At 40.6% G+C, this 126,301-nt stretch overlaps 6 protein-coding genes and 1 long non-coding RNA gene across 11 annotated transcripts; 3 read left to right on the top strand and 4 right to left on the bottom strand.

Moving 5' to 3' along the window:
• Positions 1–3,214: 3,214 nt before the first annotated feature.
• GPN3 (GPN-loop GTPase 3) lies at positions 3,215–16,189 on the bottom strand. Its single transcript, XM_035016988.1, has 8 exons — positions 15,970–16,189; positions 12,897–13,005; positions 7,374–7,541; positions 6,186–6,310; positions 4,980–5,095; positions 4,757–4,853; positions 4,116–4,244; positions 3,215–3,559 (listed from the first exon to the last, which is right to left on the bottom strand). The coding sequence occupies exons 1-8, from the start codon at positions 16,015–16,017 to the stop codon at positions 3,497–3,499; spliced, it is 855 nt and encodes a 284-aa protein (XP_034872879.1). The 5' UTR covers positions 16,018–16,189; the 3' UTR covers positions 3,215–3,496.
• A 117-nt stretch (positions 16,190–16,306) lies between these two features.
• FAM216A (family with sequence similarity 216 member A) lies at positions 16,307–25,209 on the top strand. Of its 3 annotated transcripts, none has more exons than XR_004681413.1 (8): positions 16,307–16,880; positions 18,606–18,646; positions 21,430–21,551; positions 22,649–22,778; positions 22,858–23,041; positions 23,593–23,675; positions 23,762–24,146; positions 24,829–24,903. XR_004681413.1 is itself a non-coding variant. In XM_035016989.1 (8 exons), exons 1-8 carry the CDS (start codon positions 16,789–16,791, stop codon positions 24,839–24,841), a joined length of 792 nt encoding a protein of 263 aa, XP_034872880.1. In that variant the 5' UTR covers positions 16,307–16,788; the 3' UTR covers positions 24,842–25,209. The 3 variants fall into 3 exon arrangements, 2 of the variants coding, with proteins under 2 accessions (XP_034872880.1, XP_034872881.1); XM_035016989.1 differs by having other exon boundaries at positions 23,762–23,888; positions 24,829–25,209; XM_035016990.1 differs by lacking the exon at positions 23,762–24,146 and having other exon boundaries at positions 16,313–16,880; positions 24,829–25,209.
• A 792-nt stretch (positions 25,210–26,001) lies between these two features.
• On the bottom strand, positions 26,002–33,924 carry VPS29 (VPS29 retromer complex component). 2 transcript variants are annotated; one of them, XM_035016991.1, is made up of 5 exons: positions 33,831–33,914; positions 31,764–31,775; positions 29,355–29,546; positions 26,720–26,955; positions 26,002–26,479 (listed from the first exon to the last, which is right to left on the bottom strand). In XM_035016991.1, the coding sequence occupies exons 1-5, from the start codon at positions 33,831–33,833 to the stop codon at positions 26,362–26,364; spliced, it is 561 nt and encodes a 186-aa protein (XP_034872882.1). In that variant the 5' UTR covers positions 33,834–33,914; the 3' UTR covers positions 26,002–26,361. The 2 variants fall into 2 exon arrangements, with proteins under 2 accessions (XP_034872882.1, XP_034872883.1); XM_035016992.1 differs by lacking the exon at positions 31,764–31,775 and having other exon boundaries at positions 33,831–33,924.
• An 85-nt stretch (positions 33,925–34,009) lies between these two features.
• Positions 34,010–71,852, top strand: RAD9B (RAD9 checkpoint clamp component B). The gene is made up of 11 exons (XM_035016985.1): positions 34,010–34,165; positions 36,136–36,206; positions 37,014–37,166; positions 38,287–38,401; positions 45,479–45,578; positions 48,626–48,732; positions 54,145–54,251; positions 54,334–54,398; positions 54,931–55,053; positions 57,586–57,835; positions 71,209–71,852. Exons 1-11 carry the CDS (start codon positions 34,129–34,131, stop codon positions 71,335–71,337), a joined length of 1,257 nt encoding a protein of 418 aa, XP_034872876.1. The 5' UTR covers positions 34,010–34,128; the 3' UTR covers positions 71,338–71,852.
• Positions 46,631–48,429, bottom strand: LOC118018462. The gene is made up of 2 exons (XR_004681414.1): positions 47,487–48,429; positions 46,631–47,148 (listed from the first exon to the last, which is right to left on the bottom strand). It is a non-coding gene; the product is annotated as an uncharacterized LOC118018462 (long non-coding RNA).
• PPTC7 (protein phosphatase targeting COQ7) lies at positions 48,604–113,339 on the bottom strand. Of its 2 annotated transcripts, XM_035016987.1 has the most exons (9): positions 112,827–113,339; positions 88,645–88,824; positions 83,182–83,380; positions 79,920–80,043; positions 78,180–78,309; positions 72,696–77,070; positions 61,577–61,734; positions 57,581–57,740; positions 48,604–48,835 (listed from the first exon to the last, which is right to left on the bottom strand). In XM_035016987.1, exons 1-6 carry the CDS (start codon positions 113,047–113,049, stop codon positions 77,012–77,014), a joined length of 915 nt encoding a protein of 304 aa, XP_034872878.1. In that variant the 5' UTR covers positions 113,050–113,339; the 3' UTR covers positions 48,604–48,835; positions 57,581–57,740; positions 61,577–61,734; positions 72,696–77,011. The 2 variants fall into 2 exon arrangements, with proteins under 2 accessions (XP_034872878.1, XP_034872877.1); XM_035016986.1 differs by lacking the exon at positions 57,581–57,740.
• Positions 95,548–95,870, top strand: LOC118018461 (small ubiquitin-related modifier 2-like). The gene has a single exon (XM_035016993.1). It carries the CDS (start codon positions 95,548–95,550, stop codon positions 95,833–95,835), a length of 288 nt encoding a protein of 95 aa, XP_034872884.1. The 3' UTR covers positions 95,836–95,870.
• Positions 113,340–126,301: the final 12,962 nt, after the last annotated feature.

Raw genomic sequence — 126,301 nt, forward strand, 5'->3', positions numbered from 1 at the left:
TTTTTTGCGTGTAAAAACTGAGAAAGTGGACTCTCGGTTTGAATCCCAGCTCCAACATTTACTAGCAGTGTAATCCTGGGCAAGTTAATTAACCTCTCTGTGCCTGTTTCCTGAAAATGGAGAGAATAGTACTTACCTCATTGTTTCATGAGGATGAAATGAACTACATGTAAAATGCTTAAAACTCACATGCCTGGAACACCCTAGAAGTTCAGGAGTTTTTTACCTATTACTAGAAAGCACTTCATGTGTTAGTTCGCAAACTGGCCCTTCTACACAGAGGCTAAGGACAGACTGAAGAATCCAGATGTACAGGTGGTGGTTTTAATAAGCGAGGGAACTTACTTGTGAGGCTTATTGTTAAAGGGTTTTGTGTCCCTTTAGTGCCTGCAGTTCTTGGTCACGCTACTTTGAAGAATGAAGAGGTAGACCAGACGAAGAGTGGTGGGCAGCAAAGTTTATTGAGCAAGAGAACAAAGCTCCCGGAGAGGGAGGGGGACAGAAGTGGGTTGCTCTCGGAGTTTCTAAGTTTAGGTGTTTTATGAGCTCTTTTGCGTCTGTATATCTATTAGGTTAATGTTCACGTGCTGATGGTCTTTTTTTTTTTTTTTTTTCTGACATCTGGGGGTTTATGTCTTACTTGCCCCTTGCCTGTGATATTGACAAATGCTTTTGTGGTTAATTGTTTTGTTTTAGGACATTTTGCATAAGTCATTTCTGCAAAGGCTGCAAAGCAGAATGTCAGTGTGGTCCTAAGCTGCAAACAGGATGTCAGTGCTGTTTTATTTTAGCTGTCCTGACTCCATATTTTCTTGTTGGGAACCCTGGCCCTGACTACCTAACTGTCCAACTAACTCCTAACATTATCTCTGGCGAGGCAAGAGTAGATCTCTCCACCCACCTACCTGCCAGAATCTTTTAAGTTTATATGGAGGCCTTAACTGGGTTCAGTCACATCCAATGGTCTCAACACCTTATTCTCTCCAGACTGTGTCCTTGGAACATCTCCCACTGTGAGGGGTGGGAGGGGTGAAGAACCTCCCATTGCCTGGGCCCAGTTCAAGGATCAACCAGTGGTCACATCCTCTTGATTATCTTCCCCAACATCACCTTAAGAGCCAAGTTCATTGCTACCTCAGGCTATTTCTCCTGCCAGTCCCTCAGACTGGAATACTCTGCTCTATGTTCCCACAAATGATTTCTCATTCAGGTTTCTGGCCAAATAGTACCACTCAGGAAACTTCTTTTGACAATGAGCCCCAAGTAGTCCCTTAGTCATTCTCCATTTCATTACTGTTTTCATTTCTTCCCATTCCTTATCGAGGTTTCCTTGCTTATGGTCTCAAGGGCCCTGTATGTCAGCTCCATGAGAGTAAGGCCTTATCTGCTCTGAGTGCTCCCATTTTATCCCCAGTGCCTGGCACCCACCAGTAAATTTTTTCCACAGAATCATGTCAGGCTCTCTGCCAAGATAATGAATTCCTTGAGGACTGGAATAGACATACGCATCTTTGAAACCTGTGTCCAGAGGGGAAGGAAATTCAATCCGGCCCTTCACTTCCTGCCCAGAGGCACATACTAGACTCTCCAGAAGCTGAACCAGGGAAGAATAGCTCTAGGAGTAACGAGGGCAAATGAAGTTGCCTTTCCTTTCTTCCATAACAATAAAATTTCTAAGAATTAGCAATACTTGGAGATCAGGGTGTTTTCACCCGTTTGTACTCAGGGCCACAGGGAGAGCCCCCAAGCAGGACAGCACATTCCCAAGATGCCCATTCATGTTCTCTCCTGATTGCCCCCATGACAGCAGCTCACACCAATGGACCATGATGCAAATACCTGACTTTTGCCCCTAGCCTAAGCCCTCAGACACAAGTCACCACTGATAGCTATGGTTCCTCACACTTGGCATGTCTTTAGTTAAAACGGATCAAATGGGACACTGCAGGTGTACTCATGCTATCTAGCCCAAGAATGATTAAAAATTTAACCTGAGCTGTGGGTTTCCTATAAGGACTTAAACTGTATTAGCTGGGGCGCCTGGGTGGCTCAGTCGGTTAAGCGACTGCCTTCGGCTCGGGTCATGATCCTGGAGTCCCGGGATCGAGTCCCGCATCGGGCTCCCTGCTCGGCAGGGAGTCTGCTTCTCCCTCTGACCCTCCCCCCTCTCATGCTCTCTCTCTCTGTCTCATTCTCTCTCTCAAATAAATAAATAAAATCTTTAAAAAAATAAATAAATAAAATAAAATAAACTGTATTAGCTGGACGATCCAGGGCCAAATGGCCAATGAAGCTAGGTCCCGTTGAGGATTAAATGAAAGAGATTATGTAAAATATTTCTTAGCATAAGGTCTTGCATAACTCATTAAGTTAGATTCTGTTTTGTTTTAGCAGGACCTGGCCCATGGTAGATGCTAGAGAAATATCTGTTGACTGACTAGCCACTTTGCATGCTTTCACACCCAACGCTACTGAACTTAAAAACACTGAAAATAAGCAATTCAACCAATGTGCACATTAAAAAGAAAAAAATTATGTCCTTGACATTTTTGTGTGCATCTGTTATTATTCCAGTAAAGTGTAAATTTTTAAATGCTCAGCATCTACAAACTGCATTTTTAAGAAATCAAGGACTATATTTTGACACCTGGGCAAATTTATTCATTCAAAAATTTGCGCTGAGTATTTCAAGTTCTGACTGGAAAACAGGAGTGTAATGAAAGGTTAGTGCTATCTTTCTATTTCTTTTATTTATATACATATATATTTTTTATTTACTATTTATTTATTTTTAAAAAGATTTTATTTATTTGACTGAGAGAGACAGTGAGAGAGGGAACATAAGCAGGGGGAGTGGGAGAGGAAGAAGCAGGCTTCCCGCTGAGCAGGGAGCCCAATGGGGGGCTCAATCCCAGGACCCTGGGATCATGACCTGAGCCAAAGGCAGACTCTTTTAACGACTGAGCCATCCAGGCGCCCCTACATATATATATTTTAAAACATTTACTTTTCACTTTTTAATTACACAAATGATACATTTTCAGTGTAAGAAAACTCAGACATACAGATAAGCAATGGTCTTAACTATGTCCTTCCAGATTTTTTTCCTTTGGACACAGGTGTATATTTTGTTACAATAATTCCTGCCTCTCCAAAAAACCTTCGAAAATAATAAAAATCAAATAGTAAAAATAAAGGCAGACTGGGTCCTAACTGTACCACTGATGCTCATTTATATACAAGTCTATGTGCATTCATGTCAATTTCAACATTTAAAATCTAAATTGATGTTGTTAAAATACTAAAAGATTCCACTTGAAACATCAGCCATTTCAAAATAACTAGAATTTGACTCAGGCATGCTGCTGATAAAGAGCCAAGTATTGCTTTTTTCATTAAAACAGGTAGCCTTCTAGTATTGCATCCTTCTAAGAGAAGAATGTCTTGCTGGTTCAGTAGCAAGTGCTTCACGTGTATAGTTACTCTGATAAATTCTTCATTCCTTCTGGTGTCCTTGAAAATATTCATCAAACACAGAAGAAGAGTCATCTTCATGTTCCTGACACAAAGGAAACACAAAACAGAAAATATTCATTTCCCTTGTTAGACCTAGCATGTGCTCACCTATTTTTCAGGTAATAGTCTACCAGGAGATAATGCCCAGCTGTATCTTTTACAGCGGCAAAAGGTATGATTGATAGAATTTTTCCAGCTATGTGGTAAATTAAAATACTTATATCTCATTGGAAGCATTTTTACTTGAGTTTATACTTGCTGACCCTCAGCTAATTTGCTGAGACAGTGGCCTACGACAACTACCATCAGGCTTCCCACTGACAAATGTGAGGGCGGCCCAAGTTCAACTGGATTTCATCCCCTCTTTGTACATATCCCCAAGCCCTGAGGACAAAGAAACTTGGTAATAGTGCCTCAATATCAGGTAGAATGAAACTGATACTGCTTGTTGAGCACAGATGTCAATTTCAGACATCGCCCCTCGACACACCTAGGTTACTACTGCTGCTAAGACAAAATCTGAGGAGTTGCTGGGATTATGCAGGAGGCCAGTGAGTGCTGGCAAACATGGTTACCAAAAGCCAATGATCAAAAATTACCTTTGGTTCTTTGAATTCTAAGTCTTCTCCATACTGAATGGCAAAATCGATATGCTGTAACACAATGTTTATGCTTTCTTCATCCGACTGATCGTAAGGCAAAAATCGAACCATGCTGTAGTCATCAATCTACAAGTTGGGGATTTCATAAAGGGTCATTCTGAAGCTGTACAAAATACTTAATTTCCAACTTACATTTTAGTTTATAACCAGTTATACTTCTGATTAAAAACATTTGTGTGTGGAAGGATGGGGAAGGAGGGAGACAGAGCAAAAGCAAATCATCATTGATTTTCCTGGCCTCTGACCTCCCAGAACACTCATTAACTTATTACTTAACTAGACACTTACTGTTTCATAGATATTTATCTGAATTCAACAACCATCGGAAATTTCAAAAGGGCACAGACAGTTCTGAACTCCCCAAATGGTTTGGAATAATAGGCACGTCAGTTAACTTATCAGCTCCTAGCAGTAACTACTTCTAAATTAAACTACTGACCAGCTAGCCCACAGCCTGCCTCCACCCGCCTCCCCTTTGCAAGGAAATACGATTGGACTGTGCTTTCCATAACGGTGGCCACTGCCTGGCTATGGGTAAACAGCTAACCAGATCATTTAAAAAAGCTTGAAAAACTTACCAGTCCACATATAGCTTTAGTCAATTTTTTGAATTTTTTGCTTCTTAAGTCACTTGCAGAATCGTCTAATAAAGAATACATGTCTGGGTCTAGAAACCTTCGAAAGTGAGAAAGAAGACTGATGAATAAAAGGAAGAATAAATCAGGAAACTAGATTTGTAGACTAACAGAACCTCACATCTCTGCAATTAAGATCTGACGATAATGGAAGAAGTAAACTCACTTTTCAATTTCCTTTTTAGCTTTCTTGCTCAGCAGATCCATTTTTGTCATGATGTTAACTTGTGGAATTTCTAGAGAGATCATAGCACTCAGGGCTGCCAAGATGCCAGAAATAAACTGAAGGAGGGAACAGAAAAGGGAAGATGGAACTGTTGCCAACAAAATTTGCTGGTCTCCACATAAAAGAGAGGATTTTGCTCCTCACAGGAACAAAACTGGCCTAAGTAAAAGAAATGCTCATCCTAAAGAAAAGACAGTCCACTAATCAGATGGTTGACCTTTGGCTTCCAAAGGTGAGAATAAGGAGGGAAGAGGTAGATTTAATTTACAGTGATCATGGGGCACCGGACTGGCTCGTTTGGCAGAGCATGTGACTCTTGATCTCTGGGTTGTAAGTTCGAGCCCCACGTTGGGTGTAGAGATTACTAAAAAATAAAGTCTTTTAAAGGGGGGGAGGGGCACCTGGGTGGTTTAGTCAGTTAAGTGCCCAACTCTTGATTTCAACTCACATCATGATCTCAGGCTTGTGGGATGGAGCCCCACATTGGGCTCTGTGCTAGGCATGGAGCTGGCTTGAGATTCTCTTTCTCCCTTTCCCTCTGCCTCTCCCCTCACTCTAAAAAAAAAATTTATAGTGATCACAAATCTCAATTTAGATGGTATCTTAACTTCTTTTCCCACTGAATATTCCGTAAGAGTGATTAATGGGAAATATAGTTCATAAACTAGACAAAAGGCTCTCAGAGAATTAAAAATACTCATAAAATATGCATCTGCCTCATTTTTCTTGGTAAGTAGTTTCCCCAAATCTATATGATATCATAACATCATTTTTGAGTTAAAAATATGTCATTACAACAACTGAATAATAAAGGATACTAAATTATTCTGGAATACAGTTTCTGAAATGTCCAGAGTGTGAAATCAGAGTCCTTAAAGGAGACAGTCATCTGCTTGTACCCACAACTAAAAAATCGACAAGATTGGGGCGCCTGGGTGGCTCAGTCGGTTAAGCGACTGCCTTCGGCTCAGGTCATGATCCTGGAGTCCCTGGATCGAGTCCCGCATCGGGCTCCCTGCTCATCAGGGAGTCTGCTTCTCCCTCTGACCCTCCCCCATCTCATGCTCTCTCTCTCATTCTCGCTGTCTCAAGTAAATAAATAAAATCTTAAAAAAAAAAAAAAAAAGACAAGATTGATCTTCAAACCTTGAACGACTCCACCATGAACTGAGAATCAACGAGAAAAACTCCACAAACTCGGAACTCCCACTGTTCCAGCTGTTGGACCAGCTGTTTCATCACGGGCAGGTGCGTATACAACTCAATCTGACCTACATGAAGAACAGGACAAGACTAATACAAACAGGAAATATGTAGTCATCAAACTACATGAAAAAAATTTTCCTATAAGATGGTTTAAAAAGGGAGTCAAAAGCGAGTGCTACCAAGGTGTGTGTTTTTTGGGAATATTCATCAAGCTGTATGCTTAGGATGTATGTGCTTTTCTGTGGGTTCAATTAAAAACAAGGGAAAATATTCTCTCTCTCTCAAAAAAACGGGGGGGGGGCGCGCCTGGGTGGTTCGGTCGGTTAAGTGTCTGACTCTTGATTTCGGCTCAGGTCCTGAGCTCAGGGTTGTGAGATCGAGCCCCACACTGGGCTCCAATGGAGCCTGCTGAAGACTCTCTCCCTCTCCCTCGCCCAACCCTTGCGCACACACACTCTCTCTCTAAAAATAAAAAATAAAGTAAAATAAAAGCAAGGGAAAATAAAGTGAGAGCCACAACTGATCATAGCTAGGTCAGCCTCAAGTCTAAAACCCACAACCTGGCTTAAGAAGCTGTGTGTGATTATCTGTCCCCTGCCAGCCTCACCTCATGACATTTCCCTGGGTTTTCAGCACTCCAGCCACCCTGCCCTTCTTGGTGCCCCAAACTCACCTCCCTCCTTCCCGCCTCAAGGCTTCTGACACGTTGCGCCTCTGCCTGGACCATGGTCTCCCTCAGCTTCACCCCACAGCCCAGCTTACAGACCACTTGATCAGAAGCCTCCTAATCTGGTTGCTCCGTGATGGTCTGTGCTACTCCTGTGGAGCACCTGTCACAAATTAATATTAAATGATAATCCAGGTGCTTTTGGTCCTTCTGTCTAGTACTCCCACTTGACTGTGAGCTCCACGAAGGCAAAGACCATGGCTGCCTGGGTCTCTATGGTATTCCCATCATACAAACTAAGCACTCAGTAAACTCAATGAATGAGTTAGAGCCAATAAATAAGAGCTTTGTACTTCACTGCAGTATAGTTAAGAGCGATGAAGGCTCAGTCCACTTTCTCTCACTGGGGACAGAATTAGCACAGCTGCAAGGAAAATGTCACATTCAAATTGCTGACTTACCTGGACAGTCAAAAAGGATATAGTCGTCCTCTACGTGGCCAAGACAGTTCTCTAGCCAGTCAAAATTATTGGCAAAGTACTCCATGCAAAATACCAATCCTCCATTGGGACCAAACCGCAGAGAGTCATCCTCCATGACATCATCCACCTCAATCAGTTCCCGGATGTCTGCAAAAGATAGACAGGGCCCAGAATATAAAAACATCCATTCAAAAGTTGTTATCCTCGTTAGTGATAGTTAATAATTATATAAAAACTCACATATGTAAAACTATTTCTGTACATGATTATTCACTGTAGCAGTGTTCGTGGGAACCAATTATTATTATTTTTTTTAAAGATTTTATTTATTTATTTATTTGAGAGAGAGAGAATGAGAGATAGCACGAGAGGGAAGAGGGTCAGAGGGAGAAGCAGACCCCCACTGAGCAGGGAGCCCGATGTGGGACTCGACCCCGGGACTCCAGGATCATGACCTGAGCTGAAGGCAGTCGCTTAACCAACTGAGCCACCCAGGCGCCCGTGGGAACCAATTAAATTACTGTACAGCCAGACAATGGAATCCTACATGGCCATTAAAAGGAGAAGCTCTTTAAATATGGATGTGATATAATCTCCCAAGTATACTTTTTAAAATTAATTAACTAATTAATTGAGAAAGAGTGCGTGCATGCACGTGCACGTGGGAGGAGCAGAGGGAGAGGCAGAAACCCTCAAGCAGACTCTGTGCTAAGCACAGAGCCCGATCCAGGACTCGATCTCACAACTCTGAGATCATGACCTGAGCTGAAACCAAGAGTCGGATGCTTAACCGACTGAGCCACCCGGGTACCCCATCCCATCCCAGGTATACTTTTAAGTGAAAAACGCAAGGTGCAGAACTCTGTGTAAAAATGCCATCACTTGTGTTAACAACAGCAACAACAACAAAAAGACAAAGATTCACTACATATATATAATACATATATTTGATTTTATATCCATAGAGACTCTGTGGAAAGACACCCTAGAAACTGGCAACATTGGCTGCCTCCAGGGAGGGGAGCCTACTACCAGGACACAAACCTGGGAGGGAGACATTCTACCATATACTTACGCTTTTGTACCTTTTCCATTTCAAACCACGTCAATATATACTACCTATTCTAAAATGATTAAAACCAGGTGCGCCTGGGTGGCTCAGTCGTTAAGCGTCTGCCATCAGCTCAGGTCATGATCCCAGAGTCCTGGGATCAAGCCCCACATCGGGCTCCCTGCTTGGCAGGAAGCCTGCTTCTCCCTCTCCCACTCCCCCTGCTTGTGTTCCTGCTCTTGCTATATCTCTCTCTCTCTGTCCAATAAATAAATAAAATCTTAAAAAAAAAAATAAAATGATTAAAACAAAACCAAACCAAGAAAACCAATTGCTGTGTTTTTTTTTTTTTAAGACTTTATTTGTCAGAGAGAGAGCACAAGCAGGGGGAGTGAAAGAGGGTGAGGGAGAAGCAGACTCCCTGCTGAGCAAGGAGCCCAATGTGGGACTCAATCCCAGGACCCTGGGATCATGACCTGAGCTGAAGGCAGATGCTTAACCGATTGAGCCACCCAGGCATCCCCCAATTGCAGTTTTTTTTTTGTTTTTTTTTTTTATTTATTTATTTGACAGAGAGATAGAGAGCACAAGCAGGCAGAGAAGCAGGCAGAGGGAGAGGTAGAAGCAGGCTTCCCCGGGAGCAGGGAGCCCGATGCGGGGCTCGATCCCAGGACCCTGGGATCATGACCTGAGCCGAAGGCAGCCGCTTAACCGACTGAGCCACCCAGGCGCCCCCAATTACAGTTTTTTAACATGACCTCAGGGAAGCTACTTAACCTCTCCATACCTTACTTTCTTTATTTATAAAATGGGGGACAAATCCTATATCCTGGGGTAGAAGGAAGGAGGCTCTATGAGATAATGTAGCTAAATCACCCACAGCAGGGGCTTAAAATTTTTGGTATATGCACAGTTCTCTTCTACTACTAATTTTGGAAATCTGTATTTATAACCTTCTCCCATAGGTTTTTTTATGTTTGTGCACAAACCTACAACCTCTGTTCACAGAGCACTGCCTCACTCATAGCCACGTTTATGTGGATAATACCTTCTTATGCACTTCTTCTCCCTATTCGAGGGGTAAACATCTGACTCAAGTTGGGACAATGAAACTGGACCTTCTAAAACGATGACTCAAGGACACAAGTCGGTCATTAAGACATCTGGACCAGAAAGTGATATGAACCTGAAGTTGGTGGCACCTTGCTGGGCCCTGTGAAGCTGAGAAAGTTCGTCTGTCTATAAGAGGGAGAAAAAGGCAGAGACAGAGAGAAAGCTAGTTTCAGTTTGTTAGTTTTTGTTTTGGGTTCTAGTCTCTCATTAAGCCTTGCGCTTGGGTTTTGTGAGAGATCCCCTGATTCCTTCTAAAAAAACCCTCCTTTTACGTAAGCTGGCTTCAGTGCTTTCTGTTGGGTGCAACCAAATGATCCCAAAGAAATGCAAAGTTTTGTTGTTGTTGTTGTTTTGAGGGGCAGAGGGAGAGGGAGATAGAGAATCTTGCAGGCTCACGCTTGGTGCAGAGCCCAACACAGGGCTCGATCTCACGGCCGAGATCACGACCTGACCCAAAATCGAGCCGTTGGATGCTTAACTGACTGCGCCACCCAGGTGTCCCTGCAATCCCTTTCCCTACGGAAGATGACTATTTCATACTTCCTCCTCTTCATTCAACCCCTGCCTCCCCAACCCCGTTCACACTCACTTCCAGCCACCCTCATGTCCCGACGGCACACATGTCATTAACAGAAATCAGAAGCCAACAAAAGAGAATTTCTCATATTCCCACCGCCAGTATTACATGGTGTCTTCCACCCTGTCTTCCCTTTGGTTACAAAAGCAGCAGCATCCCACTCCTGGGGCACCTGGCGGCTCAGTCGGTGGAGCATGAGACTCTTGATCTCGGGGTTGTGAGTTCAAGCCCCACAGTGGGTATAGAGATTACTTAAAAATAAAATTTTTAAGAAAAAAAAAAAAGCACCCCACTTCTAGTGAAGGCAAAACTCCCCACCTGTGTGGGGTCCCTCTCCCCTTTCAGGCTCTTGAAGTTATTCCCACTGTTTGGCGTTTTCAGTTTTTCTTTTTCTACTGGATCTTTCTGCTCAGCAATCAAGTCTGTTCCATAGTTAGCATCTCCAATGTTAAAACGCAACCTCCCTTGACCCTCCTACCCCCAGGTCTCACTCCACTTCTCTGCTCCTTTCACAGGGAAGCTGATATTGCATCACCTTCAGGCCACTCCTCAAACCACTGCCCTGAAACTGCTAGGCAAAGTCACCTCCATCTCCATGTCCCCACATTTAACAGCCACTGTATTTCTGTCCTCATCTCCCACAACTTCTATCATACCTGATATAACCAAGCACACAAGCGTTTTCTTCAGTCTCTCCTCCTGGCTTCTGCGATGCTCCACTTTCCTGGCTTTCCTCCGACCTCACTGACTCTACCCCCTCCTCGAGAACTCTGAAGATTAGACAACTTCAAGGCTTGGTCTTGGGTTCTCTTCTCTCCCATACTTCCTCCCAAAATGATCTCATCCAGTCCTGGAACTTTATCTTCTGTTTATATGCTGCTGACTCGCAAGTTTATACCCTGAAGCCAGACCTTGTCCCTGAGTCCCAGACTATTATATCCAGTTGGTTCCTTGACATCGCCTCTTAGATATCAGATGTCTCAAGCTTAGTGAGTGCAAAGAGAACTGCCCCAAACCTAAACAGATTTGTCTTCCTTCCCGATAAATGGTATCATACACTCTCTTCAGCAATTCAAGCAGTTCAAGTCAGATATCTAAGAGTCACCCTTGATGATTCCTTCCTTTCTTACACCGCTCTGGTATACAAAATGCCGCTAATTCTACTTGCAAAGTAGGTAACGAATCCACCTGCTTCTTTATATCTCCACCTTGACCACAGTAGTCCAAGCCACTCAGACATCCGCAATAGCCATCCTGCTCATCCCTGCTTCTATTCTTGACCCCCCAGAGTCCGTTTTTCATCTGAGAGCCAGTTATCTTTAAAAATGTATATCAGATGTCAATCCTCTCCCCTGCTTTAAATCCTCCAATGACATTCCACTGCTGACAGATGCTACAGATTGAATGTCTGTGGCCCCTCAAAATTCCTATGTTGAAAACCTAATGCCCAAGGTGATAATATTAGGAGGTGGGGCCTTTGGGAGGCAATTAGGTCATGAGGGTGGTGCCTCATGAATGGGATTAGTGCTCTAATAAAAGAGGCCCCAGAGAGATCCCTTGCCCTCTTCCATCATGTGAGGACACAGTGGGGAGTCGGCAGTCTGCCACCTAGAAGAGGACCTTCACCAGAACCCGACTATGCTGGCACCCCGATCTTGGGCTTCCAACCTCCAGAACCATAAGAAATACATTTCTGTTGTTTATAAGCTGCCCCGTCTATGGTATTTTGTTAAAGCAGCTCAAATGGACTATGAAAACAGGACAGAACCCAAACTTCTCATGTCCTACTAGCACGTACCCACTTCTTTCCTTCACTCATTACGCCCCAGCTCATTGACATCTTTGCTTTTTCTGAAACATACCAAACCTCTTCCTATCTCTAGGCTATTTATTGACCTGATGTTCCCTCATCTTGGAAGGCCTCTCCCCAGCTTGGTGAGGACATTACTATCTTCGGATCTGGGCCCAAATCTCCCCTCCTGAGACTTCTTCCCAACTACCTTTCCTAAAGCAAGCTATTCTTTTCATCGGCCTATTTGCTAGTCCTTATCACAATCTGTAATGTTTATCATTTTGCTCATCTCCCTGCTAAAAGGTCCATGAAGGCAAGGATAATGTCTGCCTTGTTCTCTGCTAGAACCCTGGTGTCTGGCATAAAGTAGGTGTTCAAAGACATCTGAATGATTACATTAGAAGAGTTTTATTTGAGGGGTGCCAGGGTGGCTCAATCGGTTAAGTGTCCAACTCTTGATTTTGGCTCAGGACACGATCTCACGGTTGTGAGATCAAGCCCTGAGCTGCGCTCCGCAGTGGGCGTGGAGGCTGCTTAAGATTCTCTCTCTCCCTCTCCCCCTCTCTAAAAAAATTAAATAAATACAATTTTTTTTAAGAGACAGAGGAGCAAAAAGTGCCCCTAAAAGAATTTTAAAAAACAAAACAGTTAAGCTGCTCACTTATACTATGACCTGCAGTAAACCCAATTCACCACAGCAGGACTGAGCATGGAAAGGGACAGAAGGGAAGTGTGATGAGGGAGGAATCTACTCACTTAATTCCTAAAGACCAAGAAAGGATACTGTCACACATGTCACCATGAGCGGATGTCACCAGATGACATTCAGCCTCATGCTGTTCACCATGAAACAGGGGAGCAGACTGTAATAATTAAGTTTTCAGCTTCTGTGCCAAGCGGCCAGCACTCACGGCCTCTCCACCCCCTTATTTTTCCTGAAGGAGGGGGAAGGCTCTGCTCAGGACTCACCAGCCATCACGGAATAGTTGAAGTGTTCTGCTGCAGGATCGAGGTTCACAACTTGCACAGACCGATTGAGGGCTTCACAGTGCTGGACCATGGTGGCACAGTAGGTGCTCTGGAATGTCACAAGGCATGAGGGGGTCAGAGCGACAGGCAGTCTACTGCTACCTCCTGCACCCCCAAAAGGACACCCTGTATCCCTTGATCGGTGTCCACTAAGGCCAAAACTGTGCCTTCACTGACCAAGAAGCTGACTGAAAACAGGAAAGGTACCGGGCTGGGAGTCGGGACACCTGATCCAGACCTGGCTGGGACTCACCGGTAACTTTAGCCAAAGTGCTTCTCTACTTTGCCCCTCAGTTTCCTCTTCTTTTTTTGTTTTTTTTTTTTAAAGATTTTAAAGTAATCTCTACACCCAACATGGGTCTCAAACTTAACCCCAAGATCAAGAGTTGCATGTTCCACCAAATGAACCAGCCAGGCGCCCCACCCCCCAGTTTTCTTGTCTCTAACTGGATGGCCTCCACGATCACTAAGGCTCCTTGCTGCTCTAACATGCAGCAAATGGAATTTAAAGGGAAGATTTCTGATCATACCATGCAGCACCTAACACACAATGTCTCCACGAAGATGATTATAGTCCAAACAAAGCTTTAAGTAGGGTAGTCAGGGATGTTTCTGGGGAGGGGGGTGTTATGTTTGAGCCAAGGGATGTGAATGTGCTTGCCAAGCCAGGGGAAGAGTATTTCAAAATGAGAGCACACTGAGGTCAATAAATAGTCTAGAAGTGGACTATCAGTTTGCAACTTTTGGTTTAGAGAATTCCTTATCCCTCATGTAGTCCTTAACACACTATGTTAAAATCTCTAGGGTACTTGTCTGATTTACCCACTGTCTATTTAAAGGCAGGGATGTCTTTTATTCAGTTTTTTTTTTTTAAAGATTTTATTTATTTATCTGACAGAGAGAGACACAGCGAGAGAGGGAACACAAGCAGGGGGAGTGGGAGAGGGAGAAGCAGGCTCCCCGCAGAGCAGGGAGCCCGATGCGGGACTCAATCCCAGGACCCTGAGATCATGACCTGAGCTGAAGGCAGTCGCTTAACCAACTGAGCCACCCAGGCGCCCTTTTATTCAGTTTTATACACCTAGGGACTAGCACTGGTACATCATAAATGTGTGGTAATTATTTCTAATTCACTTAATATGTTTGGAATATAAACTCTACAAGAACAGAGATTTGTGTGCATATGTGTGTGTGTGTTTTGTTCACTACACAATTCCCAAGGCCCAGAACAGTGCCTGGCACAGAGAACATGCTGAGTGAGTACTTCTAACAGTAGGCATCAAGAATTTGTAGGAAGGTACTTGTCTAACACAATCATCTGGAATATAGAAATAACTTCTATCATGCTCAGTGACTTTTCACATATATTCTCTCTGCCTAAGAGGAGGCCCGCTCCATGCATCATACTATATTTTAATTGGCAAGGCATCTATCAGTCTTCCCAAATGGACTACAGACTTTGGGTAGGCAAGGGCTATATTACAGTCACATGTAGATCTCCTACACCCAGAATAGGTCAAACCTTAGAACAATATGTTCAAGACTGAAGCCAGACAACACCTCCACAGACTCCAGTGCTTCTCACACTCCTGTTATTTGACTAATACCTTCATTCATTTCTTTTTTTTTTTTTTTTAAGATTTTATTTATTTGACAAAGAGAGAGAGCACAAGTAGGCAGAGCTGCAGGCAGAGGGACAGGGAGAAGCAGGCTCCCTGCTGAGCAGGGAGCCCAACATGGGGCTCAATCCCAGGACCCTGGGATCATGACCTGAGCCGAAGGCAGACGCTTTTTAAAAAAATTTTTTTATTTGACACAGAGAGAGAGATAGTGAGTGAGAGAGCACAAGCAGGGGGAGCGGCAGGCAGGCAGAAGGAGAGGGAGAAGCAGGCTCTCCGCCAAGCAAGGGGCTTGATCCCAGGACCTTGGGATCATGACCTGAGCCGAAGGCAGCCGCTCAACTGACTGAGCCACCCAGGCGCCCCTTTCACCCATTTCTATATTTGAATGCCTCTCATATCATTCCACTCATACTTGTTTACAAGAAAAAAATTATACCTCTATTGTAAATAGAAAACCAGTTATATTTATAACATGAAGGTAACCATAAAATTAAATACCCTTAAAGCTCTTTTTGTCCTAGCTAAATATAAATGTCAAAAGCTCTAAGATCTGATCTCTGAAGAGACTTGGGAATTAAAGAAGTATTAAAGATATAAAGCATTAAACTGACAATTTCACTTCAATGCAAACTGAAAGAGGATTGAAAAGGGAGTAACTTTCTCAATATATGATTCAATGTTCATTAATGTTAGGCCTATGTACCTCCTAAAATCGCCTCTATATACAAGAAGTCCATGTTTCAAGCTCTGACAACAGTGATTTAAGACCTCATTTGAACTTTCTATGAGCGAGACCCGGCCAGATTCCGCAATTACACAAAACTGGATTCAAATTCCAGCCGTCACTTAGTAGCTGTGGGATCCTGGGCAAAGAACTTAACCTTTCTGGCGCTTGGGTGGCTCAGTCGGTTAAGCGGCTGCCTTCGGCTCAGGTCATGATCCCAGGGTCCTGGGATCGAGTCCCACATCGGGCTCCCTGCTCAACTGGGAGCCTGCTTCTCCCTCTGCCTGCGGCTCCCCCTGTCTCTCTCTTTCTGTGTCAAATAAATAAATAAAATCTTTTTATAAAAGAACTTAACCTTTCTGTGTCTCATTTTCTGTAAAATTCCCATCTGCAAAAGTGAGAATAACAGGACCTATCTCAGAGCGTTGTTCTGAAAATAAATTCGTTTAAAAGCAGTATCTGCGGCATAAGTATAATATAAACGTTAGCACCACCGTTGGTTACTTCACTTTCAAAACCGCAGCAACGAGCACTGAAGCCCAGGCAGCAGAAGCGCGCTGCCCAAGGGTCCCCAGTGTACGCACCCGCTGGTCCCTCGGTCAGGACTAGAACCTCCCTGCCTCCCACGAGCTCCGACCTTTCTCTTCTTCTCCCGCCAAATCCTCACCTTCCCGCTGCCTGCCGGGCCCATGACCAGCTGCGCATACCGAGGCATGTCGGCGCTCCCGGTAGCCGGTGCCGCCCGCCGCACGACAGAGTCCGACCGCCCCGCTCCCTTCAGCCTTCGCGCGGCGCTCGCTGAGTTCCGGGAACACCACGTGCGAACCAATCGCAACCCAAAGTCACTTTGTGCCTTCTGTTCCCGTGCATCCTTGACTACGGAGCGTCCCGCAGGTCAAATCTCGTGTGAAACGCGTTCTCAGGAAACTTCAGCTGGGGGCGGGGGGCGATTAAGGCGGGGAGGGGTGCGGGTGGGCAGTTTGCGTGTGTGCAGAAGTAGTTGGCGGAAATCGGCGGTTGGGATACTAGAGACGCCTGGTTGCCTTGGTGATAACGGCTAACAGTGCATCCCTGCGCCGGGGACTGTGGTCCTTGGTTAGCGTACTGATGTTTACCTATATGGTGACAGTCAAGATGTGCACATTTGTAGAGGGTCTGGAATACTAAGGGTCCGGAAGGCACCTCCTGTTTTAGAGGGCATGTATATTTCCTTCCGCGACTGCTCCCTTCCGCAAACCGTGCAAGCCCGCAATCAACTAAAGAACTCCTGCCCCTCCCCCAACTTAACTCCAGCGTCGTGCATCTGCCCTCCCCGCTCTCCCGAAGCTATTCGGGCAGTGTCCGGAGCACATCGGAGGGGGCTAGAATACGGCGTCCGCCTCTTCACCCCCAGTATCGCCCGGCCTGACGCACGCGTGCTGGCGGGGGAGGGGAGAGGGGAAGGCCGCTTCCGCACGCTGCTCGAGGTCCGGGCACCGGGGAGGAGATGCCCGGCCAGGGTCCGGGGTCCGGCTGGACAGAATGCAGCTCTTCCGCAGAGCCTCCCGCAGTAGCCGGGACCGAGGGTGGCGGCGGCGGGTGAGGCTGAGGGGCCCTGAGGGGTTGGGGAGGACGACGACCGGCCCCGGGTCGGGATCCCCTGTGGAGGAGGGGGTGGGAGCTGGCTGCTCCAATGGACTGGTCCCCGGTGGAGTGAGTGAGAGGAGGGGAGAACCTTTGTTGCGGCCGGGGTGGGACAGATGGAAGCCGACTCACTGTTTAGGGGGAGGGCTTGTGAGGTAAGGTTGAGTGTTGGTGCAATGACTAAACGCGGGGACTGCGACAATTGCCTGGGTGCATTTTTCTGCCCCGAGGGGGCGCTGCGAAACCTGCTGGAAAATAGGCAGTCTCCCACAGGATCTCTACAAAAAGAGGGGGTTGGGGGCCCAGCAGAAACAGAGGTTCAACGGAGGGCTTCCAAGTCAATAAATCAGTTCCGTGTGTGCGACATTAGCCACCTTTATGTCCAGGGAATTCATAATGCCGATGTGACAGATATTTATGAATATTAGAGGCATCTTGATCTTGACATTTTCTTCCCACTGAAGTTTTTCTTCATAAATCCATTTTATTTTGAGCAGGTTTTTTACTGTTATTTCCCGGATGCTGAAGACAATTAGTCTTCAGTACCTTCTCATCCCTTCCATCATCAGTTCTTCCCTAAAAGTGAGAGCTGCGGGGTGTTCCTCTCCAAAAGCACACAGTCATGGCTCCTGCTGCACCCATGACCATTATTTATATATATATAGTGGATCGAAGACTTTTTTTTTTTTTAAGATTTTATTTATTTGAGAGAGAGAGAATGAGAGACAGAGAGCATGAGAGGGAGGAGGGTCAGAGGGAGAAGCAGACTCCCCGCCGAGCAGGGAGCCCGATGCGGGACTCGATCCCGGGACTCCAGGATCATGACCTGAGCCGAAGGCAGTCGCTCAACCAACTGAGCCACCCAGGCGCCCCGATCGAAGACTTTCTTAAAAAGATTTACTTATTTGAGAGAGAGAGTGCAGATGTGCACGGTAGGGGGGGGCAGAGGGAGAGAGAGAATCCTCAAGCAGACTCCCCACTGAGTGAGGACCCCGAGATTATGACCTGAGCCCAAATCAAGAGTCAGCCGCTTAACCAACTGAGCCACCCAGGTGCCCCTGGAAGACTGTTAAAGATGGGGTCTTGTCTTTTCTGTTCATTATAGTGCTTGACTAAGTGCTGGATCCTAATATATCAGGAGATCAATGAACACTTGGTCACTGAATAAATTGAAGGAAGCAGGAAGGAAGCCTGTTTTGTCTTAATTTGAAAGAAGAAAAAAGAACGTGTACAAAAATAAACATTCCAGACCAATTTATCAGTTCCAGTATACCTTAATTACATACAGTAAAGAACAAGATAGTCTTTTCCATATCAAGTTACTTTATTAAAAATAAAGAGAGCAAGGAAATACCACAGATAACACAGAAGCCCAAACTACTTTATTGAGCTCAGTGTAGGAATTAGATTAAGAGGCCTTAAAAGTAAGACCAAATCTGGCTTAAGGTAAATCCTTTCTAGTACGGTAAAAACCTCAGATAACTCACTTGGAAAAAGCCTGGAGCCATTAGGATATCACCAGGATTACAGAAGAAAATTTGCAAGATATTCCATCTGATGGAAACATGAAAAGTAAAAAGCATATACAATACTGTCTCTTTTTCATTTAAAATACTTTCTTTAATGCTTATAAAGCTGTCAATTATTACATATTATTTAAATCCTTTTCCCCCCCAACAGATCAGCTGGACATTCTTATTATCAGAATTCCAAAGGTATTGGTAAGTAGAGCATATAAAGCAGATAATACTTATAAATGACATGGTTCAGAGATGCTAATTTTGCTGTAACTACAAACACAGAGGCTTTTTAAAAATAGACTATTAGCATCCTGGTGAACTTAGTCTTTTAAGATTTTCAAAGAACAATCCAGCAGGTTCTTTTTCTCTTGTTAGGATATTTCACATCAAGCATTTTAAAAAGAGTACTTCAAAATAGCAATGAATCTGAAAAGAACTGTGTTATAACTGATGTTTGAAAAGCAAAGAGTATGGCCTGGGGTTTATAAATTGAAGGGAAAAATTCTAACTTGAACAACTTAATAAATTGAAGGGAAAAATTCTAACTTGAACAACTTCAATGCTGCTATTTTTCCTCTCACTTGAAATAAAGGATAAAGCTGCTGGAATTAAGAGAGTAAGACAAACCCCCAAAGGTGTCTCATTTTTTGGGGGGGGAGCAATTTCAATTCAATGATATATAAACCTGGATTCATACTTTTCCTTGGAAAATATATAGTCCTTACAGTTACCTGAGAAAAACACACAAACACATATCTATGTGTATATACATACATAAAAATGCATATATACATACAAATAATATGGTTTTTAAATGGAATTGCTGGATCATATGGTGATTATTCTGTTTAATTTTTTGAAGAACCACCACACTGTTTCCACAGGGGCTGCACCATTTTACATTTTCACCAGCAATGCACATGGTCTGAGTTTTTCCACATGCTAGCTAACATTTGTTGTCATTTTTTAAAATGATAGTTATCCTTATGAGTATAAAATGGTACTTCACTGTTATTTTTATATCTCCCTAACAAGTAGTGATAGTGAGCATCTTTTCAGGTGCTTATTGGCCATTTGTATATCTTCCTTGGAGACATCCAAAGTCTATTCAAGTCCTTTGCCCATTTTTCAGTTGGGTGTTTCTCTTTGAGTTTAACTATTATTTTTTAAAAAGGTTTATTTATTTGAGAGGGGGAAGGCAGAAGGAGAGAGAATCTCAAGCAGGCTTCCTGCTGAGCGTGGAGCTGGATGCAGGGCTTGATCTCAAGACCCTGAGATCGTGACTGGACCCTAAATCAAGAGTCAGCTGCTTAACTGACTGAGCCACCCAGGAGCCCCTAACTAATATTTATAAATGTTTCATTTTCTGTAAAGAAATGTTATCAAGCTTTTGAGAAGTTAAATTTTAGTCCAGGCTATAATACACATCTCAGAAATATTGATTAGCAGGGACACAAAAGATATATTCTTAGCTAATTAGTCCACATTTATGACTTGAAAAAGGATTTTTTTTTTTTTTTTTTTTAAAGATTTTATTTACTTATTCATGAGAGAGAGAGGCAGAGGGAGAAGCAGACTTCCCGCAGAGCGGGGAGCCCGATGCGGGACTCGATCCCAGGACTCCGGGATCATGACCTGAGCCGAAGGCAGACGCTTAACCATCTGAGCCACCCAGGCGCCCTTGAAAAGGGATTTTTAAAAAAATAAACTTTTATTATTATAGATTCCAAATTATATTTTAAAGGTCATAATAACAATTTCCAGATGATTTTCCCCTTGTTGGCAAACTAGTTAGTCCTTCAGTAAAGCAAATATAACCCTTACTTATCTGAATTAACTCTCCAATTTGTCAAAATCGTGAAGAAATAAATAACTAAAGTTTAATATGTAAAATTATAGTGGCCTTTGTTGTCAGTATTGAAACAAAATTGTATTTATTTAATTTAACTTCGAAATACAAACTTTTAACTTGAAAATCTGTTCTGCCAGCTTTATTTATACTAGCCTAAAACTGGAAACAATCCAGATGTCCATGAACAGGTGGATGGATAATCAAATTGTGATCTGTTGGAATATAACCCAACAATAAAAAGGAATGAACTATTGTTACACATCACACACTGATGGATTTCAGTATAAATATGTTGAGGGAAAGAAGCCAGACACAAACAGAATATATACTGTATGTTTCCATTTAAATCAAACTCAAGAAAATGCAAACTGATTTACACTGATACTAACTGTAGTGACTGAAAGTTGTCTGGAGGGAGTGAGTGTGTGGGAAGAAGGGGAGGGTTACAAAGAGTTATTTACTAGTGAAATTTTCCCAGATACTGTTTTTCCCCAAAGTGCTACTGAAGTTTATACCCTAAATTAAGTTACTGGTTTCAGTATGTCTGAAACTGAAAACTAGTTTCATTCTTCTAGATATGTCTCAACTTTTATTTTTATTAAACAACTGTTCTTTTAATCTATCCACATCCGTTGAAATTGTATAAAAATAAGTTTTAGTAAAATTCTGCAAAGCCCTTCCTTTTAACACTGCCTCACTAAAGATATAAAATTTGTGTTATTCTATCTTGAGTTTAATACTATATGCTAAAGTCAAATGAATGATAAAATATTGTTATAAATCTTTACAGTGCAAGTTCTGCATGTATATTCCTGTTTAATATGGTCTGACATACAGTAAGCTAACAAAAATAAGCTACTGTCAACAGTTTGCATCTCAGCTAAGTTCAAAATAATATAGTCTATATATAATGAGATATATATATATATATATATAGTAAATGTTTACAAATATCTTAGAGTTTTGTATGCTCTAAAACCAAATGGCCATATACAGTCTCTTCAAATTTAACAGAATGACTCATACTACTACTCCAGGATAATGACAGACACATGTAAATATATAGATATTAATAATCAATTTGTTGAGCTGATGTTTGCTCATGAAATTCACATAATGTCCTTGCCTACAGACAGAATCAAAGACGGACACAAAGTGAACACACACATAGCCAAGCTGCAAGAGTTGTGGAAAACTCCTCAAATTCAAGCAATTCACATCCCTAAATCAATGACCGATGCGTCCTTTCTAAAGGTATACTAAGTACCAGTACTTTGTTTAAATACCAAATTCTGTGTATTCAGAGCTGAACTTTTTATTGAAGATAAGCTACTTAGAGGGTAAGGCACTTCAAAAGACAAGGTACACTCAGCCTATTGTCTAGTCCATAAATACCCGCTGAGTAAACTCATGAAATGAATACAAGGCTTTTTATCATTATAGATTCCTTATCATATCCATATCATTTCTTTCAGGGCTTTATGATACTTGGGGTCTAATGTACCTTTACTCAGAAAGCTCAGCTCCCCTAAGGAAAGTTAACATTCTAGAGATGGAAACCCAAACTCATAGCTTCCACTGAAGGTCTGTAAAATTAGAAGCAAGCAAGTAAAGAAAATGGCAGTCAGCATTTTACAACTGTTGAACCTCTGTTACCCATTAAAGGTCATAACTGCCAGAAGTATCCCTGTGAGAGCAATGCAAATGAAGGTTACAATAGTCTGTGCAAATTGGTCAATTTTTCTGACCCAACATTTTGAATTTTCTCTGGATTTACCTATTCATTCAGTAAATCCTGTGTGTGTATACACACATACATCTACAGGGGAGTCTTGCATTTTAAGTGTTACTTTCTAAAATCAGCAAGTGAAAATCTTAGTTAAAATTACTTTTACCAAAGACCAATAGACTACTCCTCAGTCTGTTCAACACAGTTATTCTTCTGGTGCTAGAAAAGACTGTTTCTTTAGTTAAGACTAAGTAGAATAGCTGAGTTCCTTTTAGATACCACGGGATACCTCAAAAATTGTATTTAGAAGGTAAGATGCCTACACTCACTGAGAGGCACACAGGAACTAAGACTCACAGAACAGCATATCCCTACTCTCCTTACTCTTCTAGGGTAGTGGTTCTCACCCCTCAGAGGCATCTGAATCACTTGAGTGGAAATGGCAGGCAGTCACTTGTGCTGTTTAAATGGCCATTTCTTTCTTTTTTGGGCCAGATTAGCATAGTTGAATTTGAATAAGCAAAATGTACAGATGGTCAGCTCTCCTGAACATTCATCCCTTCAGATAAGGAATATTGCCAACCTCTTGTTCTACAGTGCCTATAAATCGTTTGTCTTTTAGCATCCAGACCTCACCACAGGCCAGAAGCGTTATCTGTGCAGCATTGCTAAGATCTATAATGCGAACTATCTGCGGGCGTTAATGAGGAGGCAGTACATGCATGTGATCCAGCACAGCTCCCAAAAGCCAGGCAGGTGCACCTCGTTAGTTTCGCACTAGTTCTTCCAAGAAACCAGAGAGTCTTCTAACAGAGGTGATCTGTATGACAGGTTTCCTCACTCATCACAGGAGCCGCCTCAGTTCTCGTTCCTCCCAGAAGCAGCATTACCCCTGCACCACATGGCGACACCAGCTGGAGAGAGTGGACTCGGGGCCTCCTAATATGGCAGTTGCACCCGCGCCTGAAATGATCCTACAGCATTCCCTTTGGCGACGAGTGAGAAACAAAGAAGGGTCTGTTTCTTATGGTTTAAAAGGAGGAAAATATAGCCCAATTTTATTTGAACGACTGCTAACTGAGATTAAAGCTTGTTTCCTAATAAGTTCATTTGGCTAAATTCAGAATAGGTTAGACAAAAAGCACAAAAGGATCTTACAGTCTCTTTACTGATCTGACTGGGATATGTCACTCCTTTTAGAACACATTTTGTGGAACTGTAAAAATTTCTTGATCAGCTAGAGATCTGCAAGACTGCCCTTTTCAGTAATTCCCACTCAAATTTAAAATAATACAAACACTTTCAAAAGGAGCATATGGTTGCTTCTGCACAGAATACTGTAAACAAAAAAAGGAAATAAGAAAAAAAAGAGAAGCAGCAGCCTGATTATTCAACCTGCACTACAGTAGTTAGCTTTGCGTTTCAGGGTTAGTAAGTCAAAGGAGACTGCAAGAGTCTTTTGGGTGAAGCTGGCGGCTTAATAAAAAGAATTTATATGGTCTTCCACATGCATTAGACAGCTGTTGATTTTGCTGGTTCCAATTAAGATGCTTCTCTTTTTTATAGTTTAAAAACTGGATATGCATCTAAAACAAGATGTAAGTCACTGAAGATTTTTAGAAAACCAGGCAAACTGTTCATGCAATCAGGTAAATGTGGAATTTTAAAAATATGCATTTTGAAAGCTCTTATGCTTAAAAAAATATTAAACCCAATAATTTCATTTCTATTACAGAAGACATTAAAAATGTAGAATGTGATTTGCTTTTAATTCTCCAAATGAGTATGAAATACAGTTTCTGCTTTCACTTAAAAGAACATACTGCTCAGGGGAGTAAGATTCAAGGTACTTCTAAACAAAGGTATTTATAATATCAAGGTCAGAGACTTAACAGAATGAATTTGTTAGAACCCAGAGCCACAAACATGACTTTTTCAAGCCATAGCACTTTTATGAGATAGTGCCATTTTTGGATGGACCACATATTTTGTATGGCATCATAGTTTACGAAGGGCTGTATCACCTCTATAATTTTGTTTAATATTCAACAAACCAGTGGAAGCAAGCCAACCCAGTGGTATCAAAATTTTGCGGAGCAACTCCGATAAATCCAGAGTTGGTAAGTATCAGCATAAAGGATCCTACAAGTGCAGAATACTACAAAATGAAAAGGGCAAAAGGGGAAGAAAGAATGCTCAGAAGTATTCCTCAGAATTGATAAAGTGGAAAGGATTAAGTGGAAGTTAGAACAGTTTTGTAGTTGTTCCTACAATGAGTAGGGAAGTAGATAGGAAGTAGGGAAGTTAGGCCTTCTGAACTCCTATCCCATTGCTGTGTGACAGTCCAAGAAATGAGGGAAATGGCAGGGGAGAAAGTAAGTCTGGGTCCAAAGATAATAGCTGGAGGAACCCCAGGTAGGGGGAAAGTCCCTGTGGTCCCTGAGAGAAGAGAGAGGAGTAGGAACTTAATGCTTAAGGAGAGGAGAATGCTGAAGCTATGACCTTCCCGTAACCAAAAGATTTTGACGAGCAAAGACAAAATAGGACTTAGTAACAGAAAATTTGCTATACGATAACTTGGCTTGAATACAGTACTTACTGGGTATCTTATTTTAAAAAGTAAGAGACTTGGGGGAAGGGGGAAGGTTAAGTTTTGAAAATTGGGGCGATTTGTTTTTGTGAAAGCCTTATTACTAAGGTAGGTCATTTTGAAGGTTGTTTTTATATACAAATCTCAATTTTCAGGACGAAATACACCTTTATTTCCAAAACAGACATTATAAACTCTTATTTTTCTTTCAGTTTCTACAAATGATTCTGAATCATACATGAATGAAGAAAAAAAGGAAGAAGATTTACTAAATAAGTGTATGCAATCGATGTCAATTGAAGAACAAGGAGAACATCTGATGTGAACTTGACAGCCTTGTTTTGTGAATTGATGAGGTGCCAAAAGGGGGGGAGTGGTTGTGAATTGTGTCCTCTTTATACATTTAGGATAGTATTGTTATTCACCATGAAGTCATTAAGTAATTTTAGTTTGTTCAGAAACGTTTACAACAGTGTAATTAATTGGTTTGATGTAGTTCCACGTACTAATGATATGTGTGTAATAAGAGTTATGTGTAATATATGCTTGTATTTCTAGCTAGATACAATTAAAAATTTTCTTGTCGCTTAAAATTGTTTTTCTTTAAATCTGTCAAATAAACTGTATAATTCCTTTTCACCTTACAGTAAGTCCTAAGACAAAAACATGAGAATCCCGTACAAGTATTTTCTTGATTGGGCTAAGGAAAGCTCCAAAATAGACTGATACAGAATAGCATTTATAGAGACTTGCAAAAAAGGTGTTTAATAAATATTTACTGCTTGAATACAACTTAAAAATGGAAGTATCAATTTGCCCTATTTTATGAAAATTGCCAAACACTTGGACTCTCAAACTAGAGTAAGTTGGGAGTAATTGTACCGAGAAGATTCTTTACATTATGTATTCATTCTACTGTGCTTCCTTTCAAAAAACACACACACACACAAATTAAAACTTGAAATATAGGAATAGGGCAATTTAAAGCAACAGTTTGAGGAATTATTGCTAATGTCAATATAGTGTATATATATATAATTTTAAAGATTTTACTTGATACAGAAACAGTGAGAGAGAGCAAGCACAAGCAGGGGGAGCGACAGGCAGGGGAGAAGCAGACTCCTCACTGAGCAAGGAGCCCGATGCAGGGCTCGGTCCAAGATCTGAGCCGAAGGCAGACACTTAATGACGAGCCACTCAGGTACCCCAATATAGTATATTCTTTAGAAGGTCAAATCTGAGCCCAACATTATGACCCAGAACATTGTAAGAAATGAGCCGCGAAAGGTCAACCCATCTACCTCATCACTTTGATGCTTGGGTGCAGTTTCATGGTCTCTAATTTTTATGATTTTTAAAAATTAAAACACAGTTTATCAAGAAAGTATAAATGAAAGGTAACTGTTTATTACTGGAGAGAAAAATGTATACAAGAAAGTCTAGATTTTTTTTCCTCATGCACTACTTTTGTAATAAAGTTCCAGATATCAACTTTGAAGATATTTACAAGGGTATATTTTTCTTAGCATGGGACCATTTACTGTATGATGGACATTTCCTCAGAGAAATCATATATGGAAACGGAACATACAGTTTACAAGAAGCTTAGAACATTGTATTAACAGAAGACGATCTATTTTACTGCAAAATATTATAAAAGTGATACAATTTTGTGGCTCATAAATGTTTAATTACTTGATTTGAACAGGGGAATGAAAAAAAGCCCAGCAAGACAGGCCTGGCTTTTAAGATTTTTTATATTCAATTCGTTCTACTTTCACATCATCTCCAATTAGCTGATACACGTAAGTGACAACTGTAGAAGCCTGGATGTCCATTAACACAAATGAAGGAATAATGTTTCTGGAAGAAAATATAAATAATGTCAGTGTTTTGTACTAAAAAGCACCAGCACTAAAAATTTGAATTTACAACAGTTTGGATTCAAGGAGAATTCTAGTTGTTATATATTGAAAATAATCACCAGAAGAAGATCGCCCAAAAGGCTATAATTATTGAAATGGTTGCATTTCTTCTTTATGAAATGTCACCCATGCAGTTATTAACTTTAAAAAATCCCCAAATCCCCAAATTACTACTTACGTTTCCAAGGCATTATATGCTCCAGTGGCAGAACCTGGGTTAATGTAGAATTTATTTTCATGCTCAAATGCTTCAAATTTGTGCGTGTGTCCTGAGATAAGAATGTCCACATCAAACTGCCTCTGCAACAGGGCTAAGCTGGCCATATCTCCCCATGGAATAACTTGATGCCCATGGATCAAACCAATTTTGAACTGCCCAACAGTCACAACTTTCTGTTCTGGATAATTCAGATTCTAAAATAAGACACAGACATAAAAATATACATATATTTTTAGAGATATTCATGTTTAAAAAACCTGGTTAAATATTCAATCCCATGTGGATATTTTGATACAGTGCTCCCCAACCAACACATTTATTAAATATTTGATTTCTCCTCAGTCTCTAAGGCTACAACTATGCTCGAAACATAACTTATTCCAGGTAAACTGAAATTTATCAAGCAATCCCTGCCTCGTGTTTATCTTTTTTTTTTTTTTAACAGAATATGAGTTCTTTGGGGAATGCTGTAGAGAATAATTATTCCCCCATATTTGTGAGTTTCCTCTACCTAAGAATCCTGGGCATATGACCTATAAGCTAAGTGTGTTCAAATTATATCCCAGACTTTATTATATGGATGGCTTCAAATAATAATGATATTTAACACCCGTATAGCACTTAGTATGAGGCAGGCACTAAGGGCTTTATAAGTATCAACCTATTTAATACTGACAATCCCAAGATTCATCTTTTAAATGTTTATCGTATGTATATATTATTATTTTTTTAAAGATTTTATTTATTTATTTGAGACAGAGAGAATGAGAGACAGAGAGCATGAGAGGGAGGAGGGTCAGAGGGAGAAGCAGACTCCCCGCCGAGCAGGGAGCCCGATGCGGGACTCGATCCCGGGACTCCAGGATCATGACCTGAGCCGAAGGCAGTCGCCCAACCAACCGAGCCACCCAGGCGTCCCGAGGTAGCTTCTATTATGATCCCCATTTTATGGATGAGGAAACTGAGGCAAAGAGGTCAAAATAACTTGCCCAAGGTCACACGTTAGTAAGTGGTTGAGCCAAATCAGAAGCAAAAAATTTTAATTCTTGCTACTGAAACTCTCTTTAGCATAACACAAACAGAACCGCAAATATGTTTTTAACCAACCAAACCTATATTCTATTTATTGACAAGAAATCTGCCCCTTCCCTTCTCATCTCCCTGTCTTTTGCCCCAGGTGAAAGATTATCTGAACTCTTTTTTAAAATCCACTAAAAAGAGGGCGCCTGGGCGCTCAGTCGTTAAGCGTCTGCCTTTGGCTCAGGTCATGATCCCATGGTCCTGGGATCGAGGCCCATGTCAGGCTCCCTGCTCCGTGGGAAGCCTGCTTCTCCCTCTCCCACTCCCCCTGCTTGTGTTCCTTCTCTCACTGTGTCTCTTTCTGTCAAATAAATAAATAAATAAATAATCTTTAAAAAAAAAAAAGAAAAAGACACTATGCTTATTCACTTTGGTATAAAGGAACCCCAGTAAACAGCACCAATGAAGTTAAATGATTTATGAAAAAGCTTACCAGAAATACAAAGGAAATTCTTCACACATCAGATTTATCATGCTAAATCATATAATGTTAGTATGGGTTGGGATCTTAAAAATCATCTATTCCAATCATATTTACATAAGAGGAAACTAAGGCCAGAAAAAGGATGTAATTTGCCTAAAATCTCATTATGAACTAATAGACAAAGCTGCAATCCCAGAACTTCTTTGTTCTTTAAAGTCAGGTTTATTGAGGTATAATTCACATACAGTGAAATTACTCTTTTTAGTGTACAATTTAAGGGGGTTTGACAAATGCATACAGTTATGTAAGCTCTGCCACAATCAAGACCCAGGACAGTTTTATCACCTCCCAAACTTCCTCATGCCCCTTTGTAGTTAATCCTGAAGTTAGAGAGCCACAGCAGGGTTTTCAGCATAGTGGTGATGTGACCTTACTTCACCTAAAAAGGATCACACTGGTTGCGACTTAGAGAACAAACTATGGAGGGAGGAAGGGTAGAATGAGAAAGTTGGAACACAGGAAAGTGATATGGTGGCTTGGAACAGGATAGCAGCGGTGGTGGTAAGTCTGTAATAAAAATTTTGTAAACTAAATAATAGTACTATAAAAAAAGTGACAAAATCACTTTTATTCCATATCAATTTATTTTTTAAAGATTTTATTTATTTTTTAAAGATTTATTTATTTATTTACTTGACAGAGAGAGACACAGCGAGAGAGGGAACACAAACAGGGGGAGCGGAAGAGGGAGAAGCAGGCTTCCCGCCGAGCAAGGAGTCCGATGCAGGGCTCGATCCCAGGGCCCTGGGATCATGACCTGAGCTGAAGGCAGATGCTTAATGACTGCGCCACCCAGGTGCCCCAATCAATTTAGTTTAGAACAAGTATTTAATATGTTTACCGAATAGTCTAACATTGGTGATTTTCAAAGAGTAAGGGACAAGTATGTGTAGTAAATTTGTATTTGGGAAGTTAACAACAACAACAAAAAAACCTCGACAATTGCGAAACTCAGGTGTAAAGGATAAAGCTTACATATGTAAGAATCAAGAGAAGAAATATTTGTGAATGTAAAGAGAAATACATCACCTCATCGAAGTCTCCTCTCACAATATGAACATCACCGGCCAGAGTCTTCAGATAGTCATAACTCTCTTTGGTGCAAAGGTTTCCAGTACAGAGAATGTGCTGAATCTTTCCCGGCACGAGCAGTTTTTTGAATTTAGCGGGCAAACTGTTGCACCGGTGTGGGATGTGCAGGTCTCCTAACACCAACACCAACTTTAAAGTGTCAAGGTGAGACAAGGTGTAAGGTCAAACATGACGTCAAAACAAGATGTTCTCCTCTCTTAACTCCCCTTTAAACTAAGCAGAGATTCCAGAACCCAAAGAAGCGGAAGTTATCCATACAGTTCTTACCATGACCATTTAAACAAAGACACATATGGTAACATACTCTGTTCTAATCAGCCTTATTTTATTTTGGTCATAAACCGTGTGTATACATAATACAGGTCATCATTCTATTTACCAAGAATAAAATCAGGCTTTCTCAAGCAATTCATTTAGAGACCTATAAATGACACTGAATTTTAAAAATTGCAAAATGAAAAATATACTATGGGGTCCTATGGAATTTGGCATTTTTGAGTGATAGGGTAATTCATATTTCTGCAGCTATAATGTAAAACATAGTGTACTGATTCCAATGTTCCAGGAACATTAATAAAGAGAATTGTTAAAAATGTAGTGATAGAGAAAAAACTTAATTCTATAATTTATGTTTACTAGACTGAAACTCTTTGGAGGAAAAGTAGCCAAAATTTACAATATTTGTTACTAAAAACTATTAGCTATATAGACAAAGGAATAAAAACAGCCTATGTTTCATAGAGTTTCAATAGGACAAACCTGTGCTTTTGAATTCTGATCACTATTCTCTCCTCCTTCCTTATGAGAAATCCTGTCATATTTTTACTATCTAGATTAAATGGCCTATGTATCTTCAGTTTGGTTCCCAAACTTAAAATAACATCTTCACAGTCTTTCATGTGCATTTGAGCATTTAAAAAAAAGAGAGAGAGAGAGAGAGAAAGATCAGCTAAATAAGTGATGAATTTAGGAGAAGGTGGTTTAGAGTTGTAATACAGTCTCAGATGACAAAAATAAATTTTGCACTTAAGTATAACAAAAAACCTCAATCCTGTAAAACTTTAATTTTACAATTTAAAAAACTGACATATAAACATTACTTAATTCAGTCATTTAATGGAAATTGTCAAAAGGTCATTTTAACTATTTATCGTCCAAAGGACAACAATCAATTTCTTCATGTTGATTAGTATAAACAACTTCATTCTGTAACAGGATGTTTTCCCACACAGACATCCCATCCATAAATGTATATGCCCTTTAACAGCTTTTAAAGAAGGCATGACTCTTCCTTAATATCATCCAAGAAAACATTAAATATCTAAAGTAAAATAAAAACAAAAGTTTTGCCACCATAGACTTTTAAACTTAATCAAAAACAAAATGTGTGAAACTAGAATTATTACTAAAACAAACTTGATTCATCTTGCAACAAATATCAACATGATTACAAAGGACACAGAGTAACTGAAGTAACACAAGGTTAAAAAACTAGCACACTTTAAAAATAAACTGTTAAATAAGTTTCTTCTTTTTAAAGAGTAGTTTCGGCTGGTATTTGTTCAATGACTTAATTGTTTCAATCCAGATCTTAGTGGATAAAACATCTTAGTGTAAAACTAAAAACCACTATGAAGTTTCCACCCTCTTTGGTAATCAATGCAAAAGTACCTGGAGAGAGAACAATCTTCATCTTTAGAGGGGGATCCCTTCAGATAGGAATTGAAGTACATAGTTAATGTAGGCAGCTGGCATTTGAGAAAAAGGTAAAAAATAGATTTCTATATTAAAAAAAAGAACCTCAAACTCATAAAGGGTCTATGTCTATTGCAGGATGAAAGATAAATGAATGAGCTGTTCAATCTGAATGTGCTAAAAGAATATTAGTAGGACATGATACTTTATAATGATCGATGACCTAAATTCTATCATGTATTGTGGATTATGCCAAAGTGTATCCAGATTATTAGCAGTTTAAAGATATAACTATATGAATGAGCAAACAAAAATTATTTCAAACTAGTAAAGATTCTTACTAAAACTCTTGTTTCATATAGGTGACTAAATTATTGAGGAAACAGTGTCACATAACAAATGTCATACTTTGAGGAATGTCCTTGCCCAAATTCCACACTTTGGACAGTTCAGGTTAGACAAAGTTTATAGTCTTTTGAGAAAGCAAAAGATCCTGGAAATGGCAGTCTTGTTAAATTCAAATAAAGAACCAACCCAATCAAAGCATAGGAATTTGGCTACTTCCTGTTGGATAGACTGTAAAAGGGTGAAAATCCCAGTAATCAGCCACCCGACCACCGTTGTTAGTACGAGCTAAGAGAAGAAACTTACTCTGTGCCCAGCCTTAGTGGAATGAAGAAGTTGATTGCAGACAGGGGAATGAAAAAAAAGGGTGAAACATGACCAATGTTAAAAGAAAGCAACGAAAAGAAACCAAAAACAGAGCAACAAAAAACTCATATCAAATGAATATGCAAACAATTGTTAATGATTTCTGAGTGTTATGAAAGAAAATGTTAAAAACTGGCTTTGCTCAAAACAATACCAAAAGAACCATTTGCTGTATTTTTAAACATGACACACACACACACACACACACACACTCTCTTAAAAAAAAAATCTGCCTTGTCAATTTTTTCTACTTCTAATCTTATTCTCTATATTGACTCCCTTCCCTTTCGTTTCCTGTTCTGTTTAGAATTTTATAAGACCATTTGGAAAATTCATCAGTAACAACGTAAAAGAAAGCTAACATTTTGCGGATTCTTAAGGACTAATTATTCCTCAAGTATACTGAATTCTCCTATGTTCAAAATTCTAGTAGCTGGAAAATTTATGCCGCAGCTAGATCATTATTTTGTATAGATCTAACACAGCACTCTGAATACATTATCAGATGGTGAAGTCACCAACTAAAAGATGATAAAAAACCAAACACATTCCTCCAGCTAAAATTGGACCTTCTCCACACCTGAATTCGCTGCCCATAGGCTCTGGACACTACTGAGTGTTGATCATTTCTAGTCTACTTTGCCAAATGAAAGATTTTTAATCATAAAAGAATCAGCTAATGCTAAATTTTACCCAGTTCTCTCTCAGGTGACAAGTTATGTTCCAGTATAACTACCCTAAAGAAGTGTTCATCTTTCAGAAAAAACTTTAGAAACATGAGTATGGAATCATATGTCATCTTCTCAAAACTGTCTCAAAATTACTGTAAACCGATCTCTCTAAACTGGAGTCTGTTTAGAAGCAAAAATCAAAAACGGGATTAAAGCCTTTCACATATACAAGACACTAAAGAAGCATAAACCATAAATCTTTGGCTGTCACATCTATAAGCCACCTCAAAGGCTATGCTTGTCATAGAATTGTGATAATCTTAAAAATGCAATGGATGTTCATCAGAAAGAAAAGTCCCTTTAGAGTTACCCTCATCAACACAAATAGCAAGATAATCAGAGCTCCTTTTGAACACGTTCTTAACTTTTTAGGGGGTGAAGGGCACCTCCGAAAATCTGATTACAGCTACGAGCCCTCTCCAGTAGCAGCTCCTGAGTTTTTACTTAGGAAGGTCTTAGGGGCGGAAACCTATTGGAGGCCCGCGGGTTGGGGGCCTGCCTTGAAGCTGGCTGGGCAATTTGATAAACGACGGAGGTACAACTCCCCAACGTACCCCTTGGCGCCAACACTGGCTCCTTACCTGGAAAAACACACATATTCACAAAATTTTCCAATTTCAAGGAGCTCATAAACCATTTAGGAAACAATAGTTCCAGCCATTCTAAGAGCCAAATCCAGTCCCCTGAGGACTCACTACCACATTTCAATGGCAGCTGCACTTTATTTCAGGGGCGAAGGGGATAGTTTAGTTTGTACCCCTTTTCCCCAGATGGCAAACCAAAATGGATAGGGGATTCTGCTCGTTACTTCCCGTTTTGCATCCAAGAAGCCAGCTGTCAACACATGCGGGTGGCAACCGTTATACCCCAACCAGCGGGAGGTGCCTTTTAAGGGAAAGGAGTAGGGAAACGTCTGGAAAAGGAGGGGACCGTGCCCCTTTCTCGGGGACGCTGGAGGCCCAGGCCCAAAGGCCTTTCCCGACTCGGGCGTGCGGGTCTCGTGACAGGACGAGCCGCTGAGAGGGGCCCTTTCCCCCTCGGACGTCCTCTGGCCCCTGGGGCGGGGGTGCGAGGCCAGAGCGGGCCGCAGCCAGAGGTGGCTGCTCCTCATCTTCCCCTGCCCTCCCCCTGGGCCTTCTCCAGGCCTGGCCCTGGGCTGCGCCCGCCACGACCCCCGGAATGGCCCACGCCCTCGCCTAGAGACTCCCAGCTGCTCCCAAGGACGCAGCACCGCGGCCCACAGCTAGGCCTCGGTCGCCGCATCTGCCGTCCTCACCATCCTGTCACTGGGCTCCGCGCAGTCACCACCACCGCAGCCGCCGCCTTCTTCCTCGGGCTCCTCGGCGCCCCGCCCACCTCGCTCTCAGCCAATGACAGATGATGTCGGTGGGAGACGGCCTACGGAGGCCCGCAGAGGCCCTTCCCCGCCGTAAAACAGCTGCTCTTTGGGAAATGGTGCGTGGGGGCGGGAGGAGTAAGATCTCGAAGCTTCGAAAAGAGCGGGCGACATCCGGGCATCTGCGGCCGTCGAGCCGAGGCGCGCCTTGGAGCGCGGCTTGTTAGGGCTCGCGGCCATGCTGAAGTGCGGGATGAGCGGCAGTCAGGTGAAAGGTGGAGCGACTTTTCTTGCATTCCTAATTAGAAAAGGGAAAGCAAAAAAAAAAAAAAAAAAAAAAGAGAGAGAAAGAGAAAGACTAAGATTCATGGGGGCGATTTCCCCATTGTCCTTTATGCGCAGGGTATGGCGACACAAGGCCTGGCCCTGAACAGCCGCCACCCACCCGGGCTCCTAGTAGCTTCCGAGGGGAGGAAGAGGGCCCATCTGCATTTATGTATGCATAGTATTCATTGTCCTCGGTGTCCATGAAATGAAACTGCACCATTGGAACAGAGATTGGGAATGTGGGCCTCAAACTCGGGATGATAAGGACTGCGTGAGGAGGAGTTGGGGGAAAAAATGATGCTTAGACAGTAAAAAGTATTTTAGTGCCATGAGGAAAGCATCGACCTGGTTTTTATTCAGATTTTACCATTTTTCGATGTATGACCTGGGACAAACCACTGAATCACTGTGGGGCTCAGTTTCCTCATCTGTAAAAATGAGAATAATAACAGCATTTTCGTCACAGGGCTTGTTGTAGGAATGAAACAGATGCATGTAAAGAGCTCAATAATAGATGAGAATGTACTTAAACGTTAAGTTCCTCGGGGGTGTCTCTGTTTAAGAAAAGAACGGGTTCCTACAGATCGTAACCCGGAAGTGATCGTAGAATGGCGTCTTGTGTCGTGGTTAGCTTCCGGTGGGTTGAGGCCATCCGTGGAACGGCGGTAAAGAGCAGGAAAGGGAAGCACAAGCTCCCAGCTGTTACAGGTTCTCAGCGTTCCAGAAGTTCTCTCGCAGTGTATAGCTCGGTTCTCAATAAACAACTATTTGCATGATTGTTTTTGCTTTTCCTCCTGGACTGTACGCAAGGCACTGTGAGGGCAGGAGCTGTTCCTGTCCTGTTCATTGCTCTACGCCCATCACAGTGGGTTGTGCTCGGAACGTAGTGGGTGCTCAAAAACTAGGCATCGGATGAGTGAAAGGTCTGCGTCAGGCAGCTCCAGGAGAAAGTGTTGAATGTGAAGTGGTAAAAAGGGAGAAATGCCTCCATCTCCCCCCACGCCCCCATCATCCCATCTCAGTTTCAGGCTGGCACCCCCAATGCACACACTTCTGATTCTTAAGCATTATAATCTGATTTTATGTCCTGGAATTTTTTCTTTTTTCTACTGTTCTATGGATTGGTGTGGTCATCCACTTTATCTATCTATCTATCTATCTATCTATCTATCTATCTATCTATCTATCTGAGAGAGAGAGAGCACAAGTGGGGGAAGGGAGAAAAGAGAGGGGCAGAGTTCATGCGGAGCATGGAGCCCAACGTGGGCCTCGCATAATAACCACCTGGGCCTCGCATAATATCCTCTATGTGTTTGCCACATTTTGTACTTACTCATAATTCTTTAGAATATTAACAGTGTCATATCAGATTAGACAAATAGGTCACCCAGCCTAGCCTCTCTTCCTTACAGGGCATCTGAGTGTGTTTGGTGGGAAGATCTGGCATCTTGCATGCTACCCTCAAATATCAGAGATGCATCTTGAATGCCTCTAATTTCTCTCTCGTGACTTGTTTTGACCTTGCCACCCATGAAGTTATTAAATCCTTTCAAATCCCTCCATGCTCTGTTTTCACACTTCTTTTTTGGGGGGGCGGGTAATATATTTATTTAAACCAAATCTAAAAATACATTAGTATGGAAATTGGCTTTCCACAGTTGCCCCATGCAAATATACAGAAAGGAAGAGTGTGCATTTTATCATTTTGCACATGCTGTAAATTTATTGAGCTCTTACTGTGTGTCTAGCATTTTGTCAAGAGTATTATTATGTATTTAAAGCAATTTTTAGCATTAGTCTATAAAACATTGTTCTTTATGCATTAAAACTTGAGTCCTGTGAATGCTGAAGTAGTCCTATGATTTGTATTTATTGTTTGAGGAAAGAATGTAAGCAGTACCTTTCTTTTTCTCTGTAGTATTTGGGAAAGCAATCCAAGCTCTATCACGAATCAGTGACGAGCTGTGGCTAGACCCATCTGAAAAAGGTGTAAGTAAGAAAATTAACAAATATACCATCTATTAAGGCAAAAGAAGGTGTTTAAAGACCCCAGGCCAGATTGAATGTTAACTAGGAAACCCACAAATTGTAATTATCCCTTTCACTGTTCATCTTTATTTTATATATCTGAATACATTGAGAGCATATTATAAAAATCATGCAGAGAAACACAAGAGATTTAAACCAGAAATTGCAAACTGGTGGTCAAGAGGCTAGATATGGCTTGCAGAAGTGTTTTGTGGGAATGCGCTGTGCTTTGTTTTTTAATGAAATAATTTTCTAAGCTTAAAAACTGGGAGAGTCCATATAAAGATCTGAGTTTCTTGCTTCTCTTAAAAGCTTAGAAGATCTGACAGTTTGGGGCCAGCATTCCCAGGTGGAAGTAGGTGGCTGGAGCTGTCCGACGGTTTCTCGCTTTAGATGAGGCAAGAGATTGCCATTCTGCTGCCATCTTTTTGCCCCCCTTACATTGCCTTCTGTCACTTTGTGCATAAAAGTTAAAGGCATTCACAACTTCACAATTTCAACCTGCAAGACTTTAGAGTTAATACCTGTATGTATTCAATACAGATGTGTATCCATGTATGTATATGTATGCAAATTCAATATACAGTGTATGATGCTACCCATTTAGTATCTATAATAATTCATATTTATAATGTAGTCCATATAATGCAGTTACCATCCCATAGCCTTATTTGAACACATTTAATTGCAGTGTTAAACATAATAGAATTTTTTGAATTAATCATTTAGAGAAAGTTGATTTTTTCTTTAATATCTCTTATTTTTCAGCTTGCTTTAAGATCTGTGAATTCTTGTCGATCAGCATATGGATGTGTCCTCTTCTCTCCTGTGTTTTTTCAACATTATCAATGGTCAACCTCAGTGAAAGTAAATGAGAATGATTCGACAATATCAAATTTAAATTGCAAATTGGGAATGAAGGTAAATATAAGTGGCCCTGGTTTTCTCTTGTAGTGTAGAAATATTTATTACATAGTACATGTCATCTATTCTGCATTTAATACATGGTTAAAAAGGCATGCAGGACACCCCAATGTTTATAGCAGCAATGTCCACAATAGCTAAACTATGGAAAGAGCCCAGATGTCCATCAACAGATGAATGGGTAAAGATATGGTGTGTGTGTGTGTAGACACACACACACACAAACACACACACACAATGGAATATTACTCAGCCGTCAAAAATGAAATCTTACCATTTGCAATGACATGGATGGAACTAGAAGGTATTATGCTAAGTGAAATAAGTCAGAGAAAGACAATTATAGAATCCACTCATATGTGGAATTTAAATTCTTAAATTCTTAAGAATTTAACAAAAGAGAGGATCACAGGGGAAGGGAGGGAAAAATACAAGAAGATGAAACCAGAGAGGGAGACAAACCATAAGGGACTCTTTTTTTTTTTTTTTCAAAGATTTTATTTATTATTTGAGAGAGAGAGAGAGCATGAGCGGGGTGAGGGGTAGAGGGAGAAGCAGACTCCCCGCTGAGTGGGGCTCTATCCCAGGACTCCGGGATCATGACCTGAGCTGAAGGCAGACGCTCAACCGACTGAACCACTCAGGCACCCCAGGAGACTCTTAATATAGGAAACAAACTGAGGGTTGCTGGAGGAGAGGTGGCTGGGGGGGGATTGGGGTAACTGGGTGATGGGCATTAAGGAGGGCACTTGATGTAATGAGCACTGGGTGTTACATGCAACTGAGGAATCACTAAACTCTGCCTCTGAAACTAATACCACACTATATGTTAATTGAATTTAAATTTAAAAAGAGAAAAAAATAAAGTGTTAAAAGAAGGGGAAAATACTTTTTCAACCCAGAAAAAAAATGAATATTGGCCATTTTATTTTTAAAGTTGACATCACATAGTTACATAGTTGAAAACAGAAATAAAAATTTAAAAATATTTTAAAAAGGCAATGCAAGGCAAATATATTCACTTATGAATATATATGCTCTTCTTTTGTTAGTTCATTTAAACTAATAGAACAACCATATTAAGTATCTGCTGTTCTATGTTGTATTTGTGTTACAGTCAATTCTGCCCATCTTTAGATGTCTGAATTCCCTTGAAAGAAATGTAGAGAAGTGCAAAATATTCACCAGTTCCGATCTGTGCAAAGTCGTCATTCAGTTCTTCTGCAGACATGGTAGGTCTCGTTAAAACTAGTTTAAAGTATTGTGTTTTTTTTGTTAATATTTTTTATGTTTAGAATATTCAAACTGCATATTAAGACTTCTCATTGCATTACTGCTTAAATTTGGTTTTGTGGTAGAGCCGTTGTAAGTACTTGAAAAGTATTATCTTACTTGTCTCTGTAGAAGTATTGTGAAGTGATTGGTATTTTTCCTTTTCCAACTTGTCAGCGGCACAAGCTTTGCCTGCATACAAACCAATTTTTTTTTTCAATGTCCGCTTGAATTCAAACAATAGGTGGTTCTAAAATTAACTGGCTGCTTGATGATATTCTGTAAGAGTGCCTTGGAAACAGTGTTCTTTGGTAAGAACAGAAAGGAATAATGCCAGCTTGTATTGAAAGTCCTCTGGGAGGCAGATAGTACTGTATCTGGGACTGAAAGAAGCGTGCGTGGTAACTGGCCCAGGGTCACAAAACTAGTAAGTCGCCGAGCCTGGCTTTGAGTCGAGCCCCAGTAGTAGGAGCCAAAACCTTTATACATTCTCTCTGTCACACCAAGCTGTAAAACAGATTTCCTGCCTCACAGCCTTGCAGGGTAGATATTCAAATGTTTTACTCACAGGACATTTACATGCTTAAGTATCTCTAGCACAGTGATTAAAAACATGGATTCTGGAGGCCACAAAGTTTGGGGCGGAATCCTGCTCTGCCCTTTCCTTGCTGATACTTTGGACAAATTATTTTACATCTGTGTGCCTCATTTGCCTTAAATGTAAAATGGGGATCATGTTAGTCCCAGCATTCTTGGGGTTTTGCAAGGATTCAATGAGTTATAGGAAGTTAGAGTTCCACAGTGTTTAAAAGAATGCCTGGCACCTTCTCTAAGTGTTAGCTCTAGTTATAATTTTTATGATTGCTGTTATTTTATTTGAAGTTAGCAGGTAGAATTGTATGCTTTAAAACTTGTGCTTGTGATATTAGTCCAAATCTTTTTTTGTAGTAGAATGGTCTTCTGGAAGGTTATCATAGGGTTACAATGACCTTTTATCTGTTACTTTGCCTGACAATTATCTTAATATTTTAAGCTCCTATTTGTATTATATTCTTTCATTTTTTCCCTGCAAAATATCAATGATTTAATGTGATTTTCTCCCTTTGAATTTTAGTTCACATAATAGCAGAATCACGTAAAGAGCATGATTAAAAGCACAGCAGGCCTTGACATCACAGACATGGGTGTGGATTCTTCTATACTTCTTATTAGCTTTGTGAAAGTACATAAGCTTTGTCAACGCAAATTGAACAAACCTTGTAGAATCTCAGAAAGTAAGAGAGTTTTATTCGAGTCCAAGTTAGGACAACTGCCCGGGAAACACACTTTTCACAGGGAAGAAAGTGTTCCAGAGGATAAACAGTTTTTATAGGGTTATATACATTTTTACATCTTGTAAAAGCTGAAAAGATTATAGATTAGTATGTAGGCAGGCATCACGAGTTTCATTGTAAAGGAATGCAGGGAGCAGGAGCATTGACTGAGATGCCTCAAGGACAAGATGGCTTTCCTTTAGGCTACTCATCACAAAGCAGATGTACATTGCATGCATGGCAGGCCATAAATCAAGCTTTTGGTTTGAACAAAGTTTAGGTACAGTCATGTGAATTTAGGAAGAAATCTAAGATGGCCTCCCTTGTATATCAGGCCTTTAGAGAGTTTTTCTCTCATCAGTTCTCTGTACTGTCATTTTCTTTTCTGTAAATGGGGATAATCTTACCTACGCTCATGTTCCGGGGTTGTTGTGAACGTGAAGCAGGATCACAGTGTGAAGCATATAGCGTGGTGTCTGACGCGGAGGGAGTACTACCTTGTCGATGATTGCTGTTATTACAATGACCCTCATCCCTTATTTCCAGCTAGATTTCAAACAACCAACTTTTCAGTTTCTTTCTTTCTTTTTTAAAAACTTTATTTATTTATTTGACAGAGAGAGCGAGCACAAGCAGGGGGAGCTGCAGAAGGAGAGGGAGAAGCAGGCTTCCCGCCAAGCAGGGAGCCCGATGCTGCCAGGACCCTGGGATCATGAACTGAGCCGAAGGCAGACATTTAACGACTGAGCCACCCAGGCTCCCCTTCAGTTTCTTAAGAATCTCTCAAGTAGCTTAAATTAGAGTAATGTCTAATACATGTTTGTAATCGGTTGATTTTTAATAGCTTTTGTAGGAAAGCTGTGAGTTAGGATGCCTTAAGTTGCAACTACCAGGAGAAAAAAAAAGCACACGGAAAATCCAACTCAAACTGACTTTAATAATAAGGAGGAATATTGGCTCTTGTAAATGAAAAAAGTTCAAAATTAGGTCACAGGCGTGGTTCGATCGAGGCTGTAGCAGCTACTGCTTCTTTTCCTCCTTCCTTTTCTTTTCTTTCTTTTTTTTTTTTTTAAGATTTTATTTATTTATTTGAGAGAGAGAGTGCACGCACAAGCAGGTAGAGGGGCAGAGGGAGAGGGAGAAGCTGGGAGCCCGATGCGGGGCTCGATCCCAGGACCCCGGGATCATGACCTGAGCCCAAGACAGATGCTTAACTGAGCCCGCCAGGCACTCCTTTCCTTTTTAAAATTCACTCAGCTCTACTTTCCTCCATGTGATTTATCCTAAGGCTTCTCTTACAAACTTTCAGTGCTCAGGCGGCTTGTAGCAGCAGCCGGGGCTAAATATTTCCTCTTTCACATCCAGGGGGAGTGAGAGTCTTGCCTTATGTATCCAGTGAACAAAAGCGCTTGACCTTGCTCTGACTGGACCAACCTAAATCAATCCTAGTGGCCAGGGCATTCCCATCTCTAAGTGCCATATCTGGTCCAAATTTAATTGCAGGGGGGATAAGATCACACTTGGTTTGTACCAATGAGGGCCTATCAGTGATGCTGGAAGTAGAGTCCGTCCCCCCTCCAACCTCATGGCTGCTATGAAAGGGGGAAGGGCCAATTCAGGAAGGAAGGAGACCGGAGAACATGGATGCTGCTAGGTAACTGGAGTAGTTATGGTTTCCAAAACTGTATGCACACAGCAAATTATGCTTGCGATTTTATATCTGTAATCTGGTGGGGAAACACTGTTCAGATTTAGTTGAGAAAAATCACCTGGGTAGAGATAGCCCATAAGTTGCTAGAAATACATGTTTGGGATTTGGAAAGGAATTAAGGACAGTGATGTAAATTTGGCTCTCTTCATTGATAGAAAACAATTGAAAAAACATGAGCTACTAAAAAAGACTAACTTCTCTAAATCTAACCTTGAAAAGTTTCCAGAACGGTGATTTCTTGAATTATTTCGCATCTGCTAACAGGAAACAAGGATTTGTATCATCGAGAACCAAGATTTACCTGAAATATTTATTTTATTAATAATTCCACCAATTCTCCATTCTTTCTTTGCACTGGCCCTAGAATTGCTAAAAATGAGTCTGTGAGTTCCTGAACCACACTCTCTGATACACACGACATGCTAATGTGTTCTGTCCTGGCTCAAAGAGACAGGCCTCCAGCAGAGAGGGGCTTCCATAAGAGAAGAGGAGTGCACTGGGATACTGAGTGAAAATAAAACTTTGATTCATACGCATGTATTAATGAAGTGATGTCAAGAAGGCTGGAATCCCACTTCAAGGTTTCAAGTTTTTGTCAAAGGGCATTCTACGGATGTACTAATGACTTTAAACTTGCTTAACAGTGAACTTATAGGGATTGGGTCCCATTTAAATAACTTACAAGATTTTTGAAGTATCACTGACCTCTGAAACTCTAAACTCTACAAATGTAACATCTCCAAAATAATGGTTGTTCCTTAGCTGTACCTCTTCAGGTTTGAAAGAGTTTTCTGGACCCACTGAGGGAAGTTCCAAATTGAGCCTATGAAGTGGAAAGTAGAACTAGCATCAGGAATCCCATGGCCAGGAGCAGATGGGATGAGACACTACTACTCAGAATGATCGTTGGCCTGGCTGCTGGGCCCCAAGCTGTTGTCACGGGTCTGTGAGATATTAAGGAGCTTATGCCAGAATTTAAGCCAAACATGTGACTAAGCATTTGCTTTAGTTCAGCTGTTGTTGTTGTTATCTTTTTTTTTTTTCTTGAGTAGGCTTCACTCCCAGCGTGGAGCCCAGTGCGGGGCTTGAACTCACAACCTGGAGATCAAGACCTGAGCAGAGATCAAGTTGGACGCTTAACTGACTGAGCCACCCAAACGCCCCAGTTGTTGTTCTTAGTAGTAAGATTTTCTCCATGAAGGAAGTCCATTCTAATGCAAAACTCCTTATTGCATTATGGTCCAGTACTTTGTGCAGCACAAGATAAGGTTAATAAATGACCCAGGGAGAAAACAGGACTTCTAAATGTTTATCCCATTTGTATCCTATCAAGGAAAATTGTTATTAAACTAGAAGACTAGAAAAACTGCAGTGAAGAGGTACATGCTTTAAAAAGGGTACAGTGGGGGGGGGGGTGCCTGGGTGGCTCAGTCAGTTAAGTGTCTGACTCTTGATCTCTGTTCAGGTCTTGATCTCAGGGTCGTGAGTTCAAGCCCCATGTGAGCTCCATGCCCAACGTGGAGCCTACTTAAAAAAATAAGATAAAATAAAAAGGGTACAGTGGATGTTCTTTGGGCCAGAGATTCAGAGGAGAGAAAGGTGAAGAGGAAAGGCTTGGTGGTTAGTGACTAGGTGAGTGACTAGGTGAGTTTCCAGGAGGTGGAAATGGGAAGGCATTCTATGAGGAGCAAGCAGTGGGAACAAAAGGTATAGGCTGAAAGTGTTTAGCAGTTGTCGATAAGGAAAAAGGAGAAGGAAGTGGCAAGAAAAGGAGCATCAGGAATGACAAGGAAATTAGACACTTCTCTGCTTGGGCATGTTTGGCCATGCCAGTATTCACTTGAGTGAAATATTTAGAGGTATGTTCTAGAGGTATGATCGTGCTGCATATGCCAAGGCTGTTTCTAAGAATACCTAAGAAACTGCTAACAGTGGTCCCCTCTGTGGAGGGTAGGGGGGTGGCAGGAGTCAGGGGTTGGGGGTGACTTACTTTTCACTGACTATTCTTTGGTATCTTTTGAACTTTAGACCATAAGCATCTAATACCTGTTGCTCCAAAAGTAACTTGGAAATAGTTTTTAAAATAGGGTAAATTATGCCAACTTTCGAGCTTTGTGTCTTCCCAAAATAGAAATCACAGTAATTCCTTGCAGTGCCATGCTCTTTGTAGTACATCTAAGATGTATGGATGAGTGCAAAGATGAAATAGGTTGGATATGTCACTCCAGTGCTCAAAATTCTCTCAATGCCTCCCCCAAGCCCTCCCCATTTACCCAGGGTAAAAGCCAGAGATCTTACAGTGGCCAATAAGGTCCTACATGGGTTGGGAGCCCTCTGCCTAGCAAGCTCCTTCTCCAGATAGCATGTTGCTTTGCTCTTTCTCCTCCTCCAGGTCTTTACTCCGATGGCTTCGTTTCCATGAGGTCTTCCTTGACCCCTCTATTTAAAATTGCTGTCTACCATGACTGGCACCCCTAATGCCCATTCTGCTTTGCTTTTTTCCTGTGGCCCTTACCACGATGTGACCTATCAATTATTTTACTTATTTATTTTCTTATCGTCTGTCTCCCTTCCCTAGAAGGTAAGCTCTATGAAGAGAGAGATTTTTGTCTGATTTGTGCTTTGCTAATCCCTAGCTCCTGAAATTGTTCCTGTGTAGTAGATTACCAGACAAGTGCTCACAAATTATTTGCTGCTTCCCACCCTTCGAAAGCTGGAGTCTGTTTCCCCAACTGGAATCTTGGCTGGCCTTGGGCTTGCTTTATCAATTAAATAGAAGTGATATTGTGTGAGTTGCAAGCCTAGGCCTTAAGAGGCCTGGCAGCTTCCCCTGTGAAAGCAGGAACCCTTCCCTCAGCATGAGAACAAGTGCTGCACAGTAGACTTCTGGAGGATTAAGACCATGTGGTGGGAGGCCTCAGCCGTCTCAGCCATGCCAGTTGTCCCACTGGGCCCTAAACATGAAAGTGAAGCCATCCAAGATGTCCAGCCACAGCTAAGCCAGCTGAAACCAGAACTACTCAGCTGAATTGTGAGAAATAATAAATGTTTGTTATTTTGAGCCACTAAGTTTTGGAGTGGTTTGTTCTCCAGCAAAAGCTAACTAATGCAGCTTTGTGCATAGTAGGTGATCTGTAAATATGAAATTAATAAATGTTGCCATTATTAATTTTGTATTAAAAAAACCCCCAGGGGCGCCTGGGTGGCTCAGTTGGTTAGGAATCCGACTCCTGATTTCAGCACAGGTCGTGATCTTGGGGTCATGGGATCGAGCCTTGTGTCGGGCTCATGGGCTGGGCATGGAGCCTGCTTGGGATTCTCTCTCTCCCTCTCCCCCTCCTCCCTAAAAGAAAAAAAAATCCAAGTTAGATGAGAAATGTTGCTTCTAGTGAGTCCTTCTGATTCTCACCGCAACATTATTGGGCTGTAGAAAGTTACAGCCCATCTGGATTTCATTACATGGGCTCTGTATTCAAACTTAGGTTCACATTCTCCCTATACTTATTAAAATAGCATCACCTTGAAAAGTCAGTCAGCCTTACTGGGCTACAGGTTCCTCTTCTGAGACTAAGTGCCTACCCCACAGGGCTGTTGTGAAGATCATAGGTAATGTGTGTAAAATGCATACTACCGTTGCTGGCTTATACTTCCAGAATTCCCAGAAACCCAGAAATATCAAACCTGGATGAAAGGTAGTGAAAGAGAATGATAGGCACATGAACTAGAGTGGGCAATCACTATTTTACCCACAATTTAAGAAATAACTTGTATTTCAAAAGAACTTGGGAGCTCTACTGCCTGATTGCTCCGAGGATATGGCATGTTGCATGGTGTCCACTAGGGGGCAATAAACACATTTCGTAAAGGAATTCTGCTCCTTCAAGCTACGGGCACCTGCCAGATAGGAAATGTTTCTTTAATTTTATTATTTTAACGTGGCTGTGAAACGTAGACTTTTTAAATAGTTAATGTTGCACTTAAAATTATTAACAGATTGCTTTATTCTTTTTAAGGTATTAGAAGAACTCATAATGTGTGTTTTCAAGAAAGTCAGCCCTTGCAAGTTATTTTTGAAAAGAATATGTGTTCTAATACACTAATTATTCAACCAAGGTAATGAGTTCTCTGGTATTTATTTTTTTTCTAAATATAATGTGGGCACAGAGTAAAGAGTTAATGCCCTTAATTAAAATTTGAAATCAGTTATATTTATTTATTTATTTTTTTAAAGATTTTATTTATTTATTTATTTGAGAGAGAGAATGAGATAGAGAGAGCATGAGAGGGGGGAGGATCAGAGGGAGAAGCAGACTCCCCGCTGAGCAGGGAGCCCGACGCGGGACTTGATTCCGGGACTCCAGGATCATGACCTGAGCCGAAGGCAGTTGCTTAACCAACTGAGCCACCCAGGCGCCCAGTTATATTTTTTTAAAAAGCTAACATTTGACTTGGAGAAATCCCCTTACAAGGTCAAGAGGAAACTGTGAAAAAGATAATAGTAGATAATATAATTGCTTAATGGTAGCAATAATGATTTAGTGGCAAGAAAGTTCTAAAAATATCCCATTAGTGCCTTTCTACATCAAGTGATACCAAGGGAACAATATATTATCTAATTATACTTTGCATTTATATATTGCCTTCTGCCTGAGTCTTAAAACACACAAGGAAACATTAACGTTTTTATGTAAACTTATTTTATCCCAAGTGTTTGCATTTTTTCTTTAGAGAATGTGCATTTGTCAGAAAAATGCACCCAATTTTTTAGTTCATTTGTCAGAAAAGTGCACCAATTTTTTAGTTAAGCTGTAGCATTAAACATTAATTACTTTGTGAGCCAAAGGATATTTTATCCTTATTGTTCTTTAAATTAAACAAGCAATACCTGCTCCTTGTAATACATCTAGAATTTATAGAGGAGTACAAAGATAAAAAATGAAAAGTTTTTCTCCTCTACCTGTCCCCTCTATCCCACTTTGCAGAGGTAACATCAATCAACAATTTGGTGTATATCCTTGTAGATCTTCTTCTCTATATAGCCAATCTCTCTGTAACTCACCCTCTCCTTATAGCTATGGATATCTTTCTTTCTCTTCCTTCTTCCCCCCTCTCAAATTTATATTACTTATTAGACACATACTTGTAACTAATTTTTTCAAAGAAAATGTCCTACTGTTATTATTTGGCAACTTGATTTTTTAAGTTTCTGTGTCAGTTCACTTAAATCAATCTTATTGTTTTTAATGATTACATAATTTTTTACTGTATGACTGAACCATAATTTAGTTACCCATTGTCCTATTAGTGAAAAAGTAGGTTGTTTCCAGCTTTTTGCCATAAAAAAAAAAAGTGTATTAGTTGCCTATTTCTGTGGAACAAATTTCCCCCAAACTCAGAGCTTTAAGAAACCAGATATTGATTACTTCATAGTTATAAGTGTGGCTTAACTGGGTGCATCCGGCTCAAGGTGTCTCATGAAATTGGAGTCAAGCTGTCAGCCAGGGCTGTGGTCTCATCTGAAGGCTGGACTTGGCGGGGGCTCACTCCCAAACTCACAGACATGGCTGTGGGGAGCCCTCAGATGATCAGCTTCCAAGCTCACCAGTCTGGTTGCTGGTAGGCCTCAGTTCCTCACCACACAGGCCTCTCTGTGGATTATCTGATTGTCTTTACAACGTGGCCACTGGTAATCAGAAAGAGAGAGAATTGATTGAGATGACTGATTGAGAGAGAGAATTCACAAATGGAACCAAAGTCTTTTTATAATCTAATCTCAGAACTGACATTTCATCACTTCTGCCATTTTCTTTGTTAGAAGTGACTCTATAAATTAAGCCCACACTCAAGGGCCGGGGATTATATGAGGGCATAAATACCAGGAGGTGGGGATCACTGGGGGCCATCTTATACACTTAACACAGAGTCCTAGAAATGAAATCACTGGGTCAAAGGCTTACCAAATTTTAAATTTGCATACATACTGACTACCAAATTGCTGTCCTAAAGGATGAGCCAACTTACATTCCCACCAGAAGTGTAGGGGAGTCCTTTCAAGTAACATATATGATCAATCTTTAAAATTTTTGCCAACCTGATAGGTAGAAAATTGTATTATTAGATATCCTTTTTTGTTGCGTTGATTCCTTGGGAGTTTGAACATCTTTTCATATATTTATTGTATTTTTCTCCCTTTTTGAATTGCACATTTATGTTGTAATTTTTTTGTATCAGGTTATTTGGTATTTTATAAAACACCATCAACCCTGGAAAAGTTCCTAGATGAATTTGGTAGGTGTTCCTGACATTTTGGCATCAAGAAACACTGCTGAGCTAATGTCTAGCATCAGGTTAACATCAACATTACATACATTCTAAGAATCTCACTTTTATCTGACAACACCTCAATTTCAAAAGTAGCCCAGATCTTGTAATGTAATAATAAAAAGATAACCTAATTAAAAATGGGCAAAGGATTTGAATAGATAATTTGCCAAAGAAGATATACAAATGGTTGAAAAGCTCATGAAAAGGTGCTCAACATCATTAATAGTTAGGGAAATACAAGTTAAAAAACTTTAAATCTGTGAATTGTACAGTATGTGAATTCTGTATCAATAAAACTATTTTTAAAAAGGGAGCTCAGGATAAAAGGGCATTTGGGATGTCAAGACAACCTTGAAAGTAATAGGTAATAATCTAGGACAAGTAACAAAGGGAAAGAGAATATAAGTAGCAGGCTGCTCGTAAACCTCTACCCCTCACCCAGATCTCCAGCATAGTTCCACCCGGTTCTGTCTGAACAGCGATGTTTTCTACTACCTCCCTTAGGAGTATGATTGCAGGTCATTAAAAATATATAGGGGGTATATAAAACCATGGAATTGAAGACATTTCTTCCAGTGTCTGGTTTATTCTGCAGCTTTTACATGTCATACTAAGAATATATTTTACTATTCTCTTGGCTTTCAAGTGAATTTTTAAAATATACTAAAAATATTGCAGCTCACGTAGAAAAAATAAGATAGGTATTTTGGGTAAGTTTTTAAAAAATCTAGGCTGACTAACCTGTTTATTTCCAGATTAAAGATTTGAGTCCCATTTAATAAGATTCTTTCTTCTTGTTTTTCAAGTAACATAGTACTTTTCATTACTTTTTGTAGAGTGCTTGCTGAGGCAGTTGTTCTTTATACATCAAGTCAAGAAGAAGTTACTCTTGCTGTTACCCCACTCAGCGTTTGCCTTAAGAGTTCCAGTGATGAACCAATGGGTGAGGACTACATCTGTCATGGCGCTCGGATGGCATGTCACTTCCTGGGTTTCTTGATGACTGACCATACAGTAAACATTGGTGGCATAACGTTTATTCTTGTCTAAAAAGCAGTAAGATGTAGAAAGATCATTAAAATTTTTAAGGGATCCAGGAAATGGAACAGAATCAATAATTAAAACATTTGGCTTTGAAATTCAGGTTGTTTTAAAATTAGGAGAATCGTTACTGAGAAAAGTATATTTTCAGTTAAGATTTTTAAGGTCTGGTTTTCATCTTTTTTAAAATTTATTTATTTTTTAGTAATCTCTGCACCCAACATGGGGCTCAAACTCACGACCCCAAGATCAAGAGTTGCATGCTCTTCTAATTGAGCCGGCCAGGCACCCCTGTTTTTCATCTTTTATCAACCTTTGTGTTTAGCATAAAGAAAAATTAAGAGGCCAGCAATCCAACTGAGATTATTGTTAATCACATAAGAAGAAAAAGTAGCTTTGAACTAGAGAAGTAAGATACTCCAGATGGCAAATACACACAGCAGAAAATGTGAATACTTACGTCAGCTCCTCCAAGAGTTATCTAGATTGAATGGAGAAACTAAGGCATGATTGAATCAGAAGTTTTGCTACCAAGAAAATTGACTATGGTCTTTTGGGTACAAGCTGTTTGAGACTCTTGAACCTTGGGTAATTTGGTGTGTGTGTGTGTGTGTGTCTGCATGTGTGTGTGTGACAGCAGTAAAGAAAAGAAAGGGAGGGAACTGTATTATTCCAGACTGAAAAACCAGTAGAACTAGGGCTGAAGTTGGATCAGATGACTTTTGTGGTGTTTAGTGTGTGCCATGTTTTTGTTCTTTTTTTTTTTTTAACTTTAAAAAAAATATTAATTTATTTTGAGAGAGAAGGGGAGTGTGAGCAGGGGGAGGGGCAGAGGGAGAGAATTTCAAGCAGACTCCCTGCTGGGTGGGGAGCCTGATGCAGGGCTCGATTCCAGGACCCCAAGATCATGACCTGAGCTGAAATCAAGGGTCAGCTTTTCAATCAACTGAACCATCCAGGTGCCCCTCTATGTTCTTTTTCTAAATGGTTTCCATTTATGAATTCATGTGATCTTTCTAAGCTCTGTGATGTAGGTCCTATTATTACATCCATTTTTTCATGTGAAGCACAGAGAAACTCAGTGACTTGCCTGGTGTCACACAGTAAGTGTGGATTATTTGAACATAGGCTCCAAGGCACAGGCTCATTAACCATTGTGCTCTTATTGCTTCTTTCTAGTCTTACCTAGCATTGTTTTTTGACACTCAGAAGCGCATGATCAGGAAACTATATGCTTGGCTAGTGAAAGGGTCTGTTTTGTATTCCATAATGCCATCTCTGAATAAAGATGGCCATTTAGTAACCAGGAGATATTGTCCCTTGTGAGCAGCTTTCTAATGAGTAGTTATAGTTATGGTTGACTAGGGACCCAATTGTTTATTATTGAACCTACTCTATGCTAGTACTCGGGAAGTGACATGAGTCTTCTTGTTTGATAGGAATGATTTCTAGGATAGTGTTTGGTCCTTTTATTTTTTTTTTTTAAAGATTTTATTTATTTATTTGACAGAGAGAGACACAGCGGGAGAGGGAACACAGGCAGGGGGAGTGGGAGAGGGAGAAGCGGGCTTCCCGCCGAGCAGGGAGCCCGATGCGAGGCTCGATCCCAGGACCCCGGGATCACGACCTGAGCCGAAGGCAGACGCTTAAAAATAAAATCTTTAAAAATATATATATATATACTATTTATCCTTTGTTCTTACACTTACGTTAATTCATGTTCATTGAAGAAAATAAAAAACACAAAATAAGCACTAATAAAAAAAAGTCACCTGAAATCCCACTATCCAGAGATAAGCACTTTTAATAGTTTGGGACATCTCCTTCTATACTTCAGATCTAATATCAGAAGATTGGTTGAGTAAAGTTAATGAAATACTATGAAGCTATTAAAACTAATCCAATAAAAAAATGGGCAGATTGGGGCACCTGAATGGTGCAGTCAGTTAAGCATCCTACTCTTGATTTTGGCTCAGGTTGTGATCTCAGGGTCATGGGATAGAGCCCATGTCAGGCGCTCAGTGCAGACTCTGCTTAAGATTCTCTCTCCCTCTGCCCCTGCCTCCCACTCTCTCTCTTTTCACTCTCTCTCCCTCTCTCAAATAAATAAATCTTTTTAAAAAATGGGCAGAGTACCTGAATACTTTCTCCAAAGAATGTATACAGATGGGCACAGACACATGAAAAGATGCTCAACATCACTCATCAGCAGGGAAATGCAAATCAAAACCACAATGAAGATGTGAGGGCCATGTGGCTGAAACATCTGTCACTCCATTGAACACCAGGATTGATTCAGCTGATCTGGCTGCTAGGCGGGTGTCCCCTTCCTCCCTCACCACTCCATGTGTGTCCCTCCCAAGGCTTCACGCTCAAAGAGGACAACCTTCCCAATAGAGGAGGACCGTTCTTTGGTCAAGGGTATACGAATAGCTGAGCTTCCCTGCTGGAGCCTTCAGACAAGCTCTCAAGGTCCATTTGCAGGAGAGTGTAGGGTAGTCAAGCTTCCAAGACTCCAAACACATCCAAATGAGGTGCTACATGTGGTAGTCTGCCTTTCTTTAAAGAGAGAGAAAAAAAAAACCACAATGAGATCTCATCTTATACCTGTCAGAATGGCTAAAATCAAATACACAAGAAATAATGAGTGTTGGCAAGGATGTGGAGAAAAAGGAACTCTTGTGTACTGTTGGTGGGAATGTAAATTGGTGCAGCCACTATGGAAAACAGTATAGAGGTTCCTTAAAAAATTAAAAATAGAAATATCATATGGTCCAATAATTCTGCTACTGGGTGTTTACCCAGAAAAAATGAAAACACTGATTTGAAAAGATACATGCACCCCTGTGTTCACTGCAGTATTATTTACAATAGCCAGGATATGGAAGCAACCCAAATCCATCATAGACAAAGGGATAAAGAAGATGTGGTGTGTATATATAATGTAGTATTACTCAGTCATAAAAAAGAATGAAATCTTGCCATTTGCGACAGCATGGATGGACCTAAAGGATATAATGCTAGGGGCGCCTGGGTGGCTCAGTCAGTTCAGTGTCTGACTTTGGTTCAGGTCATGATCTCAGCGTCCTGGGATCGAGCCTGCGTCAGTCTCTGCTCAACAGGGGTCAGCTTGTCCATCTCCCTCTGCCCCTCCCCTTGCTGGTGCATGAGTGCCCTCTCTCTCTTTCTCTCTCAAATAAATAAAATCTTTTTAAAACAGGATATCATGCTAAATGCAATAAGTCAATCAGAGAAAGACAGATACCATATGATTTCACTCATATGTGGAATTTAAGAAACAAAACAAATGAACAAACAAAGAAAAAGAGACAAACATCTTGGGACGCCTGGGTGGCTCAGTCGGTTAAGTGGCTGCCTTTGGCCCGGGTCATGATCCCAGGGTCCTGGGATCGAGTCCCACATCAGGCTCCTTGCTCAGCAGGGAGCCTGCTTCTCTCTCTCTCTCCCTCTGCTTGTGCTCTCTCTGTCAAATAAATAAAATCTTTAAAAAAAAAAAAGAGGGGCGCCTGGGTGGCTCAGTTGTTAAGCGTCTGCCTTCGGCTCGGGTCATGGTCCCAGGGTCCTGGGATCGAGTCCCACATCAGGCTCCCTGCTCCGCGGGAAGCCTGTTTCTCCCTCTCCCACTCCCCCTGCTTGTGTTCCCTCTCTCGCTGTGTCTCTCTCTGTCAAATGGGTAAAATCTTTAAAAAAATAAAAATTAAAAAAAAAAGAGACAAACATCTCTTAAATACAGAGAACAAACTAGTGGTTGGCGGGGTGTGTGTGTGAAATAGATAAAGGGGATTAAGAGTAATTTATCTTGATGAATACTGAGAAATGTTTAGAATTGTTGAATTTTTATATTATATACCTGAAACTAATGTAACACTGTATGTTAACTACACTTCAATTAGAAAAAAAAGAAAGTGAGAAAAAGAAAAGGTACTCGTGTGTGTGTATGTATTTCTTTTTTTTATTCTGAATTTTTATTTTTGTGGTTCCTTTCAGATATCTTTGTATCCATGAAATGTTTCTCCTCTTTCCTCCCGATTTTAAGGAGAAATGAAAATGACAAAGACTTTCATTTCTTAGCTTTATCCTGAGGCATCTTTGAGAAGGAAGCAATAGGGAGCTATGCAATATTCACAAAGATGACTCTACTTTTTACTGAATGACTTGCTTTCTGTGCTCAGTCAGAAGCCTACAGACAAATAGTGCCTATTTTATGTGTGTTTATTTGTTGTTTCTTTTCTCCCTTGTTCCTACTTCCTCCTCCTTCTTTTTAAACTTCTTATATTTCCCAGCTTGCACAGGTGAGGCCTCATGTCACTCAGTACAACACGATGAAGCACTTCTGGGGCGCCTGGGTGGCTCAGTTGGTTAAGCGTCTGCCTTCAGCTCAGGTCATGATCCCGGGGTCTGGGATGGAACCCCACATTGGGCTCCCTGCTCCGCGGGAAGCCTGCTTCTCCCTCTCTCTCTGCTGCTGCTCTCTCTCTCCATTATCATTGCTTCTTTTAAGTGCTGAATAACTTCTCGATTCTGCCTCCTTTTGGACTTTCTCCAGGGACTTTGAACAGGCAATCTTTACATTTCATGGTTCTGAAGGCTGTAAGTCAGCTGAGGGCCTCCTCCCGGGTCACAGACTTCTTATTATGTCCTCCAGGGCTGAAGGTGTGTGTTTGTATTTCTGAGCGTGTATATCAAACATTTTTGTAGTGAAAAACTCAAAATAATTCATTCTTATCTCTTATGTTTCTGTGGGTTGATGGGGCTCAGCCAAACAGTTTGTTCTTGGGGTCTCATGCAATTGCAGTTAGACAGTGGCTGGGTCTGGAATCATCTGAATCCATCCAAGATGGCACACTGACATGGCTGGTAATTGATGCTGGGAGCACATCTGGGCTGTTAATCAGAGTGCCTGCACACATATGGCCTCTCCATTACCTTGGTCTTCATATAGCATGAACTCAGCATGGTGGCCAAGTTCCAAGAGTGAGTGTTAAAGGATAGAGGAAGTGGATGGAGGATAGAGGAAGCGGAAGTTGCCAGTCTCTTAAGGCCTGGGCTCGGAAACCAATACTAGGTCATTTCATCCATAGCACCATATACTATTGGTCTTAGCAGTCAGAGAGCCCAACTACCCAAATTCAAGGGGAGGGGACACAGGGATAGACCCCATCTCTCAGTGAAAGAGTGTCAAAGGATTTGTGGCTATTTTTAATCTATCACTTACAGTTATATTTTCATATTAAAATTTAACAAGTACCCCTGGAACTAATTCTATTCTTTCTTTACCTATAATATTGAACAGGTTTGACCAATTCTGTGTACAGTGAAATGTTTGTTGGCCCAGATGAGTTTGACTTCTTTCAAATTGCAGTTGATACTGAAATAACATTCTGCTTCAAAGAATTAAAGGTAAACAAAAATTTGTATCAAAATTTCACTGGTAGTTTTTAAAATAAAGATTTCAACTATTTTTCTTCTTTTTCTCTTTCAGGGAATGCTGACATTTTCAGAGGCTACACGTGCTCCTATAGCCATTCATTTTGATTTTCCTGGGAAGTAAGTCCTTGGGAAATTTCCTCCCTCCCTCCCTCCCTCCCTCCTCCCTCCCTTCTTTCTTTCCTTCCTTTCTTCCTTTTGTTATATATCAATAATAAAACCCTTTGGATCACTTTGAAATTAATTCACACCTCAAGAATTCCTTAACTTTACTAGCAACACTTACCAAACTAAAATTTGAAGGATGCCATACATGGCATTTTTAAATTGGTAATTGAAAAAGATATATTCTGCAGAGTGCATGGTGAAATTAATTGCCTAATTAGAAAATTAAATTATACATGGCTTAAACAAGTCTAATTTCTATGAAACCATGATATTTCATATAGTATTTCAGAACTAAAATTTCAGAGACTGGGTTAGATGAGCTTTTTGAAATCAGATCTGATGATGTCGAAGGACCATGTTAATTTGTGAAAAGACAAATAGGACTTTAACTGTCTCTTTTTACTTCTGAAGTGTCATTTTCTAATTTTCCTAATGTCCATCAGAAAACATGTATGATGCTTGCTCTGACTTTGCCTTTTTTTAGACCTATGGCTTTAAGTATCGATGATATGTTACTGGAAGCTAACTTTATTTTGGCTACATTAGCTGATGAGCCAAGTAGAGCATCTTCTCCACAATCACTGTGTCTTTCACAAAAACAAAAAAGGTAAGACCAATGTTTTAACATCTTTACTAGATGGGAAAAAGTCATTGCAATCTTATTCTGAAATAATTCATTGGCATTCATTTAGGAAACAATCGAGAAGTAAAACATTAGATCGGAAATATTGACTGAATCGGGAAGAGCTACAGTAGGAGCTAACTAGTGAGAAATAGCACCAATCATGCACTAGACATTCGTTTTTTCTCTTCTGATCAGAATTTAACAGGACTGTCTGATTTATCTTTGTTATTACCCAAACCTCATTTCCAGTTTTGGCAGTTGTTTTTTAGGAGGGATACAGTGTTAAGGTTCACGGGTAAGTTTCTGTTCACTGCCTAGAACTCTTCTTTCTCGGACATGGGGACAGCCTTTGTTTTTCTTTTGTCTCAATAACTTTTGGTTTTTTTTTTTTTTTGGTGCAGGGTGCTTCACTGTAAAAGTTAACTTAAAGGTACTATGGGAAATTTGGAAAATAGAGAAAAGTACAAAGAAGATAAACTGCACCACCTGGAGATAGCCACTATTAACATTTGGCTCACTGTTCTTTATTGCAGACTTTTTATTTTGCATAAGATGTCTTAAAATAAGATTAGGATCATATAGGATATGCAGTTTTCTATCCTCTTTGTCCCCCACAAAATATATTGTGAACAGGTTACAATATAACTGATTATGACTTGGAAATATGATTTTTAATGACTGTATAGAATTTTATCATGCAGATGTATAGTAATTTGATTTTTTTTCTAACTCAGGCCCTGTTACTATATCACAAGTTTGTCTCATGCACACTGGGTTGCTTTACTGAAGAATTTGAATCTGTATTTATTTAGAAATTTAGAAAATTTCTAAATAATATATGTAAATTTTAGCTTTCTTTTTAAAAAATGTTTTATTTAAATTCTAGTTAGTTAACATACAGTGCAATATTGGTTTCAGGAGTAGAATTTAGTGATTCATCACTTACATACAACACCCAGTGCTCATCATAATAAGTGCCCTTCTTAATGCCCATCACCCATCTAGCCCATCCTCCACACACCTCCCTCCATCAACCCTCAGTTTGTTCTCTATCGTTAAGTCTCATGGTCTGGGCAAAAGACATGAACAGACATTTCTGCAAAGAAGATATCCAAATGGCCAACAGACACATGAAAAAGTGCTCAGCATCCCTTGGCATCAGGGAAATCCAAATCAAAACCACAATGAGATACCACCTCACACCAGTCAGAATGGCTAAAATTAACAAGTCAGGAACGAGGATGTGGAGAAAGAGGAACTCTCCTACACTGTTGGTGGGAATGCAAACTGGTGCAGCCACTCTGGAAACCAGTATGGAGGTTCCTCAAAAAGTTGAAAATAGAGCTACCCTACGACCCAGCAATTGCACTACTGGGTATTTACCCCAAAGATACAAATATAGTGATCCGAAGGGGCACCTGCACCTCAATGTTTATAGCAGCAATGTCCACAATAGCCAATGGAGCCCTGGGTGTTATACGCAAACAATGAATCATGGAACATGACATCAAAAACTAATGATGTAATATATGGTGATTAACATAACATAATAAAATTTAAAAAAAAGATGGGAGGCTCAGTGATGGACATTGGGGAGGGTATGTGTTGTGATGAGTGCTGTGTGTTGTGTAAGACTGATGAATCACAGACCTGTACCTCTGAAACAAATAATACATTATATGTTAATAATAATAAAAAAGTCTCTTATGGTTTGTTTCCCTCTCTCTCTCTCTCCCTTTTATTCCTCTCCCTCCCATATGAGCTTCTGTTTTGTTTCTTGAATTCCACATAAGAGTGAAATCATATGGCATTTGTCTTTCCTTGACTGACTTATTTTGCTTAGTATAATACACCTACGTAATACACCTTACTAGAGTGTCCACATTGTTGCAAATGGCAGGATTTCATTCTTTTTTTTTTTAAGATTTTTAAAATTAATTTATTTGACAAAGAGAGACACAGAGAGAGAGGGAACATAAGCAGGGGGAGTGGGAGAGGGAGAAGCAGGCTTCCTGCTGAGCAGGGAGCCCGATGCGGGGCTGGATCCCAGGATCCTGGGATCATGACCTGAGCTGAAGGCAGCTGCTTAACGACTGAGCCATCCAGGTGCCCTGGCAGGATTTCATTCTTTTTGATGGCTGAGTAATATTCCATTTATATATATATATCACATCTTCTTTATCCATTCATCAGTCGATGGACATTTGGGCTCTTTTCATAGTTTGGCTATCGTTGATAATGCTGCTATAAACAGAGGGGTGCATGTACACTTCAAATCTGTATTTTTGTATCCTTGAGTAAATACCTAGTAGGGCAATTACTGGATAGTAGGGTAGGTAGTTCTATTTTTAACTTTTTGAGGTAAATTTTAAACTTGCAACAATCAGTTCTATGTTGTTTCAATATATTCTCTAAACTAGTGTTATCATTGTCATCCCATATTGCTTCATTAGTTATATAAAAATATCCATTTGCAGGCTAACAGTTCGTTCATTTAATCCCTTAATACCTCAGGTCCGATCTGATGTGTTCAACAAACAACAGTTCCAAGACTGGCAAAAATGCAACCAGCAAGGCCCCAGGATGTATCTTGAGAAAAGCAGCACCCAAAAGGCTTTATCCTAATGAGACTCAAATAGACATCCCTGCATTGGAAAACTGTGGCAGCCCTATAATGAAAAGAGTGAATGAAGACATTAGTGAAGTGCCAGAAAGCAGTGTCAGCGACACGGAGGAGGCGCCAGGGTCTTCATATCGAAGGAAGGTAAAGGGAAAACTTTGAGACATGACAACGTCTCAGTCAAGATTTCTCATCATCTGTCTCCCTTTGCAGTCTCCCTGCCCAGGCCCACCCCAATGTCCTGAAAATAGTTTCCTTACTTTTTGATAGGAGAGAGGTGAAACCAGTCTGACTTACAGACTGTCAGTACAAAAGAGTTTAAATTGCTCATTGAGCAACAAAATATATTCAAGTAGATATTTGGGTCTCTTGTATTAAAGAATAAATTACGATTGCTTACAGGATAATCTTTGAATACAAATAATATGCTAAAGGCATATAATTGACTTTCTAAGATAAGTGTCCTCATTTTATTTTTCAAATTGGGTTGGGAAATCCTTTACTCATCGTAGTACAAATTTAAATTTCATCCCAACAAGTATCACCAATTATTTCATAGTGGAGTCCCAGTTAATAACCTATTATATTACCAACATTTTACTAGCTGGATGATAAGCTTTACAGAATGCCATTGTGTTAAACCTTATGATATCTATTGAACTGAAGATAAATATGATTTATTAGAAACTGAAGTATCTCAAATAATAATTCCCAATTTAATATGTTTACATTAATGGTTTATTTAAGCTTGTTTTACTATTGCTATTATTATTGGTTTAGAAATATGAGTTTCTTAACAAATTTTAAGGGAGAAATAATATTTCTAAAAGTCACTATCTTACACTGTATAAAAGACTTTTAGGGCGGGGCGCCTGGGTGGCTCAGTTGGTTAAGCGACTCCCTTCGGCTCAGGTCATGATCCTGGAGTCCCGGGATCGAGTCCCGCATCGGGCTCCCTGTTCAGCAGGGAGTCTGCTTCTCCCTCTCACCCTCCCCCCTCTCATGCTCTCTCTATCTCATTCTCTCTCTCAAATAAATAAATAAAATCTTAAAAAAAAAAAAAGACTTTTAGGGCAGTAAAATTGGGTAGTAAACTCCATTCATTATTCAGTTTGATACTGTGTTTATTGAATACCTATTATATGCCTAGCAGTTACAGCAATTTTCTCTTGTATATTACTAACTTGGCCATGAGGTGAAAACTGAAATTTGCCTTTCATTATACAAAAGCATTTTCCCCTTCTGTTTTTTTGGTCACACATATTGTGCTTACCTTTTCAAAGGTAACAATACAAAAACATTTTCTGGCCACTTCACTTCCCTGAAATTCACTAAGATTGCCCATTTCCTCACTAGGGCAAGTGACATTTATAAAGAACTGTAAAGAACTGTAAGCTCCATGAGCACCATTACAGGACTCTTCTTCAAATTTCCCATCATGTCACGTATATTCTAAAAACAACCGCCACCCAGGGTGCCCCAACACAGTCCTATTTTAAATGGTATTATTTGCCTTAATGTGGCAAACTCCTGCAAAACTGAAATTACAATAGGATTGTTATTTAGACCTTTATCATCTTCCATCCAAACTATTGAGAGCCTTCCCATTGGCCTCCATGCCTCCATTCCCGTCCACTCTGGTTCTCCTCCAGTGTACCAGAAGATTTTGTCCAAACCTTACATTTACAGTGAAGTACAGAGGTTTAGAGCACTGGCTCCAGATTTAGAATTCCTAGGTTTACATCCCTGTTTGCCACTTACTGGTTGTGTGACTTGGACAAGTTACTCCTCTCTTGCCTTGGTTTTATTATCAGTAAAAGGGGGATAATAATAGTACTACCCATTAAATAGAACTGTGGGAATTAATTGAACTAATATATGGAGCTGGCACATGGCTAATGCTCATTAAATGTTAGTTACTGTTATACATTACTCTCCTGTCTTCAAAACTCTTGGATCATTCCCTTTGTCCCATAGGATTACAACTAAACTCCTTGGAATGGCATTCAGGGACTGTCCCTGGGGTATTTATTATGCTCTTCACTAGGCCTCCCCCTTTCCTCCTTCCTACTCCGATACAAAACATACCCTATGCCGGGAATGGCAGATAGGTTTCCTCTTTAGTAACACCACCAGTCATTTGGTTGGGCAAACTAAGTTGAGCATGACTAAAGCTATATCTGTAGTTGATTTGCAGCATTTGCCATGTACACAGGAGGGCCATCCCTTGTGAACCAGACTCAAGCTATAGCCATTATGGTGCTAGTAACATTCTGATAATAATATGGCCCATTACTATTTGTTTGCTCCTTTGTTTTTAACTTTCCATTTTAAAATAATTTTGCTTTTAAAAAGTTGCAAAAATTGGGGCGCCTGGGCAGCTCAGTCGGTTAAGCATCTTCCTTCAGCTCAGGTCATGATCCCAGGGCCCTGGGATGAAGCCCTGTGTCAGGCTCCCTGCTCACTGGGGAGTCTGCTTCTCCCTAACCCTGCTCGTGCTCAGGCGTGAGCTCTCTCTCTCTCTCTCTCAAATAAATAAATAAGTTCTTAAAAAAAAGTTGCAGGGTGGGAGGATGGGTTAGCCTGGTGGTGGGTATTGAGGAGGGCACATTCTGCATGGAGCACAGGGTGTTATGCACAAACAATGAATCATGGAACACTACATCAAAACTAATGATGTAATGTATGGGGATTAACATAAGAATAAAAAAAAAAGTTGCAAAAATAGTACAAAGAATTCCTACATACCCTCCCCGACTCTCCAAATGTTAACATTTATGTGATAGTACAATTCTCATTTCACCAGAGAAAAATCAGAAAATACAAATAAGAGATCATCAGAGATAATCACTACAAACACTTCTATTATTACTGTTAGGGCTTTTTCTATGCATGTATATACACACATGCTTGCGCACATGCACATTATATTTAAAAAAAATTTTTTTAAAGATTTTATTAATTTATTTGTCAGAGAGAGAGAAAGCACAACCAGGGGGAGCAGGAGATAGATGAAGAAGCAGGCCCCCTGCTGAGCAAAGAGCCTGATGTGGGACTCAATCCCAGGACTCTGGGATCATGACCTGAGCCAAAGGCAGACACTTAACCGACTGAGCCACCCAGGTGTCCCATGAACATTATATTTTTTAAAATTTTGAAATAAATTCAGACTCACTTGCGGAAGTAGTATAATGAATTCCCATATACTGGTCACCCAGATTCCCTAAATATTAACAGCGTCTCCTTTAGTCTGGAACATTTTCTAAATCTTGTTTTATCTTTCTTTACCTTGACACTTTAGTACAATGTTCCTGTATTTGAATTTTTCTGATTTCTTCATGATTAAATTTCAGCTGTGCATTTTTAGTAAGAATGAAACAGAACAATGCTGTGTTCTTCTCACACATTTTATCTGGAAACCCATGATGGAGATTTGTCTTCTTGGTGATCCTAATTTTATCATATAGTTAAGGTTATCTGCCAGATTTCTCCACGGTAAAGTTACTGTTTTCTGTTAGTAATCGAGAGTGGCTTGGTGGGAGATACTTTGAAACTAAGTAAATATCCTGTTTCTCATCATACTTTTTGCCTACTAATTTTAGCATCCATTGATGCTTTTTTGTCTAAAATAATTATTACTGTGATGCTTGACAAATGGTAATTTTTCTATTGTCAGATGAAATTCTGCTTTAATAACTTTCCTTCTCTCCATTTATTTGATATTCAATTATTTATGTGACAAAATACTCTTGAATATTAATTTTATTTTGGAGGTGATAATCCATTACTATCATTTATACTGGGAGCCTCTGTCTCTTTGGCATATCTCCAGCGTTTTTTGAGTACTTCCTTACTTTCTGGAAACTTAAAGTGTTCTAGGCTTACCTTGTATTTCCCAACTCCAACCCAAATGGAATCAGTCATTTCTCCCAAGAGTCCTGGTTCCTTTGATCGGAGATGGCAGACAGAAACAACTTCTGGGTGGTAGGTGTGCTCTTTTGTACTGGGATTTCCTTGCTTCTAGGCCCTCTCAGCAGACAAAGCTAGGAAACATATGCATTTATTGACACACACATATTGATCAATTTTTATATCTATTTGTATACATACATACTTATGTACATTAAAACCCATGAATTCATACTGATACCTCCAGTTCCAGTCCAACACCACAGGGTTCATACTGGCCTCCCCCATTTATTTTTTTAATTATTTTTTTAAAAAGATTTTATTTATTTATTTGAGAGAGAGAACATGAGCAGGGAGGAGGGTCAGAGGGAGAGGGAGAAGCAGACTCCCTGCTGAGCAGGGAGCCCAAAACAGGGCTCTATCCCAGGACCATGGGATCATGACCTGAGCCAAAGGCAGATGCTTCACCAACTGAGCCCCCTGGGCGCCCCTCCCCTGTTTCTTTAAAACTCCTTTGTCTGAGGGCGCCTGGGTGGCTCAGTTGGTTAAGCGACTGCCTTCGGCTCAGGTCATGATCCTGGAGTCCCGGGATTGAGTCCCGCATTGGGCTCCCTGCTCGGCAGGGAGTCTGCTTCTCCCTCTGACCCTCCTCCCTCTCATGCTCTCTGTCTCTCATTCTCTCTGTCTCAAATAAATAAATAAAATCTTTAAAAAAAAAAAAAAAAAGAAAACTCCTTTGTCTGACAGTGAGAAACTTGGCTGTTGTTATCCACAACATGTTTACTTATTGTTCAATCTGAGAACACATAGTTTCAGAATTGCTAATCCATACCCCTGGAGAAAATGAATCTGCTAACAGAAGTACAATATTTGTGAATATTATTTTGTCTTCAGCTATTAAGTATATATTCAAAATACTGTTTCTCAGGGCACCTCATTGGTGCAGTCAGTTAAGCATCCAACTCTTGGTTTCAGCTTGGGTCATAATCTCATGGTCAGGAGATCGAGCCCCACATCAGGCTCCATGCTCAGCACAGAGTCTGCTTGAGATTCTCTCTCCCTCTGCCCCTCCTGCTGTGCACGCTCTCTCTCTGAAGTGAATAAATAAATCTTAAAAAAAAAAAAATACAGTTCGTCAAAGTTACTTAGGTTAGTTTTTTTCCCTCATTCATATTTCAGTATGGTTATATTAATCATCTTTAATGCAGGTAGCTTTGTTTGCTCCCATTTTGGTTCTCCCCAAATCCTTGTTGATTTTGGTCTTCGAGTGCTGACCTGTGAACAGCACTAGAAGTCAGAACTATAAAAGGGTGTATGCAGAGCAGTGTCACTCCTTCCCTTCTTTGCACCCTTTGTAGAGAATAAATCTGTTTTAATCATTTGTTTCTTTTTGCACAAATGAGCAGATACATACATATTTTATTTCTTTTTCTATAAATACTATTTTCCACTTTGCTTTTTGCACCTAGCAGTATGTACTAGAAATCACTCCATATCACTTTATTTTTCCCCTCAATAACTGTGTAGTATTTCATGTGTGATATACCATAGTTAATTCAACCATTCTCTGATATGTGGGCATTTAGATCCCTCCCCCTTATGTTTTGCAATTACAAAGCTGCAGTGAATAACCTTTTACACATGTAAAGGTTTTCATATTGTCTGAAGTCTATCTTCAAGACAAATTCCTGAAAGTGTGTTGCTGGTTTAAAGTGCATATGTAAAAAAGAAAAAAAAGTGCATCTGTAGTCTTGTTAGATGCTGCCAGATTCTTCTCAGAAAGGTTGTACCAGTTTGCACTCCCTCCTGCAATAGAGGAGAGGGCCTATTTTCTGCAGCCTGCAAACAGCATGTATGTCATACTGATAGTTAAGAAATGGTACCTCGGTGTTGTTTTAATTTGCATTTCTCTAATTGTGAGGTTGAACATCTTTTCATGTGTTTAAAAACTTTTGTAATTTTGGGGTGCCTGGGTGGCTCAGTCGGTTGGACATCTGACTCTTTGTTTCATTCAGCTCAGGTTCTGATCTCATGGCTTGTGTGACTGAGCACCAAGTTGAACTCCATACTCAAGCAGGAGTCTGCCCCTTTGCCCTCTTGGGCGGGCTTTCTCTCTCAAATAAATATTTAAAAACTTATAATTTTTGTGGATTTATTATCTCTTCCCATTTTTCTAATTTTTTGTCCTTCAATTTTTAAGAGTTCTTTATATATGTAAGGATATTAGCCATTTATTTATCTGTGATATATGGTGTAAATATTTTCTCTCAGTTTATCAGTTGTCAAATTTTTAAGGTTTTTTTTTCATGCAAAAATTTTTTCATTTTATATAGTCAAACTTACCTACCTTTAAAAAAGAATCATCTTTGGATTTTGAGTCATTAATTAGAAAGAAAGCCCTTCCCCATGTGGAGGTTAAAAGAGAAACTCACCCATGTTTCCTTCTAGAACTTGTATGGTTTCATCTTTTTTTTTTTTTTTTTTAAAGAGGGGGCACATGAGCGGTGGTAGTGGGGGATGAGGTTCCGGAGTGGGGGAGGGGCAGAGGAAGAGGGAGAACGAATCCCAAGCAGTTTCCCTGCCCACTGCAGAGCCCAACACAGGGCTCTGTCTCACAACCCTGAGATCATGACCTGAGCTGAAATCAAGATTTGGACGCTTAACCGACAGAGCCACCCAGGCGCCCCTGATTTCATCTTTTTAGATTTACACCTGAACTATTTGGAGTTTCTCGTCTTGTGTATGGTGTGAGGTAGGGGTTCAATTTTATCTTTTTCAAAATGGCTACCCAGCCATCCCAGAACCACTTCTTATAAGGTCTACCTTTGCCTTAGTGATTTGAGGTGCTCTCTTTGTCACATACTACATTTATTTATGTTTTGGGGTCTATTTCTAGACTTCCTTTTCTATTCTGCTGATCTGTTCATTTGTCAGAACCACATTTTTCATTACAGAGGCTTCAGAGTATGTCTGAATGTTCAGTAGTCAGTATCCCTTTGTAGATTTTGTCAGTTTTTCCTGGCTATTCCTGAATGTTGAACTTTAATATCAACTTATCTAGCTCCATAAAAGTCTGTTGTCATTTTTTTATTGGGATTTCCTTAAATTTGTTAACTTGGGGAAAACTGACATGTTTATCATGTTGAGTCATTCTGTCCCAAAACAGGCAATGTATTTCCACTTGTTGGTCTACTTTTATGTCTTTCAGGGGTGTTTTAAAATTTTCCTCATATAGGTTCTATGAATTTACTAAGTTTATTCATAAGTAATTAACCTTTTATGTTGCTATTGCAAATGGAGTTTCCTCCACCATTATATTCTCCAACTGCCTATTGTATGTATATGAAGGCTATTGTTTTCTTGTGTTAATTTTTTTTTAAAGATTTTACTTATTTATTTGACAGAGAGAGGAAAAGCAACAGGAGGAGTGGGAGAGGGAGAATCAGGCTTCCCACCAAGCAGGGAGCCCAATGCTCCCAGGACCCTGGGATCATATTTTCCTGCTCTTCTGGAAGCTTGCTCTCCCTCTCCTACTCCCCCTGCTTGTGTTCCCTCTCTTACTGTGTCTCTCTCTGTCAAATAAATAAAATCTTAAAAAAAAAAAAGATTTTAGGGCGCCTGGGTGGCTCAGTCGTTAAGCATCTGCCTTCGACTCAGGTCATGGTCCCAGGGTCCTGGGATCGAGCCCCACTTTGGGCTCCCTGCTCAGCAGGAAGCCTGCTTCTCCCTCTCCTACTCCCCCTGCTTGTGTTCCTGGTCTTGCTGTCTGTCAAATAAATAAATCAAATCTTTAAAAAATAATAAAAAAATAAAAAATTTAAAAAAGATTTTATAATAATTTATCTTCTTACCCAGTTCATACTGGACTTGAGGTTAATTCCCAGTTTCATGGCTGTTCATAAGCATTTTCATTAGAAGACTGTTAGACACCAGGAAAGGGCTCGATCATTCAGCCATTCAAGATTTACAGGCTGAAGAGTAGGTGGGAACAGAGAGAGTAGCAAAGAATATTTACCCTAATAGCAAATTCACAGCAATTTTCAAAAACCAAAGTAAATATAAGCTTTCTAGTCTAGTATATAGCACCATAAACATTATGAAGAGCTATGTGCATATGATATTATATGTTGAACGGACACAGGTGCTACCTCTAGGTCATTTCCAGCCTTAGACTCTTGACCTTGGTCAAAACTAGATTCTTCAGAGGCAGCTGAGAGTATGCCTCTAGTTAAAAAATCAAAGCCAGTCGTATTAATTTCCTATTTCTGCTAGAACAAATAACCACAAATTTAGAGCCTTAAAACACCAATTTATTGTCTTAAGGTTCTGGAGGTCAGAAGTCCAAAATGGGTCTTACTGGGCTAAAATCTAGGTGTCGGCAGGGGTGTGTTCCTTTCTGGAGACTCTAGAAAGAAAACAATCTGTTTTCTTGCCTTTCCCAGTTTCTTGAGGTCACCTGCATTCTTTGGTTTGTGGTTCCCTCCCATCTTCAAAACCAGCAGTGGGGACACCTGGGTGGCTCAGTCGGTTAAGCGTCTGCCTTTGGCTTAGGTCATGATTCCGGGGCCCTGGAATCGAGCCCTGCATTGGGCTTCCTGCTCAGTGGGGAGCCTGCTTCTCCCTCTCCCTCTGCCCTTTTCCCCTGCTCATGCCCTCTCAAATAAATAAGTAAATAAAATCTTTTAAAAAAAAGTTTAATAAAATTATGAGTTGTATTCATAAAATTAAAAAGAAAAACCCAGCAATGGCTGGTTGAGTCTTTTTCACATCACTTTACTATGACCTTTTTTCTTCCTCTCCCTCCTTCACATTTAAGGATCCTTGTAATTCCATTGGGCCCACCTGGATGGTCCAAGTCAGCTGATTAGCAACTTAAATTCCATCTACTATCTTTAATTTCCCTCTTCCACATGGTGTAACATATTCACAGGTTCTTGGGTTTGAGATGTGTACACCTTTGGGGGGGCATTCTGTCTATCCCAGCTAATTTGGGTGTTCCATCTGAAGCAAGAATTCCACAGCTGCTGTCAGACTGCCACTATGCAGAGGGCATCTTCACCTTCTGATATGTGAGGATGAGCCAAGAACAAGGCTCATTCATTTATTCATTCATGCAACTATCATGCAATTCCCACAAGTATCTGTCAAGGGTCATGTGTCTTAGATGTAGGGAATACAATGGAGAGCAAATTATTTTGCTCTTGTTTATACAAGGAAGTTTCCTTTTTTTTTTTTTTTTAAAGATTTTATCCATTTATTTGACAGAGAGACACAGCAAGAGAGGGAACACAAGCAGGGGGAGAGGGAGAAGCAGGCTTCCCACGGAGCAGGGAGCCTGACGCGGGGCTCGATCCCAGGACTCTGGGATCATGACCTGAGCCGAAGGCAGCTGCCCAACCAACTGAGCCACTCAGGCACCCCAACAAGAAAGATTCCTAAACTTGATTATAGACTAGGAGGGAGATACACATTAAATAGTCACACGACTAAATATATGCTAATTTTAAAAAACTGTGATAAGTTCAATTAAGGAAAAGTTCAGGATGCTTTGAGAGAACTTAAGATGTGACTGACCTCATCTAGGTCAGAAAGCCTTCTCCTTGAAACTGGTGTTTGGGTTGAGCTAGAAAGGTTAAAGTAGTGGAGTTGGGTGAATGTATGGCATGTGCAAAGGCCCTGTGATGGAGTGTGGTGGTTTTAAGGAAGTGAAGGCTGGCCGATGTGATCAGAGAGCAGATAGCCAAGGGGAAACAATGGCACAGGGTGAAGTTAGAGCAGTTGTTGAATACCAGATGCCTGAAGAGTCCTGGAAGCCATGTTTGTTCTCTGTAGTTAAGAGTCTGGTTTTTGTTTTTTGTTTTTTTGTCTTTACAGATTTTGAGAGAGAGAGAACAAGTGGGGCAGAGAGAAGCAGAGGGAGAGGGAGAAGCAGACTCCCCACTGAGCAGGGAGCCCAATGTTGGGACTTGATCCCAGGACCCTGGGATCATGACCTCAGCCAAAGGCAGACGCTTAACCAACTGAGCCACCCAGACACCCTGAGTCTGTTATTTGTTTCTCTTTCCCTTATTTTTCTCCTGTTTTGTTTCTTAAATTCCACATGAGTGAAATCATACAGTATTTGTCTTTCTCTGACTTAACTTCACTAAGCTTTATAGTCTCTAGATATCCATGTTGTTGCAAATAGCAAGATTGCATTCTTTGTTATGGCCGAATAATACTCCATTGTATATATACATACATCTTCTTTATCCATTTATCAATTGATGGACACTTGGGCTGCTTCCGTATTTTGGCTATTGTAAGTAATGCTGCTATATACACAGAGGTGCATGTATCCCTTTGAATTAGTGTTCTTATATTCTTTGGGTAAATACCAGTAATGCCATTGCTGGACCACAAGGTAGCTCTATTTTAACTTTTTGAGGAACCTCCATACTGTTTGCCATGGTGGCTGCACTAGTTTGCATTCCCACCAACAGTGCACAAGGGTTCCTTTTTCTCCACATCCTCAACAACACCTGTTGTTCTTTGTGTTGTTGATTTTAGCCATTCTGACAGCTGTGAGGTGATATTGTAGTTTTGATTTGCACTTCCCTGATGATAAGTGATGATGAACATCTTCATGTGTCTGTTGGCCACCTATAAGTCTTCTTTGGAGAAATGTCTGTTCATGTCTTCTGTCCATTTTTTAAAAGATTTTGAGAGAGAGAGAGCGCCCAGGCAGGGGAGAGGAGCAGAGGGAGAGGGACAAGCAGACTCTGCGTGGAGCCTGAAATGGGGCTTGCTCTCACAACCCTGAGATTATGACCTGAGCTGAAATCAAGAGTTGGATGCTTACCCAGCTGAGCCACCCAGGCGACCCTTTTGTCCATTTTTTAAATTGGATCGTTTTTTGGGTGTTGGGTTTTATAAGTTCTTTACATATTTTGGATACTAACCCTTTATTGGCTATGTCATTTGCAAATATCTTCTCCCATTCTGTAGGTTGCCTTTCAGTCTGTTGTTTCCTTTGCTGTGTAGCAGCTTTTTATTTTTATTTAGTCCCAATAGTTTATTTTTGCTTTTGTTTCCCTTGCCTCCGGAGACATATCTAGAAAGAATTTGCTACAGCCAATGTCAAAGAAGTTACTGCCTGTGTTTTCTTCTAGGATTTTTCTGGTTTCAGGTCTCACATTTAGGTCTTTAATCCATTTTAAATCTATTTTTGTGTGTGGTGTAAAAAGTGGTCCAGTTTCATTCTTCTGCATGTTGTCCAGTTTTCCCAACTCCATTTGTTGAAGAGACATTCTTTTTCTCATTGGATATTCTTCTTTATTTTGTTAAAGATTGTTAAAGATTAGCTGATCTTGTAATTGTGTATTTTCCACAATTCTGTTCCATTGATCTATGTGTCTATTTTTGTGCCAGTACCATACTGTTCTGATTACTACAGCTTTGTAATATAACTTGAAGTCTGGAATTGTGATGCCTCCAGCCTTTGTTTTTCTTTTTCAAGATTGCTTTGGTTATTTGGGGTCTTTTATGGTTCCAGACAAATTTTAGGATTGTTTTTGTAGTTCTGTAAAAATGCTGTTGGTATTTTGCTAGGGTAGTAAAGATGTTTTAACAATATTTGTTCTTCCAATCCATGAGCATGTCTTTCTATTTCTTTGTGTCATATTCAATTTCTTTCATCAGTTTTTTATAGTTTTCAGAGAACAGGTCTTTTACCTCTTTGGTTAGGTTTATTCCTAGGTATCTAATTATTTTGGGTGCACTGTACAGAGTAGAATTTTTAAAAAGATAACTGTAGAGCAGCCAAAGCAGCTACTGTGTGAAGAATGGGGTACAGTGAGGCAAGAATGGAAGCTCAGTTGTAGCATCTGAGATGGGAGTGATTCCTTATAGTAGAGATGGAGGGACATGGCCAAAGATGACAACTAACTGAGGAGGTAAAAATAACAGGGTTTGGTAATGGATTGGTTATGGAGGTTAAAGGAAAAAGAGGTTTCAGAAAGACTTAGGTTTGGAGAAACAGCTTCACTGCTAAGATCACAGTCAGTTTTGGACATGTTAAGTTGCAGAAATCAAGTAGGTAGTAGGATTCTAACTTTGAGCTCCCTGGCATATATAGGTGGTAATTTCAACCAAGGGTGTGAATGAAATCTCCTAGGGAGAGGGTACAGAGGAGGGCTGCCATCATAGAAAGCAGAGGTTCTTAACCTGGGGCTATTATGCTCCCCAGGGGACATGGAGCAACGTCTGGGGGCATTTTTGGATGTTGCAATTTGGGAAGGGGTGTGCTACTTGATGTCTAGTGGGTAGAGGCCAGGGATGCTGCTCAACTTCTGCTGCACAGCACAGTCCCTACAACAAAGAATCATCAGACCCAAAATGTCAGTAGTGCTGGGATTGAGAAACCCTAATTCAAAGGGTGGGTAGAAGAGGACCAGCCAGCGGAAAAGTCTAAAAGCAACCAGGAAGAGTGTGGCATGAGGAAGGTACGAGAAGAAAGTATCAAGTGGGATGAAGACTGAAAATGGTCATTGGCTTAAGGATGTGGTGATTTTGGGTGACTGTAGACAGTTTGTGGAGTGGTGGGGTCAGCAGCTTTTTCAAATAGGACTGAGGAATAAGAGAATGAGAAAATGGAGACAGTGAATGTAGACAGCTTGACAGCAGAGGTAAGGCAATAGTTGAGGGGGGATGGGGGGTGGGATGGGATAAGGCTATTTTGTATCTTATTTTTTTTTAAGATTTTATTTATTTGACAGAGAGAAACACAGTGAGAGAGGGAACACAAGCAGGGGAGTGGGAGAGGGAGAAGCAGGCCTCCCCTGGAGCAGGGAGCTTGATGCTGGGCTTGACCCCAAGACCCTGGGATCACGACCTGAACTGAAGGCAGAAGCTCAACGACTGAGCCACCCAGGCGCCCCTAGGCTATTTTGTATTTTATTTTATTTTATTTTATTTTTTAAAAATGTTTTATTTATTTATTCATGAGAGTCAGAGAGAGAGAGAGGCAGAGGCAGAGGGAGAAGCAGGCTCCCCGCCTAGCAGGGAGCCCGATGCGGGACCCGATCCCAGGACCCCGGGATCATGACCCGAGCCGAAGGCAGACGCTTAACCATCTGAGCCACCCAGGCGCCCGGCTATTTTGTATTTTAAAGATGAGAGACATTTGATTAAAGTGCTGATATTCCTATTCAACAGAGAAGCGGCCTGGGAAGGCCTGGGGGGGGCAGAGAAAGGGAGGGAAGGATTGGCTTTAGCTGGGAGTGGTGGCTTCAGCTGCAGCAGAAGGGAAAGGGGAGAAGATGGATTAATCAAGCAGGGTTGCCTGCAGAGGGTCCCTTTGTCTGTCATTCCCTTGGTGTGAGTTTTAATGGCTCCAGCAGAGGAGTCAGAAGATCAGTGATCCCAAACTGTTCCTTTTAGTCAGGGAAGGGTTTTGTTTTAGGATGTGCTGTACCAGTCATGAAGGTTTGGGTGTTCCATGAGCCATTACCATCAAAGTCAGGGAGACCACATGGGCCAAGTTTCTGAAAAGGGGCTGTGACCTGGAGCATCTAATGAGCACTAACTTTCGCTCGAATAAACAGTGGAGTTACTTTTTTTCCCTCCAGTTTTCTTGCATGTTCTTTGGAGCAGTTTCTTCTGACCAGCGACAACACTTCAACCACCCTTTTGACAGTCTGGCAACGGCAAGTGACAGTGAAGAGGACATGAATAATGGCAGTTCTTCCACATTCTGACACTTAATGATGGCTGAATTGGCCCCCAGTCCATTTGCTAGCTCACTTGCACCTCAAACACGTTTTCACATTTAGTCTAAAAGATACTGTCTTGGACTTCCTTGAAATGGGAGGATGGGCTTCTGCTTTGCTAAACATCATCATCTTCTATAACAGCCATATCTAGAAATAGCTGCTTGTTAAGTGTACATATTTGCTTTAAATCCATAATGCTACTTGGAGGCAGAAGAGTCTTCTGTGCAGGGAAAAAGCTCGTTAGAATTCTTCAATGCACGTTCACACTAGAGCTTTTAGCATTTTCTTTGCCAGTTTTATAAAGGTATTTAGACCTTTTTCAGCAGCCATCTAGAGTGCATCAATATGGCTTGTAGTTCTGTGACTAGTAGGGAGCTTTTGTATTTGATTGCAAACATTAGAGTTTTGGTGCTTTCAGACATAGTAAAAAGCTATGCAGTCTCTTCCTATGTAATGCCATGACTTTTTTTGTCCATTGCTTTTTATATTCTGTTAAGATTTTAAGTAAAAATAATCCCTGAAATAAAGGTCAAGAATAAAAATATATAGCCACCCCCCTCACTTTGGAGTCTTTTCATATATTGTAAAATTTTATTTTATAGCCTTAAATTGTTCTGTTTTCATATGTGATTTTTACATTTTGCAGTGGCATGCAGAAAAGAATTTTATGGAACTGCTGCCAAAATTATTTCTGTATTATCTGACATTGAGCAGCAACCGCCACTTCGAGAGCCTAGGTTTGGAGTAAAATGAGGTAGATGATGAATATTTCTGTTCTTTGCCCCTTTAAGAATTAGCTTCTTACCTGAACAGACAGACTAAAAAATCTGGCACAAAACCATTGTTACATAATATGTAACATGCCTCTCCCTCCCCCAAACCTGTTTATAGTCAATTATAACCTGACAAACTCTTCACTTCTGTAACATCTTACTGTGAAGTCTTTGTGAAACCATCAAATCACAAGGAAACATTAACTGGCAAGCAGTTGTACTTTACATTTTGTGAGGAATTCATACACAAAGGTGGCTGAGTGAATAAGTAAACTTCAGAACTGTGAAGAGGTCTAACTAAAACCAGAATGAATTTGGCTCTTGTAGCTTAGTGAGTCAGAGCTACCCACAATAACCTAATAAAAACTCTAGTTCGTCCCAAAATGTTCCTCAATGAATGAAAATGGGCTTTCACCAGGCTTTTTGTGGAAATTGGCAATGCCCACATAATTTCAAGTCCTTTCACACTGTAGGCTAAAGATTTACGTATCTTATGCTTACACTGATGATTAACACTGAATTTCACATATTCCTGACAGATGCAGATGACGACAAAGAGAGCATTTATACCCGAATAACTGTAGGTCTCATGCAGAGGGTGAAGTTTCTGGTTCACTCACTGAAATGGGCAGAGGGGTGTAGGTTGTGAAGGCACCATCATCAGTAATTGCCTGGATGCAGCATCAGTCTGGAAAAGATAGTTACACTATTAAATTGTATATAATTTGGGTTTTAGAATTTGCATACAGAATGTTAAGTTTAAATGACACCAGATCTTTTTGTGGCTTCATTCCATACCATTTGGAAGATGCAAAAGCCTTCTCAGTTGGGAAAACATCTATATTTTACATTCAATTATCAGTCCATTTTGATGGAATTTTTGAGGCAGCTAAACTGATGTAGTAAGCTAGCTGGTGAAAAAGAGCTAAGGGGGATAAACTAGGAAAAGACAGAAAATGACAGCTACAAAGTAAGGAGTCCCTGCTAGAATGACTAAGAGGCTTGGAAATGAGGACTTGATATAGAGACCAACAAAATGCCAAGGGCTGGTGTCTTAGTTACGGTTCAAATTAAGAGGAGTTATGCAGATTAGTATAAATACTATATTTATTAAATATCTTTACAGTTTATTTAAATGTATTTACAGAACTATTCCTGCATAAGTTATATTTCAGACATCCAATTCAGGTCATTGCCTCTTGGGTAAGACAAATAATGATAGTCTCAACAGAAAAAAGCAGCTCATTAGTATACACAGATTCAAATTTGCTTCATATTTAGCCATCTTTGCCACAGACTACCTGCTAACAGTTAAAATTTTGACATGGACACTTGCTTTTTAATTGAGAAGTTCGATTTTGCAAAGAATTTTTTTTAATAAATAGAATCCAAATGCTTTTTGCTTCATATTTTCAATTTTATAAGCAGATTTTGGGTTTTTGATATTGTAAAAATTTGTTAACTGCAAAAATGTGATAGTTTCCAGGGAAATTGGGTGCTGTAGCTTCTAACAAAGATAGCTGGTATAAGGTGACAAGGAACCATGAACTTATTCAAAAGTACAAACATTTACAGTTCTAGCCAATCTTGTTTACAATCTCCAAAATGCTCAAAACTGACTCCGTGAATTCCCACAATTCCTGCCTTGTTACTCGATGTGGTAGGTTGGTGGTACTGAAGGTGGTCCTGAAGGCTACTGTTCTATCCAGAACAAATGCAGCTGATAGAAGAGGACACTCTCCTATCATGCAAAGCTTGAAATCTAGTTTCTACCCTAGACGCAGTGCACCCCCCAGACATGCATACCTGGAATGGATTCTTTTGTGATTTAGTACCTATCAACCATGTCAAGCCAGTACAGTAATTCAGGACAAATAACTTGTTTCCCCCACCCCCATTTCTTCTTTCAGTTTTTAAGAGCCTATGGATTCTACTGCATTATCCATTCAGTAAATTTTTTTTGTGCGCAGGCAGCTTAAGTTCACAGGAAGAAATAAGGTTCTGATATGTTTAGAGTGCACATTTTAAAACAGAATAAAATAAAAATTTCAAGCATGTGATAAAAATATTGATTTTTATAATACAGTATTGCTTTATAAATATAGATGGAAAAGCTATAAACTTTACTGGTCTTTGGTGCATCCAGACAGGGATAAATAATTTGCCATTTGTAAATTAGAAATCCAAATTCTCTTTTGTTATAAAAGTCCATTACATGAGGCAAATGTGTGTTTTATGCTGCTTGATTTAAAATACAATTAACACACATATCAAGTTCAGAATCAGACCCACCAAGTGGTATATCTGTCACACCCCAGAGACTTGGGTTCTGTGACCTGGAAAATTCCAGTATGGGTCCAGCAGAGCCTCTGACTACTGGGAGTGGAAGGAGAGTTACTTGTTAAGCAGCACTCCAACTGATCACCACCCCCCTACCCCCCGGCAGTCATAAAATTAATTGTGTCACACACAAAGGACAGGGCAAAAAGAAAATAGAGAAAATATTCTGTGTCACTAATCTATAGGCCAGGTCCAAAGTCAGTTCCATTGTGAAACTCAAATTCTTGTCCCACTATTTTCAATATCACTGACACAAACATTGTTGATTTCTAATGGTCATTTCTCAAAAAAGACTAAGTTGATTAAATGAGTCGTGTAAAACACCACCAATCTAGCTTTATAAAGATTGTGTTTGATGGGTTAAATGAGAGCAGAGAAAAGCCAGTGACTTGACCAGCACTGCTCTTACAAGGAATTAAATGTAGGCATTGGAAAATTAATGCAAAATATATCCAGATCATAAGGCTACATACCTCTGACCAGAAATAATTAAAAACCCAAACGAAAGAGCTGAAATTGTCAGCCCAAATATAAATGTATTCCTTCTAACAAAACCCTTCTGGATGCAACTTTCTTTACTTTTTAAATACACAGAGACTGCAAACAGTTTGTGCAAAATAAATACCCCGCCACTTGCCACTCATGCTTCCGTGTTTTATCATAGCACGATGGGTACTCATTATTTAAACAGAATGTACCTCCACCCACCCCTCCCGGCCCCGACCCCTATCTCCTCTACCAAAGAATTCTGTTTTGTCAAGTTAGGGTAGTTAAGGCATTCTGACATGTAATTAAAGGTGATTCAAAATAGATATCTAACATTATGCCAATTTAGGAATAGTAGATAAATTACTGAACGGCTTACAAATGAATAACTCATTCTTATTATAAATGAAATGCCTGTTACAAGCATGATGCATTGAAATATAGTAATGACATGTACATGGTACATGTTAAACAATTTTAAATAAAACAAAAGCTTGACAGTTACTCAAATATACAGTACAAATTCACAAAACAAAATCTTTTAAAACAAGTTGAGGTAACCTCAAACATAAGTTTTAATGCAATAAACCAGGGAATAAGTATCTCCTTTAGAGAAAGACACTTTCTGTATTCTCTTTCAGTAGATCCTCATCAGGTTTAATTGCATTCTCATCTATACACCAATGTTACCTGACTTATATATAAAACATGGCTTTAATTTAAGAATTTCTAAGTATATATATTTTTCTACCACCAAGTTAATGAAGGAAAAAAAACTGACCCAAAAATATATATCTTTACAGCAGTCGACTTGTGCACAAACCTTAAAAATAAGTTTGAGCTTGCAGGTAAGGGGAAAACTGCGGGTAGTTTTATACGGAAACTATATACTGCAAGATGGCTATTCAGAAACTGTAAACATTAAGCTTGATTCAGAAACCCCTAAATTTTTGTGTAGGGCAAATGCAAATGTCAGATCATCACCAGGAGTTTTCCTCGTGGACTCTTGTGCTGTTGTCACTGCCCACAGTGCTCTTTTCACACGGACTCCCTGAATCTGGTGCCTGCTCTACGGAAAGCAAGCCTAGTAATGAAAGGTCTGAGAGGGAGACTAGGAGTAGCGTGACCATCAAAACCCAACAAAATTCAAAGTTATAGCTCTCTGTTCTCAACCTGTTAGGCCTGAGGGCCTAGAGCTCCCACACCGGGATCTCGTATCAGAAATCTGGGAGGAATTTCAGCCATAACATTAAATTTCTAGGCTTTGAGGAGTTTTATAATCTTGTAATATTTCCTTTGGAAAAATCTGGTAGGGAGTCTCCCCAACGCCTCCTGCAAATCAAGCCACCAGCCTATAATTTGGACTAATCAATAAACTGCCGGAACTTTCCTCACAGGAGCACGATTAAGCATCTTTTAAAAACCAAAAAACATTTGCATCCATAGAACTAAACTAAATTTTTCTAACAATTTGTAACAAAAAAGCTCCTGGGATGAAGATTTCATAATCCAGAGCAATGTTTTAGAGCAGAATTATAAGCCCCTGAAAAATAGGAGTTTATAATGAAAACATAAAGCCACACCAATCGTCATAACAAAGACTGTATAGTACACGTGTAACATTTCTTTTGATGATAATGTTTCTAGTAGATGTACCATAACATACAATTTGTGTTAGACTTTAAAATCCCTTTTACATATTGTAATTTTGAATTCACTTTACCAACATCACTTTTTCAATACTTAAACCATTTTTGAAACATAATAGCCATTTTGGCATTGAAAATCTCCATTCCATCGTAGAAAGGACAGGAAGAAGTGAAGGTCAATCTTCAAATCCTGATTCTCTTCCAAGTTGCTGGCAGATATGAGCTAGTGAATGACAGTAGTGGTTCTCCACAAAGATCTCAGCCAGGTCTCAAAAAGACAAGCAAAGGCTTACATCACTGGTCACTGAGATCAGTGGCAAAGAAACACAGTCCTGCCAGCAGCATCAGCACACATGGCAGGGGAGAATTTGGGAAGATGAAGGGAAAGGCCGGAGTTGACACCTAGGCGAGTCAGTCTGTATACTCAGCCACTATTGAAAGAAGGACGGTGATGTCGTCTGGCTTTCCACCTAAAATGAACATGAAAATGAAAATGTCTTCATAGGTCTTAAAAGGAAAAGTCAATTAAAAATGTAAGCCTAAGAAAGTACTAAGAGACAAATGCTTGCAATTCAGGCAGGTTTGGTTTGTGCTTTAGTAGAAAAAAGAAGAAAATATTCGATAAAGAGAAATAGTTTTAAAAAAATTACATGTAACTTAATTGAAGTTTAAAAAAAAAAAACTTCACTGCTTCTTTACAACAGGCACTCTATTAAAATGGTCGCCACATCCTCTGTTTATAGCAATCACAGTAAAGACAAAATCTGGTTCAGATAAATTCTGCCTGACGAGAAAGTTACATGCTTCTACTCACAATCCTAATTTGGACAAACATATCTAATGTTTTGAAACTAGGAATAGTCTTGTATTCTAATCTGCCAAACAGCTATGGCATGTGCTTTTTTCTATTTTAATACTTCCTGGAGGGCTAAGAAATGCTTTACATGTCATAATATTGTATCAGCAAGAAACTGACCAACTCCATGAGTTCTGATAATGATAGCACCAACATGTCATCCCAGCTCTAAGACTGAGCTACTGGCCTGTTCCCAAAGTTATGTATCGTTCAGTAGATAGAAGGACTCTTTAGGCAAGGACAGTTTAACATTGCTTCCCTCTTCAAAATCTGCTGTGGTAATTTGGCAGGCAAATATTGTCAACGAGTCTCACAAAGCCAGAGGGAAGGGAGAAGTGAAATGTCAGACCCATGAAGGGTAGAATGTTAAACTGTTAGGAATGTCCAGGGCCTCTAGGCGGACTTGGAAGCCTTTTGGGCTCAGGTCCAAGCCATGCAGTGGTGGCAATAAAGGGCTTCAGGTTCTGCCTGTCTGTCTCTACAGCCGATGAAATTCAGTTCTGGAGGGCATCCTTGGTGGTGAAGACATGATGACATGCACTTGCTCTTGACCCCCAGTGTTAGGGCGTACTGACCTCGCTCAAAGCCAGGGGCTCACAGCTGGAAGAGGACATCTTACCAGTCTCACCCGAGTGCTCTAGTTTACCTCACTCTACAGCCAAGAATGCTCCCATACCACTATGTCCCCAATTAGTCCCTATGACCTTCCTAAAGAATGCTTACCTCTCACATTCAATCCGTTGTCACATGCAAACTGTGCAAAAGGTGACATATAATTTGGGTCATAGGCCAGCTCATGGGCTTGCTCAGCAATGCTTCTTGCCGTCTGTTGTATACTTTCGTAATTTGAATTCTAAGATGAAAGGATGAGGGAGTCAATTTTACCACAATGCCTCACATGATTTCTGCATATAAGTATACTTCTTGCAAATATCACTTTTTGAGACAGTAACATTTATCTAACCACAGTTTCCACCATTTAAGTTTTATTACAGTTAGAGAAGACATTGCAACATTACATCTTCAGTAAAATGAACAAGACCACCAGTGAGTGCCGCCTGCACAAGATGTCAATCAGATGTCACTCTTTGCTAGGGTGGCCTTGGGCCCTAAAGTCTGGATTTTCATTTTTGCTTTTTTTCCCATTTGGAATTCTTAAGGTATTCTTGCTAAAATTGGATGGGACTGAAAAGGCAGATTTTGATAGCACTTTAGGGATGACCTCAAAAGTTTCCTTGCTTAGGAATGCAACCCTGGCCAACCACAGTTTGCTCTCCAAGTAAGAGCTGCCAGTTGTCCTACTGAAAATACCTTTAGAATTTTATATCATGATGAAAGATTCTTGTTTAGCTGTGTAATCTTGAGTCATACCCTTATCCTTGCTGCTTCAACTTCCTCATCTGTAAAATGGGGATGGGAAACAAGGTCCATTTTAGCTCTACCACTCTAAGATTCGGAATAGTTTCAGTATAAATAATAAAAGGCCTCTGCCTCAATGTCACCTCTTCAAAGAGGCCTTCTCTGAACAATCTTTCCAAAACAGCAGCCCTCTTTATTCTCTCTTCCTTTACCCTGCTTTATTGTTCTTCTTATTTACCACCAACATTTATCATGTATTTTTTTCTCTGTATTATCTGTCTTCCTCCACTAGAAATATAAGCTCCATATGGGGAGGGAATGTGAAGTTTCTGCTTACCACCCCGTCACCACACAGAGCACAGTGCCAGCTCCATGGAAGCACCTGACCTTTACTGCATCCCACAGACGGGGCATGGCCCTACGGGCTTTGTACACATGGTCTTAGTTAATCCTCACCACAACTCTATAAAATAGGACCTTTGGTAACCCCCACTTTAAAGGTGAGGAAAATATTGCTTAAAAAGTTTAGAAACTTACTCACAGTCATACTGCTTAGTGTTAAGAACATAGGAAAAGACTAATTTCCCCCCAGAGTTAGTACTTTTACAAAGTCAGGAAAATATGGAAAAACTGGTTTTTACTTCCTTCCACTTTCTGTATGGGCCACGTCTGAACTGTTCATTACTGGTGACAGCTCAGATCACGTCAAGGCCCCTAGCTGCCTCCTGCCCTTGGCTGGCTCTGGTACGGCGATTTCCTATCTCTCCCAACCTCAACACCTGCTGGGTTTGTTAAAAGAATAAGAGGAGAAAAAGACAATCGGGAGCTAACACCATTAAAAATACAAGAAATTTCTCTTCTGGGCTTTCCTACCTTTACCACTTTACTAAAGGTACTAAAGGTGAGAAACCCCCTTTTCTCTCAAGTTCTCCAATTGTGAATATTTCCATTTACAATTGCTTAAAAGACCGGGACCATTATTTTCCTAAATTCACAAAACAGTCTTTTCCAAAACTACAAAAAGAGATAATACAATTGGACCAATAAGACTTAGCTGCCCAGCGAGGGCCATTGTTTCCATCAACCAACCTTTGAGTTAATTACCTTTAATTTTTTTAGCTCCTGAAGGATCATATAATCAGGCATGTTGTCAAAAAGTCCATCTGTTGCCGTCAGGATAATGTCTCCTAACTGGACATCAAAAGATGTGCTATCAGCAGCATCTGGGCTGTGACAAGGACAGGGTAGGGGCAAAGTTACGAGAGGCCTTCAGAGACAAGTTTCAAAGTTTCCAAGAGGCACTATGTTACAATGTAATGAGGCTTTAAGAAAAACTAATTTATAATAACAGAATCAATAAGAAAAACCAGTCATTGTGAAATTCATAACCTTGAAAAAATTAATTGAAAAATCTGATATAAATAGTTCAAAAGCTTAACTGAAACTACCAAATAAAACTGAATCTGATGATTAGTCACATATGCCTTAAAAGGAAGAAGGGTTCTTTTCTGAGTCAGAACTAACATGCCTCTAAAATCCTAGTAGAAATGAGTCTTTATTTCCTAATTCTTCACAGCCAAATTCCATCCTCTCTTACTCATTTTCTACTCATCAGTTTCTCTGCAGGCTTAACTCTGGCTCTGAGGAGGCTGCAATATAGTGGAACAACAGAGCACTATGGAAAAGAACATGCAAATCCCATAAGAATTAATTCACATGGAATACCTACAATGGTATTTCTTACTATAGTACTAGTAATTACTAGTATTATCACTAGTATATTATTACTAGTAAGGACTAGTAAGGCAGAGTAAGGACTGTGTGTCTCTCAGGGCTTAAAGAGTGCTCACCACGGATAAATATTTAATTATTAGTGTGCCTGGCACATACTAGGTCTTCAAGAAGTATCTAATAAATGAAGAAACAAAGTAACTAACCCTCCAAACTGGGGCGGGGGGCACTCCTTAATATATTGTTAATGAAGAGAGGAATGTGCAGACAGCGTGTGTGTGTATGTTTGTGTGGCAGGGGGAAGATTCATAGATACAGATGCTTCTATATGCAGAGAATAAATCTGGAAGGATGCAAAGAAATAGGTAATAGTGGCTACCTCTGAGGAGAGAAAATGTGTTGGTGGGGATGGGATAGGAGGTAGATTTTTCACTACATCTTTTTGTATAAAACTTTAAAAAAGATAGAAGGCAGGTTTTTTCCTCTGATAACACCTGATGAAAACATACAAGAATTGGGGGTAGGGGAAGGACACCTGGTGGGGAGAAAAGATCATATATTCAAAGAGTTAATGGCCCTCTCAAAGGCTGGTTCTCAGCCATTTCCAGAGGCCAGCTTCACTGAATCCAAGCCTCTAAGGTGAGGGAAAGGTGAAATATCTAATAGTCTGCCTTAACCTGTAATTAGGGAACAAGTGCAAAGAAAAAATTTACACACTGACCCAGAAAGGAGGAGCCAGAACTAAAACACCCTAAGCTTGACAGAAAGACCCCAAAGCTTGTGTAACTGACATGTTATAAATTATGTAAAATATGTGAAGAGAAAACATAAAAACAACCCACCAATGTCTGCTGGGGATTTACACAAAGTACCCTGAGAAAATTCCAGGTTCACCCTCTCTTGACTGAGGAAAGAAGGGGCACGTTTAAAAGTTCTGTGATGGGGTTTGGCAAAGAACTTTCACTTACACATTTAATACCACAAACACTTTGTGAAAACGGCTACTAAAGGAAAACCTGTAAATTAAGGGTTAAAATTATATTTTATAAATAAGAGGAATGAAGTGAAAAAGGAAGTAAATGCTTTCATGCAGCAGGGGAAAAAAGACTAAAACTGGTGGAAACCAGGTCGATTCCCTCTGTGGAATAAAAAAAACAATACAAGACACTGCACAGTTGCTCAGACTTTGGAAACAAATCAGGTTCTAGAAGTTTAGATTAATGACCAGGTTGGCAGCAAAGCTCTATTTTATGCTGAGGTTTTTCTTCCCCAGGAGTGTCCTTTGCTATCCTGCCTGTGCGAGACTCGCTACCATTGGACAGTTTGTCCTCTTCTCCCAGCACTCCCACCCATGAGCTTGGTGTTCCGCCAGCTGCAGTTCTGCCCATTTTGATTGAACATACTGTGCCGCTGGAAACTTTTGACTGCACTGAAACACGAGCTGAAGTCACATGCTAGCAAGCTGTCTGTGGGTTCCAGGGGAAGCAACCTCCACCTCGCTGGCAGGCCAGGCAGAGTGCTGCCCTAAACACACAGTCCCAAAGATAGGGTGTGAGATATGGCAGGGTAGCTCTAGCACTGAGAAGCCAAAACAAGAATCAAATAAAGGAAAATTAAAACACTGCTCTCTGTAACTGTTAGCTGAGCTTGGTATCTACCAAGCCCTTGGGTTCTGCTTTCTCCTCACTCCAATATGGCTAATATGAATATATACATTACAGCCAACTAAAGAAGGGCCTATAATGAAATATTGTTCCAATTAGGGTAACATACCTTAATCTGACAGTAAAATATGCTTCCCTCCCTCTAAGAGTCAGCAATAGACTTGAGATGGACAATCCTGAATACCTAATTATATAATATACTTATTTCAGTTTAAAAAATGGCAGTAATAATCATTTTATCTTAGTTTGTACTCAAGATCTGGCTTAATAAGAACTATTAAGTAGAGACAATAGACACTTGCAAGACTACTTCTATTTTTACAAAAGGTTCATTACCCATTTAACAACATTTATGAATCACCAGCAATGTTTGTGCCAGGTCCTATAAAGTTGTTTGAGGCAGAGGAATCTGACACTTAGTCTCACTCTGTATTCACATTTGAGAAAAGATAAACTGTAAAAGTTGATTCAAAAAAGTAGTTATTGTCTTGTAAAGGTCTTGACAATTTAAAAGTTCTATCTGATGCATATAATAGAAGGCCCTGAGAATCAGGAAGTTATTCTGATAAATAAAGCAGATGTCTGTTCGAACTCTTCCCTAACAACATATGCAAAAATCTTGTACAGGCAGTGGCATGCATGGACGATGACTCATTTCTCCAGCACAACTTAACAAATATGTACATATGTACCATGTTGGCCTTGGTATGAAAAACTGATACTCTGTAAGCTTGAAGAGTATTTTCAGTCTTGTCAAATTACTGGGTTTTCATCTGAATTCAACTTGGCTGCAATAGCCAGCAAAATATCTTTTGAAGTCAAACTAAAAGGTCCTTTTGATGAGAATATTCTCGTTGTACCTTCTTATCACACATGACAACTGAAAATGCCTATTTCCACTGTAGTTAAGGGGGACAGGAGGAGGAACAGCCATGCTCTGCTTACTCTTAATGGCTAAGAGGGGAGACTACCTGTCACTCAGGACGACTCCTTCGGCTTCAGGTGGTGCAATTGAGAGCTGGAATGGAGTGTTGAAGTAATGCTGCTGCTCATCTGATCGGTGCACAACTTCACCACCCCTGACAACCAGAAAGCCTGAATCACCCAGGTTTGCTGTGTGTAAGCGGTGGCTAGTTCTGTCCAGCACCACGATGCAGGCAGTACTGCTACCTAGAACCAAAAATGATCTCCATTTATTTTCTCTTTCTAGATTATCTTTGGATCCACATTTTTATCCCATCACCCCAAAAAGCAACATGCCACATTGGAACCTCCTTTGACTATCTTAGTCATGCTCCTGCCTCCAACAAATAGCAATAGTAACCTGATCAGGGTCAACATGATGGGGAAGGAAAAAGGGATTTATATTATATATAGTAAGCAAGCCCCTGAAATCTGAATTCTTCCACTTGCAGAGATAGGAAACAATAAAAATGGCTGGTATTTAATTGCACGATTTCATTTCAGTAGTACTATAATCTATGCCAAATGCTCAAAAGCATGTTGCTGAGGTATTAAGTTTTAACACTTAAATGCCAGAATAAGAAAGAATGTTATGTTTTCCTGACATTTCTCATTAGTCATTGGCAGGAAGCCTTCTCCATGAAATTCACTAAAATTTAAGACAGGGCACATATCTACAATTTTTAACCAGATTTTCATCTGTTGAGGTCATGAAGAACCTTCACTGGAGACTGACTCACTATGAACGGACAAGACCAATTTTCCCAGGCAGCCTGTGGAATCATCCTGTTCACTTTACAGAGACTACTAATGTTCAGAGGGAAGAAACCACATTCCAAGCAGAGAGCAAAAAGCTTCTGTGTACCTTTGCAGCCCACAGCTCACATGACCTTCCCCAGACTGAAAAGCTGATGTACAACCAGTAAGACTGCTTTCAAGTACTAAAATTTAAACCTATACCTACAGAAAAAAAATGTCAAAATAGAAAAATAAACAGTTTACCAAGAAGTAAATTTAATGGTCTGTAAATATATGAAAAAATCATCATCACACTAGTAGCCATTTTGCCTATTAGTTTAACAAGAGTAAAAAAAAAAAAAAGATACTGCATTGTACTGGCAAGAGTGCAGGGAACACGGTCACTCTTACTCCACGGTGGCAAGATAGTAAAACCACACGACCTTTCTAAAGGGCAGCATAACCTTGAAAAATGTGCATATCCTTTGACTTACCAATTCTAAGAAACAACTAGAAATGTAAACAAAATAAGTACAAAAACATTGTTTAAGATCAAGAAGAACTGGAAACAACCTCAACATCTAAAATTAAGGGATTGGTTAAATAAATTACAGTACATCCATACAGTAGAAAGCTACATGCTGTCATATAATACTTAGGAGTACAGACTCTGGAGTCAGCCTGCCTGCATCTGAATGCTGGCTCTGTTACTTAACTAGCTGTGTGACCTGGGGCCGCTTTGCACCTGTTTCCTCATTTACAAAATAGGGAGACCATAACGATCTCTTAGTGTTAGGAGGATAAAATTAGTTAAATCATATCAAACACTTACAACACGTAAGTGTTAGCTATTTGGTAGCCACTAAAATTGTTAGAGAAATAGATTTGAAAATGAAAGATAAGTGAAATAAGCAGATTTCAAGCTAGTATTAAAGTTCCCTTAAATAAAAAGTGTTATCAAACTTAAATTGTACATCAAAAAAAGTAAAATTTAATGTAATTAAAAAGAATAAACCAATAGTAGGTAAAAGCTAAACTGTTAAGATGACCTTTAAAAGCAAAACAAAAGAAACAGGCTGTGGAACCAGCTGTGTTAAATCCCAGGGCTCCACTGTTTTCTAGCTGTGTGACTGTGGGCAAGTCACTTATTCTCTCTAGGCCACAGTTTTTTCCTAACAAAACAGGAAATAAGAACAAAAGAACCTACCTCATGGGGCTACTGTAAGCACACAGTATATTCACAATTCCTATTACCATTATTCTATGCACAAACATATACAGAAGAAAAATCAGGGAGCATCATCACTAAAATATTAATAGTTTTCTTGGTGGGATTATGGATAATTTAATTTCTGTTATTTTTCCTTGATGAAGGATGTATGATGAAAATGTATAACTTAATATAAAAAAACTTAAATTTAAGCATTTATCTCATCATAATGTTCAGAAATTCCATTTCCTTATTATCTAACCTCACACCCTAATGCTAAGCTATCTAGTCTCTACCCATCAAACATCAGAGAAAAAACAAAGTACTGTAACTAAATGGCAGTGCTGCCAGATAACCTACTGCATAGCTTATGTTAGAGTTAAGATCACCAATTACCCTTCCTTCTTAACTCAATGCACAAAAACTCCAATCATTTTTCATTAACAGAATCACCATACAAAAGATCTTCTGAAAGCTGCTGGGATTAATCTGAGGAGGAAAAATGACAGATGAGTAGCAGAGCCTTGAAAATCCTGCGGCAGGAAGAATTCATGTTGACTCATTATTACTCACGGACAAACCCAGGCTATCATTTTGCTACCCCGGTGGCTGTTTCCCTCACCCGCTCAGTTAGAGTCAAAACGGTCCTCATGAATGACAGAGCTTTAATATGCAAAGCAGCACCAAAGAAGGCAAGCCCAGCCTTACAGAATCATGTAGGCTTGGAGTGTATACTCCTCCTCTACCTCTTCATATAACTGATGATCATGTGCCCATGGCTCAGGCCCTGAGAGCCTAATACTGGGAGAAGAGCTCATTATTCTTATGTATTTGGAGAGGAACAAGCAGGAAAAGAAGAAAAGAAGTGCTAAGAACAACAGCATCAGATGTTCAGACCACTGACAAATCCAGACAGGCACCCAAGCAAACCACTCATGCTAAAATGGAAATATTTTTATCACTGGCCCCTAATTTTGTAAACTACCATGAAATCTTTTGTGCAGCAAAGAAAGAAAGAACCTTATTAGGAATGACCCCTCAAATTCTTAAGATATGTTAACTCCATAAGACTTAACTCCACTTAAGAGTTTCTGAGGAAATATATATTAACAATTAGCCTGTGATGCCAACCCAGATCTAAAAGCAGCTAGAAATTCTCAAGAAACATGTGGTTGACCTTTATACTGGAATCGTGTTATAGGCTTTTTAGCAATTGCTGGATTAAAAAAAAAAAAAAGGATTGGGGTGCCTGGATGGCTCAGTCTTTAAGCATCTGCCTTCATCTCTGGTCATGATTCCAGGGTCCTGGGATCAAGCCCCACACTGGGCTCCCTGCTCAGCGGGAAGCCTGCTTCTCCCTCTCCCACTCCCCCTGCTTGTATTCCCTCTCTCGCTGTCTCTCTGTCAAAAATAAATAAAATCTTAAAAAAAAAAAAAAGGGATTACTTAATCTTGTAAAGTTATCATTATTTGCAATTATATCTGAGGTTCAGTAAAATTCAGTAGGCTGTCTTTGCCAAAAAATGCTTGAATTTAGTTACAAACAACTTAGAGGTATGTGTGTAGATTAGGTGACAGAAGCGTCTATGTGTCATAGTAATGAAGGATTATTTCAACATGTACTTTAGGAGAAAAAAGTGATTATAATATTCAGTGTAAAAAAACTTCTAATATGTCCTTAAATTTATTTTAAGATCTCCGAACTACATGAGGGTAAATAGGAAAGGAAGGAGGGATAAAGAAGAAACACAGCGAAGAAACCAAAGCTTTCAAAGTGCAAGATCAGGACAGGTGTTTTCAGCTGCTTATTCCAAGTCACCGTAAATGGGTAGGGGGGTGTCGGCAGAGGACTCATGGGAATATGCAGGAGTTGGGACCTGGAATCTGTATCTATAGGCTCTTCGTTAGGTGTCAGACTATTAGATAGTATTCTGCAATGTCCTCTTTCCCTCAACATGTTTCTGAGTATTGCATGAAGCTTTGAGTCATTCCTTTTCACAAAAAAAAAGATCTCTCCATTTAACAAATGAAGCAAGGAGGTCAGAGGTTAAGTAGTTTGCCCAAAGTCGTAGGGCAAGTTGACAGAGAAGTACTAGAAATAGAATCTAGGATGTTTCACTGTGCCAGGCAAGCTCCAGATTGCATGTCCAAAATAGCGGATTAAGACAAAGCGGTATATTGAAACCTCAAGACAAGGTTTCTCTTCAGTTAGAAGGAAAACAAGCTGATTAGTCACAGCACAAAGACAGAAGACGGCAGCGTGATAAAAAGAACCCCTTCTTATAAAAGATTTAAATTGAAGGCAAAATTTTACGACGTGGAGAACTCCATTAACACTGAACAGAGGTTGATTTTTAATATGGACGGTGATTGGGGGGAGGCTACTTCTAGTAACCAGAAAGATGCTGGCAACTAGCAGAAATTTAGTAACACCCTTCTGAGAGCTTGCTCAGAAGGCTGGGTAAGTTGTTGGGTAAGTTCCCAGGAAACCATTTAACAAACAAATGTAGAAGCTTGGCCAAAAGATGCTCCATTAGCATACCAGATAAACACATACTAGGAATTTGGAAGTTTTCTAATACAAGATTAATGGGGATCTATTTTGTGCTATGCTATTTCACAGACTAATCAGCTACCTGCTACAGTCTGGGGTGCCTATCTGCAACTTGAACTCTCCAACTTAATTTTACATACCAGATCCCATTCCCTTTCTTCCTCCCCTGGAGAGAACCGCTATCCTGAATTATACAACCACTTACTTTTCTTTCTTCTTTTATCCTATTTTGGAGTCCCTGAACAATATGGTTTTACTTTTTTATGTTTTTGAATTTGAAATATGGAATCAGACTGTTAGGTGGTATTCTGCAATGTTCTATTTTCCCTCAACAACATGCTCCTCAGTATTGCATGCAGCTTTAAGTTGTTCCTTTTCTTTCTGTATTTATTTGACAGAGAGAGAACATGAGCTGGGGGGAGGAGCAGAGGGAGAGAGAGAAGCAGACTCCCCACTGAGGAGGGAGCGGGGCTCAATCCTAGGACCCTGAGATCATGACCTGAGCAGAAGACAGATGCTTAACTGACCGAGCCACCAGGCACCCCAAGTTGTTCCTTTTCAAAATGCGTTTTTCTACAATAAATGGACTTTTTAGGTTGTTCCCAGTTTTCTGCTGTTATAAGCAATGTTACTATGAACATTCTTGTACCTATCTCTTAATACACAAATGTGTAAGAGTTTCTCTAGTCTAAGGTATAGACCCAGAAGTGGAATTGCTATGGCATACTATCTGTTTACATTTAACTTTATTCCATAATTCCAAATTGTTTTCCAAAGTGGCCATACCTATTTACATTCCCTCGAAGCAGTAGTATGTATTCTGGTGAGCTCATATCTTCTCTATCAAACTCTGCTTAATAAAGAGCTCCAGAAAAAAAAAGCTGGGCTACTACTAAGTGATTTTCTTGGTTTTGTTGTTAACCATCTTCTGAGCTTCTTTACAAAGGAAAACACAGTATATCTACTTACCAAGCAAAGGTACTTTATTTTGCAGCAACTCACAGTAGCTTGTGGTGAGGATTCCAATGGGGTTACTCGGGACGAACCGTCCTTCTTTTACTAACCGTTCACATGTCCGCATTAAAGTCCCTGAGAACTGGGATGGATCAACTCCATAGTCTCTCCATCCTCCTACACCATCTGCAACTCCTAAAAACAAAACGGAACAAAATTACATTGAAAGGATGTTCTTACCGACTTCTGAAATTCTTTCTTAGCCCTGTCTCCTCTTAACAGTTAATTTTACTACACACTAGTACATACATTTACCCTGAGATTCAGAATGAAAAGTGCTCAAATTTAATGTATCATACACTAATACTCTTAATCCACATTTTCTACTTAGAATCTGATCTTTCTTATATTGATGAATAAATATGTGAGCTACCACAGGGTGGCATTGCTTACTAGCCAAGAGTTCAATTGCAGCAGGATTATCATCTTTGTATGGAAGTATTTATGTTATTCATCTTTGTTCTATAAGAATGAAAACTGGTTTTTTTAAAATGTGCTGAAACTAGTGATAATACAACTGAGCCAGAGCTGGCAATCATTCAGAATATCAAACACAGCAAACTTTAACTTCAAATTTTGGTCAGTAACTGTGAAATAAAGAAAGAAAATTAAGAACATATCTCATCCTCTTTCCTCCTCCCTCAGAGACAACCACTATCCTTTCTGTACAGGCCTGCACTATCTAATACAACAGCCACTACCAAACATGACTACTGAGCCTTTGAAATGGTGCAGATTCAAATTAAGAAGTCCTCAAAGTATAAAATACACATTTTGAAAACTTAGTAAAAAATATTTTGGATATAGGGGCGCCTGGGTGGCGCCTAGTATGTGTTTATCTGGTATGCTAATGGAGCATCTTTTGGCCAAGCTTCTACATTTGTTTGCCTAATTGTCTGCCTTCGGCTCAGGTCATGATCTCAGGATCCTGGGATCGAGCCCCACGTCGGGCTCCCTGCTCTGCGGGGAGTCTGCTTCTCCCTCTCCCTCTGCTCATCTCCCTGCTTGTGTGCTCTCTCTCTTGCTCACTCTCTCTCTCTCAAATAAATCAATAAAATCTTAAAAAAAAAAAGGTCTCAAAAAAAATATTTTGGATATAATGTGCTTAAGATTAAAATTAATTTCACCCGTTTCTATTTTTAACTAATGCAAATACTAGGAAATTTAAAATGACATGTGTGGTTCACATTATATTTCTATTGGACAGCAATGGTACAGAGATTTTCACGGGTTCCTAGAGCTGTTGATGAGTTCAGAATCCGCACAAGACTCCTTTATCAAGAGGAAACTAGTGTACAAGAAAGTCAATAAGATATCAAAGTCAACATCATACTATCTCCTATTCAACCCCTTGCAAAACACTAAGCTAACTGTTCAACATTAAAATCCACTTCTGTCTACTAAATTCAAACAAACTGAGGGAACTAGAAGATCAGATATATCCACTATTAAGGATTTAAGTGACTGTATATGAACCTTTCTGGAAGGATCTATAAGAAGTATTAAGAGTAGTTTTGGAAATAAGAGACTGCAAGTGATCAGTGAACAAATGGGGAGATTTTAGCTTTTTACCTCATACTGTCCTGTATTGTTTGAAATCAATTTTATAATGATCATGTATTGATTTCATAATAAAAATATTATTTAGGAATTTTATCATTTTTAAGGCTTGCTGAGCATTAAACATCCTGCCCACATACATATTTACATTTTTTTGTACGTTCAACTTTCACACATTTTATTTTTTTAATTTTTTTTTTCACACACATTTTAAAGAACCTATTTGGTACAGAAGTAGGAAAGTGCCTATATAAATCATCCCAGAAAAAAACTGGCTTAACATGAAATGAACACATGAAACTGTTTTCTGGTGATGGCATTTCTCAACAGAAATGGAATACATTCTGAAAAACATGAGAGGAAACATAACTGAAAGAGAGTATAAAGAAGGTGACAAACAACATCACTATTGGGGCAGCAACTTTCCCTACCTTTTGTGACCAACCAGTAAGCAAAATTTCACTATGGGGCAGTTCCAAATCAGTTGATTAAATGATATGATGTCTGGGGGCACCTGGGTGGCACAGTTGATTAAGCACCCCACTCTTGGTATCAGCTCAGGTTGTGATCTGATGGTAGTGAAACTGAGCCCTGAGTGGGGCTCTGTGCTCAGAGCGGAGTCTGCTTTTTCTCCCTCTCTCTCTGCAACAACCCCCCCAACACCGTGCACTTGCACTCTTGTTCTAAAATAAATAAATCTTTTAAAAAAATGATATGATATCTGGGATTTATTGCAAAATAGGGGGGAGGACTGATGGAGGAATGGATGAAACAAGATTGGCTATGAATGGATAACTGAAGTGGAATGAGAAGTATGCTCATCTCTCTAATACATATTTGAAATTTTCCATTACACAAAGTTTAAATAGAACTAATGATAATAAGAAAGAAAAAAGATTCTTCTGCTACGTGGAGAGCAAGAGCAGAAAAAGGGGATGAGTCAGGAGTCTATCTTAGTAGCTTGGTTGTGAAATGGTGGCAGTGCATTCAGAATGCAGGGGTTTGAGATCCAATGAAACAGAAGGACTTACTGGTATACTGGATAGGGGTGTAGCAGTGGTGGGGAGAGAGAAGAATAAAGGATGACTGAGGTCTACCCTACCAGGAAGAAGTATTACTTTTTTTCTGTTTTTCAAGCATTTTGAGGGTATCTGGAAATTCTTAAGAGAATTTAAGATAGTTTAATAGGAACTTCTTTTGATAAATTTTATTAGGGGTAAGATTTCACCATCATTTTATTTATTTATTTTATTTATTTTTTTTTTAAAGATTTTATTTATTTATTTGACAGAGACAGACACAGCAAGAGAGGGAACACAAGCAGGGGGAGTGGGAGAGGGAGAAGCAGGCCTCCCGCCGAGCAAGGGAGCCCGATGCGGGGCTCGATCCCAGGACCCCGGGACCACGACCTGAGCCGAAGGCAGACGCTTAACGACTGAGCCACCCAGGCGCCCCTATTTATTTTATTTTTTTAAAGATTTTATTTATTTCAACTGAGAGAGACAGCGAGAGAGGGAACACAAGCAGGGGGAGTAGGAGAGGGAGAAGCAGGCTTCCCGCTGAGCAGGGAGCCTGATGTGGGGCTCGATCCCAGGACCCCGGGATCATGACCTGAGCCGAAGGCAGACGCTTAACGACTGAGCCACCCAAGTGCCCCAATTTATTTTATTTTTTAAAGATTTAATTTTTAAGTAATTTCTATACCCAACGTGGGGCTTGAACTCACAACCAAGAGCTGCATGCTCCACCAACTGAGCCAGCCAAGCAACTTGCCCTCACCATTATTTTAAATGCAACAATTTGTTTTAAAATACAGAATGCAATTATAATCCTTGCAATTCCATCTGATGAATCATTCATTCTTTCCAAATTACTGCCTGCTTGAGAAAAGAATTTCTCTTTAACCAGTCTCTGATCTAAGAGCCACAATTAATTTTAAATTACAAAGTGGTTTCATCTACAAATGCCCTTCACAAGAAAACCATTAAAATCTGAGATAACGTTGAGAGTTGATCCTGGCACTCACTAAATAATCTGTCAGCAGGTTATAGAGTCTGACCTGACACAGCCCTTCAACATTAATCAGATTTCCCCCAGAACAGAGTGTAACCTTTCAAGCACCTGTTTGCTTTTCTATGGGAAAAAGATACCACGCAAAGCTTCACTGCTGAAATCTCTTTAGGGGAAAAAAGAGATTCAAAAAGCATATAAGCTGGGGGCGCCTAGGTGGCTCAGTCGTTAAGCGTCTGCCTTCAGCTCAGGTCATGATCCCAGGGTCCTGGGATCGAGCCCCGCATCGGACTGCCTGCTCCCTGGGAAGCCTGCTTCCTCCCTCTCCCACTCGCCCTGCTTGTGTTCCCTCTCTCGCTGTCTCTCTCAAAAAATAAAATCTTAAAAAAAAAAAAAAAAAAGCATATAAGCTGTTCAATAAAGCTGTGGGAAAAAAAGGCCTTAGTATACATAAGTAATTTACTTATAAAGAACAAGTTATAGGGCGCCTGGGTGGCTCAGTTGGTTAAGCAACTGCCTTCGGCTCAGGTCATGATCCTGGAGTCCTGGGATCGAGTCCCACATCCGGGCTCCCTGCTCGGCGGGGAGCCTGCTTCTCCCTCTGACCCTCCCCCATCTCGTGCTCTCTCTCTCTGTCTCATTCTCTCTCTCAAATAAATAAAATCAATCTTAAAAAAAAAAAAAGAACAAGTTATATAAAAGGAAGTCATATTTGGGATTAGAATCAGGCTAAAACCAGAATAACCTACCACAGGTATATTTGAAACCTAGTTTAATTCATATTAGGTAGTTATTTCTACAAGGAAATGAGTATTTCCTCTCATGCACAAGCAAAAGCTTTCATCCACAAAGGGCGAACACTTTTTAAACAGTGGAATTAATCCAGATATAAAGAGAAATTTTACTCAGAATACATTTCAAAGGAAAAGAAAACAATTGTTAAAGGAGAGAATGCTTAAGATACAAAAGATATGAAACAGCAAAGAATAAGAACACCTCTAAGAGCAAATGGAGGCCATAGTAAATACTAGGAAATAGAGAACTGAGGGAGACACATCCTGCCTATGAGAAGCTCACCTTCTAGTGGGCAGTGACTACTCACTCACACAGGAACTAGACAAACAGCTCCCATAAATGCTGCTATAGGGGGGGTTAAGAGCAAATGGTTAATGCTCATGGGGCACTGTGGGAATGGAGCAAGACTGCTTAAGAAATAGCATTCACATTAGGCCCTGGAAGGTAAGTCAGATTTCCACAGGCAAGGGAGAGTAGTACCAGGAAAAGAATGGAGAGCAATTAGGTGTGGCTGGGGTTTGGGTAAGTGCTGAGAAGTCGAAAAATGCAGGACAGGAGCTGAAGGGCTCCTGTGGAGGGCCAAGAATTGTTATCCAAGAACTTAAATTTTTAAAAAAGATTTACTTTAGAGAAAGAAAGAGAGAGAGAGAGAGAGAGAGCATGAATGGGGGGAGGGGCAGAGGGAAAGGGAAATCCTCAAGCAGACTCCCTGCTGAGCATGAGCCCAACTCTGGGGCTCAATCCCAGGACACTGAGATCATGACCTGAGCCAAAATCAAGAGTCAGGCGCTTAACTGACTGAGCCACCCAGGCTCCCCATGACCCAAGAACGCAGGGCTCGATCCCAGAGCCTTGGGACCATGACCCGAGCGGAAGGCAGATGCCCAACCACCTGAGCCATCCAGGCGCCCCCAATCTAGATCTTAATTTTTTTAAAGATTTATTTATTTATTTTAGAGGGAGACAGAGACAGCACACGTGCGTGTGGGGTGAGGGGCAGAGGGAGAGAATCCCCAAGCAGACTCCCCACCTAGCAGAGCCCCACGTCATGAGATCATGACCTGAGCAGAAACCAAGAGTCCGACGCTCAACCAACTGAGCCACTCAGGCGCCCCTCCAATCTATACTTTAGAAAAATAATCCTGATAGTGATGGAGAGAATGGGTTGGGAAGAGGTTAGAGGTCAGGCATCAGCTGCAAGATTTTAGGTTAGAGGTAACGAGAAAAATAGAATCATTACTGGAAATACAAAGGAATGAATACAGAAAGACACCTGGACTTGATATCAATGTATTTTATATCAACAGGTTTCTGGATTTCAGGAATGAGTATTGATTAGATGATTCCCCAATTGGGAAAGGGGTGGAAATGCCTTTAGAAGATACTGAATTCTGTCTCAGGGTATGCGGAGTTTTAGGCGCCAGGAGGACATTTTTAGGGAAATGTTCTATATAAAGTCAGAAACTATGACTCGGCAGCTGGGAAGGCAATCAGAGCCAGATCTTTGACAAAGATCGGGAATTGACACCATTAGGGGTAGATGACATGCTCAGAGAGAGCACAGAGAGTAATAAATTCAAGTGGGGATCTTAGGAATGAGAATTCCTTGCCAAATAGCTCATTTGTTAATTGCATCTTACTCTAGGCATCAAATTACAATCACAGATATGATAGCTGATTAAGGAAGTATCCAGTTTGGCAGAATGATACAATTTCTTTGGAGGTGAAAAGAGGTGAAGCTGAAAAGGTAGGCTGAGTTAATAACTGGGAAGGCTTTGAATGACAAGAGTTTACACTGAATATAGAAGTTATTTCCTTTAATTCACTGTAATCATCTTATGTCTCCATTAATAACGTTCTGTCAGCATAAGTCTAGCTTAAGTGTTTCCTTTGACCCAAAAATCCAATTAAAACCATTATTAGACTAAGATAATGGTTACATATCTGAAATAGCCAAGCAGAAGGCTGAGAGGAGACTATAGAGTGCAGATAATTCCTTTAGGTGTACTACTTGCATGGAAATATCAGTTTTGTGAAGTAGGAGATAATCAACGAAAATATATATGATAATTACAATTTTTCACATAATATTTTGGTTAAGTTTCCCACAGACTGTTTTTCTAAAGTGAAGAGTTAAAAGGACAAAGAAAATTCTGTTGTGTTTCCCATTATTTAAGTCTATCTTTTTATAAAAAGAAAATTCTTAAAGTAACAGCCAATTTTCATTTTTCTAATTAACACATTTTTGTTTTTGCCTTAGTATAGTCATCTAAAAACAAAATTTTGCTGTACTTTAAAAATCATTTAGCTTTTTATTAAACTCAGAATTTTACTTAATAGCTTTGTTCTATGCCAAAAGGTGAAGGAAACTCTCCCTCCTCCACCGCTGCCGCCTCCTTCTTCCGCCGCTCCTTGCGCTGCTTGTGTGCTTGTTCGGTGCGGACCTGGTACCTCTTCTGCGAAGCGGCAGCTGAGGAGACTCCGGCACTAGGCATGGCCGACAAAAAGCCCAAGGAAGGAGTCAAGACTGAGAACAACGATCATATTATTTTGAAGGTGGTGGGACAGGATGGTTCTGTGGTGCAGTTTAAGATTAAGAGGCATACATCACTTAGTAAACTAATGAAAGCCTATTGTGAACGACAGGGTTTGTCAATGAGGCAGATCAGATTCCGATTTGATGGGCAGCCCATCAATGAAACAGACACACCTGCACAGTTGGAAATGGAGGATGAAGATACAATTGATGTGTTCCAGCAGCAGACAGGAGGTGTCTACTAAAAAGGGAACCTGCTACTTTACTCCAGAACTCTGTTCCTCCAGACCAAGAAGACATTCTCAATTAGAAAGCTGCAATTTGGGGCGCCTGGGTGGCTCAGCTGGTTGGGGGACTGCCTTCGGCTCAGGTCCTGATCCTGGAGTCCTGGGATCGAGTCCCGCGTCGGGCTCCCTGCTCGGCGGGGAGCCTGCTTCTCCCTCTGACCCTCCCCCCTCTCATGTGCTCTCTCTCTCATTCTCTCTGTCTCAAATAAATAAATAAAATCTTAAAAAAAAAAAAAAAGCTGCAATTTGGTTCCACCACATCCTGACTACTACAGTATAGTTTTCTCTATTCTTTCATTGTCCCCTTCCCCATTCCTTTATTGTACATAAAGTAACTGTGTATGTGCACAAGCATACTGCATTTTTTTTCAACTAGATAGCCAATGGTATGTTTTGATCGACATCAAATGGAGATGCGATGGGGGAAAATACTGCTTCTGTGAAAATACCCCCTCTCTCCATTAGTGGCATGCTCAGCTCTTATCTTTATATTCTAGTAAGTTATTTTGCTCTGTTTAACAAAAAAAGAACACCACAAAAATCCTTGCATACCTCATTCGATTGGAGAATTTTAATGTTTTTCATTTATCATTGTAAAACCAAGGACAATTTTATAACTTTTTTGTACATAGCTGTTACATGTAGGGCAATCTGTCTTTAAGTAGGGATAAATTACTCTAAAGGTAATGAATCCTACATAGTTTTCCCTTCAAGTCAAGCGCCTTATTGTTTAAATAAACATCTTGTTTAAAAAAAAAAAAAAAGGCTTAGCTGTTACATGTAGGGCAATCTGTCTTTAAGTAGGGATAAATGACTCTAAAAGAAATGAATCCTAGATAGTTTTCCCTTCAAGTCAAGCGTCTTGTTGTTTAAATAAACTTCTTGTTTAAAAAAAAAAGGCAAAGGAAAAAAGATCTGGTAAGCTGAAACTGTGGAAGCTTAAAAATCCCATCTTTCCAATTTCTTATGGTCACCTAACCATGTTGCTGCAAAAGGCTCACCCTGAAAAAGACTTTGAACTAAGCCTGTGTCTCTCTAGCATTGTCCTCCTATTAACAGCCACGAGCATGAGGCTGCCATTCTTAAGCCCTTCTACTACAATCATCTTCAGATTGACATGCAATTAGTTACAAAGCAAACATTTTCCAGAAGATAGTGATGCCTAGAGAATACTAAATTTCAATTTTAATATAAGTATCAGTGAAAAAAAATTGGCAATTTTATTTTATCCAAAACTAGACTGGCAGAATTTCTAATATTAAATAGTACCCAAAGGTAATAGTTTTATTTCTTGCATCTTTGATGATCTCAAGGCATTTTACATTGAGCCTCACACTCTAATGAAGCAAGACAGTTCTACAGGGATTGTTTTTCCGTCAGTGAAACATCTCCTATCTACTAAGATGGGTACTTGATAGTGCAGTGAAATTCCAGAAGAGAAACTGAGTAAGGATCTGGCTGGATCGCAACAGTTGAATAAGAAGGGATAAAGATATCTGGTTTTACACTTTCTGCAGCAAGTATTCATCTAATGAGGCACTGGCTATGCGGTATTTATTGCAGTGCTACAGCCAACTTCTTTTCAGATGAAGAGGTTCTTCTTCAAATACTATAATCTAGTGTTCACAAAGCCAACCTTATTTGTCTAGAGATATCACAACATGAAGCATTATAACTAAAGAAAAATGAGATCACAGTATAAACTCAATATCTATCAAATAGAACAGATCATATTTGTATCAACATTGCTGAAGCCTCAACAATTTGGGCATTAAGAACACTCCCTTGTGATTCAGGACTGTGAAATGTTGTATCTGCAAATAATTATCCCAAAGAGAACAAAAAGCAGGATTACTGGAAAAAAAATTCAACAGCTGAGTTATTCAGAAAAGTACAATTTGCTTTGACTAACAGTCCTTTCACTTCTCTAGAGGTGAAATAATATAGATTGTGATGTTCTTCCTGCTTTAACAAGCAAGTGATATATTCCCTTTGCAAAAAGTTTCCCCAAAGCAACCACTCTGCATTAATCACAATGAAACCTGCTTCTTCTGAATCTCCAGAGACCAACTCTACATTAAGAACTCAAGATCTCTAGGCTGAACAGCTAATTCAAAAGCTGAGGCAACAAAGCTGAAAGAATGGAAAGGAAGAAAGGTTCAACCCCGTAATAAAATGTGCGAAAGTGGAACCTATAAGCAAAACTCAAATTCTGCTAAAGAAATGGAACTGTCTGAGGCAGTTAACAAAACTCAAATAAGGACTCCAATGCAGGAATAAACGGTCCATTTTATGTTTTAGAATTCCAAACAAAATAGCTATTCCTTTCTAGTTTAGTAAACACAAAATTACTTCATAATTACTCAAATTAAAATGTATACACATACACACCCTCAAACCTACTGCCCAGAATACTTCATTATCTAGAGATGGTAAATTCCAGACTATTCTGGGCAGTTGCTTTGCCTTAAAAAAGCAGTGAAAAATGCTGAAAAGAGGTTAAGGAAATGACAGTGTGAAGGCAAAGAAACTCAAACTTTTTTTTTTTTTTAAAGATTTTATTTATTTTATTTTAGAGAGATAGAGTGAGCAAGACTGAGCAGGAGGAGTAGAGAGGGGAGGAGGAAAGAATCCCAAGCAGACTCCACACTAAGCACAGAGCCCAATGCGGGGCTTGATCTCACGACCCCAAGGTCATGACCTGAGCCCAAACCAAGAGTCAGACGCTTAACTGACTAAGCCACCCAGGTGCCCCCAAAGCCAACCTTTTTAAAATAAAATATTCTTCCTCTAACTTTAGCTCATCTGTTTAAATACCAAACACTTAATGTGGAACATGTGGCTCAATGTGGCCTGGGGACCTTGGGTACCTTATAGACTTGGGTAGGAATTACCTTCTCACCACACAAACTGAAGGTGAAGTCACAGAAAAGGTCATTTCACTCCTTTTGAGCTGCAACAGTATCTTCCCCAAATGCTAAATGCTGTTAGCAATGCTTTCTGAACAGAAGAAAGCAACAGGCAGATCACGGGCTCACACTTACTGTGAACTATGGACAGTATGGGCAGGGCCCTTAGTGTGTTATAGAATTAAAGGCTTCTGGGGCTCCTGGGTGGCTCAGTTGGTTAAGCGACTGCCTTCGGCTCAGGTCATGATCCTGGAGTCCCAGGATCAAGTCCCGCATCAGGCTACCTGCTCAGCAGGGAGTCTGCTTCTCCCTCTCCCGCTCCCCCCTCTTGTGCTCTTTCTCTCTCTCACTCTCTCTCAAATAAATAAATAAAATCTTAAAAAAAAAAAAGAATTAAAGGCTTCTGTTAAAGCTGAGACTCCTGTTAGTTTCTAGATATGAGAAAATGTTATATAACACCTAATAATTTAACATTTAAATAAGAAAATAACAGCAATTAAAGTCTAGCTATCTGATGTGTGCCTACTTGTACTAGCCCTTTAGGCTAAGAGAGAATTTTTCCTTCTGTTTATAATTTATAAGATTAGATCTAGAATTCTGGTCTTAAAGGTTAATCTAATATTTATGACAATTAAGCTATATATCCTTTTTTTTAAAAGATTTTATTTATTTATTTGAGAGAGAATGAGATAGAGAGAGAGCATGAGAGGGGGGAGGGTCAGAGGGAGAAGTAGACTCCCTGCTGAGCAGGGAGCCCGATGCAGGACTCGATCCCAGGCCTCCAGGATCATGACCTGAGCTGAAGACAGTCACTTAACCAACTGAGCCACCCAGGCGCCCCTAAGCTATATATCTTTGACCTAACCTCAAAGAGGTTACTATTTACCTCCCTGGTTTTCTCACCCCTCTATAAAAATAAGAGCTGGCCTTTACTGAAATACCACCCTCTGGGAGAGGTCAAGAGTCACATGTAGCCCTTACACAAACACTCTTTTTTAAAAAAATGAGAACATAATTTCCTCTGAGTTAGCCTGCCAAGTGGAGAACTGTCCCTTAATTTCTAAACACTAACTATATTTTTTTCCTACATGCTGTTTAATTAAGTAATGATCTTTGAGTGGTAGGACCAGTAATTGTTTTTTCTTCTTTTTACTTTCCACATTTTCCAATAATGAGTATGTATATTACCTTTCTCGGAGGGATTACAAAAACTATATAAATCCAGTTAGAGCTACATTTTACACTTACACTAAATATTAAAGTTATTCAACACAGTTTATTGAACCTCTTCTATATACATGACACTGTAGCGAAAAGCAGCTAAAGGGATTTACATGTAATAAAAGATTTCCTGCCCACGAAGCTTAAAATCAAGTGGTAATGACTATGGCAGGGGAGAGGGGTTTGGAGAAGTTTATGATAAATGGCTGTAACAAAATAAATATGCACCAATAAAAACTAAAGCAAGATCAGATTACATGTAGCTAAAGGAATCAGGAAAAGTATTCATGGAGAATAGAAGTGCCTCATATGAGCCTTGAATGATGAAAACACGAGTCACGAGGGAGGAGGTTGAGGATAGAATTAATTTGGGCAGTTCCCTAAGATTCTGACTAATATGGATAAAGTGCAGTAATAAAGGTGAGGTTAAGCTCTAAGAGCAGAGAAACCTGACCTCCAGGTAAATGCCTATTACATTCCTGCCAGCAATCAGCCCAAACGCACTGCAGGAGTTCAGGCATAAAGGAGTAAAGGGCTGGCCTGAAGTCACCCAAGTTCCTGTGGCCCACTGAACTAGTTCAACTGAGGCCTTTATTTGCTTTAATGAAGGGGGCTTTGCTCAACTGTTAGCCTAGGAATAGCTCATATCAAAGTACTATTCAGACTCAATAAAGATCACTTCAGTAAAACAAAGTTTTAAATGATCATTTGACTTGAAAAGCAGTGTATACACACTAGGTAAGGGCACAGGCTTTGGAGTCAGATCGGGGTTCAAACTGCAGCTCCAGGACTAGAGTTAAGTGTACCAAGGGTGTCCTTGGGTAGCTCTCTGAGCCTTAGTATCTTCATCTGTAAATGGGTATAGTAACGGATATCACAGGACTGATGTGATGAACAGGGATAATGTATTAAAGAGTACCTGCCACAATGCTCAGCTCCCAGTCAACATGCAATAAGAGAGTTATGCCTCTCTTTCAGAAGGACTAAATAACAGCATATAGAATAGCCTAGCCTGTAGCAATCAGAAAAAACAATCTTTGATTAGTGTTTGTATCTGTGGTCACAACCAAAAGACAATTCCCACTCACAGATAATGTATAAAAGATGAGTGGTCCATTCAGGTTTTCCCATCACACATCCACCACCATTCAATATCTCATTAAACATTTAACAGTAACTAAGAAACAAACTTATGTCTCTAAAAAAGGAGAAACAGATCCACCTGCACTTTGAAGAAATTAGTTTTCTTTTTCCAGAAGTGGCTCTGAAATAACCTTATTTAACAAATATCTCTTAAGTGCCTGCTGCCTACTATGTGCCAGGGTTCAGACTTAGATATTCCTTATTTTATTTATTTTTTTAAAAAGATTTTATTTATTTATTTGAGAGAGAGAGAGACAGCGAGAGAGGGAACACAAGCAGAGGGAGTTGGAGAGGGAGAAGTAGGCTTCCCTCGGAGCAGGGAGCCCGATGCGGGGCTTGTTCCCAGGACTCTGGGATCATGACTTGAGCCCAAGGCAGACACTTAATGACTGAGCCACCCAGGTGCCCCAAGATATTCCTTATTTTAAATGGAAAAATCTTATAACAACTAGTGATAAATTGGTCTAAACCATTTCCTTAGGTAATAACAATAATTGCAGCACCTCTATCACAGCTTTCCTGTCTCCTTTCTCCCTCTCTGTATTGTAACTCCCCTTCAGGGCTGAGTCTCTTTCCATTGCTAACCAACCATCTTTTTCATCTCTGGGTGTTGGCCTAGTACCTGGCACAAAAGTTCTCAGTTCTTGCTGCACACCGAGATTACCCAAGCCCCACCTCCTGAGTCAGTTTGTCTAGGATGGGCCTGGGCCTCCTAACTGCACAGGTAATTCTAATGAGAATCATTGCTGGAACACTGAGAACTCAGTAAAGGCCAGCTGGACTTAAGCATTCCATGAGCCAGATGATTCCACCTCTGAAATGCCTCTCCCACCAAGCAATCCTGTTTTCCATCCCCAAATTCAATCCTCTCTTGCATATCCTAACCTGGTTAATGGCAGCCCAACCCACCCACACTTGTAGACTAGAAACTTAAGGAGGCTTCCAGATGCAAAACCTCAAAATCAACTTCAAGTCCTCTTTTCTCTTTCACCCTCTTCGTCCAATTATCACTAAGTCCTATTGATATGTCTGCAATGTTTCTGAAGCCAGACTACTTTGAACTGTCCTAGTTAAAGCCTTTTCTAGTTCAGACTATTTCAGTAGCTCCCTAACTGGTCTTTTGCTTTCCTATTCTCCCATTACACTCTGTATCATTTTCTTCTTTCTTTCTTTTTTGCTTTTTATAAGATTGCTATGTCCATGTTGCTCTTCAAATACCTTCCACGTATATACATTCCTACTTGTATATGTAAAAACATTCTGGGGGGGGCGGCGCCTGCGTGGCTGCTCAGTTGGTTAAGCGTCTGCCTTCAGCTCAGGTCATGATCCTGGGGTCCTGGGATCAAGCCCCACATCGGGCTCTCTGCTCAGTGGGGAAGCCTGCTTCTCTTTCTCTCCCTCTGCTTGCTGCTCCCCCTGCTTGTGCTCTGTCAAATAAATAAATAAAATCTTTTTAAAAACAATTCTCTGGAAGGATACACCAGAAACTGATAACATTAGTTCCTTCTGGGAAAGGAACTTTGCAGCTAGAAGAGAGAAACTTTTCACTTTGTACCCTTTTAAATTTAGAATACCTTTTGAATTTTGTACCATTTGAACGTGTTGCCTCTTCAAAAACCACCAAACCAAATGCAAAACAAAGGCAACAACATCTTCTATAGCTTCCTGACCGCCCCCCCCCCCAAATGGAACCCAGTTATTTAATATGGCAATTGTGACCTTCAACAGTTTGGTCTCAACCTATTTTCTAACAATTCTCAACTGCCCTTCCAAACCCACTCAGCCAGCCCAAACTACTCTCTAGCCACAAAACAGCCGTAGTTTGAAGACAATCTTCTGTGTCTGCTGATCCCTCAATCTGGAGAGCTTTACCATTCCTCTCACTTGCCTCAATTACTGAAAAACCCATCTATCGAGACCTGACTCCATGCTTCCACAACACCTAATGTGTGTGTATTTGTTATACTGTTCCTGTGGCCTTCCCTGCCAGACTTCAGAGCTGAAGTCTCTCTTGTTCTTGGTCTTCTTCACAGCACCTGTCAGGGACTTACAGGAAACAACCAGTAAACAATAAATTCAGTTGACTGTACTGAAAAGTTAGAATACCAACACGCTGGTGTACAAACTTTCATCTGAGAACTCCAAAAAGAGTTCATCTTAGAGTTGCACAAGATGTTGTGCCCTGGGTTGGAGCTAGCTACAAGATGCTCCTCTCACAGACCGTTATAAGAAAGTTTGATGGAAAGAACCCAGAAAAGGAGTCAGGGGATGATACCACAGCCAGCTTACTTTGCCACTAACTGGTTGTAGGATACTGGCCAAATCACTTCTCTAAGCTTTAGTTTTCTCATCTGTGAAATAAGGGGCAGGGGGGCAAATTCTCTCAAGAATTCCTTTTTCTAAGATCGAAGATTCTGGGATTCTAAGTCGTACTGCAAGAAAAGGGAAACTGTTTTAGAAACTATAAAATAAAGGTTAACATACAGCTATGCTTTATTTTTCACATACAACATTACATTTATTACATGAACTAGTTTTGAAGCAAAGGCTCCATCTCAGCCTTCCCAAATTTTCCTTTCTCCTTATTACACCAACACATACATGTTTTCAGAGAAGTTTCAATAATGATTCAGAGAGTAATAATACTGCCCCATGTCCTTTTACTTTGGTTTTAACCACCTAAAATGTTGGGAGAATATGCTTCTTCTTTAAGCTAAAGTCTAATTAAACTAAGCCTAACTAACAAAAAGTCCAGCCAACCATTTTTCAATTTGAAATTCTGATAAAAGAATAAAAGATGGTTATGGACTAGTATTAATTTACTTCACTGAATTCAGATGATCTGTAAATAAATATGTGTATGTGGAATGTATTCACAAAACACCCTAACTTTGTTATCCAAAGACCACTGACTGGTGAATTTAGCATACACGAACAAGAAAAGCAATGATAAGATCGAAGTTGCTGCTCAAGAACCAAGAGAAGTGAATTCTTAAAAATAATGTGTGCAGGGATGCCTGGGTGGCTCAATCGGTTAAGCACCTGCCTTCAGCTCAGGTCATGATCCCAGGGTCCTGGGATCGAGCCCCACATCAGGCTCCTTGCTCAGTGGGGAGCCTGCTTCTCCCTCTGCCTGCCGCTCCTGCTTGTGGTCTCTCTCTCTCTAATAAATAAATAAAATCTTTAAAAAAATGCATGCATAAAACATCCTTGTTTAGACTTCATTTCATAGAAACATTGATGACCATATTACCAATTAGTGGTTAACTTAGAGGCCATGAACAGTTTTCTAGCTCTTATGCAAATAACTCACATCTATTTTCTTATCCAAAACTGCTATCCAAACGTTGATGTGAAAACAGAAGCACTTTTTGTTTCATTCAGCACAGCTATTCGTTTTCATCTACATCAAATGACAGCATAGACTAATTCTGATAAGTCAAAAAACCTGGATAATAGGATCCTTGAAAAATCAGAATGTACAGTCAAAGCAGTACACACATACACACAAAGAAATTCCCTTCCTTTTCAAAATAGTCTGTTAATGAGTAAAAGAAAAATCGGTACAAAAACGTGTTGGAATTGGCCTGAATCAAAATAATACTGGGTCTTTCAACAGAAAGCACTCTTTGTAGTAAGTCACTTTTGTAGTCTCTGGCAAAGTTTTTGCAGTCATTTTGTAGTCCGTGGGATTCATACCAACAATCCAATCAATTCTAGAACTATTCACCAAACTTACTCACCACAAAAACAGCTATTTAAGAACCTGGTAAATTTATAAACTGTTAAATGTGACAGACTCAAGATCAACAATAAGCTTATTGATGAGAGCAATTTCATAACAACTGGAAACGTATAAATTAGCGTAACCTTTCTGGAGGGACCCATGCTAATATTTATATCAGAGGGCTTGCAAATGTTCATAGCCTTTGACTCAAGAACTCTTCAAGGAATTTATCCTAAGGAAATATTCAGATGCTGAGATACTCATTCACTCTAATCTTACTCAAAACAGAAAACTGGAAATTGGGGCGCCTGGCTGGCTCAGTTGGTAAAGCATGCAATTGATCTTGGGGTTGTGAGTTCGAGCTCCACGCTGGTGTAGAGATTACTTAAATAAGTAAGACTTAAAAAAAAATAAAATCTTAAAAAAAAAAACTGGAAATAATCTAAATAACTAAAAATAAGAGAACTGGTTATTAAACAAATTATGGGCTATACGTGCAGAAAAAATACGATGCAGTGATGCATGGAAATATGCTCAGTTTACATTACATAAAAATAACATTACAAAGCAGACTATATATATATATATATAAGCTCAATTTTATTTAATAGTACGTATACATACAATTGTGTGTATACAAAAGCTGGAGGAAACCACTGACTATAGTTTAGTTATGAGTTACAGGTGTCTTATACTGTGCTTTTCTGAACATGTGTTATTTTTATAAGCACAAAACAAAAGCATTTACTTAAAAGCACTAGACACACAAGCAGGAAACTTAGGTCCAAGTCCCAGCTATGATACTAGCTGTATCGACCTTATTGATGAGTCAAATTTATAGATAAGGAGGGCGCCTGGGTGGCTCAGTTGTTAAGCGTCTGCCTTCGGCTCAGGTCATGATCCCAGGGTTCTGGGATGAGTCCCTCATCAGGCTTCTTGCTCCACGGGAAGCCTGCTTCTCCCTCTCCCACTCCCCTTGCTTTTGTTCCCTCTCAGGCTGTGTTTCTCTCTGTCAAATAAATAAATAAATTCTAAAAAAAAAAAAAAACTTTATAGATAAGGAAACAGATGCAGATTAAGTGGAGATAAGAGCAGCTATTCATAGTTAAAAGATTAAATAATGTAAAACACAAAAACATGCTGTTAAATCTAAATCACTATATATAAAGCTCTGATAAGATGAATCATATTTTGTGTCAAAATACTAAATAATGCTTAGGAAAAATAGAGTGAAGTACTTTCACTCTTTAAGGAAAAGCTTTGTACCCCCACCTCTCAATCCACCCAAAATCCTATTTGGGATCTTATTCAAAAGAACTGAGCATCTTTTTTTCCTCAAAATTTTAAAATAAATTGAAAGAGCTATGCCACTTGCCAAATCAAGTTTAACTGATTAAGTGTTATCAGTCCAATGCCCTCTGCAGTGAGTCAGTTTTTGCAAAAAGTCTTGATTTATGATGCAATTTTATAAATTGTGTGTATTGTTTAATAGGAAACAAATGATTTTAGCTCTCAAGGAAATAGAAAACTACTGTATTTTTAAAATTTTTGACAACTCCCAAACAAGACAGATGACTAAATTTTATTACTAATGACAAAAATTAGGATCCAGGGCACCACTTCTTAAAATGAGACCAAAAGTTAACACTAATTTTGAAAGGCAAATCCACAAGGCACACTGTTTTAAACTAACTAGAACTTCTCATTTGAAAAGTCAAATTTCAGGAAGGAAATACTAATGTTACTTTTCTAAAGCATTTTCCTGAAAATTCTGAACCCGAAGTCCCAAGTAAGGCCTCTCTAAAAGGCACAGGGACCTACATAAAATGCATTTGACATTTAGCTTGAACTTGACATAAGCGTTTACTCAAAGGACATGGCTGTAAGTCAAATACTGTGGCCTGGGTATAGTGCTTCTTGAGTCACCTGAGTACAAACTCCATTTGGATACTGTTGGAGCTATTCAAGTTATGTATTGCCCAGTTTCATAAAGCAGTGCTGAAGTTCAGGGAACAGCCTCCTCCAATCCAGCCCCTTCTGCCTGCAAAAAACCCCACCACAACCAATACATGCATCTTACCTTCTGCTACAATTTTTTTTTTTTTTAAGATTTTATTTATTTATTTGACACAGAGAGAGATAGCGAGAGCAGGAACACAAGCAGGGGGAGTGGGAGAGCAAGAAGCAGGCTTCCTGCCGAGCAGGGAGCCCGATGCGGGGCTCAATCCCAGGACCCTGGGACCTGAGCCGAAGGCAGATGCTTAACAACTGAGCCACCCAGGCGCCCCTGGTCAGTGGCTTCTTAAGCCTTGCTGTTTCCATGAGTCCTAGAAAGCTCTTTTACTGAATCCACAACTCTCCATTTCCTTAATATTCCACAATTTTCTCTTGAAAGCACATAGATTATGAAATCAGGCATAAAGTACTGATTAGGGACACCCGGGTGGCGCAGTTGGTTAAACACCTGCCTTCGGCTCGGGTCATGATCCCAGGGTCCTGGTATAGAGTCAAGCATCAGGCTCCTTGCTCAGCAGGGAGACTGCTTCTGCCTCTGCCTGACGCCTTGCTCGCTAGCGCTCTCTCTCTTTTCCTGACAAATAAAATCTTTAAAAATTAAAAAAGTACTGATTAACCTTAGAACTTAGATTTGATTGTTGCCTTTTAAAAAATATTTCCTTTGGATAAAATAATAAGTATATAAAAATAATTATATAAAAAACAACTATATTCCTCATAAAGTTATAGCTATAGTAAGACCCAACAATTCCATTTTTAGGTATATACCCAAGAGAATGAAAAATAAATGTTCACACAAAAGCCTGTACATGGATGTGTCACAGCAGCACTATTCACAACAGCTAAAAAGTGGAAACAACCCAATGTCCATTTATAAATGAATGGATAAACAAAATGTGGTATATCCATACAATGGAATATTATTCAGCCATAAAAAGGAACAAAGCACTGATACAAACTACAATGTGGGTGGACCTTAAAATACACTAAGTGAAAAAAGCCAGATACAAAAGACCACATTTTGTGTGATTCCATTTATATGAAATGTCCAAAAGAGGCCAATCTATAGTCAGCCTATACTTTCTGTTGCCAGGGGTTGAGGGAGGGGAGACTGGGGAGTGACTGCTAATGCACAGAGGTTTCTTTTGTGGTGATGAATGTGCTCTGGAACTAGTCAGTGGTGGTGGTTGCACAACCCTGTGAATGTACTAAATGCCACCTTTTTTTTTTTTTTTTTTTACTTTAAAAGGTAAACGTTATGACAGATGAATTCTATATTTCAATTTTTAAAAACTCAACCAGGGTCATGTCTGCTGTCAAGAGGTAGATCAGGCTAAAATTTGACTTTCAGAAAATTATGACTATATAATAAGACTAGTTTCCTGACACAGCTTAAAATCTAACTGAGGGAAATTCCAAAGATGACTTCTTCAAAGGCTTAAATTAGCACACATGCACACTCTCCCAATGTGACTACTTTGTTATTAAAAGGATAACTCACTTTCAGATACCGAGCTTCTACCAAATATATTAAAATTATCATGACTGTTGGAAAACATAAAATTCTACCTAATCTATTCACTTCCTAAATAAACTTTTGATCCTTATATTGTTCACGTAATCCTTATAGCTTAAGACAACTACTTTTAAGATTGACATTACTTTGGGCACCTGGGTGGCTCAGTTGGTTAAGCGACTGCCTTCGGCTCAGGTCATGATCCTGGAGTGTCTGGATCGAGTCCCGCATCGGGTTCCCTGCTCGGCAGGGAGTCTGCTTCTCCCTCTGACCCTCCCCCCTTTCATGTGCTCTCTCTCTCGTTCTCTCTCTCTCAAATAAATAAATAAAATCTTAAAAAAAATTGACAATCCTTTTTTTTTTTTTTAAGATTTCATTTATTTTTTAACAGGGAGAGAGACAGCGAGAGAGGGAACACAAGCAGGGAGAGTGGGAGAGGGAGAAGCAGGCTTCCCGCAAAGCGGGGAGCCCGATGCAGGACTTGATCCCAGGACCCTGGGATCATGACATGAGCCGAAGGCAGACGCTTAACGACTGACTCACAAAAACACTTCAAAAATCCTGGCCACAATCAAAATCATATCCAAAGGCTAGAATATGAAATTGTTTTCATTTCTCTTTAAGGTTTCAAGTTAAATCAAGCTTCAATAAACATCTGGCAGTTTTATAAGAATTACTTTACAACTCTATTCAGAGGTCAGATTTTATATGGCATAGACCATGCTGCCATTTCTTAAAGAAGTGGTTTCAGTAAACTGTGGTTTAGTATGCAGAGGAGCTTTTGTTGCATTTTAATTATGAGTCATACTGTGGATACAGAAGTTGTAAACACACACACACATATACCCTTAAGCAGGAAAAACATTAGAAGGATCAACTGTACCTGAAGAGACTGGTTTTGAATTCACCCATGTTACCAAGAAAACTTACCTAGTGAAGCAACAGAAAGTGGACTGTAATGGGCAGTCTTGGTGCTAGTCCTAGTTCTGCCATTAACTAGTAGAATAACCTTAGCAAAATCATTCGACCCTCTGTAGGCCTCCATTTTCCCACTGGACTCCAAGGTTTCTAAGTCTTACAACTCTCACCAGTCTTTGATTCTATTGTTAAGCAGCTTACAGCTGTAGGAGGCCTAGCAATTACACACTGGACAGCTCTCATATTTTTGTGTACTTAGGCATCCATGCCATATAGAGTAATGAGAGAACTCAGGATTAGCCACAACGAAGAAGAAAAAGGAAAAGTGCACACAGCTCCTGCTGGTATTGGTTTACTCCTGTTGGACCTAATAAAGAGAAAGCACCTTTGCCAATTTTCCAGGGGATAGGAGTGGTTCCTATGTCTCACCACACCCACCATAGTTGGTTTTTCCTAAAAGAAATCCAGTGGGGACTCTACAAAAATGCTGTAAAGCACCAAGTACTTTTAGTCACTGCATACTAATAGAACAGATCAATTCTAAATTAAAGAAATAAAACAGCTTTCTCTTTCTAATACAAAAAGAAATAAACAGCTTTTATTCCAGTCAAGGAGTTGTAGATGAGCACAGTGACTTGTACATATATTTAGCAACAAATACAGTATTAACCCAAAGAAAATGAATTATCTGTAGAACTAGAAGGTTCAAAGCACTGAGGTTCAACATAACATTATTCAACATGGTCCTTTAATGCTTTTCAGTTTACAACTCCAACTTCCAGAGAAAAAGCATTACTAAGGACTTGCTGAGATGCCTCACCTCTTTCATAGCAAGCAGTAATCAGACCTGCCTGATGGGATAGTGTCAATAAAACAGAAGTCACCATCACACAAACTGGTTTGTAGAAGCCAAAGATCAAATGAGGCCTACTCAGAAGTTGTTTCAGGTGGTGGCCCCCCAAGATGGCTTTCTGGAAGAGCTCTTCCAAAACAGGACAGTCCTAGAGAACCTGTCTCCCCTGATTTGTACACCAAACACACACACACACACACACACACTTATTCTCTCTCTCAAAATGGCTCTTTGTCAAATATGGCCAAAGACCACCCCTAGGTCACACCTGTCTGGTTATGCCTGGCAGCATTCCTTTTGGAGGGGTTACAGAGCTGTGGTTCCTAATCTGGTCCCTGTGGATGGACCTCTAAGTGGTATGCAGATGGACTTCATGGGGTCAGTGAAGTCACTGAATGCCTATGCAAAATGTTGTCTCCATGCACATTTTTGTGGGTAGAGAGCCCTTGGGCAGTCAAAAGTCCTGAGGCCATGAACCAAGGAAAGTTAAGAACCACTGGTTTAGCGCCAAATATAAAACAGGAGAACTATACTGAAGGTACCCATGTGAATACGATAGGAAATAATGTCTGTTATTTGAGGTGCAAAATAACAAAGCGTGAGGTTTTTTCAAAACAAAAAGAAAATATGATCGATGGTCAGAAGTCCCTAAGCGTCAGGTAGTCCACTCCCTTCCTCCTCTAGTCTAGATGAGGAAAATGAGCTGAGAGGCTCTTACCCAAAACCACATATCAGAGCCAGGCTGGCAAAGTTGAGGACAAAATTTGGCAGGGTTTCTGCCAAGATGGTAGGTTTATACTTTTTTCAAAATGGGTTTGACCAAAATTCCCCATATCCTTCTAAATACCCCACTTCATTAAGAAAGTAGCCTTCACAAATTTTAAAATCAAGCTTAAGCATAGGGATTTAGCTCATTAAAATGTCCCCAAATCATCAATCAAATTGCAAATCTTTCACAAAAGCCAGCACACAGATTTGTAAGGGGAACGTTAGTGGCTCATTATCACCTATCCTGTTGCACTGACTCCAATTTGAAAAAGCAGCACAGGTCACAAACTCATTAAACGAAGCTTCTAAATGTAATGGGAAAAGACAGCTATTGACAGCCCTTTAAAAAAGATACTGAGTCAGGGATGCCTGTGTGGCTCAGTCCGTTAAGCGGCTGCCTTCGGCTCAGGTCATGATCCCAGAGTCCTGGGATCGAGTCCCACATCGGGCTCCCTGCTCCTTGGGAGCCTGCTTCTCCCTCTGCCTCTGTCTCTCATGAATAAATAAATAAAATCTTAAAAAAAAAAAGATACTGAGTCAGGGTCAAGCTGACTTCAAAGTGAATTGGTATGATTTCTATCTACAAGCTCCTTCACCTACTGAATCCTCCCTCACCCTCTTAAGAGTGTTGTCTAAACACTAAATGATTTTTTCAACACAGGTAATGGGGTCATTCATAAATTAAACTGAGAACAACCTTTCCAGTAACCCTGTTCACAAACACTACATGTAGTAGAAACAGATAATAGGCAGTTATTCTGAGATCAAATTAAAAAATAATTATTGTCATAAAGAGTTACAGGACCATTTGTTCCAATGCCAAACTGTGCCTCAGCATATGAAATTTAAAGTAGTCAAAAACTCAACCTCACCTAAGAGGTGAAACCAAAGTGACATTTGAACCCAAGTTCAATGACAGCATGTCCTTCAATATCAAAGGAAGTGCTTTACTTATTAAAGGAGATTTAATGGCAATATGATTCTATGGCATACACATTGTCTCCAAAGACGTATATTATGATAAACTTTCTGATTGCTTGTTAATTATATTTAGCCCTTTCTATAAGCTCATACGCTAGTCTCCCAGCCAAAGGTATAACTGGAACAGGCCTTTGGAAGCACCTGTGGCCTGAAAATGCTTTAACCAATTCTCAAGGCTCTCTTCGCTGCAGTTTGAAGAAGGTTCGACCATTCTCTTTTGGGTCAAGGAGACTCTCTTCCGCCCCGAATGACCTGAAGTGGGCAAGAGCAGTTTGGGAGAATGCACTGCGAGTGTTTTTTCACCAGGCCAGCGCCACCGCCTGCGAGACTCCGAAAAGGATGGAGATCTGGTCACCATCGAGGCGGCGAAAGAATGCGGCTGGGCTGTCTGGGGCTCAGGACAGTCAGTCTGCTCTGGATCCCGCAGCCTGTGGCCAGGCTGTGCGTCAGGAGCACGCGAAGAATTAGAGATCTCCGGGGCAAGCAGAGGGAGGAGGCGGGGAGGGAACAAGAGCGAGGTTAGGAGTCTGCAGGTGTCTCCGGGGGAAGGGACGAGGTCGTCGGGACTGGCACAGCCAAGTGACTAACAGTGCGGTTCTGGACTCGGACAAACTGGTCACAGCGTCAGGCTGTGTGACCTTGAGCACAGAACGCGACCGCTCTGCGGCTCAGTTTCCTCATCTCTAAAATGGGGGTTGTTCCAACGGAGAACGCACCACGGGCGCTTGGCACGGCGCCTGGCACATAGTAAGCGCTCCCTCCCTACAGCTACTACTGGCTCTCGGGCTCCTCTCACCGCTTGGAGGAACTGGGGAAGAACTGGGGAAGCCCCGAGCAGGGGAGTCCCCAGGAGGCGGATCCGGGGCTGGGGCGGGAGGACCCGGGCCGGGTACTCACCGAGCACGTCTGCCGAGCGGTGCCGGGCCACGAAGCACGCGTCGTCCCCGTAGCACGCGCCCTTCTTGAGAAGGCCCTTACGGAAGTCTTTGCCGAAGCCGCAGCCGGCCGTCACCAGCCCGTAGTCACCGCTGCCGCCGCCACCGGCCCTGGGGTCGGTCTGCGAGAGGCCGCCAAGCACGGCGCGGGCCACCAGCCGCCCGTACGAGAGGACCGAGAACATCGCCGCCGCCGCCCCCCCGAGGAGGCGGGGGGCCCGGGGAGCAGGAGGACGCGGAGGCCCAGAGCCGGCTCTCTCCTCAGCCGCAGCAGCGCCGCCGCCGGGGCGCTCCTCAGGGCGGCGCACAGTCGCCGCCGCCGCCCCTGCCCTACGCGCGGGGCCTCGCACACGCTCCGCTGCGCGCACCGGAGCCAGAGCGAGGTCAGAGCCGGCGGCTCCTCCACTTCAGACCAAGTGGGGTCCCAGCTGCAGCCACCGCTGCCGCCGCCATCTTCCGCTCCACTAGCGTGTTCCGGGCCGCGCCGGCAGCACCGCCCCCTCTATGGCCACGCCTCAGCCCCGCCCACGGTTCGCTCTCAGGCCCAAGTCACGCCCCCTCGGGCTCGGTGCCTTCTGCGGTCTCTGAGGTCGAGCGTGCGCGGAGGGTGTGGACGCAATGTCTCCTGGGAGTTGTAGTCTCTGCTTCACGGCTTAGCATCCAAAACCTAGGAGGATTTCCCCACGCGGGACCTAAATTAAGTTATTGAAAATTACAGATGGGCTGTTTGAAAGTTTCCTCCTTGTTTTAACCATATATTTTATTTTATTTATTTATTTTTAAAGATTTTATTTATTTATTTGACAGAGAGAGGGATATAGCAAGAGCAGGAACACAAGCAGGGGGAGTAGGAGAGGGAGAAGCAGGCTTCCCGCGGAGCAGGGAGTCCGATACGGGGCCCGATCCCAGGACCTTGGGATCATGACCTGAGCTGAAGGCAGCTGCTTAACCGACTGAGCCACCCAGGCACCCTTAACCATATATTTTAAAGGCTATTGTTTTAAATAAACCACCATCCCTTCAAAGAAAAAACCCAAAAGAAACTAGGGTCAGGTCATGTAGTATGACTCTGTAGTACATACATTAGGAAACTGAAGTACACAACTCTAGTGACATCTCCAGAATTTATATACTGGAAGGGTTTAGAGGCGGCAATCTGGAAAGAAGAGCCTTTTTACATAATATTAAGAAAATTCGAGGAAATATTACTGTCCCTATTAGACTGGGGTGTGAACAGGGTGATCGTGATGGAGACACAGAAATGGCCACTATAGATATACCATATAGAAGTGTTTCAGACTTTGCAAATGGTTCTGCCAATTTGGGGATAAACAATTCCAGGCCCCAAACTTCTTTGTCCCAAATCTTAAATTTCTTGGGGGGTCCACCTGTCTAAGCAGGTTTTCTGACCTCTGGCTTGGGTGCCCAGACAGGCCATGCAGTGCCAAAGACTTGCAAAGATAAGTAAGGCCCCTTGCTCTCTCCTTCCACGGCTGACACCTCTTCTCTTCAGAAGGACAGCCCCTGGCAAGAAAGGCAGTTCCTCTACTTTTCTTGTTAAGCTCTCAGCCCATCCTTAACAAAGACATCACAGTAGCCTCCTCCAGATTTTGATTATTATTATTAACACACTTTCTCTGAAATTGTTTAAGTTAAATACCTAAATTTAACAGGGAGCTTGTAATCTAATGGAAAGATTAGCTCACCAAATACGTGTAATATGTGTGTATGTGTGTATAAATGTACAGATTACATACCATGCCTGGTGGGGCTTTACATAATCTAGCTCCTGCATACCTCTCCATCTCATTTGGTGCCATGTCCCCTTCACTGACTGGGCTCTAGCCATGCTCACAGATGCTTCAGGGCCTATGCTCTTGCTCTTTCTTCTATTCACTAGAATGTAATTTTGTTATCTCAGGGTCCTATGTTCTTTGTTGCTGTATCCCCAGAACATATGGGCACACAGTAAATACTTCAGTAAATGAATGAAAGAATTAATGAATAGTTCACTAGATCCTAAACTCCCCAAGGGCAAGAATCATTTGCCATTGTATTATTAGAATCTAATGTACTGCCTGGCACATAGTAAGGGAGATTGTAAATGCATGTTGAATAAAAGAAGGAATAACTGAATAGGAATCATAAATAATATAAAAAATCATATTTGTTGAATAAAAGAACGATTGAATGAAGAGTAGTTACAAATAAAACTGAGATTTGAAGCAAGTGATCCAATTTGGAATAATTTTTAGTTTTATTAAGACAAGTATTTATAACCCCGATACATTGGTCCTTTTCCAGTTCACTTTTTTTATTTTTTAATAAAGATTTTATTTATTTATTTGAGAGAGAGATTGAGAGCATGGGATAGGGGAGGGTTAGAGGGAGAAGCAGACTCCCCACTAAGCAGGGAGCCCAATGCTGGCCTCAATCCCTGCGGGACTCAATACTGGGACTCCAGGATCATGACCTGAGCCAGAGGCAGTTGCTTAATCAACTGAGTCACTCAGGCGCCCTCCAGTTCACTTTCAACAGAAGGGTAGTTACTCTGGGGATTCCCATTTCATTCTTTAAATGATTCTTTTTTATACCTTTCTTACTATATGTAAAGTCCTGCCAAACATTCACTCAAAGTGCATTGTTCCATTATCCTAATTACTGTCATCATTAAACTCTTCTGTGTTTCACAGTGTGCCAAGTGCTCTATATGTTTCTATCCTTAAGGGTTCTCATAAAAATCACTTTGCATAGTGAGTGGCATTTTGTCAAATACGTAGACTAAGAAAAAGCTCATTTACTGGATAAAAGATATGGCGATTCCAGAATCGCAGTCACACCTTGCTATTTTTTATGACCCAGAAGAATTGGAGCGCGCCTAGAAGAGGGGGCGGAGCCTTGAGGAGCCTCTGCTTGGCATTTATGTCTATGCCGTTGTGCTAAAGGTTGTTCTTTCAAGCACACATACCACTACCAAATCCCAGCCAGGCTGTCAGGTAATTCTACCCCAAGGACAAACTTTTTAAAATAGCATGTCAACCCCTATTCCTTGCCTCGTCAAACTTCTTCAGACAGCTCCTACCGTTCATTTTCAGGGCATATATTATCTAATTTCCGTGTCACTCACAAGAACCGGTCGGATGAGATGAGCAGGAACCTAAGATGTGACTCTGAAGCTGGTAACCTCTGCTCTGATGGGGCTGCTCTTTTCAGTTAAATGATACCGGGGCCCTGAGTTTCCTGCAAATGAGTTTTTCACCCAGAGCACCATGGGAACAGAATCCTTTCTTAAAGCTCCTTTGCAGTTTTTGGAAAGGAGAGGAGACAGGGCCTCAGGTTCCTTTGAATCATTTATTCCAGAGACAGATCTGAAAAGTTTCAGCATCGTGGGGAAGTCACAAGAGGGTACTTTAAAAAAAAAACCAAAACACCTTCCCCTGCCCTGCCCCAGAAGCACAATTCCCTTTTGACATTTTGATAGATTTAAAAAGCCCTAAGAGTTTTCTTCCTTAGCAGAATTACATTCCTAGCACTTCAAAGATTCCTGGGAGGTCAGTTGTCACTCTCAAAGGCGAACAAGTGGTGAAAATACCATCTGTGCTCCCAGGGTACCTCTGTGGCATTAGGAAAGAGCTTTGCACTGGAGTCACCCCCAGCTCCTAAAAAAAGAAAAAAAAAAAAATTCCCTAATATGATTTTCTGCCAGAGTGGTACACTGATCTCTCCTAATTTCTTTTTGCTAACCCATTCAAAAGGAGCACTAATTAGTTTATGGAAATGTTTCTCAACCTTGGCACTACTGACCTTTGAGGCCAGATAATTTTTTATCGTGAAGGGCTGTCCTGTGCATTGGAGGGGGCTTAGCAGCTTCCCTGGCCTCTACCTACTAGAGGTAGGTACTACCTCTACCTCATCCCCCAGTTAGGACAACCCCAAAAATGTCTCCAGATATTGCTAAATAGCCCCTGGGGAACAAAATTGCCCCCAGTTTAGAACTACTGGGTAGATGGGACGCCTGGGTGGCTCAGCCGGTTAAGCATCAGCCTTCCGCTCAGGTCATGATCCCAGGGTCCTGGGATTGAGTCCCACATTGGGCTCCTTGCTCAGCAGGGAGCCTGCTTCTCCCTCTCCCTCTGCCTGCCACTCCCCTTGCTTGTGCGTGCTCTCTCTCTCAGTCTCTCTAACCAAAAAAAAAAAAAAAAAAAAAAAAAAAAGAACTACTGGGTGATAACAATACAATGCAAGTTAGCAAATACTTGATGGGCACTTGTGATGTCTCAGGCTGTGGGATAAGGATAAAAAACGTTGGTGCCTTCATGGCAATCACAGTGGAGCAGGAGGGTTAAAGTTAAGTAAATATATAGAAAAAAGAAGCATCATCGGTTGAAATAAAAAAGGAGCATGGGGAGGAGGAATGGGACCTGTTGGGGTGGGAGAACACGCAGGGCACTTCACGAAGAGGTGACATTTGTGAGAGGCCTGAATGTACAGAGAGAGGTCTGAGGAGGTGGGACAAGGGGATGGCCAGTCTGAGAGGAAGAAATAGAAACTCAACAAATGCAGAGTGTGACTGGAGAACAAGGAGTCCAGTGCAGCTCCACCTTAGAATGTGAATGAAGAATAATGAGGAACGGGGCTAGGAAAGTAGTCTAGGAAGGCCATAAAAAGGAGTGAAGCAGCGACACATGCCTCAGCATGATGACCCTTGAAAACATATGCTCAATTAAAGAAACCAGTCCCCAAAGACCACATGTTGTATGCTTCTATTTATATGAAATGTCGGGAATAGGTAAACCCATAGAGACAGAAAGCAGATTAGTGGTTGCCAGAGGCTGGGGTGTGGGGGAATGGGAAGTGACTGTTAATGGGTGTGGAGTTTCTTTTTGGGGTAATGAAAACGTTATGGAATTAGATAGCGGTGATGGTTGCACAACCTTATAAATATACAAAAAACATTGGACAGACCACTTTAAAGGGCAAATGTTATAGTATGTGAATTACATCTCAATTTAAAAAATAGTTTAGGACCTACTGCAGAGGGCCTTATATGCTAAGCTTACATGCATTAAGCTGGAAACACCAAGGGGTCACCAAAAGCTTTTAATATGCCAGTGACAATAATAAAGTAATAAGTAATATTATAATTATAATAAAATAATAAACAATAGTGATGAGAAGAAGAATGAGAGTGAGAACAACAGACACCATAGATTGAGCACCTGCCATGTGCTTTACCTGTATCATCTGCTCTGACTACCTAACCATGTGACTACCCAACAGTCCCACCTGCTGTTTCCTTCATAGCACGTAGGACTTACTTATTTTGTTAATTGTTTGGCTCCTCCCTGACTAAACTGTAAGTTCTAGGAGAGCAGGGGATTTTGTCTATTTTTTTTTTTTTTTTAAGATTTTATTTATTTGACAGAGAGAGATACAGCGAGAGAGGGAACACAAGCAGCGGAAGCGGGAGAGGGAGAAGCAGGCTTCCCGCGGAGCAGGGAGCCCAACACGGGGTTCGATCCCAGGACCCTGGGATCACGACCTGAGCCAAAGGCAGACGCTCAACAACTGAGCCACCCAGGCGCCCCGGGATTTTGTCTATTTTATTCACTACTTTATCTCAAGTCTCCAGAACAGTGGCTGGCAAGCGCAAGTGCTAAATAAATCTAGTAAGTGGATGTTGTTTAATAAAAGAACTTTAGAGATCCCATAGAACAAGCAACTTATTCCACAGCTGAAGAAAGGGAGCAAGTAACATGTTCATCCCATATGAAGTTAATGGGTGGAGCTGGGCTGAACTGGAGAGGCGTCCGGGAAACTCTTGGTCCCTGCCCTGCAAAGCCCGTTTGAAGGAATTAGCCATAGGCTGTTCTTTTCGTTGAACTTACCTTGCTTTGCATTGTCTGTGCTGGTCATGTTTTTCCCACCTAGAATCCATTCCCCCCATTCTCTGATAATAGCATTTTGATTTTCTTTGGAGGTATAATCGGACACCCCCTTGATTCACGCAGATTGGGAGGAACTGGGCAAGAGGTGGACACGTGGCCCAGGTCTGACCAATCAGAACATTGCATTCTCTTGGTCACTGTGATTGGTCCATAGTGAAGGCATAAGACCCAAGGTAGGCCAATGAAACTCCACCATGTAATTTGCTGGACGTATTAAGAAGGAGAAATTCTCACCAGGGTTTGTAAGCTGGTGGAGTACAAGCCTGGAGCAGCTGATGGCCATTTTGCCACTACTTGGGAAGAGCTGGTCTGAAGAATAAAGGCAATACAAAGAGAAGCAGAGCCTACAGATAGTAAGAAACAGAGACTTGGTGACACTGAGTACACGCCTGAAACCAGCTTTACCTGAAAAAGGAACAGTCCCTGAACTCCTATTATTTCCCTGTTTTGCTTAAGTCTGTTTGAGTTTGGCTTGCAATACTGTGAATCCTGACAAACACATCATGTGACCCAGGTACCATGGTTACATTTATTGAACCAAGAATAAGTCCCCAAACCAAAGGCAGCTTATTCACATAGAGGAGGAGGAGCTCCCAGTCCACATTAGAAAAGATAGTGAAGGCAAACTTGTGAGCTCTTCCTTTTGTACCTCCGTGGGATGAGGAGTGCTTTGTCTGATTAGTGGGTTTGAGAGAAGATGCTAAGCATGTTGCCCAGTCCCTTTCTCTTTTTTCTTTCTTGCTGTGGCCTGACCTTGGGGTACTCATGTTTCCTCCTCTGACTTGGGGAGCCTGTCCCCATGGAGGAGGCTTGCAGTAATTCAGCCTGTAATCAGTTGAATCAGGGTAATCCAGAGGGGAAACAGAGTGCACACAGAAGCCATTATCTCCAATCAGCCTTATCAATAAAGCTGATTCTTCAGAGCCCCGGCTGCCTGATTCATGCATCTACTTCTCAGTGGGTTTGGAATTTGGAAAGGCTGAGAAGGGTGTAATGAATGATCACCCCATATATTTACCCCCAACATGTTCATTTTCTCTTCAGAAAGCTTTGAGAGGCAGGCATGAGGACTGACATTTGGGGGCTAAAAAAGAACATGGAGATCAAGTTTCTGGTGCAGTCAGGTCTCTAGGCTCAAAGGTAATTGTGGGTCAAGTGGGTTTTGACCTGGGCATTTTGTGACAGCTACAGTTGTTTGGCAGGATTTTAACTGGCAGGGGCCTGAGTACAACGGCCTCTTGTGCAGGCCTTGACCTAACCCGTGTGAGCACAGCTTTGACCTCAGCAGGTGGTGCGGACAGGGATTAAGTCATTGGGGAAATAAATCTTTTTTGTCCCAGGAAAGGCTTACCTTAAGGAAGGCAGAACGTTAGCCTCCACACATTTAGGCTCTGGTGGACAGGTTTTTGCTTCTTGTAGTATGTCTTTCAGCAAAACTCTAGGCTAGACTTTATTTTTATTTTTTAAGATTTTATTTATTTGTCAGAAAAAGAGAAAGCACAAGCAGGGTGAGGGGCAGAGAGAGAAGCAGGCTCCCCGCTGAGCAGGGAGGCCGAGGTGGGACTCCATCCCAGGAACCTTGGGCCATGACCTGAGCCTAAGGCAGACACTTAACGACTGAGCCACCCAGGCGCCCCAGGCTAGACTTGAAAACAGCAAAGGCAGCTAAATTATACAGGGTCCGCAGAGTTCTTCTTTGTGAGATTGTAGCCTCCTTGCGGCCTGAACACAGGGCGTAGGTGGATGCCACAAAGTTAACCTCAAATCCATTCTCCTGTAGGTTATTCTGAGCTTCCTTTGGAGCCATGAGCCAGACCCGTGGAGGGGCTGATTTCTTAACATTTGGTTTGTCACAGGCTGGTAAGGCTCATTTCACCACTGTGATCCCAGGATGGCTTTGATTTGTTAATTGCATAAACCTTGATCATGGCTTTGGATTTCGGGAGCTCAGACTCTGACTTTACCCACAGAACGGGAGTATATTTTATTAATGAAAACAAAGAAAAAGAATAGGACCCTTATTATACTGGAGGTAATGTTTCTTTATGGGTTGAGGTAGAGAGAGCTAACAAAACCCTAGCAGCTAAGAAGGCAGTTAATGAAGTGTATGCCCAGAAGCCTTTGTCTCTGGGAAATAGGTTTGCTGAGGAAATCAGGGAGGGATGAGGTTGTTTTGTTTTGTTTTGTTTGTTTTAAATACACTTCTTTTTTTTTTTAAGATTTTATTTATTTGACAGAGAGAGACAGTGAGAGAGGGAACACAAGCAGGGGGAGTGGGAGAGGGAGAAGCAGGCCTCCCGCAGAGCAGGGAGCCCAATGCGGGGCTCGATCCCAGGACCCTGGGATCATGACCTGAGCCAAAGGCAGACGCTTAACGACTGAGCCACCCAGGCGCCCCTTAAATACACTTCTGTCATGCTACAGAACAGAGCCAGTGGAAGAATGAAAGACAAATAAGGGATTGGCTTACTAAATTGGATGGGGGAAGGCAGGGACTTTTTTTTAAAGCTAGAACCGTGATTTTAGTAGACCGACCAGACAGATATGAAAGGGAAATAAATGAGTTTTTGAAGGCTCAGCTAGGCAGATATTAAGAGGGAGAAGAGACTCATGCATCTATAGAAACTTGAGAGGAAGCCAAGGTAGTATTACAGATTAATGGGAAAAATATTATTATTTATTATTTTTTAAAGATTTATTCATTCATTTTAGACAGAGAAAAAGAGGGAGGGAGAGTGCAAGCAGGAGAGGAACAGAGAGAGAGGGAGAGAGTCCCAAGAAGACTCCAAGCTGAGCATGGGGCCCGACGCAAGGCTCCATCCAACGACCCCACGACCATGACCCGAGCTGAAACCAAGAGTTGGATGCTCAACCGACTGAGACATCCAGGTGCCCCTATTATTATTATTTTTAAAGATTTTATTTTCAAGTAATCTCTACACCCAACATGGGTCTCAAACCCACAACCCCAAGATCAAGAGTTGTACACTCCACGGACCTAGCCAGCCAGGCACCCCGGGGAAAAAATTATTTTTATTTATTTTTATTTTATTATTATTTTTTTAAATGAGGGAGAGAGAGAGAGCATACATGAGAGGGGGGAGGGTCAGAGAGAGAAGCAGACTCCCCGCCGAGCAGGGAGCCCGATGCGGGACTCGATCCCGAGACTCCAGGATCATGACCTGAGCCGAAGGCAGTCGCTTAACCGACTGAGCCACCCAGGCGCCCCGAAAAAATTATTTTTAAATGGTGTGAGGACATTGGTTATCCCTCTGGAAAAAAAACCCAAAAAACTAAACTCGGCCCCTAACTCACACAATATACAAGAGTAAATTCCAGGGGTCAAAAGAAAATCTTTAAAGCTTTTAGAAGGAAATATAGAATATTGGGATGAGAAGTGATGGCTTCAATAATAATAAAAATGTACACATTGTTAAGAAAAATTTTGATCAGTTAAAATTTCCCCAAAATTAATCGAAGGCCTATACACGAGAGCTAAAACTATAAAACTCTTAGAAGAAAATATAGAGGAGAAGCTTCATGACACTGGATTTGGCAATGATTTTTGGTTATGACTCCAAAAGCAAGCACAGGCAAGAGAAGAAAAAGTAGATAAATCAGACTAAATCAAAATTCAAAACTTCTGTTCATCAAAGACCGTAATCAATGGAGTGAAAAGGCAATCATGGAATGAGAGAAAATATATGCAAGTGATACATCGGATAAGGAGTTAATATCCAGAATATATAAAAAAAACTCTCGGGTGCCTGGGTGGCTCAGTTGGTTAAGCAACTGCCTTTGGCTCAGGTCATGATCCTGGAGTCCCGGGATCGAGTCCCGCATCGGGCTCCCTGCTCGGCAGGGAGTCTGCTTCTCCCTCTGACCCTCCTCCCTCTCTTGCTCTCTGTCTCTCATTCTCTCAGTCTCAAATAAATAAATAAAAATCTTTAAAAAAAAACAAAAACAACTCTCACACCTCAACAACAATAGGGAAAAAAAGAGGAAAACAAATGGGCAAAGAAGATAAGCACAGGCAAAGATGCTCAACATCACTAATCATTAGAGATATGGAAATCAAAACCACAGAGGCGGCACCTCACACACATTAGGACGGTTACTATAAAATAATAATTTTTTTTTATTATAGTAATAATAATAATAAATCAGAAAATAATAAATGTTACCAAGGATCTGGAGAATTTGGAACCCTTGTGCATTGTTGGTGGGAATGTAAACTGGTGTGATTGCTGTGGAAATCAGTATGACGGTTCCTCAAAAATTAAACATAGAATTACCATTTGATCCAGCAATTGCACTTCTGGGCATATACCCAACAGAACTGAAAACTGGAACTGGAACGGTTATTTGTACATCCATGTTCAGAGCTGTATTATTCACAATAGCCAAAAGGAGGAAGCAACCCAAGTGCTCAGCAACGGATGAATAGATAAACAAAATGTGGTCTATCCATACAATGAAATATTAGTCAGCCTTAGAAAGGAAGGAAATTCTGATACCTGCTTGACCATGGAAGAATTTTGAAGACATTATGCTAAGTGAAATAAGCCAGACACAAAAAGGTAAATACTATAGAATTCCACTTATATGATGTATGTAGAATAGTCACATTTATAGAGACAGAAAGTAGAATGGTGGTTCCTGTGTACTGAAGGGTAGAGGGAATGGAGAGTTATTTTTTCATGTATATGGAGTTTCAGTTTTGCAAGATGAAAAGAGTTCTAGAGATGGACGGTGGTGATGGCTGCAGAACAATGTGAATGTACTTAATGCCACTGAACTTATACTTAAAAAGCACATCTTAAATTTTATGTTATGCATATTTTATCTCAGATAACATTTTTAAAAGCTTCTGCGTAACAAAAGGCATCATTAAAATATATTTTTTAAAAAGATAAGCCACCGACTGAGAGAAGATATTTGTAATGCATAAAGTAAAAAAGGATTAGTATCCAGAGTACATAAAGAACTTCTTCACATTAATAAAGAAAATGAACTCAGTAGAAAAGTAGAAAATTATTTATTTATTTATTTATTTTTAAAGATTTTATTTATTTATTTGAGAGAGAGAGAAAGCATGAGGTGGGGAGGGTCAGAGGGAGAAGCAGACTCCTCGCTGAGCAAGGAGCCCAATGCGGGACTCGATCCCGGGACTCCAGGATCATGACCTGAGCCGAAGGCAGTCGCTTAACCAACTGAGCCACCCAGGCGCCCAGAAAAGTAGAAAATTATTAAAAATGACCAGCAGGCTGTTAAATTAATTAAACATAGAGGCTATTTGAGTGTGGTGGCTTAGTGCCCTAACAGCCTACATAAGCAAACCCAAAGCTAAGCCTGTAAATGTCTCAAGGTTAAGAAATTCAAACCTTAGGACAACCTGTCACAAAGAGCCAACCGGGCTCTCTCACATAAGGCAATCACTTAAGGTACAGCCAATCAAGTGATTTCCTTACTTTGTTTCCTGGTCTTCTCTGGAAGTCTTGCTCTTAGCTCCTGCTGTTTCTCCTAACCACTTCTGGTTTGGCACTACTTTAAATGGATTTGTGCTCAAGGAAATTCCTAAAATTTTAATATGCCTCAGTTTATCTTTTAACAAGGGCATTTTTCTTTCTTTTTTTTTTTTTTAAAGATTTTATTTTATTTTTGACAGAGAGAGAGTGTACAAGCAGGGAAAGCAACAGGCAGAGGGAGAGGGAGAAGCAGGCTTCCCGCCGAGCAGGGAGCCCGATGCAGGGCTCGATCCCAGGACCCTGGGATCATGACCTGAACCGAAGGCAGATGCCCAACAATTGAGCCACCCAGGCGCCCCAAGGGCATTTCTGAAGAGAAAACCCAGTTGTCTAATAGACATGTGAAGAGATAGGTGATCTTACTAGTGATCAGGTAAATGACTACAGTGGGGAGGCTCCATTAGGGTGGGCAGAGAAGGCCACTCTAAAAGATATCATTTGATCTGAAACCTCAATGAAAAGTTGAGAAAAAACAGCCATCCATTCATAATTCTGGAAGAAGGGCATTCCAGGCACAGGGATCAGCCACTGCAAATGTCCTGGGGTGGGAATAGGTTTGGCCATGTCTTAGCTTGGGCTGTCATAACAAAATACCATAAACTGGGTGGCTTAAACAACAGACATTTATTTTCTCACAGTTCTGGATGTCTGAGATCAGGGTACCAGTGTGGTTGGGTTCTTCTGAGGCCTCTCTGGCTTGCCTATGACCTCATCCATAATCCCCATCCTTATGACCTCATTTAACTTTAATTATCTCCTAAAAGCCCTGCCTCCAATTACAGTCACATTGGGGATTAGGGCTTCGACATATGAATTTTGAGGGATATCAACATTCAGGTCATAACACCTTGGTGAGGAGATTGTTTTAAAAAAGTGGATTTGAGGAGGCCAGGATTTCGGGACTAAAATGGAAGTGAGATCCTAGAGAGCACCTGAAACCAGGTAAAATAGAATGAATCCTCCCATAATCTATTGTTTGGAAATATAAAGAATTGTACCTTTTTCATGCCAAGGGGAATGGGGGGGGGGCAGGGAGAAAGGATATGGGCTTAAAAAAAATTCCTTGCCAAAGGTACAAAATCTTTGTCCCTACCACAGGGGGTTTCTCTCCTCTGAGTTTGACAACAGAGTGGAATGCAATTCCTAAATTCTTTCTTTGCTACCCTCCATGATAACATGGGGCTCTAAGGTAATGGGTTTTACTAATTACTGGGGAACAACAAAAGTATAACAAACAACAATGTCAAAAGTTACATGACTCATTCAAACAGAGGATAAACACAAGTGAAAAATTTATTCCACTCGTTAAAGAGGAAACAGCTGGGTCAGAGACATTTTGAGAAGTAGAAAACTTAAATACAAAATGAATTAATCTCCACAGGGTAATAAAAACTATATGTTTCAGGGTTCTGTGTGTTTGTGTGTGTGTGTGTGTGTGTGCTGGATAGAAATGATCTGAAACTCTCCCAGACAAAAAAACCCGAGATTTTTTTTAAAATTTTTTATTCTTATGTTAATCCCCATATATTACATCATTAGTTTTAGATGAAGTGTTCCATGATTCATTGTTTGTGCATAACGCCCAGTGCTCCATGCAGAATGTGCCCTCCTCAATACCCACCACCAGGCTAACCCATCCTCCCACCCCCCTCCCCTCTAGAACCCTCAGTTTGTTTTTCAGAGTCCATCGTCTCTCATGGTTCATCTACCCCTCCGATTTCCCCCGCTTCATTCTTCCCCTCCTGCTATCTTCTTCTTCTTCTTCTTTTTTTTTTTCTTAACATATATTGCATTATTTGTTTCAGAGGTACAGATCTGAGATTCAACAGTCTTGCACAATTCACAGTGCTCACCAGAGCACATACCCTCCCCAGTGTCTATCACCCAGTCACCCCATCCCTCCCACCCCACCCCCCACTCCAGCAACCCTCAGTTTGTTTCCTGCAATTAAGAATTCCTCA

The sequence above is a fragment of the Mirounga leonina genome, unplaced genomic scaffold, assembly GCF_011800145.1.
Source record: "Mirounga leonina isolate KUSES-001 unplaced genomic scaffold, KU_Mleo_1.0 Mir_171, whole genome shotgun sequence".
NCBI lineage: Eukaryota > Metazoa > Chordata > Mammalia > Carnivora > Phocidae > Mirounga > Mirounga leonina.

Coding starts and splice junctions, on each gene's coding strand:
- VPS29 (XM_035016991.1), bottom strand. Junction 26,956..29,354: donor TGAGAGGAGACTTCGATGAG/GTGATGTATTTC, acceptor GTCTTATTTTAG/AATCTGAATTATCCAGAACA. Junction 26,480..26,719: donor GCATATAATGCCTTGGAAAC/GTAAGTAGTAAT, acceptor ATTTTCTTCCAG/AAACATTATTCCTTCATTTG.
- FAM216A (XM_035016989.1), top strand. CDS start 16,789: ATGCCCGGCCAGGGTCCGGGGTCCGGCTGGACAGAATGCAGCTCTTCC. Junction 22,779..22,857: donor GCACAGCTCCCAAAAGCCAG/GCAGGTGCACCT, acceptor TCTGTATGACAG/GTTTCCTCACTCATCACAGG. Junction 23,042..23,592: donor CGAGTGAGAAACAAAGAAGG/GTCTGTTTCTTA, acceptor TCTTTTTTATAG/TTTAAAAACTGGATATGCAT.
- PPTC7 (XM_035016986.1), bottom strand. CDS start 113,049: ATGTTCTCGGTCCTCTCGTACGGGCGGCTGGTGGCCCGCGCCGTGCTT. Junction 88,825..112,826: donor CCGCTCGGCAGACGTGCTCG/GTGAGTACCCGG, acceptor TTTTGTTTTTAG/GAGTTGCAGATGGTGTAGGA. Junction 80,044..83,181: donor GGAGTCGTCCTGAGTGACAG/GTAGTCTCCCCT, acceptor TCCTTGTCACAG/CCCAGATGCTGCTGATAGCA.
- RAD9B (XM_035016985.1), top strand. CDS start 34,129: ATGCTGAAGTGCGGGATGAGCGGCAGTCAGGTGAAAG. Junction 37,167..38,286: donor ATTGCAAATTGGGAATGAAG/GTAAATATAAGT, acceptor TTTGTGTTACAG/TCAATTCTGCCCATCTTTAG. Junction 54,252..54,333: donor TCTGCTTCAAAGAATTAAAG/GTAAACAAAAAT, acceptor TTTCTCTTTCAG/GGAATGCTGACATTTTCAGA.
- GPN3 (XM_035016988.1), bottom strand. CDS start 16,017: ATGCCTCGGTATGCGCAGCTGGTCATGGGCCCGGCAGGCAGCGGGAAG. Junction 5,096..6,185: donor TCATGGTGGAGTCGTTCAAG/GTTTGAAGATCA, acceptor TCCCTCCTTCAG/TTTATTTCTGGCATCTTGGC. Junction 4,245..4,756: donor CTAAAGCTATATGTGGACTG/GTAAGTTTTTCA, acceptor CCCAACTTGTAG/ATTGATGACTACAGCATGGT.
- LOC118018461 (XM_035016993.1), top strand. CDS start 95,548: ATGGCCGACAAAAAGCCCAAGGAAGGAGTCAAGACTGAGAACAACGAT.